General features: G+C 43.2%; 2 protein-coding genes across 4 annotated transcripts; one reads left to right on the top strand and one right to left on the bottom strand.

Moving 5' to 3' along the window:
• The first annotated feature begins 1,646 nt into the window (after nt 1-1,646).
• On the top strand, nt 1,647-93,287 carry fgf14 (fibroblast growth factor 14). 3 transcript variants are annotated; one of them, XM_076165699.1, is made up of 5 exons: nt 1,647-1,854; nt 67,427-67,537; nt 69,303-69,406; nt 91,483-91,681; nt 93,145-93,287. In XM_076165699.1, the coding sequence occupies exons 1-5, from the start codon at nt 1,647-1,649 to the stop codon at nt 93,285-93,287; spliced, it is 765 nt and encodes a 254-aa protein (XP_076021814.1). The 3 variants fall into 3 exon arrangements, with proteins under 3 accessions (XP_076021814.1, XP_076021816.1, XP_076021815.1); XM_076165701.1 differs by lacking the exon at nt 1,647-1,854 and adding an exon at nt 16,813-16,885; XM_076165700.1 differs by lacking the exon at nt 1,647-1,854 and adding an exon at nt 59,412-59,604.
• Nucleotides 93,288-96,883: 3,596 nt separating this feature from the next.
• On the bottom strand, nt 96,884-134,641 carry itgbl1 (integrin, beta-like 1). Its single transcript, XM_076165688.1, has 11 exons — nt 134,321-134,641; nt 130,629-130,831; nt 121,079-121,225; nt 120,040-120,162; nt 118,399-118,539; nt 114,759-114,899; nt 114,209-114,355; nt 107,488-107,604; nt 102,383-102,529; nt 101,076-101,189; nt 96,884-98,023 (listed from the first exon to the last, which is right to left on the bottom strand). The coding sequence occupies exons 1-11, from the start codon at nt 134,410-134,412 to the stop codon at nt 97,935-97,937; spliced, it is 1,461 nt and encodes a 486-aa protein (XP_076021803.1). The 5' UTR covers nt 134,413-134,641; the 3' UTR covers nt 96,884-97,934.
• Nucleotides 134,642-142,913: the final 8,272 nt, after the last annotated feature.

Below are 142,913 nucleotides of genomic sequence, written 5' to 3' on the forward strand. Positions count from 1 at the left end.
GTGGAAACTGTTGTCATGAGCAACACTAACAGGGCGACTGTCCCTTGAGACGAAGCTTCAAAACAGCACAGAGCCGGGCAATTAATCACACCATAGTAAATCTGTATGTTTGTCACACAGATGATATCTAACTTGGCTTTTGCATCATAGTTATTCTCAGACTTGATAAAGGATTGTGTCCTTTTTAGGAATTGAAGGTGTTCTTTGCTCCTCTGCAGTCACACTTTCAGCAACTTACTGCTGGATTTACTCCATTGCGTAGTAGTGCTCTCAGCTGTGCGGTACCCTATAGGCTACTGTACTCTGCAGCCCCGCTTCAGGAACGCTTAGATCACTTGACACGCAAGCGTCCTCGCCGCCCTATCACAGGTGAGCCTAGAGCACCTGTGACTTCAGGACGGAACGCAGCCCTCACGCACCGATTCTCTGCCAATTCATGCGCATTTGGATCCACAAAAGCATCCTTACGAGTCTTAAAGACAAATAAAACGGCACAAAGAGGTAGAGATGGAATGAAGATGTGCGCTTTTTGGCGTGCTGGGCACACACACACACACACACACACACACACACACACACACACACACACACACACACACACACACACACACTGTAATGCCAAAGCAGGAAAACGTACATTTCCAAGAATCCAAAAATGAAATAAGGACCAATCGTCTCTGTTCGGGATCACAAAACATTCCGGGAGCATCAGCGATATGACGGCGCAGAAACCACGTGTTTACGTAATGGAAAGCCAATCTTTCAATTTAACCCCTCCTCCTCCTCTTCCCCCTCCTCTTCCTCCCCGTCTATATCCGCACACAGGTCCGACGCTGAAGGGGGGGGGGAAGAAAATCATGCAAATGTGTGTATACGAGCGCGCCGCACTTTTGGAGCTGCCAGTGGCGCGGTGGGGAAACGAGCGTTAAGGGATCTACGTCTACACCACGGAGAGGCGAGGAACACACACACACACACACACACACACACACACACAAACACATTCACACACACACACACACTCACACTCCAGGAATCGCGGGCAGACACAAGAAAAATCAAAAAACCCTGGCTCTTCCCAGAGACGCTGCGGACTCAGAGGGGGACTGGACGCCGGGGGTTGTCGGTGTGTGTGTGTGTGACCTCGCCACCCAACAGAAAAAAAACAACAACCCCACGCCGGTTTACGCGAGAGACCAAGTGGACTCGATCCCGACAATGTGCGGCTCTGTCGGGGCTCTGATTGCAGCAGTGTGTGCATAGGATGCATCCTCCCCTGGCTTTTGATGCTGTGCAGATCCACCCTCCTCTCCTCCTCAGAGTGATGAACTAATAGGCAATGATTCTTCTCCTCGGAAACCCACCGTGTTGTTCTACTGTCTCCACGTTAGTTCAGTTTGTTTACCGGCGGCCTGTCTCCTCCTCCCGGTACGACACATGCAATTTCTAGACTCTATTTTCTATGATCGACTAGTTGAGGTGGCAGCATTTATACGCCAGAAGAAGGAGGCGAAGAAGAAGAAAACACACCACAATTACGAAGTCTGGCAGAATACTGACTGAATATTTTCCCCTGCCACGTGAATGAAAGCGCACAGGTCTTGGATATAAAGCTTATTGTCCTTTTTTTTTGTTTTTGTTTTTCTATGATCAAATTGGCAGCCTTGTCCTGGAGAACTGATCCAATTGTGTTATTATGCAACCGCAAGGATCTGATCTATATCTGGGTGTTTAAGCCACTGGATTGCTCTTCGCCCAAATCAATGTGGTTTCTTTGGAACATTTTCAGCAAAGGAACGCATATGCTGCAGTGTCTTTGTGGCAAGAGTCTTAAGAAAAACAAGAATCCAAGTGGTAAGCGAATCACCGTTTATGCCTTCACTCCTTCCCTGTGTATTTGTTTGTGTGTGTGTGTGTATGTGTGCGTGTGTGTGTGTGTGTGCGGTGCATTATTCGTTTTTGTTTGTTGTAACGTTTGATAGATCTGCAATCATATTTATGCAGCGAGTGGATGCAGAGGCGCCGGGAGGGAGGAACAACTTCTTCTGTGCGGCTACTATATCGGCGAGCCCGGGGGCTTGAGGGGGGACGCGAAGCGCGCACACACACACACACACACACACACACACACACACACACACACACACACACACACACACACACAGCCCCCCCTCCTCCCCTTGCATCACCAGCAACACCACAGCACCCTGATCTCCCAACTTTTTTTTTTTTTTTTTTTTTTTTTTATATAAATAGCTTGGTCTTATTTTGTTGTTATGTGGAGCTGAGAGAGGCGTCCGATCCCGCCGTGACTCCCCGCTCCCCGGGTGCTCCATCGCGGCTTTACCGCAGCAGCAGCAGCTCCCCCCGCCCCCCAACCCCCGTCTCCCCCCCCCCCCCCCCCTCCACACACTCTGCAACACACCACTTCTCGATTAAACGGGGCTATACACGCCGTATTCAGCCGGATGAGACAGCTGATTCTTTCATGTCTGTGTCTCTCAGGCGGTTCGCAGGCCACATATTGATCACCCTGGCCCATGCACCACGGGGATGAATTGATCCGGTTTCGGGTATTTAGTCCGAAAGGAGCCGGACGCCGCCGCATTCATGCACATCCCGCACTTCAGCCGTCGGGATCGTGGCGGTTGGAGATGCTGGACTTTTTTTTTTTTTTGCGTGTTCTCCTCCTCACCATCGGCGCAGTTGTGGCTGATTAAAATGTCAGTTTACAGCCTCAGTGAGCAGACTGTTTATTTCAACAGGCTGTTGTGTGTGTGTACATATGAGGTGAAGAAGAGAGAAGGAGCCCCAGTCCTGCCTACTTGTTACCTCAGGTTGTAGGTTTGAAGTTGATGTAGTCAGCAGCAGCACTGCAGTATAGTAGATCATCATCTTACTGTGGTTTAGCTGTTTTAACCCCCTGCTGACACCACAAGAAGCAACAGCAAAGCAGCCCCACTACCAAATAAGATTAATTTAGTCTGAGCAAAGGCAGCAAAGGCCTGCATAGTCTGGCGTTTTCATACAAATGAGCAGTAAAACTGTGGTCAGCTCTGAGCTGAACTAGTAACACATTCCAGTGTTGTTCGGGGGGGGGAGCTGCAGCAAAAACAACAACTTCAACCGAGGCGCACAACCTCTGAACGTCTGAAATCAGAGGAGTCGTTCTCACCCGGCGTTCACCGCGCCGAGGCCCGTTGGGTGAACTTGATGATGTGAGCACAGGATGGTCAGGATTTGTGCTGAAGCAGCAGACAGAACCGGCGTTGGCCTGAGATGTGAAGTAGGCCAAGGTGCAGACTGTGTCAGTGGAGTGCAGCTCTGCTCCCTGTGACTGAAAGATGCAGGCCACTCACAATGATGGAAGCTACTCAGTCACATGCATCAGATCAGGCAACAGATTTCTTCTAGAACATAATTAGACGTGTTAAACAATCCCTCTTTTCACACCAGTTCTCTTCACATGACTGTTTGGCTCTGCTGTCAGCAAAGGGCAAAGACAGACGAAGGTGTCTGTGTGTGTCTCTCTGTTCAGTGTAGTGCTCAGTGGACCTGAGCTGCACAGGGCCCAGAAATAGATCTCCGACTCAGTTTGGCTGTATTTTTAGTAACACAACACAACTGAGAGAACAGAGAGATTAAGCTAATCTGGCCGCCATGAGCTTTGATCGATGGCATTTCAGTTGTCGTCAACACTGAAACATCTGTGTTACGACCCATAGATGGGCTGGCTTTGTCTCCACACACACACACACACACACACACACACACACACACACACACACACACACACACACACACACACACACACACACACACACACACACACACACACACACACACACACACACACCAAACCTGATGCATCATTAGATCAGCTGAAGAGGCAGAAGGCTGTGGATTCTACGAGGGTCTTTTCCTCCTGCAGATGGCACTTACTGTTCTCCTAGAATGGGTTAATATTCGCCTCACATGGGCAAAACAGGGGCAAGATCTTGTGGTACTTTCTCCCTGTGTGTTTGTGTGTTGCTGTGAGCCATATTTGTTGTGCTGGAGGTGTTACACAAGCACAGGTGGTTTTGTAGTTTACATGAAAACGGATCCAGAAACAAATTTAGACCTTGTAAGTAAAGAGACACTTCCATCACCAGTCAGGGTTTTCAACATAGAGTCCTCAAGCTTCATTGAAGGTGTTTTCAAGATTTCTGCTTGTAGAACCTATGAGTGTGTGTGTGTGTGTGTGAATGCAGGATGTGTTGTTTTTCTGATGTGTCATCAAAGTACAGAATAGGTAATTTCATTGCGTCTCTGTTTGGATGTAGAGCTCCCCCCCCCCTCCCCCCCTCCCTCCCCTCCGTCCTGACACTTCTCTCTGCTTTGTGTCAAGCCGGCACCAGTCTGAGCTGTTGTGGTGTAGACGTAAAAGCAGATGACTGCAGTGTATTTTAGGCAGTCAGTCAGCTGATGTTCCAGTGTAGCGTCATAGCTGCGTGGTGCTGACATCACACCAGTCAGGGGATAGACTCTCCCTTTTTGGATTCAGCCCACTCGCTAGATAAACAATCCTGTCACGCTGCTTTTAACCAAGAGGAACAAGCAGCAGATGTTACGTCATCGCCTAGGTTTCCATCCAGTGAAAGACATATCGAATTCAAAGTGACATGACAGAAAAGCCGCTGTTAAGAAGTCAAACAAAGAAACACATTGTATTCCAACATTAACAGTGTTCTTTCCCAGATGTGTTGTTCCTATCATGTTGCATGTGTATGGGTGTTTTGGACTCCTTTTTGGTGTTATGAGGTCTTTCCCAGATGTGTTGTTCCTGGCTCCAACTCCAGCGTCATTACAGCGTGATGTACTGCAACCAGATTGAACTAACAACAACAAAGAGCGCTTTGCCCAGCGTTCATTTTGTGGCGCACTATACCGGCATTTCTATTGTTTTCATGTTGCCAGAGTTTTACTTACTTATACACGGATGATGGGAAATGCTTAAAGTAACATTTTCTTTATGCAATAGGTTTAAATATTGGCTTGGATTTGATTTTGAAAGCTGGATACCTGATGCAAGTGAAGATTTTTGGTTCAGAGTTGCTGCAGACAACAAACCCACTCAATTTCATCGGTACGGCGGGTGATGTTCCTTCCTGTAAATACACTGCATTCACCTTTAATAACCCCTCTGCAGTCACGCCATCGCCACCAGAATGATGAAGTTCTTACAGTCATCAGTTAGTTACATTCAGATTATAAGGCATTTTACATTTATTATAGTTTACAGAACAGATGGAAGTAGACAAGACAGGAAGTGAGACGAGACCGTCAGAACAGCCAACCGGTTAGTATTCTTTTAGCCATGTCTCTATTGTCCAGGAAGACCAATGTTGCATTCTGGGATGTCTTTTGTCTTTGTTGTTTGTTGTCTTGTTGCCCTTATCCCCAGCATGCTGATGTTTATGATTTATTAATTCAATTGGGTAATGAAACTCCTAATTAGAAGGGACAGATTTACATTTCACCCTGCAGCCGCTGAATATGCTGAAGTGACTACATCGTTCTTGTCATAAAACGTTGACGACATCATTGAATGGTGCTTGGAATTACGATGAATGTTGGTGGAATTATCACTGATGCATTTTGGGTGTTGTAGTTGTAAGGGAGGTGGATTGTAGCAGCCACGATAACTGAAATAAGAGATAAACGATGGATGTGTGACGAGGAGTAAAATGCAGCAACAGCTTCTTCACCGTGATGCTCGGTTGCTCCTTAAGTACAGCAGCTTTGACCCTAAGCCGTAGCTTGACCTCACATCAGCGACCCTGTGACCTCAGATAATTCATGCCTTCATTCCCACCTTGCAATTGTAACCCCTTAGTGACCAATGGAAGACCCCTATCTTGATGAATGATTTAGTTTGTGACACTTGGAAGGGCCTAAAAATGTGTGGATTTAAAGGAATTGTGTTTTCCATTATGTAGACATAATCCCAATAGACAGATAAGCAAGCCAGTTTGGACTAATTACTTTAAAAGATACTGGGACTGCTGTGACTCTTATATTTACACGTTTTAAATGGAGAATTATCTTTTGTAATTGGCTGGAAGGTGTCACCTCACACAAAGTCCAAACCAACAACCTCACAACTGTTTGAAATCAGCATGCAAGGGACATTAAACCACAATTCACCATATTAACAGTTACTGCTGAAATGGATGTAATCATATCGTTTAAACTGGCCCCAAACAAAAGTATCTGATGATGATACACTCTGACCTCACACATACACAGAAATGAGAAGCTTGTTTTTGTACAAACTGGTTGTTTAGGTACATCAGGAGGCCACTTGTTGTCTTTCAGATCACGAGTGTTTACTTTAAAGGTCCCACATTTTATGACACATTCTAAGGCTATTAACTAACATTATTTTTGTGTTTTTCCCCATCACCCATTACCCATTATAATCCATGAATATGCAAATATGACCCTTCCTGTAATAAGTGCTACTGCTCCGGTGGAAACCAACTAACACAGCCACACAAACCACACATGGCATTTAAATATGGAATTAAGCCGACTCCAACAAGTTCCATTTCTGAACAGTGATTGACTTCCACTGATTGGTGATGTCACAGGTTGTGTGCTCAAGTCACTAACTCAGATTTGCGTGAGGGACAGAAGGCTCTTGTGTTAACCTGCACACACATAAATCCATAAAGTTAAATGTCCAAGAGAAAGAACTAGAAGAAAAGCTAATTTTATGTGTGGAGGCGTGTTTTAAGAGCAGCTTCCTCCTCTGCATCATCACCCAATTGTCTCTTGATGAGATTTATGTTTCAAATGTCAAAGATCTTATTTGTTTTCATGTCAAGTTTATGAATCTTAATGTAAGAAATTGAAGGAACCTACTGCAAATTACCTTCATATTCCATTTAGTTGGGTATTTACTCTTCAACAGACCTTTTCCACAGCCTGGCACTATCTTATCTCCCATTGTATAATGTCAGTTGTCATGGTAATGGTTTAGAGCAAAGTCGATGATGAAGACGAGCAAGCATGTGAGATAAAACTGAAACCTTGTGACTTTCTTTAACTATTGAATACACTTCATCAATAACTGTGTAAATTCAGTGTTTCCTCTCCATGTTATTGCGTCTTTTTGCAACTATGAAACTTCCAAAATTGTCTCAACCGCAGCAGGAGATCAAGCGGTGTTGGGAATTGGGAAATGGCAAAATTTGCAACTTGGAAAAATGCAGTCAAGCAATTCTGTAGATCCTGTTACATAAATGAACAAAAGCAATATTGCAGTGATCTGTACCTCCATGTTTATGCATCTGGGTTTTGAGCGTTTCAGCCAATAAGCATTCCAGCGACGTCATACATAACATTTCACTATTTGGTGTAGACCACCACCAGATGAGTTCAATGGGCCATTATTAGACAAATCTCAGAATTGTCTGTATCAGAACAGAGCATTACAGAGAGCCATATAATACGGCTTGTTATTGTGACAAAGTGACGTTAATTGGAGTGGACCCATAATCATTCCCCTTGGAAAGCACAACGCAGGAAATCAATCATATTTGTTTTTGGAGTTATGGCATCCAACAGCAACAAAAGCAGTCGCCATGACTCTGCACACGTCATTTAGCACGGCTCATCCAACAGAAGCTAACGAGAGAGAAATGCGACTACAGATTAAACACTATGATGTAACCGCCACGGTTGTGTTGTCAGGTGAGATTATGAATGTAGGTTATAATTAGCACAGGGAAGTTTATAGATTCCTCTCAAAAATTGGCACGTCCTCGCTTCCCTCAGCTGTCGGCAACGATCATTCCATTTGAATGAATCTCCATTCCTTCTTCCAGTATTTTTGTGCTCCCACATAACTGTTGGCTCAGTGTGGCCCCACCATAAATCTTCTGGAGCGCTGTTTTACTCATTCATGCCTAAAAACGCTCAGAAATTCTTGAAATTCTTGGTAAATGTGCCCCTGACTGAGTGAAATCTTGCCATGCACTCTTCTTTGTTAAGCAGAGTATGAGGAGACGTCTGTCATGTAATCTGACATCACATGGACATGTTAATAACCAGTTTCTATTGATGGACTCCTTCCCCTCTCACGTTCTAACATCAGAGCAAGAGCAGCATTTTCTTTGAAAATCCTGCCAATTTGAAGGGAAAATGACCAAGAGTTTGTACTTGTTAAAGGACACTTAAGTCGTTTGTGAATGATACCCATGGTGGTTTAATATGTGGCAACAAAGAAAAGGCAGTATCATTAAAGGGGTTGGGGAAGATTCAAACAAGAACTCCTACAATTAGAATAACAGCAGGGTTGGCTAAAAATATCCTCCTCCAACCATCATGGCATGTTGCTAAGCCTCGAACCGAATCATTGCAGTAAGTTTGTGGCTGATGATACACAGGCAGGCTGCAGAGGTAACTACCTGCGACGTGTCACGTATTTATTAAGGGTCATTCTAAAAAGAGCACTGCTTTAAACCGCATTGATGAAGTGTGGGTTCTAAAAATAGCTGTGCAGCACGCCCGTCCTCGGCGCGCAAGACAAACGGGAGGAAAGTGTCAGTAATGGAGCAAAAAGTATGTTCTTCACAAGTTTATTGACCTCACATACTGAGGTTGCTGTTCTATTAGTTTGATCAGCTGGAAAGAGGGATGGAGTTACACGTCACTGTTGTGGTTATGTCACAGGTCAATGAGAAACGCTGCTTGACTCTTTATCTTATGGGCACAAAGAAAATGGCACCGGTATCATCAGTTTCCACCGTGAATTAATTTGGTCTGCGTCTGTCCTGCTCTTGAGAAATATGACCTGCATAGGTGATGAGATTCAAGTACCTGGCTGCCATTACGCCTCCCTCTGCGAAGACAATAAGGTTTACATACAAATCGGCACACGAGAGAGGGCAAATGCAAAACGAGGGGGGGGAGTAAAGCAAACTAGGCTATATCAAGGTAACGGGATTAATGTATTTGTGTGAACCAGCTCTCCTTCCTCATCAGGATGCTTCCCAGCAGCTCCTCTATGCAGCAGCTTCTGTCGGTGGTGAGGGGAAAGACGGCCCATGAGGCTGCTTGCCCTCGGAGGGGGGGGGGACTCGGTTGGGTGGGGGGCCTGGGTGGGGGGGCTACAGGACCTGTGCTGGATGGTTCACAGATTGAGCACAGAGCTGATGTCTGTCATGCTGAAATAGTTCACTTTTCCCAGATTTGGGGTTGAACAGCATCTTATCCCCCGGTGCCCCCATTTATAACTAATCAGTCGAGCATAGCACCAAGCAAGCTGAGCGAGCCGCGGAAGCGTCAGTGCTGGAAAAGAAGCTACTGGAATTTTATTAATAGGATTTGATTGCTTTTATTTGTCATAGAAACATAACAAGAAGCTTTTAAAACATGAATCTGAATGTAATTTATCTTATCAGATCAACCTTCAATACACCCAGGTCAATACACTCTGGGCCATCAGATCAACAGATAGTACAACCGTCAAATTCTTATTATTTCCAAACAGCACTAATGCACTGAGGTTGGATTTGTGTTTTTAGCTGCTGGTGTAAGATATTCTACCTTTACTTTAACTCACACTTAGACTTTTCCCATTTTCTTCTTTTTGAATAACCTTGCTTCAGCTCTAAAAATGTCACATCTATCACAGCTGGACCGTTTACTACAACTTTCCTCTCCTAACACCAATGTATGAAAACAAGTCAAGCTGCTAAAAAGTATCATTCTGATGTCAAATAGACTGCTTTAAAACTCATTTCATGCCTGATTTATGTATCGCAGACAAATACGCTCAGAGTGAGCTGCAGGTAACGTGCCAGTGAGGAGTGATTACTTGATTGTTCGGCGATGTGAGTCAGAGATACAGTTCGCTACCTGTGGCGTGGAAGGTTTTTTTTGTGGCAAGTATCATGTGGCTGGATGTGAATTACAATGTGATTGCTGTGACTGTGCTGATTTAGAAGGCAAAGCGTTTTTCTTTTTGCGTTTTTTACTATTTCTGTGTCGTATATCAAACCTAATCAAAGCATTTGCGCTCAAAGCCCTTTCACAGTTTTTCCTTTCCACTGTTTCTCATGGCAGCTTTGTTTCAGTGGCTGTTGTGGATTATATTCCACACTGAGGGATGAAATTGGCCATTTGTAGAAGTGTGCTGACATGATCCTGCTCCAGATGGGAATGAGTAACATGATCAATGGAATTCCTGACGGCTCCGAGGAATGATCTGTTGACCGCCTCACCTAAATGTGACACAGAACTACTTTATTCTATTCTATTGACTTTATTTTTAGTCATATAGTTGGGGGAGAACTGTCGAAGCTGCAGAACCGGGCAGGCTGAACGATCACTTATATCATCTTTGAATTGCAAATGCAACAAATAATTAATGCGGTCACTGAATTTAACAAGGCAGAGAGCAGAGGTTTTCTTTCAGATGGAGGCGATATCATGTAAGTGGGACGAGAAGCTGAAGATCTGGTTGACTAAATGGGACAGCATGTCTCGATACTCTGCAAAGCCTGGAATGAGGAGGTGGCCACTTTTTTAAATGGGACACGTGAGGAGCAGTTTCCATAATACCTGGGCCGTGTGTGTGTGTGTGTGTGTGTGTGTGTGTGTGTGTGTGTGTGTGTGTGTGTGTGTGTGTGTGTGTGTGTGTGTGTGTGTGTGTGTGTGTGTGTGTGTGTGTGTGTGTGTGTGTGTGTGTGTGTGTGTGTGTGTGTGTGTGTGTGTGTCATTTGGAGCTCAGCTTGTTTGAAGACGGTGTTGGAGAAGTGGTGCAGTCACAGCGGAATCAAGTGGAATTCTTTGCTTGCACGGTTGATCTTTGGACAAGCAGGACAACGGAGCCCTACATAAAGCCTGACAGCTCACTTCATCAACCAGGACTTTCAATTAAAAAGTGTTTACAGATGTCCCACTTCCACCCAGCAGGGAAACAAGCTTTGGGATTGTGAGTGGCTACGGCCAGCTGGAGTTTGAGTGGCGATCAGCTTGTGTGTTTCATTAGCGACAATACTACGAATATGATCAAAGCCTGCAAATGTGATGACTTCATTTACTGATTAGAAATAATAATAAAAAAACCCCAAAGAAAAGTGTCACAGAAAAAACAATGATTAACTTTCAAAACTTAACTTTCTATAAAGATAGCAGATTTCTGAAAACAATGCATGTTGCATCTTTGCTTGGCATTGGTGAGTCCCCATTAATGCCAACATGTTGCAACCGGCCAATGGAGGAAGAGTAAGAGAATAGAACTGTTTGTGACTTTAAACACAATTGCAAAATGTGCATAGAGGTTATTGTCTGGAGGGCCATGAAGTGAGGTTGACCTTTTTCCTTATGCAGAGCTTAACCATACGTTAGCACTGGACTAACACTGACATTTTGGAATGTCAATTAAGGCATTGCCATCAGCCGGCCGCTTTAAATCAGATGTATTTGTGAGAAAAATATGTGGCCTTGAAATAAAAAAACCCAATACTTTAACATTTCAGCTACACACACACACACACACACACACACACACACACACACACACACACACACACACACACACACACACACACACACCATGGTTTATTGGAGGTAAACCTTCATACAGTCTATTGGACGATATTCACGTGTTAACATTACTATTGTTTCATTCTGACAGATGACACCTCTCCATAGTTTATACCTGGCTTTACCCGTTATATGGACAATTCCATTATTCCCCATTCTTTTCTACACAACTCAAAATAGACACTGCAGCAAGAAAGTACTGCCTTTTGCTTTCCCCACTTGGTTTCCTGCCCCGTGTCTTCTGGATGCTCCATAAATCATCTTGTAATTTGACTCATCCTCTGCCCTTAATAGTAGGATCTACGTGACATATCCCCTCTGCTCCTGCGAGCGTGGAGGTGTGCTGTTGAGTGAGGAGCACCGCTGTTACACTCTAAGCAGGTTTCCCCCGAACGCATGACACTTGGAACCGCTCAGTATATCCAGGACCCCCCGGGGATTGATCACACGATAGCAGCTGCGGTGCTTGGGTGATTTTTCTAGAAGCCGCGGAGCTCCCGTGCCGGGATGATACTCCGCACTCAACAAACCGATGAGGTGATGAGAGAGATGGATAGCAAGGGAGAAGGATGAGGGTACATTTTTTAAGACTCTGGATTATTGGTTTATAGGAGCAGAGGTCAGTGTTAAATCGCAGTTGACACATGTGTAGGCACACTTGAAATCCATCATCATTACCAAATAATGCATGGTGAGGTGTCAGGAAATGTGTCAATATGATGCTAACAGTCAGAGTGGATTCGATGAGAGTGGTTTTAGTGGCAGTGTAAGGGCCTTTTATCAGTAGAGGAGGAAGAGGATAGGAGGCTGTTATGGCACAATTCACTGGATTCATTCAAAATGTTTGACTTTCATTTTTTAAGGGTGACATACATATTTCATGTTCATATATTGAAGCCTCTGTAATGATTTATTATGCGAACAAACCCATCAAACTACTTCTGCTGCCTTTTGCTGCAGCACCGCTGTGCAGAAAATGAAAACAGGCCAGTACCTTTAAAGCTCCCAAGACTGTTCTGACTGGCCAACTGTGTCACCCTATGGACTAGAAAACACTGACGCTGGTCAAACACTTGCACGCCTCATACTTTGTAAGTGTGTCTCACCAGGTCGCACCAGTGTTGCATGGTGACATCATCATATTATGGAGGTTAAGGACTAACCTGAAACAAACTATAAAAAATAGGAAAAAACCCAAACAATGTCCCATTTAAGTTTCACCTCTAAATAACATTGGCCGACATTACAGATGTGGTAAACATTAAGCAGTGTGTTCATGTTTTGGTACCAGTTGTGTGAGTTTCTTTGTCAACTCTTAAACTGCATTCATGTCCTGATTTCTGCTGATTTTAATGGACACTGGATGTTATTAGATGGCAGCTTGTTAACGGATTATCATACCATTAAAATGGTCAAGTCAGTATGAAATTATCATCTATCTGCACTATGAATCTAAAAAGAATAGCTGATACTATATTTGTGATTGTAATGACATAATGAAGCATAAGCATTATGGTCCATTTAGGATTATAGGTGACTTCATTCAGACAGTTTATACATTTGGTATGAAAACAAAGTAAAGTTGCCCAAGACGGTGTTGAAATGTACTGAAACAACTCTCAAATATCCTCCGGCTGAACAACTACTCCCCTTTAGAGTGATGACTGACGTAATTAGAGTGGTTATGTTGTTAAAAGGCTGAGCTGGCTGAGACTGGAGGGCAGGGCGGAGACTAATGACTTCAGCCACAGACGTCCACAAACACCATTTGAAAGGCTGTGATCAGTGCCAAAGCTGTGACCAACTCAATGTTGAATTCTGAACCGTGTTCCATTATTCAAATGTGGTAGAATATCGCCGTAATGGACATACAACTGTATATGTTGTATTTAAATTCCTCTTCAAATGACTCCATGACCAAATATATGAAAATTGCGAAGACAGCATGTAAGGCAGTTGCTTTAATGACATCATTGACCCCATTTGCTGAGCTGCTGTCACTGATCAGTAGACGATTACACACAATATTAGAAATTAAACAGAATTTATTAACACAAATAATTCCCATTATATCCATGTGTACGCCGGTGTAAATCACTTAAAGTGCCACCTATAGCACACATGCTAAAGGTCATTAGGTCACTTAAATGTAACAAACAAAACACCACGCTGCATTTATCATTATAATACCATTATACTGTATAACCTGGAACATTAATTATAGGGCAACAATGTCAAACCAAATCGAAAGAAAAGGTTAAAACTGTGATGTGGTGATGTGATTTCTCTCAACACCAAAGCAGTGATGTTGAGGTGAAAAGAGTTTAGAGATCCTGAATGCTACTGGATTGAAAAGAAGTGTTCATTTATTCAAACCACCAAATTGGTGTGTGTCCCCTTTATCAACACCCTTTCAGTTAGTGTTCATTGATCAGGGGCTCATCGTATCTCAGCGACACTGCAGTGCTAATGTATCATTATGGTACATGGTTCAAATGTCAATACACAAACCAAAAAACTGACGGTGGCAAAGATCCATTTATTTTGATTAATGACAAGAGTAACATGCTGATGTTGTGACCCGGTGGTCCTCCTCTGACCTGCTGTAACATGCTGTAATGCTACCGCAGCATCCTCTGTTGTGATTGAATCAACCACACCGAAGCCCTAGATGTTTCTCAGGGAGACATACTGAATGTAAACATCACCTTTAAGTAGCTCCTGCTGTGCATTTGGACGGCAAATGAAATCATAGGGGGCGAGTTTTGTCCTTAGATAAACTGCTCAGCACATTTTAGTGAAGTTGCCGGAGCCTGTTTATCTTCATTTCACCATAAATTAAGACCTGTGTAGCGGTTAAAGGAGCAGGGATTTTAATTGATAGAACTGGGATCATGAATTTCTGTGAGAGAGAGAGAGAGTTAGCAAACGTTGCATCATTCAAGTGTAGGAATACCAGCTAAAGCTTAATGCAAAGCGTACTTGTTTCTGTCGTTATGATGACCAGTTTCATTTCATCAGCCTCTGTGTTTGCTCTCTCTCAAGTGCTTCCATTTTCTTCCACACACACACACACACACACACACACACACACACACACACACACACACACACACACACACACACACACACACACACACACACACAGTCTGGCAGAGACATTTCTATTGTGCCAAATACAGAATGATAGTAGGTGTGCATTACTACAGCATTTAAAGGCCAAAAGGATTTTCAATACCAATTTGAGTCCAGTCTCACCTTGAATACTCAGGGATGGTATTACAGCGATCAGTGGATCAGTGAACTGGTGGATAAACAGCAGGTGTTGTGACTTTGTCCTGTGTGCAGGATGAATTACTACTGATCACACAGTCGGAGTCAGAACACAGAAACGATGGCTTACTACAGTACGGCTTTCCAACACCCAGGGTTATTTAGGAGGAAATACTGTGCCAGGTCAGCTGTTCTGCCTCTTTCCTGTGCTGGATGTACTTTTTCATGATTTGATTAGGTCTGATTGGTGATATGATTTCATGACTCACTGTAGGCCTGCAGCTCATTTATTACTGCTGCCCATCATCTGATTGTGCTCCACACTGTCAGAATAAACTGAGCACAGAGATTCTCTCTCTCTCTCTCGCTCTCACTCTCGCTCTCTCTCTTTCTGTTGCTCTGTCTCGCTCTCTCGCACTCTCTCTGTTTGTGTGTCTCTCATGCTGTCTCAGTCTGTCTCTCCCCATTCTCTGTCAGTCTGTCTCTCTCTCTCTCTCTCACACTCTGTCTCTGTCTGTCTGTCTGTCGCTCTCTGTCTGTCGCTCTATCCCTTTCTCTCTCACTGTCTCTCTCTCACTGTCTCTCTCTTTCTCTAACAAAGACCTGTGTTTCAATGATAAATATATTTTTTAAAAGCATACATAATGGAAAAGTGATGTTTGCCTCTTCTCTATCATCCAGTCTTCCTCTATTTCCTTACTTTACATATTCACACCCTCACCGAATTCACACACAAACACATTCTCCATGTCTGTCTCACTCTCTATCTCCGTCTCTGTCTGTGTCTCTCCCTCTGTTCAGGGGTCTGTGCTGTGCGGTGCTGGAGGTTGTGTGCTGGCTACGGTTTGCTGTGTAGATTTTTGCTGCAGTGCAGCAGGCAGTGTGCTGCTGCCGCTCTCTCTGTCTGCCTCTCGTTCTCTCTGTCTCTCTGCATGCATTCATTTTTGTGTACATTATTTGGGAGCAGCGGAACAATTTCATACAGTTTTGTTGTAATACAAAAAAAAAGGCTTCTGCCCCTCAGCTTCCATCTCATTCATCACGCCCGGCAAGCCCAGCACTTTGTTGCTTTCCAGTTTTTCCTGGCCGCTCACATGGCTTTGTCAACATTTCTACAATGACCTTTTGGAACTTTTGATTTTCCTGCATATTTTCACCCCAATCTTGACCTTAAATCCCCACAGTTTTTGGCTGGTCCCCCCTGTGGCTGTCCTTTATTCAGAGAGCGATAGAGAGAGGGAGAGGGAGTGAGAGTGGGGGACAGAGCCAGTGAGAGCGATATGGGCAGGCAGTGACTCAGAAACCTGTTGTGCCACCAAGTCTATGGCTTTCTCAGCAGAAAGGTCTGCTGTTTGCAGTTGTACACAACAGGGTAAAAACTGTAACGCATTCAGGTGCAACAAGACCGGGGACCAGACATCCTCAGCACCAGAGGACAGCATGCGCATGAATTCAATTCCCTACAAATCAACATGTAGTCCATCTCACAGTCGCCTTTATCTCTGTCTTTACAGTCACATGCCATACAGACAGCTCGTAAGCGGCCGGTTCACCAACACCATTTGGCTGTTACATGACAGCACTTGACATTTGGGATAGGCCACCTTCAGCCAACGGAGAAAGTGTTAGCATAATCTGGGGGATATCATTATCAGTTGGAAGGTTCTAGAGGGGAGATGGTGGTGGGGCCTCTACAAGTGGGTGACAGGCGAGGTGTGTTTGTGATTGAGAGAGAGGGAGGGAGAGAGAGAGTCCATGTGTGTCCATGAACTTGTAAATGGGTTAAAAGGTTGTGTCAAGATCTGCGGGACTCCCTGCCCAGGGTGTGAAAACACCAGCAGCAGTGCTAAGTATAAACAGAATCCTGCGTGAATTCTATCTTTAAAACTAACTGGGAAACATCAATTTAGATACAGTTATTGGCCTTCGCAGCCAGATATGGAGCCAGCATCCTTTGCTAAGGTTATGGAGCGGCGTGTCCGTAAAGCGCTGAAGGCTGATGGAGAGCATGGTGAGTCCCAGTGTGAACCTAGGAAGCATTTTCATGTGAGTCTTGACCAAAGGAGACAATAAGTACAAGTGGTAGAAGTAAAAGTAAAGTGCTGTCAAAAGACTGAGACATGATGTGTGTGTGTGTGTGGGTGTGTGTGTTGTTTGTGTGTGTGTATGATCAAACCTTGCAGAAATAGTTCTTATTTGACAGCTTCACGTATGACCATTTGAAAGAAGTACATAGAGATGGTGGGAACCTCATATTAGCAGGGAGAAGCTTATCGATGCCGTCTGCTTCCAAACTGATACACTTAATCACTGCAATGCAGATGATCAAACCTGAAGGTCAAACTTTGTAGCGTGTGTAACTGTGTGTGTGTGTTTGCATGTCTGTATGTGTGTGATTCACTTTCCCAATTATTTCTTATGCAGCAGCATGGCGAGAGAGTGAGGGACGGGGAGATTTCATTATGCATGCGGTGCCTTTGGAGTTTATTTTTTATTATTTGCCTTGCATAAAATATGAATCTGTGCAGAGGGAATAATCAAGTCAAGTCCAGAGATGCATGGATTTGACTAATGTGATACCAAACTCACACACTTTCTCCTCTCTTTAGTGTTCTGTTCTCTTCTTTGTACTTCATTTCACCTCCTCCACACACAAACAGAAACACATACAAAGGAGTGAGAACAAAGGAATGAATAGAGTCCCAGTATACTTCAAAAATATGTTAGATGAAGTGACAAAATAACAGGCCGGTGAACACATAGTAGAACAATATGAAGTAGGGGTGGGAAACTGCAAGACACCTCCAGATACCATGTTACAACGGCTCTGAGGTGCGAGTATGATATGCATTTAAAATATCTGTTTCTAAAATGAGAATATCTGGCTTAGAAATGTTCATTGAAGAATGTTCATGTGTACTAACGTTTAGGTGCTTTAAATGTATCCTGAAAATGTCGTTCTACAGAACTCAATGTATTTGAGATTCACCCAATTTAACAAATGCAAGTATGGCATTTGAACAATAACAGTGTCTAATATTTAAAATGTTAACTAGTTGATGATAAACAGCTGAATCCTGAATTCCACAACAAAAAGTGTTCCAAAACCCATATTTGTAGAGAACAAAAAAGCCTGAATGGGATTGAATTTTAGGCTAAAGTGTATGAAGCATGTTAGGAAAACTGGCATTTTAACAACACTGTATGAGTGAATATAATGTAGAGGAATGCTTATCGGCCAGAAAGCATGTTTACGTTTTTGTGACTCTGCAACTGCTGAATTTAAATGAACCAAGTTAAGCTACGTGGTATCTTAGTTTAGCTAAGACTCGGCAGAGTTAGCGCCGCCAGCTAAGCGAAGCTACATATGGTAGTTTGTTTGTTTGTTTTTCTATGACAGGGTTTTCATATGAAATTGTCCCAAAAAAATCTCCCCAAAAAATCCAAAGTGACTCCAGAGTTTAACATTTAAACTGAGACGCTGCTCATGTTGACCGCTAGCTAAATGTGATCCTTCAACCAAATATGTCTGCAAAGTATTGAGGCTTCATATGTACAACTGAACTGCACATGGTCATGAGTCACTTGTTGCCAGAGATTGCGGCGGCAATTTACATGTACGTTCACCCTCTAGATTAGTGTTGGAACAAAGATGGAGGTGCAGAGATTAGTTTTGTTGCTCGTCACTGAACCGAGACCGAAGTCGGGCTCTGCACGCCGGCCCCTCGCTGGTGACTTGACCAGCTGCGTCACGCTTTGACCAGTTACAGCCAGGAGGAGGTCTCAGAAGTTGAGTAGACAAAGTTTGCCTTGAGGCCCTGCACAGGGAACACAGACATCACAGCATTACGAGCCTTGCAAGTTGTATTTAAATGAAGTATACTGGGTGTTTAATATTCTGCAAAGTAGATTCAGAAACACCTGTGGTGTGTTTGACTCATTGAAAGTCTGTAAGCTGCTGTAAGTCTTCATAGGTTTATACACAGACAACACAGATGACAGATCTGAAGAGAGATATAGTCTGCAGTCACGCTTCAACATCTTAGCCAACATGTGATGTAAGGATCGCTCTGTGATAATGACTAAATAGATAGGGACACGCACATAGCAACCGAGCAACGATTCACTGGCTCCAAGGCCAAACACCAAGGCTGCCTTTTGTGAGGCTCTCAATGGAATCATATCGACACGGGAACTTTGTAATAGCTCAGGGAAAATGCTGGGACACATTACACTAACCTATGAAATGAATGGGAGTGTATCAAAAGGAGGGGGAGGTTTGGGAAACACAGGTGGCAAATCTTTCTCCCCTTTGTACGGTAACAATGGATGGCTTGTTATCTAAACTAGCCACTGTAGCATTGTTACTCCTGTCTGGGTTTATTCAGAAGAGACATCTTTAAAAAAAAAAAGTACTGCAATATTCTTCCATTATGGTGGCACTGGTGTGGTTATTTGGGAGCTGGAAGTTAGATGGTGTGAGAGCCAAGGTGGTTTAGCTGACAGGTTTGGCTGCTGGGTCACCATCGCAGGGATAAACCTTACACAACATGTCCATGACATTTCTGGCTTGTTATCTTCTTTTATTCATTGTGACACCTTTTCTGTTGAGGTAAATGAATTGTATATAACCATGTGGAGGCCTTGTGTTGCTGTGAAATGCCATAACTGTAAAAATGTTATCGATTTCCTGTAGTGCTTTCTGAGAGGAGCGCACTAGCGTTATCCTATAGTTCCAGAAAGTCCCAAGGTTTCACAAGTTTCAGTTGCGTTTCTGTCTGACGCGCTTCTCTTGTCCTCATCAGACATTTTTAGACTTAAGAGACTGATTTGACAGCTACAACAAGGCTTATAACGGGAGATAAGCAAGCAAAAGCTTTTTTAAATGGCGTTTATATGGTGGCGGAACACTGCCCAGAGCCTAAAGTTACACCCTACACCAGGACCAGAGAGAGAGGGGAAAGTGAAATCCTTCCTCCTATTCACTTCCTTCTTTCTGCTTTCCGCTTCCTCAATGGACCCGGTCAGCGCAGTATTGTTCTAATGTGTTTCATGACTAAATGATGGAGAGATTTCTGCGTGCTGACCCATCACTGATATTAATGGCTGAATTATGAAAGGGGGGGAGCTGGAACTACAATATATATGAACTATATATAGATGGTTAAGGTTAGGAAGGATGTTTGTATGGCGTCTGAGAGAAAGAACCAAGCTGAGAGGTCTGACACAGGTTTCCGGAGCGCATGTCCTCATCCAAATTCAAAAAGTATTTACCTTTGCACTGAGTACACGTGTGTATCTGGTGTCTGGATGTTTACGGCATAACAGAGAAACAAATCGAAATCATCCGTTTGTCCTCATGCACGTTGAAATTGACAAGCGCTTGGTGTTGTAGTTCAAACCTCTGCAGTCGAGCAGAGAGCAGAATCTAACATTACAACGATGACTTGAGTGACCTCCCCATGCTGCTGTGGAGAATCACATGACTGAAGTCTTTGTTAACGACCATTGAAGCCAAACATGGGATATTTCCCCAAGTGCCTCCACAGCTTAGTCACAGAGATGAGTTTAAAGTGAAAATCATTGGTTTAGAGGGTTTTTTCTTCTAATAAACTTATCTAGTCTAATCTAATCCTGTGCTCTGGTCTGACCACTTCATGACTAATCACAGACTCTTGTATATTACTGGAGGCCATGGTGGATCCATCATGAAAAGAAGGTTTAATCTTCAATGTCAGTTGCAGAGGTTGTGTGACTTGTCTTTAGAGGGCAGCAGAACAGAGCATCAACAAGGGTTTTTTAGGTTCAATCAATCAGTTCAGATGGGCTGTAATGAGATAATAATGAGGAGTTCTTTCCACTGCCTTGGAGGTTCCCTGGCCTTCTAAATTGGATCCCTCAGGTCATCTCTACAAAGATCTTTTCTACTTTTCCTCTCAGTAGCCTACTTGTCAACTATTCTACTCGTCAACTATGACTGTCTACTGCTTATATTCATCCTTAGATTGAATTACCACTGTCCCAAACAGTCCACTTTGCAATATGATGTGATCAAGGTAATCGATAAAGATGATAAAGGACCCACCTGTTCCTTATTTTTCTCTCATTTTCCCCAAGAAATAGTAATATCATGATGCTTGCTGTATCGGATTTGAAGTGTGTTTGCTGAATCAGAGGACTTCACCTGATTTGGGAGTTGGTGTCTGTTCTAAATGTTGACTTAAGACAGGTGATGTAGTGTAGCTTCTCAGGAGTGAGTGGAGCAGGGAGGAATGTGCAGTGCGGTTGGTCCCCAGGAGCAGGATTGAGAACCACTGCTGCCATGGCAACAACAAACACTGCCTAATAGAGAAATAATTAACTATTGGCGAAACACAGTACATTGGCAGGTATAAAACTCCCAAGACAAGTAACATTAAGCGTACAAACAGCCCATAATACACTTGTACAGCAGCAGGCTCACTCTGTAACCATAGTGATGATAGTCACTCCATTCAAACAGGATGTGCACAGTTGTGAACATAGTTTCAAGGCTCTCGGTCTGACTTCATCCTTTGGCTTTAATGTGTTTAGTACTTGTTTTGTGCACTGGTAAGATTTATTGGCACCTTGTATTCTCTAATAAACTCCTGTGATTGATTGATCTGACTTTTTCATCTGCCTCGCAGGGCATTCAGCGTGTTCTCCGGTCTGTCTCTCTCTTGGATTAAAAGACCAAACAGAGCAGTTGGGCTGTTGGGCATCTGCACGCTTTGTTAATGCCGTACATCATATCTTATAATTAGATCAGGACTTAATAGCAGACATAAGTCAAGCATTCAGATCACTTGATTTGCATTACTGTGCGGCACTAAGAGCTTTGCCCACCCTCCTAACCTAACTAGCCACCCACCTGATCCTCTCCCTGGCCTGGCTCCTTATCTTCCTCCTATCTGTTTGTGATGCACTTTATTTCCCTTTCCTCTGCTATATCACTTTTCCCTGCAAGGGCAACTCCGGCTCCCTTAGACCAGATCCAAAGTGACCCGTCAGTAAAATCTGATCCTTTTAGCCTGAGCAGGACTGGGTCTTTTGTGTGCCAAAGTCCTGTTGATGGGGCTAAATGTCCTCCCAGCGCCCTCCAACTCACCACAACAGCAAGAAAAGGTCTTCTAATATCTCCAGCGAAACTTAATATTCTGTTGACACTGACAAAGAAAGGTGCGACAGATAGAGGTGCAAGCATTTCCCTTTAACCAAATCAGCAGTCTTTCTGCGCAGTGTGAATGGAGATTGAATAGGGATGTGCGACAATCATGGATCAATGTGGCCCCCGAAGCAAAAATATCTCGTATCTGATGCTTCATAACAAAATGAGCATTGACAAGGAAGCTGAGCCCCAGCTACTGATGAACCACCTCAAACAAGAAAAATGGAATGTCATCACATTATGTTCCAGGCAGATGGACTGTTGTTGATGGAGCAAAGTTCTACACAAAACAAATTTCCTGTTCGTAGCAGAGGAGAGAATAGTTTCACAGTGATACCATTTGGAAATTGGACTGTGTGTGCCTGTTTGAGCGGTGTCGGACTCGAAAATGACTGAGAACTTACGGGTTCATCCAATTTCATTCAAAGAGTGTGGACGTGCTGTACAATAGTAACAATGAAGTTATACATCACCATTAATTCAGTTGAATCTCATTGAATCTTGGGTTAATGTATCATGGCTGATGCTTGCCTACTATTGTGCTGCTTTCATTCTGATTAACTGTTTTTTCAGTTCCTTTCATATTTTCAGAACTCACTGGTGGGATTTTCACTTTTGGACATGAAAATTATGGCTCATTGTTTCAGTTTTTCATGTAAACTATCTAGAATTTGCTCCTGCTTCATTTAAATGATTGCCCCTGGGATTTTATTTACCTTAAATGTACCTAGACGTTATCTTATAGAGAATAAGGTGATAGTGAGATAAGCTCAATTCACTACTCAAATAATCTGCACATTATATGCACAGAACAGTGTTTACCCAGTGTTTACTCTAGAAGTGATATTTCCGTTATCTTACTTCTTAAAATGTTCTTTTAAATATGGAATGTCCTCAAATATTCATCCATTTGACTATGGAAAAAAGAAACTCAAATTAACAATAACATGTCCCAAAAATGTAAGAAATGTTAATATTTTATCTAATTTCAATGAAAACCATTCAAAGGGCGATGTTATGCTCTTTAATAGTAGGGAGAATGTGTTTGAAATTGTCATTTAAGGTTGGAGGCTACAGACATATTTCCTGAGACGCAGGTCATTAACCTGAGAGCTTAAAGCCTCATTGGTCCTTTATTCTGTTACATGTTTACATCATTATGTAACACATTTGAACAAACCTGGATAGACACAGCCACAAAGTGCAAGGCCAGAGATTTATTTTCGGACAACATCCGTCCTTCACAGGCTGTTCCAGCTCAGGCCAGTCAGAACAGAGAGGCTTCCTCTGGGTTTTGTTTTCACTCAGTGTGTGCAACAGTGTTGCTGCAAGGGACTGCAGAAAGAACTCTCTGTTTTTGAACATTAAAGAACAGAAAGTGGTTCAAAATAGACTTCTAAATGAAACTTGGAGTCTGTATGATGTCACCTTTTAAATCTTGGGCTCATGTCATCTAATATCATTACAAATGTCTTACATACCGCCCCAGTATCCAAGGTCCCAGTGCTGCTGCGTGTGAAGCATACCTGTGCACATGGGGCCTGACTAAATCCAGTTGTCAAATTTACTGATTCGCACTGGTCCTTATTTGATTAGCCGGTTGATGTGAGAGTTGGCAGCAACGTTGATGGCGAGGAAAGGCAAGAGCAGCGGACAAGGACACCGAGTGAAACACCAAGGTCCTTCGGTCACACACACACCCTGCACCATGCCACTCCTTGCTGCTGAGCTCTTCGGAAAACTGCTTCCTCAGACTCTCTGTATTAATGTGTGTTTTGAGGTGATCTTATTAGAGGTGCTGAGATATAAATAGCTTGGCCACTAAACACTATTTGTTTGGAATTGAAAGCACAGGAGAAAGTGGGCGACAGGACACCTGAGGGTTAATGGTATTGTGGTAAAACTACAGCATAAGCAAAAAGAGCCATCAGTGCAGCGAGGCGCCAGATGTGCCTGCTGCCAATTAACAAGGAGATAGATCCTCTGTAGGTCTGTCTAATGTCATAAGTCAAACACATCTGCAATGAAAGCTGCGTTTGTTGCAAAATAGAAACCCCAGCATACGGATGATGTATTTAATTTATAAAGTCGTCCTCTGAGTGGCTTCAGCAGTCTGTCATGGCATTATCTGTGGCCTTTTGTCTCAGGCTGTCCTGTTTATCTACATCATGTCACAGCGAGAGAGGGATCATGGCTCGGTTATGGTTCAGTATATCACAAAGAAGATAGGTCATATGTTCAGCCCTGTTCTTATTACCATGTGGTCTGACATGATGTACAGCGGGGCAACATATAAGGGATGAGATATGAGCCGGTACATAGGGCAATTGCTGTCGGCTTTACTATGTAATAAAAGCTACAGGCTCCTCTGAGGATGGAACACTAAGAGCAGATTTGTAGTCTTGATGATTTTCTAAGCTCCATCCTCATAGAATGATTAATATTTAATCAGACACATTCTTGACGTAGCTGACAACTGTTGAAAGCAATATATGTTTAACGCATAATGCTGTGTTTGAAGCTCATTTGACTTTTTTGTAGTTATTCTATAAGCGACTTTCCATATGCTGGCTACAGGCATCTAGTTTACTGAGTGATAAGCCACTTGAGGCAATAATTATTTATTGGGTGTTGTGATGGGGCCTGTGTGCGTTTATGTGTGTGTGTGTGTCACTGTGTATGTGTCTGTCCATTCACATAACTCAGAAACAGCTGATCAGATTGGGTTGAAATGTTTACAGTAGAAGGAGAATATATGTGGCTCAGATCTGGTTTCCACTGTTGTTCCACAATTAATCCTTCCATCTATATGTTACACTAGTAAAAGCTTATACATACAACAACGAACCTGCTTCTAGTACTGATAAACATACTGTCAAATTATTACTTATAGTAGTAGTACAAGTATAGTCAAGGGAACTGTTTTCAAAAGTACAGAAATGTGATAAATGGCCATTGCATGTTACAATAGATCCTCTAATTATGTTTCCATAGCAAGAATCTCATTGAATAATTGAAGAACCGATGAGTGATGGCGAGGGTCTGCAGTCTCTGATTGCCCTCGTTCTCCTTGAAGCAGTGACGGCTGCAAGGACTATAGACTGTCCATCTCTTACACACTTGTCAATGCGTTGTTGTGTGTTTTCAGTGATTGCGTTGCAGTTTTCGGTGATCAGTTGTGTTTTCAATAGTCAGAATTGTTTTCAGTAGGATCGGATGATTTGTCACTGTGATCTAAATGGTTTGTAGAGTGATCTGATGTGTTTTCAGTAAGATGATGGTGAGGTTTTGTCAGGGGACCCATAGGTTGCATGATTGGGGAGTAGTCAACCTCACCAGTGTAAGGGGTCTTTGTAAGTGTTCCTGCTGTTTTTCCGTGACAGAAAAAAACAACACAACAATGCATCAGGCAGCATTAAGTGGAAAAGTAAGACTAGTACAAGTACACTTCACTGGCCTCAGTCCTAGTTAGCTTTTTTCCATTTCTTACTATCTATCTTCTTCCTGAATAATTGCTGAATTGTATTTTTCCCTTTGTAACATCCTTAAATTTGCCTGCAGAGGTTTTTTCTCCTTGCCTTCTTGGAGAGCTTGGGCTGGGTTGGGATCCGTTGCTGTGTCAGCTTTTAAAGCCTTTTCAGACGTTGCATGTGACATTAGGACGCTCAAATTAACTTGACTTTGCAAAACTAGTAAGTGATAATATAATCTATCCCACACCAGTCCAAAAGTTACCACTGGTGCAAACCCAGTCCCCCATGAGCTCATACCTGCCAACTAACTGGTTCCACCTACAGGACAGGGGCTCATCTTAGACTGGAGAGGAGACCTCCGACATATCTATCAACTCTACCTACTGTATACTCCAAGCCCATGTGGTCCAATGCATAATCAAAATAGCAACAGCTACTATTACTATATTAGCAAGCACACAGCTTAAGAGTAAACACATGTTAAGTTGTTGACAGCAGGCACACCTCAGCTTCTGCCTCCAAGCGGTTCAGAGGCAGATAGAGGAGCAGGAGGGCGAACTGACAGATGTGATTATTTCCTCAAGAAAACCACCTTGAATGGGCTTCAGTGATCTTAAACGTTGGCAGAAGTGAGATCCAGCTCGGTGTAACAGAAGGGGACGGCTGTGCTTCTGGGGGTACTTCAACTGCATTTTGAGTTTGCAGTGCTGTGGCTTTTTACTGGTCAGTTACAGATATCAGCACAAGCAGTAGCAGTAGTACAGGATGAATGTATGTAGGGGTTAAAAGTGATAATCCTTAACTTTGCTTGTGCTGTTTTTGTTGTATTGTTTGACAAAGTGTTGTGGGGGCTCCTCCAGCCCAGTAGGGGGCAGCATGTACTGTCTTTGCTAGTCTGCAGACCGCAAACAATGTTACTGAAGGAGAAGAAACTAGCTTTTTTTCGAGTAAACCTCCTTCACTACAAAAGAGGACGTTCCCCATGATTTGTTTGGGTACATCAGCGAGTGACATCACCTCTCTGCGACAGTTGCATTTCGCTTTGAATTATGGGAGTTGTACGGCAAGCTGCTGTTATTTCCTTCTACAATGTTAGATGTCGGTCACGAGATGCAAAACTAAGTATTATCTCTTTAAAAACATTGCTCAATCTGTGCTGTGATCTCCAGTAAGGACAAGTATTGTATAAATTCTGCCATCAGCGTATAGATACACATACATGTTCAGTTCTGGCAATTGTTAAGTGTTTTCAATCTGTTGTTTATCCCATTTACCAAACAAGGCACTCTAAAGGTCCCACGAGTCACAAAGACACAGCGGTTACATAAAGATTACAGCATTAACACCGTATTCTCCCTTCAAACCCGTGTCGAGGAGCAGCTGGAGACTTGCCACTTCAATCTCTGCTGTGTGGCGTTGCCCAGAGGCCTTGGTTAAAGTTAGAGCATGAACAACTCAGCAGAAACGTAAAAAAAAAACCCAACCCTGATACATTGAAATATTCATCATGGTTTTGTCATTGTTGTTATTTATTGATGGGATGTATGTGATGGAAATAGAGTTGTGGTTATTTCTGTGTGGCCAAACATGCTTATGAAACCTCTGGGAAGCTGCTGTGTAAATGCTGAGTTTGTCTGTGGAGTGTGTGTGTGTGTGTGTGTGTGTGTGTGTGTGTGTGTGTGTGTGTGTGTGTGTGTGTGTGTGTGTGTGTGTGTGTGTGTGTGTGTGTGTGTGTGTGTGTGTGTGTGTGTGTGTGTGTGTGTGTGTGTGTGTGTGTGTGTGTGTGTGTGTGTGTGTGTGTGTGTGTGTGTGTGTGTGTGTGTGTGTGTGTGAGCTGCCTGACCTTGTTGTCCCACATTCACACAGCAACCAGGCTACAACAGGCGACAAGTGTGCAGTCAGCACAGCGCAGACATGATCTTTGTAGTCGGCGCCTCATCAACACAGCTCAACCTCTCCCCGCAGAGACGCCGTCCTGTCGCAGTGATATTTATTTTATGATCTTCATGTTTTTATAAGTACAGTATCTTGTTTTTCGACGGATCCTTGTTGCTTGGTGTGTCTCTCAGGTACCTTACATGTTGAGAGACACACACCAACCTCAATCGCTGTCTCCTCACATCTCTTATTACAGTCAAGATGGTTACGTTTCCTTTATCTGCTGGCTGGCTGGTCAATAGAATCAATTTACTAGAAGGTACAAACTCGGAGACAGAGACATTTGTCAGCCAATTAAATGTATTTTGTCACAACTAAGGCAAAATTAGATGTTGTGAGTGATGGATGTGGATAGACCTAAGAATTAAAAAAATAATTTAGACTCTATGGCATATGGTTAAACAGTTATAGACCTATAGAATAACAGCGCCACCATCAGGCCTACTTATGGCGGCTAGTTTTATTTTTTTCAATATTTTATCTATTCCAAAAGTAATAAACCAATCTCAAACAGACATCCTGATCCCATTATAGATCTGGATAAGGATCTGCACCTGGCAGAATGAGATGTAACAGAAACATCTGGAGAAAAGTGATCTTATAAAAATGGTTATATTATTATTTTCTACTTCTATAGGCTAATATATTATTAGATCAAAGCAAATGTTGTGCAGCCTTGTTCGGCCTTGGTGGAGGTATTCGCTTGAGTGAGTGACCTGCTGTTACTGCGCTGTGTTTTCCATTAGCCGAGTCAATCCCCTGTACGCTTAAAGCTGTGAATGAATTCACTACTGCTGCCACAGCAAAAGGCTAGCTACAGGTTTAGCAGGTGTTGTAGAGTGTGCAGGTGGACGTGTGTGTGTGTGTGTGTATGAGCGAGAGGGATAGAGAGGGAGGAAGAGAGAGCGAGTGTGTGTACAAAAGAAATGCTGACAAGCAGAAGGCTCCCACTGTGCCTGGTGTTTCACTGAAACCTGTGCAGTCTGTGGCTGTGTGTGTGTGTGTGCGTTTGTGTCTATGTACTGCATGTGTGATCCCATGTCCTTTGCGTTTCCACTGGTGTGCTGCACATTTACTGTGAATCACCTGTGTCCAGCTGGGATTCATTCAACGCCACCATTCTTACCCAGGCTTACCCCCCCCCCCCCCCCCCCCCCCCGCATGCAAACACAAAGCCATTGCTGTACTTTTCACTTCTAATTGGAATACTGCCCCTCTCCCACCTGGCATTCATGTCTAGACTTGTTTGTAGATGGGAAGCAATAAAAGCTGTAATTGAGTGTTGAGTGTAGGTCAGTAATAGTCTGTGTGTGTCTTTGTATGACTCAGATAATTTCCTACTTGTTTTTCACACTCCCTGCTCTCTCGCTCTCTATTTTCTGCCCGCGAGTCAAAGCAGCTCTGTGTTTTCTCTCTGCCTGTGAATGTGCCGATGTTCCTCCTGTGTGGGGACTTCGGCACGCTGCGCTCGTTTTAAAATGTGTTCAGAGTACACATCAAATACCGAGTGAGCCTTAGAATACAGCACTCGGCCAATGTTTGATAGCGAGGGATTGTGTGTGTGTGTGGGGAGGGGGCTGTGCTGGTCCGGTACAGTAGAATACAGTACAGCATCTGTTGCATGCACTCTGTGTCCTGTTAAATTTATAACGGGTTTAATCCCCTGCCCCCAAAACACACACACACACACACACACACACACACACACACACACACACACACACACACACACACACACACACACACACACACACACACACACACACACACTCCCACCACCCCTCAGAAGCTCTCCTGCCTGTTGTGGCTGTGGAGGCGTGCTGGAGCTCTAAAGGAACAGTTAGGATGTGATGGGCCTTTCAAAGTGTGAGCCATGTACAAACCTGTATTATAAATGACGACCTCGCAGTATAGCAGCAGGTGCAGTAGCTTGGTTTGTTTGTGTTTAATTCTATGTTTTGCATTCTAAATTAGTTAGTAAAATGCATATGTAGCAGCTTATTAATATGCCGATTTACTGTGGACATTACAACATTGTGCTGGTTATAGAATAGCAGTGCAGTAATTCTCATCAGTTCATCTCCTTTCTTAAGCCACCTACAGGATGTACAATTTTGGGCTGTTGCAGGCCGAAATTAAGAGGATTTTGATGAAATCTGTGCTCATCAATCCATGACGGTGGTTTTAGATTGCAGCATGACACACAAATCCATGGATGGCTGCTTTAGCGCTCTAGCAGCACAGTCTGTGAAAAGTCCCGAAGGTGTCAGGCATCGGGAAGAGAGCGAGAAAGAGGAGAGTGAGAGAGAGAGAGAGAGAGAGAGAGAGAGAGAGAGAGAGAGAGAGAGGAAGAGAGAGAATAGCTTTCAATGCAATGCAGTGCTATGGCCATAGCTTGTTTTTTTTCTTTGGCTGATTTTTCACAGGATGGCAGTGGCGCAGATAGATGACATGTTGATGACGCTTATCTGCCTGTATGTCCCCCCCCCTGCGCTTGTCACAGCCCTGCGATTCGCGCATGCATCAAACTTGATGTCATATCGTCTGACACTCATAATCTCGCCCAGTGTGACACGCAATGAATTTATGAGACGGCTGCAAACTCACAGTCTGCAGGAACCTTTCTGTCAGTGTGAGAAAATAAAATGTCTGGTGTTCCTCATTTCTCCTGCTTACAGCGTCATGCGTGTGAAACTGATGGCTACGAAACATATTCTGTTGTTGTCTCCACACACTCGGTGAACTGCCTCTTAAAGTCATTAAGTGGTTGCGGCGATAACAGCAGCATAATGTGCGCAGCAGGAATGCCGAGACATTTTATCATTGCACGGCCCTGTTTACACATGGACGGATGCTTAAACACAAGGCTGGCATACTGTAAGATATTTATGTGTAGTATATGGGGTTGTCAAAGATTTTACAGTACTTACGGCGAAATGTTGACAGCAGAAGACGGACTGCAGCTTTTCCAAACCATTCCATCCTTCCATCCGTCTCCCTATTTGGACTGTGAGGGGGAAACCTGATATGCATAATTCTTGTTCAACTGAGCTCATTCTGACAGTCAGCATTGCATATAATACCTCCTTACACAGGTCAATCTGTAGCATTCACAGTTCTCAATTTATCAGGCAAGAACTGAGACTGGCAACAAACCTGACATTTCAAAAAACAAAGCAAATGTATTGTATTTATTTTAATAATCATATTAATTCAAGATACTCAAATTAAATTCAATCATTTGATGGAGGATGTTGCATCACTTTACATGCAAAATCTACCGGAACCCTTTGACATCCTGGAATAGGTTTCCAGACACGTTAATTGGAAAAAACACGCATTGGCACATCGACACAGATTAATTACTGCTAATTGTTTATTTATGCCTCATTGTCTTGAAGTCAAAGGAAATCAAATATTTATCACCACCGACTGTTGGCAACTAGAAAACATATCGAGGCTTCCATTAGTCCAAGTAGAGCATCTTGGCTACTGCTCCCTTTTTTCCCTCATCTTGTGAATTTCCCACAATACACCACAGCTGGAGGAATGGAGTGGGATGATGGTGCGCTTGTGTGAGAGAGTGTGGAAATTAAACAGAGAGTTTTTGAAAAGTCAACACGGTTCAAATGTTTCTGGGAATTAATAACGAGTATATCCTCAAATCCGTCTGCGTTTCTCATTGATAAACTGCTGGAGCTGTAATATAATGTGAGTTTTACGGTGACATCATGTTGTACGATGCCAAACAGTTCAATCCTCTTGCAACTCTTGATAAATTCTTGCAGCTTTCTGTCTGCGATGGCTCTATCTTCTTTTTATTTGATTAAATTAAAGGAACTCTCACTCTCCTTCCTCCTCCCCCACACAGACCACGGCGTTGCAAAGTCCTTTTACAGGACAGTTTTACAAATTAATTCTTTATCGACTCACCACAAGATCCACATCCGGCGAGTCTTTGAGTCTTTCCATTAGCCAAGTTTCAATTCCCAACCTCAGATTAATTGCAGGAAACGCAGTACAATCATTCTGCTGCATTACTTAACTGTTTATGTACTTACAAATGAATCCGGTACATGTAGTAGAAAAGCATGTATATTCTACAAATACAGTTTTCAGTGTGTGTTTATTGCTGCCTTCGCTTGTGTCCTACATCAAAGCGTAGTCAGCCTGCATGTTGGCCTGGTGGAGTGTGTGTTACGTGAGCGTGTATGTGTGGCTTGTATGCCCGTTGTAGCGATGGGGAGGTTCAGCCATCGGATACAAATGGCATCCATCCAGGCCACAGCGCCGGAGCTCTGATGCATCTGTTTCAGTGCAGATTCTCCCCACAGCAAAGCCACTACACCACTGCCTACTGGAGCATATGACATTAATATCTCTCTCTCTTTCCCCCTCTCTCTCTCTCTCACGCACACACTGCCGCATCTTCGTCCATGTCTGCATGTGTGTGTGCATCCATTGGAACACTTCCCAGCAGGCATCTAAATCATGACAAAGAATGTCATCACACAACCATCGCAGTTTCATATTAATCCTCTGACTGCCTAAATATATTATTTATACAGCTCTGAACTCGTATCAATATTATATATATATGAATATCTTGATCCTGATTCAATCTATCAGGCAGTCACAGAGGGCATACCTGAACCAAGGCCCAATAGATTTCCGTTACCTTGGAAATCTGATGCGTGGCAAAAGCTTTATCATGCAAACTGACTATGCATGGTTTTGCCGCCGCCGCCTTCTTGTGGATCTGGATCAGAAGAACAGAACAGTGGAGAATATATCCAAGCCATTTAATCTGCTGAATCAGCATCATCCCAGCTACACATTGGGGGTAGTTGCATGTTTCTAACCTCATTTGTAAATGTACAGCATACATGTGACCGCTGTTAGGTCTAGGATCAATATAAATATCCGGGTCTGGGCTAAATTGCACCTGTTGATAGTCTGTTGCCATGGGGTCCCAGCTTTTCCCTTTTACTGTAATTGGTGTGTTGAGAAATGGGCAAAAATGTCTTCTCATGCGCTGTCTTGCATTGATTAAAAGAAGAGGAAAGTTCTTGGATTGGAGTTCTGGATCTGGATCATGACACTGAAGAGAACATACTGTAAGTGCTAGGAGAGGAGATGGAAGAGGAGGAGGAGGAGGAAAAAGGAGAGCAAGGTTACCTGAGGTTACAGGCCAAAAACTGCTTAAGGCATCCAAAACAATCCAGTACAGTACAGTCTAAAAACGGACTAAACTAAATTTTTAAAAATAGATTTCGACCCCACACATCTTATACTATATAAAGACTTTTAATAAATGCAACAATACATTTATTGTACACCGTTATATATATTCTTTCTGGTTTTGTGACTGAGGGTTTTCATTGATCCTTTTCCTTTCTTTCAGCTGGTACTCCGCTGTTTTTGGAGTTAAATCTGCTCTTGATTTGAAGTAGTTGAAACATACCGTATGTACAGTGTATGTTGCAGAGTACAGCGATGATTACCTAGTATGCACTGGTTTTTGGTACAGTAGTTACTGGTGCAGTGCTTTTATAAGTCCCACTATCATCTCTCTCTTTTACTCAAACTCTCTCTCTCACTCACTCACACACACACACACACTGTATATAATCATCCTTCCATCTCTTTGTCCTCTCTCTCTCTCTCTCTCTCTCTCTCTCTCTCTCTCTCTCTCTCTCTCTCTCTCTCTCTCTCCCCCCCCCCCCCCCCCCTCTTTGGTGCATATGGAAACTCTAAGAATAGCTCTGTCACCTGATGGGCTGATAATAGTGTATTGATGCCAGCCTTATGCTGCCCTGGGTGAGTGTGCACGCTGCAAAGTGAGCCAGCGACTGACTGCTCATCTGTGTGTGCGTGTGTGTCTTTCTCCCACTAGGAAGCAAGGGATGAGTGGGTTGTTGACGTCGAGACTCCTGTTCTGCACTGTGCTGCGGATGAGTGCAGCGAGACGCAGGGGTGGGGGTGGGGGGGAGCGACAGGGGACAGGCTACTGTACCTCACCTCGCCCCTCCCCCGCCTCCCTGTATCTCTCACTTCATCTCTCCCTCTCCCCACCTCACTACTCTGCCGTACGTCTCTCTCTCTCTCTTTGGTCTTTGGCTGTGTTCTAGTCCCAGTTTTCCGTTGCTCTTTCTTCTCGGTGAATCACGCGTCGATATCTTTGTGTACACTTAACCTTTTCCACGTTTTGCCTGCTCCTCTCACCTCCCACCCGCCTGATCACACACACACTGAATCTTCTGTGATGACACATGTGGTTTATTCAGCGGAAAACACTGTGTACTCTGTCTGTCTGTTAATCTGCCAGAAACGAGGGGAGGATAGGGAGAGAGAGCGAGACACTGAGGTCTCACTCTCTGCGCAAACCATAAGAACGAAACTTCTTCGTGAATTTCAATGGTTAAATCTGAACATCTCTGGGAATAGAAAGAGACTCTTGACGGTTAATATAATTAATTCTGTGAGTTTCTGTGCTGTCGTAAGGAAGAATCTGATCTAATAATAGAAGAATAGAATAAAGAATCTTGGTCCAGAATAACTTTTCCCTAAATTTGAGGTAAAAAAGTCCTGATGCTTTCCTGCACAAGAAAATATCCAACAATAACCCTAGAATAAACAAAACTCAGCCCTGCAAAGTTAAATGTTAAGTGTTTGACCCTTACACACACACACACACACACACACACACACACACACACACACACACACACACACACACACACACACACAGGTCATTAGTTTTGGATTTTAGTATTAAAGGAATCTTTTTGTTTTCCCTGAGAATATATAATGAAATATAAAACTGTGTCCTCATGACACGTTTGTCCTGTTTAAAACTATACATCTCTCTGTAAAAGATGCAAAAATGGAAAACATTAAAAGCCAAAATAACAAAACTAAAAAGTCAAAGAATACAAAACTCCCTTTTATACAATACTTGTTAACTGCATCTGTCCATCTGAACAAGGACCAACAGGCAAATGAATCTGATATTTAATTAAAAGAGGTTTCTATAGTAAATCTGTCCTAATATCTCATATTGATGTTCTAAAAATGTTATTTGTTGGTGAATGGTAAATTTAAATGTCATGTAAAAGCTTTGTGCATGTACAGTGTGCGTGTGTGTATGCATATCTTAGGCCTCTGGCATTTTGTTGATAAAGTGCTGCAGTAACATCCATGCAGAATCCATGCAGACTGGTCATTATCGGGGGTCCTCAGCTGCTTCCCCCTCTGTGGGCAGGCTGAGCGGCGAGGCCCTGAGCCAATCGAAGGAAACACAAACACTGGACATGGACGTAACACCTAAAATGATATCTCTGTGTCTTTGAAGGGATTTTTAGGGCACTTCTGCACATATGCTCAAACTCCTCAGCCTCCGCTGCTGGGGTAACCCCGTATGTAACCCTGCGGGCGCGTTCTCAAAACATCAAAAACACATTAAGTTGAAGAAACAACTGTAGTGTAAGATGTTGTTAGTGGTGCAGTGGTTGAGAGCACTGGGCTTGTGTTTTACCCTGAGGTAGAAAACTTGTCGTGTTTGTTTTTTCCTCCACGTTCCAAGAGAACTGAGTGGTGTCTAATTATGACGTGGGTGCAGTGCAGTTAGAAGGTATATGTGTGTGTGTGTGTGTGTGTGTGTGTGTCACTATCCCTAATGGTAAGTGACTGGACACAGAGGGCAGACCCTTGTCGTGACACCCTGCATGCTTTATTGATGCCGACGGAACAAGGAAAGTGCATTGGGTGAGACGAGTGTAGGCTGGCATCGGAGGAGAGCAGCTTCATTTTTGATTCTTTAATAATGTAGGATGATGTGTATTGTTTTTAAAACATGCAGCGGAAAAAGCAATATTCCAAGCTTGTTTATTGTTTGTCTTGGGCAGCTGCAAAATATGGAATTAAAATGCAAAAGGCTACGTCGGGTCTGTTGGGAAATCCACCTTTAACCCTCTGCAGCCATTTTTACCATCGGACTTTGATCAAATCTTGAATTTAACAGGATCACAACTTTTCTTATGTTACGTTATTTCTTATCACTTGACAGATCAGCGGGCACGATTGTTGTGTTCAATTGAATCGTCACAGTATTTTAGATTGCTTCTTTTCTACATTTAGAATGTACTAGAATCATACAGCATGATAGAAGCCTTTGGTATGAAGTGTAGAAGAGCTTTTACTAATTCTTGTATGAGACTGTGATCTGTCTCATACTGTATTGTTCCTGAATCACAAATATAATCTTTGTAAACTTGTACTGCAGGAAATTGATTGACTGAAATAATCCCCATGTATTGGCAGATTTGTTGTTTAGGAAAGGAGATACAAGGAGTCATGTTACACGTATATTTAAGTGTTGTTGTGTCAGGAGCGGAGTCGATGCAGACATTGTGGCTGAATGTTTAACACACAGTACATTATTAAGACACCTTGGTCTAGGCTTGTTTGGCCTTGGTGGAGGTATGTGTTCTAATGAGAGTGGAGACACATGGGGGGGCCATCGGAGAGTCGATAGCTATAGATTTCAAAATCACAATAATAGACTTTGTTATGTTATCTTAATACGTATGTGCAGTAAACCACAGGCTGACCTATGGATGTGTGTTTCCCTGTGGACTGATGCAGCTGGATGTGTTTTCCTCGTCTCGCACCGAAACTCTGCTGCTTTACATGGCTGCTAATGATGTCGTCGCAGCAGAGAGCCGCACTGGTTGGGAAGGAGGGAGCGCTTGTCTCCCTGCAGACCAGCGTCTCCCCCCTGAGCCCTCTCTGTGTGTGTGTGTATGCTGTTGGCTCACCCTAACACACTCTCCCCCTCCCTCTGTGTACCTGTAGCCGGCACATTTATTTCTGCTCCTTCTGCCACTCAACAACCAGTTATTGTCATCTTTGGACCTTTTCATTCTACCCCCCACCCAAACACACACACACACATACACACACACACACACTCACACCTTTGCATCGCCTGTGTTAATGGTTTGGCTGTTAAATGTCAAGTACACCAGATAGCCACCCTCCTTACTGTATTAACCCATTAACCCTCTGAGTCTGCACATCCACTCTCCATTGGCAGATGTGGATCTGTTGCCTTAACCACTGAGCCCACGAGGGGAAACACTCGACCCTTCCACTTCAGGCTGCAGGAAGCTTGCATTTGTAATAGGGAATGTTCAGCATTTCCCGAGCGATCATTGCGTACTTGTGGTAGTAGAGTTGCAGCTTAACAAATGGTACAAGGACATTGATTTGCTGTATCAAAATGGGTCCTGTTGAAGAGACGTCCCTGCGTTGTGAAAGGCCCTTAACATGCGTGATACTTTAAAACGACACAGCTCGTCATCCCATACTGACATTTCAATGGTAAATTCTCAGCTGACGTGGAGTTGCCATTTTCCCTACCCAGTGAGTCAGCTCTCATCATGTGGCAGGAGGTGCGAAGCTTTCCCATGGTTACAGACACAACAGTTGCAATCACCTCCCCTATAATACCTCACTCTCTGACCCAAAGTGCCGTCCCCGCATGTCCCCAAATGTCCTCGTCACCATTGACAACGTCAGCAGTGGCTCAGATCACCACGCATGGTCTTTGTCTGATGGAAAATTCCAATTAACCTGAAGAAAAAACAGACAAGATTGGCCTGTAATTCATTTTAGTAATATATAATTATAGTGTACAGGCTTTGGACACATTTCTAACTGTACACATGTTTCTCAGGCGTTAGTTACTTGGTTAGATGTGTGTTTCAATCAGTTACTCTGTACTTCTCTCAATGTGTTTTCACAACTACATGGGCAACTACTGGGCTGAATTGAACCAGGGGACATGGTCCTCCTTGGTGGAGGAAAATACTCAGTTGTGGACCACAACACCCAACTAATACTTTTAAAATTAGTGTTCTTCATCAGGACACAAATGAACCCTGGAGCAGTTTGTTTGGGCTGAAGAGGTTCTGCGTAAACAACAAGGTCATCTTTGGGTTTGATGATTGATCTGCAACCGGAGAGGCTGAGATGTGTTTGTGCGTGTGTGTGTGTGTGGTTGATTTACAGCTTTGATTCCTTCCATATGGCAAAATGACACATGCAAAGCTGGTACTAGGGTCTTGTATAACAGATCTTTGCATCTCTATGCTGCGCGTTGTTGCACACAGACATATGTCATGTAGATTTAGTCTATCTGTTTTATTTATTTATTTACACCCTCGGGCCTTTGTTGTAGCCGTGACGATGTACGCGTATGCACTCACGTGAAGCTACAGTAGCATGTGGTCGAGCGTTTGAGCACCACTTGACATATTCTTGTCCATCTGTTGTTTAGAGTCAACACAATGCGGTGCTTCAGGGAGACGGGAGGAGGCGTCGCTCTGCCTCGCCGAATCATTTCTGTTTATTGGGGTTGTGGACTCGGACAAGCCCAGTAAAGCTGTTCGATGGCCCTAAGCCCTCAGCTGTGCCCAAGTGCTACTCGGGCGCAGCTGAGGGTGGCGTGGCTGTGTGGCGTCAAGATTTGGACATTTTGTGTCATTCGCCGAATCACAAAAATCACACAAACGGACTTACGGACCTTTTACTTGGCTGGTTTGCCTTTATTTTACCTTTCTCAACTATAGGTACAAGCATGGCAAGAATGCAGATATATTGATGGGCGTAGTATGAGTTTATTGGAGTGTTTTTTAATGCCTGAATGAAAGTAACCATCCGGTAAAAACAATGAATAGTGCTGGATGCTGAGACGTTTGTAAAGATGCAGTGGACGCACACAGTTGACCACAAAATTGAAAGAATATCTCTTGGAAGTCTTCGTCTTCATATCACTGGTTTCCCTCAGCAGCATCGCATTCCCACATTAGCTCATATTGGGGCACCAGCTGGTTCAGTTAAGCCCGTGGCTGCAATGGCCGATATGATAAGGTGGAGCCCGGATCAGCACTGTTGTGTGTTGGGTTAAATTTCATCCCGGCGTGAACATAAAGTTGAATTGATGTCTCTGAACTCTGAAACGAAGGGCTGAAAATGTGTTAATCTGCACACACACACACACACACACACACACACACACACACACACACACACACACACACAGTCATGAGAATTAGGAGCTGTAATCAGACCCAATAGATGAAAACACCTGCAGGAAAAAGAATGTTTATGATGTCATATATTCCTAATTTGATACTTTATCCTCCAATTGTTGGCATATTACCATCAATCTACAGTACAGGAGATCATGATTCAACAACAGGCGCTTTATAGGCACTGATGAAAGCCTTTGAGTTTTGGTTTTCATTCTTTGTCAGCATGTGTGTGTGTGTGTGTGTGTGTGTGTGCGCGTGCGTGTTTCATGCGTATGGCACTCGGTATAATGCAAAGATGAGCGTGTGTGTGTGTGTGTGTGAGTGATAGCCGTGTCAGTTTGGAGTGTGTGGATGAGAGTCGAAGTCAAGGGTATGTGGATGCAGAGAAGGACTGTTTTGTGTGTGTGTGTGTGTGTGTGTGTGAAAGAAACAGTAAGACCCACTTACAGTGTAATAGGAGAACAGTTTGTCGAAGCTAAGCAGGTTGTCCTGGATTGTGTGGTCAAAATATGGGTCAAGACCAGATCCGTCTCCACTACTTTAACCCTTTGTGTTGACAGAGGATTCAGTTCATCTTGTTTGTTGTAGTAACTTGAGCTGTCCCCTTTAAATGGCAGCAGACTCTCCGTGTCTGCGTTGTCTCATCGTTTTTGGTCCCTGTGTGATTTGGTTAAAATTGGATGTCACAGCTTTGCCGGTCAAACAGGTTCAGCAGTTCTCTTGGTTTCATTTGTTCCTCTGCTGCATCATTGATGTCACATTATTTGCCTCTGCACCTCCACCCCTCTCGGTGAGTTCTTAGTGTCCTATGGGTGTCGCAGCTTAATTGGTCCCTCTGGCCAGTGTGTAGTCAGTATGAATGATGAAGGGCACTGCTACCATGGCTGACTGATCCCTCTGAATGCATCAATCAGCACCAAAGTCACTCGGCCCAATCAGGTAGCTGGGTACATACGCACACACACTGCTCTCTGTGTGTTTTGGTGTTTGTTTGTAATTTAAATTATGGCGAGTGAGCACGTTTCCCCTTCTGCTTTGAGTTTGCTCACCTTCAGTCTGAGTTCCTTCCGTCACAAAGCTGAGTTGCCTTTTTGTTTGGAATGGAGGACTGGAAGATCAAACGACTCAACATTTAGCTGTAACGTGAAGTTGATTCCCTTGTAGTCCTAAGTCATCAATCTCAATTTGTGACTTTTATTGCCTCATTAACTTTGCACTGTTACTATAACAGGAAATTGTGGGAGTTTGTCCTCAGATAAGTAATGTACAAAGAGGGAAAAAGCATTAAGCCACACCTACCAGTGACCCTGTGTGTGTGTGTGTGTGCGCGTGTGTGTCACCTCACTCACTTTGACACTAAACCCTATTTTGGTTTTCATATCTCCATTTCCGAAGTGAAATTCTCCCTGATTGCTTCAGAAGGGTTCATAAATGGAGACGAGGTTGTCAGGGCTCCATTAAGAGCCAGATGAATGGTAATGGCAGCTGTTCTTGTTGTTCGTTTGCCTGATGATGCCACGCTGCGTCATAACTCAGCATGCAGAACTCTATATGGAAACGCCTGCATGATAACACACACCGGCATTCTCTGTATCTGTCACATCTTCCATCTATAGGGGAAGAAAATAATAACTGTTGGACACAAGATGGTGAAACTACAACTAAGACTTCTATTGTGTGTCAAGGATCCATTTAAACCAGTGAGTGGTGAATACGGCCAAAGATGCTCCACACCAGGCTGCTGTCTATATGAATAACGTAAGCATCTGCAACCTTTAACCTTTGGAGCATTAAAACTGAGAAAGGCTTAAACCAAAGTTGATTATTAGTTGTAATGCCTGTAATTATGGGAAAGAATGAATGAGCACCATGTCAAAGTAACAATTATAAGTCTATAAATAGAACATCGATGCTACTAAAGCCTTCAGTTACTCCTTTGTATTTCCTCTATCATAGCTTTTAAAATGGTTATTATGACACAACAGATGGACTGATTTGCTGTTGTTTCAGAGGATCCAGGTTGAAGCTGGTGGAAGCTGAAAATTCCCCTAAAATTCATCTTAGACTCCGAACAAAAAAACCTGTTTGGATCGAGTGTTTGTCTTATTTATCTCCCGGTTTCTAATTTTCACGGAGGCCTGGCTACGGTTTTGCTGCTGCCTGTTTGGTTTAAACCTCAATTAAAAGTTTTGCTGCAACAGAACGATAAGATAGAACCTGACTTCTTCCCGTTTTTAAAGCGATGCCGCCCACTCGCTTCCACAGTTGTGCATTGTGTTTTCTTTTCTGCAGACTTGACCTGTTGTCCGTGCCGTGAATAACAAACGCTAAATGTGACTTAAAGTGCCGCTCGGTCCATTATTCATAGATTGACATTCATTCACAAATGACTGAGCGTTACAGTTATGCGGTGAGGACGGAGCCATGTTATGTATCCATCAAAGACCAGTTTTCATGTCGCACGCACTTCCCTTGTTTGGACCCCGGAGAGAGCGACAGACACGCACGCTGCTTTTGTCTCGTCCTCATTTACCGAGCCGCTCTTGATTACCATTTGAAATCAGCGGCTCCTCGCTTCATTACGCCGCTCTGTGCTGCTCCACAGACGCCATGAGACGGCCGGTTATCATCGCCGTCGTTCCCACATCTCCGGTCTATGTGTTTGCTTCCCACTTTCCATGTTTTTCTCTAAATGTCCCTACCAGATCGACCTGCGGGGCGTTAACAAATAATATTTATAACCGCGCATATTAAGTCAAATGCAGTTGACTTTCGAGGCGTCATTAGTTTTCACAGCCTGCACAGACGGCACAGCGATGCATTTGTGTTTCATTTACTTCCACCAGACGCCCCACCATGACTTTGTGCACTATGAGTGTATTTCATTAGTTTGTGTGTGTTTGCGCTGTCACTCATTCACTGCCCTTGCCTGGTGTCTATGCACAAACCCCTGAGCGGTGTACTTTCCACCGCAAAGTGTGTGTGTGAACGCTAGAACAGAGTGAACCATTTGGAATAACTTGGTTTGTTCATGAATTACACAGACGTCTAACAATTGTGCTTCCCGTGCCTTCGTTAAACACAATGTTTAATCATTCACACCCCGGCTCGGTGAAAATATACGGGAATCGTGCTGATGCGGAGTTTTAGAACATTCCTCCCTACACGGCTGCTTCACTTCAATCGATATTCCTTGGATTTCTGGCTCCAGCGGCCCCGTTTCAGGTCTCATCTCAGACTCTAGACTCTTGACTCGATCACAAACATCAATGCAATGCTGCTATTGAATTGGTGGTACATTTAGGCTAGCACATGCGCCACATAACTCCTACTAATCCTTCCTAAACTCCTTCAGATGATGGACTGCTTCCTTGAAGTTCTCCACATCTTGATAGTGTTCTGAATTCATTCTGATAGTGAATGATTACTGAATTTTATAAACCGTATTTGGAATATAAACAATCTGTTGCTGCCCTCTTTGACACACTGTGCTCTGTAACACACAGATTAGATGTCTTTAGACGCCTTCAGTGCTGCACTCGCCAAGGTTTCCTCTTTACAAAATTCTCCTCTGCTTGTGCTCCACATGTGTTCAGGGTGCATTTTGTCCAAACGCTTGCAGGCCACACATGGTGTTGGATATAGGATGCTCATAGATCAGAGCAGCACTCTTGGCTAGGCAGCCACCCAGCCACACTTCCCCCTATACACACACGCTCAACCACACACACATTTGCTCCCTCCTCTCTGCCTTATCTAACAGATCGGGTGAACCCTAGGGTTTTGTGATGATCAGGTCGTCACTTTGCAGTTTTACTTATGGCCTTCACCCTCCTAATAACTCACTGCAGCTTATGTGTTCATTAAAGAGGCTGCTTGTGTCATACAGCGTGAAAAACTACACCTGCACCTTCACCTTCATCCATTCATATTGATTCCTGCTCATCTGTAACCACACACCGTGACAAGAATGATAGATGTATGTTGAGTATTTCCCTGTCGATGAATATGTAATGAAGGTCGGCCTAATCAATCCATACAGGAGCTACAATATCTGCTGTGTTTGGAAGTAACACCTCTGTGATTATCACTGTAATACTAATGATGTCTATTTGTTCTTTTCGATTAAATGTTCCTTTTGTCCTCTAAATCACCATAATGCAGTGGGCATCTCCTACATGTTTTGGATTAACCATTAAGAAAGGAAGGCACCAGCCAGGACCGCCAACTAAGAGGAATAATATAAATAATGTTATATAATAAACATAAAATCAGTGTACCAACTAGTAATCATTCAAAGATGCTTGTTTTCCTGCTGCGATGTGAGCTAATCTGTCTGCTGTTCATCCCTGTATTAAAGTATCTATCAATTGATATGACGGTAACAACGGTTTCTTCAGTTGCTCTGCCAAGGGAGCCATTTTGTTTACCTTTAGATCACAGATTGTGCTGTCAGTACCGATATTGTTTGCAGTAAGGAAAAGAGTCAGGAAAGAGCCTCTTACTGGCATTTGCCCAGGGCCCCCGGAAATCACTAAGTCCGTCCCTGGGCGCATACACACCCACATGTCAAAGCTAAACACAGACAGGAATGAGATGAAAAAAAAAAAAAAAAAAGTTGCAGCATTCGCGTTTGTTCCACTTCTGAAAGTTTCTTTTTTTTCCTTCAAGGAAATCCAAGGATGTCAGCAAACCCTTTAATGTCCCAATCTCTCCTGTCCACAGAGCTGATTATGAGCTGTGGCGTGCTATAGATTCTCTCAAAGTAGGCTGTTTGCATTTTAGGGAGTGTGTGAATGTGTGTATGTGTGTGGGGGGGTTATTATAGTGGCGCAGGGGATATTTCAAAACAGATACCGCTGCTCTGAAAGCTAAGATTTGCTGTAACAGCCCCGATTCTGTCTGGGTGATTTACACCAGTGAGTAGCGTCGCTCTTCCACCGGCCTTTAATGCAAAAGGCCCGTGCCTCTGCTGGGGCTGTATACATGATGAATTACCTGGCGGTTATGAGATAACATGCCTCATAGAGTTACTGTCACTCTCACACAATGCCCGCACGGCAGAGGCGCGGCGACAACAATGGCCCGTGTTTTTCCTCACTCCGAGGCAAGAATAAGCGATGACAGAGAGCGGACAGCGGCGTCCCATCACCTCGCTGAATTAAAGAGATCAGAGGTGTTCATGTTAAATAAACCAGCCAGCGCCACTGACAGACACAAGAGAGATCAGATAATTACTCATGGCTACTTTTCTCTCCTCGACCCACCACAATGTAATGCATCAAACATTTACAACGAGCCCTTGACGTCGTGCTCTGATGTGTCTGAGCGACGCGTGTCCCGCCCTCCTTTGATCGCTGCCATTTACTCCCTCTTCATCATCCTCTTTATGCGAGTGCCTCTCCTCTTAAACAAAGCTTTATCATCTTTACTTTGACCTTACCGATGTGTGTTTTCCCGCCACTGTGACCTCGCTTAGATCAACATATTGGAGCGATGCTGTACTCCTTTTTAAAATGCAGTCCGCTGTGATGCCCCCGGTCGGCTGTCAATGACAGGCTCTTCCTCTGTCCACCCCCAGGCTCCTCACCTTTGAGCCTGGAGGGTCATGAATATTCAACACTGTCACACTGTTTATTACCATGCAGCAAAGATCAGCAGGTGCCTGCGCATGTGATCGCGCACTGATGTGTCACACTTACTTGTTTTGCATGTAGTACGTGTAAATATGAAAAGGAATGAGTGAAAACATGAAGAAAGCGGCATTGTAGGTCTGTTTTAGAGATAAGGTTTGCATCTTGTTGTGGCGTTTAGCTGATTCTAAATATCTCCTCTTAGGTCTTTGCTTTGATTGGAGACGCTGTCGTTTCTATATGATGCTGGTGCCAAAATGCTCACAAGCAGAAAATGTAATATTTGGACAGCTGTAGAGTGAAACAAGTCTCTCTCTCTCTCGCTCTCGCTCTCGCTCTCTCTCTCTCTTATGCCAAATGAGTATGGACTTTATGAGTTAGTACTTATTCTTTAGCAGACCTTCACTTTGCACTGTAAAATAAATAATTTCAATCTAATTTGGGATCCATCCAAGTATTTACTTTTAAATCAAGAAATAATGGAGCCTAACGGGTCTTATATATATATATATATATATATATATATATATATATATATATATATATATATATATATATATATATATATATATATATATATATATATATATATATATATATAATTTGCTGTGGTAACTCTTTTCAGCTTAGACGTGAGGATTCAGTTATACGGGTCGATGCCCCTTGCTTTAGATACACACAGCCAACATGGGAATATGTGGCCGGGGCTCCTGTTACACACATTTCTCCAACCCTCTTTAACATGGGAGCGCTCGTGTGTAATCAACTAATGCTGCGAGAGGGTGGAGGTGATGTCGTTGGTGGCAGGTCACTGTTTGGTTTGAATAACTAACCCTGGATTTAGGCAGAACATGATATATCATCTTATGTGGGTGAATCACGTTGGAGTGTGTGAATGAGAGGTGGATTTCTGTGGGTATATGCTGTCTGTGTGGGCGGATGCTGCGTGTGAGCGTGTGTGTGCGAGCCTGTGTGTGTGTATCCCAGGAGCTACTGCACACACGCGCCTGTGTCCACGCATGCACGTGTGGGTGTGGGAGGTGGACCAGTGACTGTGCACAGCAAATGATTCAGCACTGTATGGACATGATTCATGTTTTATGAGTCCGGGTCCCTATAAATTATATGGCCCGGCTTTTCTGCTGCGGCAGCACGGCACCGCTCTCTCTCTCTCTCTCTCTCTCCCTCTCTCTCTCTCTCCCCCCCCCTTTCTATCCCTCTTGCTCTCTCTCTCCCCCCCTTCCCCAGTTAATTCCTATACACCTTCACTTTCTCACCTACAACGCTTTCCTACATTGAACTCTTTCCCCTCTCTCTCTATCTCACTCTCCCTACCATCTTTCTCTCTCTCCCCTCCCCAGTTAATTCCTAATCACTTTCTCACCTACACGCTTTCCTACATTGAAATAATTCCCCTCTCTCTCTCTCTCACTCTCACTCTAACTCTCTCTCTCTCTCTCTCTCTCTCTCTCTCTCTCTCTCTCTCTCTCTCTCTCTCTCTCTCTCTCTCGCTTTGTTTTGTTTTTACCCACAAAACATATATACTAAATTGTTGCCCTCTCAGGATAAGAGCCTGAGGATGTTTGCTGCGCGGCCTACACATGTAGCTACACAACGCTCACCGCGGAGGGTAGACAGGTTGCAAACATGACTCAGTGGGTTCACCTGTGCACCATGTTCTTGTGTCAAGCCATTGATTTTCCTGCAGAGCACCCCAGGGAGCCTCCTGTGTGTGGGTATAACATTGGGTATAGCAACAATGTGCAAATCTTCCAGGCCTTTTTGCATTTAGTCCCTGTTTGTTTTGCCATGTTTTGTGGACTGTGTGTCTATTCTTTGGTAAGGATTTTGGCATTTTGCTGTGGTTACTCACGGCCCCCAGAGGGTGAGTGTGTCCGTAGCCCCCTGACCGCTCGGGCACCACCTATTGATCCATATTTCTATCTGCGCAGAAGAATGGAAGACGCTTATTTGGATTTTTCCCATTGTGAATCTGTTCATTGTGGAAAATTAGTGTGAATCAGTGTTGCAGTTCATTCAGAAAATGTGCAAAATTGGTAGCATTGCTTGGAAGATACATACTGTATGCTGTACATATATCAACACACTATAACGTGTCCAATGCAACTGACCGTAGTTGGTACAGACGATACAACTGGGAGTGTTCAATGTAAGCTTTGGAGAGTCTCCAACTGCCATTCACTTCACATAGTCTACGCAGAAAATGAAAAGGACTAACTTCCAGGAGCTCAGGCATCAGAATCTTATTGGATGACTGCCATGGCTGTAACTCTAGCACGTGCATGATCACCAGAGGGTTAATCCTTTGCCTTCTCAATTCTTGAATCCTCAAAAATGTGTTTTTTTTGTGATTGCATGTCACAACAAAATGTCAACTTAGCACATTATCTTTATCTCAAAATCTAATAAGAACCTACAGATGCTAAATGCTACATGCTTTGCTGTAAGAACCCCCAGCACCTTGCCTCTAGCGCCATCCTCAGGACTTCTCATTTGTAGGTTTTTAATTGTTTAGCCTTGAAATGAAAGAATGAAAAAATATATACATATATCATTTATGTATCAATAGGAATTCCAATCATAGATTAGGTTAGATAACCACAATGCTGTGCTGCATGTAAGGCTCTCCTGTTTATATCCCATAATGATGGTTTGGGTTAATCTCTCCCTCCTTCACAGCAGCAGCCACACTCTCCTCTGCTACATTCCAGGAGTGCAGATAAACACCAGCACTTCATGTTCTCTCTCTCTCTCTCTCTCTCTCTCTCTCTCTCTCTCTCTCTCTCTCTCTCTCTCCTCTCTCTCTCTCTCTCTCTCTCTCTCTCTCTCTCTCTCTCTCTCTCTCTCTCTCTCTCTCTCTCTCTCTCTCTCTCTCTCTCTCTCTCTCTCTCTCTCTCTCTTCTCTCTCTCTCTCTGCGTTTCATTCTCTCGTCACATCGAGCAAGATCTCACCAACAAACGCTGCATCTGACAGCGAGGACAGGGAGCTGTTATGCTGTTAACAAATGTGTTTTATGCATGCTACAGATGTAAGTGTTCCTTGAGGGAGAGCAGCCTGTTTGCTGTTAGCTGCTGGGGAGACAAGAGTCCGACTTCTCTATAAGACAGATGAGTTAAACCAATCTAATTCCAGCTTGTCGATAGGAAAGGAGCGCATTTGCCTGAGCAGAAATTGACCTTGTGTCAGGAGGCTGATGGAGAGGGCAACGTGTTGTGTGTTTCTGTGTGTGTGTGTGTGTGTGTGTGTCCCGTGTTTGTGAGAGTGCAGACATTTGCATGCACCTGTACTTCACCACAATCTATCCCAGGACCTTTTAGCTCAGCGTGTTGCTATATTTGGAGCTGTGCCAAAAGGTCAGCCCCCCTGCACCGGCTGGAAAACACGGATATGCCGGTTTAATGCTATGACGCACATCTGCCGGGAAACAGACACCACTTTGTCACAGTCACTGGCTACATGCTTTACATCAGCCTCAAGGATACATTGATGTGATGGCACTGCGTGATGGAAATTGACCTGTTATTGTGACTGGTGGTTTAGCCAGCAGGCTGACTGTTTTACATGATGACTCGTGTCATTTATTTTCTAACATCCTGTTTTCATTCATCTGAACTCATCATTTTGCCTCGGGAAGCTATAGCCAATCCAGATGAACTAAATAGAAAGGAGACAAGAGAAGAGAAGTGTGTAGAAAGGGTGTTTGATCATTTCTACAAACAGTAAATAGCAGGTCAGCAGTCCAGTTAGTAGATAGCTTCAGGTCAAACATTCTTTATCTGGAGTTTTATTTAATACAGAATACAGGTCTATCAAAATAGAGCCTACTTTCCTAACCAATCATAATGAGGCATGGCCACTTTCTACAACCCGGAGTTTAAAACCCAGAGGGCCTGTCGGAAAACTCATCAATCACATGCTGATTGCGAGGAATCATGCTGTTTCCAACATGCCAGTGTCGCCGCCCTGGAGGATTTCCCTTGGAAGTGTGTGTCTGCTGGGTGAAGGAAATGACACACACACCTGTGACCTGTCATTACATGACTAAAAGAAGGGAGTCATCTTTATGCTGAACACAGATCCACACACCACATCAGTGTGCGCTGACTGGACCCAATGTGGGTGTGTGACAGTAGCTTAAGCATAAACCCAGGCTAAGTTACATTACATGCTACGGTCTGGGTAGACTTGAGAAATAAGAAATGAAGCACTTCTTTAAATTAAATCCCACACCAATATGTTGTTTTTATGTGGGACAGAAAGCGACGACGTCCAAACCTCTTTTTGACCACATTTTGATGTTGTAACCATTCCGGACCCATTTAAAAAGCCGAACACCCCCCCCCCCTTCCCCACGTATAGCCCGGTCATAAAGACCTGGGTTCTGGCATCTCACTTACACATCAGCTAATTATAGTCCACTGTAATTACAAATGTGTCATTTCTCATTAGGCCCTAACAGCAGACATGCAAATGAAACACACTATTTGACAGAAGGAGTTTTTCACTTCTCCTCCTCATTCTTTTAATCTCTGGGTTGACACAGAGCAGGACGCCAAAGCTGAATTCTGTATTCTTCTTCTCTACCATTATTCTCATGTGCGTATACTGTATGTTAATGAGGCCCTAGGGGTATGAAGAGATAGCTCTGTCTTTACCCACTGTGTCTTCACCTGCTTACTGTTGTGCCAAGACAGCAGTCTGGTTATGCCGCTTTTCTGTAATTTTGTGCCTTTATGACATTGTTGTGCACACACACTACACAACTGAGCACAGACAAGGTGCATAAATTCCAAGATCAATCATCTGGAAGGAGATGACATTGAATCCTCGGAGGAAATGTAGGAAGTCACTTTGATTGTGGATATAGACTGAAACAAGGAGGAGCTGCTTGCAGTGTTTGCAGTGTTTGCAGTGTTTTGTGCAGAGAAAAATAAGCAGTTTTTTGTCCCTTCCACCTCCTCTCTTTGGCAGTAGCTAATTGCCATTCAAAGGCTTTGAGTTAGAGCTGCTCAAGCTGTTGGAACGTCACGAATGTTTGCACCAGTAATTTCAAACACACATTTGTGTATCTGGGACAGCTGCAGGTCTGAGTTTGGACTTGGCTCTGATCAGCTGGGACTTAAACAGGTGTCCATGCTGGACTCAGAGAGACATTCTGACCTTTGGCCTGGGGTCCAAGAAGAAAACTCTATCTGGTACTGGAAGATCAGAGATGAAATTACACAGTCTGTGCTTGTCATTACTTGATCTTGCTTACTATCAGGTCTAAGAGTCAGAACTTTGGTATTAGACCTTTAGTTTAACCTAGGATCCAGCGCCAAAGTGCAAAATGAGGCCTGTGACTGAGATGGTCCATGTCTGTGTGATGCTGTCTGTGCTATTAATAACCCCCCCGCTTGTTTTGGCATAGTATGTTCAGTTAGTGAGTCAACAATGAATTAGTAAAGCTAATGTTCGCATTAAATCAGGAACCAAATGCACATAAACACACGCGCACACACACACACACACACACACACACACACAGCTGTGCTCTGCGCTTAGCGAAAGGGGGGCTGGTCGGTGTGCAGTGTGACGCTTCAGCACTGCGCCACTGACTGTTATTGGAAACTGTGTCCTAAGGCTCTGATCTATACATCACACAGACCTCTGTGCCTCCATTACGTAACACGCAGAAAGAAAACAACACGTTTCTGTAATTTTCTATGATATTTTCCCTTTATTTCCCTTTATTTCTCTCAATATACCCTGTTTCCATCTCTCTCTCTCTCTCTTTCTTTCTCTCACTCTCTCACATACACACACACACACTTATCTATACATACGGCGTATAGCAAATACTAATTCTGGCCACGGAGGATCAATGTGCGATTTTCCAGCTCTCAGAAACCTGCAGTCAGATTACCACTGAACAACACTAACTGTAATATAATTGCTGCTTTTCGCTCTCACAGCTCTATGTGCGCACAGCTGTGTGTGTTAATGTATTCACAGATACACTCACAGTGATGCGACTGTGACGCTATAGGGCTGCTGGCGTCAGACCTGCACCTTTTTTTTTTTAAAACCCAGGGTTTGTGATGTAGCCTGTTCTGGCCACTTGAGGGCATCTGGGTAGCCTTAAGGTAAACACTGTGTTGCTCTTATTTACATGGTTTCAGTTTCAGTTTTGAGTCTTTGTGCTCTGACAGCTGATTTACAAAAAGAGCAGTGGAATATAGAAAAGTTAAATATAAGAGTTCTGCTGCAATTCTACCCTGTGATTGATTCAGAGTCATTTCCACAGCGTCTTATCTTGTCCTCTTTGCAAATTCAGCTATACAAGGTTCCATTTAGTTTGAGCTATCTGGCCTCTTTGTCTCTGTTTTAACCATCGGAACACTTGCACGTTGGAGTGTGTAGCCACGGTCTCCTCTCCTTCATCGACACTGAAATCCTGCAGTAGTCTCCTGCTGAGCTCTGCACTGCCCTCTAGTGGTTAAAAAGCAGCGAAGCACTTTGATACAAATGATCAACGAGAGACTGACATACAGTTTATGTGTTTATTATAAAAGAAACAGGTGAATAGGAACGATTTGTGTAACTTCAAAACGTGTAGATTATGTTAAGTGTTCATAATATATAAATATATGTTATTTCCCCCAAATAATGGATACTTATGCAGCAAATCAACATGTTCTGTCTCGAGTAGATACAACATATCCAGATGGTTGGAGGCTGTAATTGAGCTTCCACTTGAAGGTTCTGCTTCTCTGACACCCCAGCACAGCAAACAAGACCGACAAACGCATCTGCTGAAGTCCATTGATTTCAGGTGGAGCCCCATACGGTCCGTACTTTAGTGCTGGAGCCCATTCTGTATTCCATCTGTGCAACTGAGCTTGCAGGGGCGACGTTCTGAGAATCGTGTGTGTGTGTGTGTGTGTGGTGTTCTTGCCGCTCGCTGCTGCATGTCATAATGTTGTTGTATTTCAATGAGCTGGCAAGCGGTAATTAGGTAGCATTACCTGGGGATAAAATTCACAATTTGATTTTAACATGGCGCCAGCTGTTTTGCAATGAATGATTTGACGTGATGTTTTTTGTTCCCTTTAAACTTACTCTCTCTCTCACTCACACACTCTCACACACATACACACACACACACACACACACACACACAGTCTTTTCCCTTTAGCGCTGTGATAGACTGGCAACCTGTCCACGGCTCACATATTGCATGCTGGGATACATTCCGTCCAACTATAACCCTGCACATGATTAACCTAAATCCTAAAAATGAATAGATGGAGTGAGACGTTTGTACTTTTGTCCCTTATTTTACACTTCACGGTTTAAAAGGAAACACATCAACCGAACAATTAAACCAAACCCTGGTTCTTTTATACTGCATTGGGTCAATTGAGGACACAGATTTGTCTAAATATAACTTGTGCCTCATGTTTTTCGAGGACAATACAGTCCTTCGTTTCCCTAAAGTGCCTGTCAACACTTCTTGTTTTTGACGTTCGGTCCCATCCGTCTACACAGGAGAAGTTATCTTGAATTAACATCAGCTGTCTGGCCTCATAACGTCCCTCAGAGAAGCTTTCAGACCAAATATCTACAATTAAACATGAGTTCAACTACCACAGTAACATCGGATGCTCCAGTAACTATAAGACAGAAGGTCATAATTTTATTTTTATATAGCAGCTTACAGGTAATATCAATCAAACTGTACTTAAGTTGTGTTTTTTATGTTACTAAAATCAGGGGAATTGATATTAGGCTATTTTGATGCAGAAAAATGCTGTGGTTAATTTAGAGAAATAGACTTACAGTATATAAAACCATATTAACCTCTTGCGTCCTGGTCTGGGAGCCTCACTGTCATCTCTGCTGGAGACGTCTGATCCTGTAGAGTGCATCAGGTCACACAAACCATATGACTGAGTTGATATATGTGTACATAAAGTACTTGATTTATTGAGACCCGTCATGATATTTGATTGTAGTGTGTGTGTGTGTGGTAATGACTTCTGTCACACTAGAGTGTATCAACAACAGATTAATTACTTGGCTGCATGGCTGACTGTCACCTCAGACACCACACACACACACACACACACAGAACAGTGGCGCTATATCATCTCTTGGTCTTTCTTTATGGTCTGAACTGAGAGGGTCACAGAAGCCAAAGTGCAGATCCATCTAATGAACATGAGCGTCATAACTTCCGCCATTACAGACATCATTAACCTTTCATTGTCTCGTGGGAAAAACGTTATTGCTGCAATCATCAGTTGCAACCAAGGTCTCATTCATGTTCCGTCTCATTGGAGATCTATGGTGCATGTTATGTGAACACATCTTAAAATAAAATACTCATTAGATTTGATAATATGGTTCTGGCTCGGATTACAAATTAATTTAACAACACAAGTCCTTTTTCTCTCCATGTGTCTATCTGTCTATCTGTCTATCTGTCAGTCTGTCGGTCGTCACAATCTGGCTTTAAGGTCAAACAGGAAAGTTGTGAATTAAATTTGTGATTAAGGCGACAAAAGATCACTTCTTCTCTGATTTTATTTTTTTTCTGTACACGCACTGCGACAACATCTTTGTGAAGTGTGTGTCTGTGTGTGCGGTATTGAGAAAGAGGTGTGAGTGTGTGGGAGAGGGAGAGGGGTCAGCAGTGGTGATGCTTTCAGATGCAGGCTGTGGTTCTGAAGGACCCGTGTGCTTCTCATGTCTTAGACAACAGACTGAAACACACCTGAATGTCTGTAGCTTCTCTGTTAAGGCATTTGAATGTAGAGTAGCTGATGAAAAATATTGCTTTTACTTTAAGTTGTGTTTTGTATTGAAAATGGGCATCACTTCAAATTAAAACCAGTCGTCAATCTATAGTTATACTCTCTCAAACACACAGAAGGCAGATAAGCAGACACACAGTTAGAGTACGTAACAGTTAATGTACATTTACAGCCCTATATACAGTTTATATAGTGCATATATAATCTTTAAATCCATGAAGTGAACTCTGACTGACCTGACACCAGCCTCATTTCTGTTCTGCTTTCCAGTACGTGAAGTTTGCTTCTTGCTTCAAAAAGTTCTCCCTGATATTCATGTGCATATCTCCTTCCCTAAACTCTGCATTTACCTGTGCCCCATTTTGTAAGCTGTCACAAACACACACAGGTATCCACACACACACACGCACACACTCATTTACAGCCTTCAGTCCTAGAAGCAGGCCTGCCGGGGGGGTGGGGTGGTGCGTTTGGAACTAATTGATATTCTCTCCAACTCTGCCCAGGGCTTCTCCAAGGAACCTCACTTTGCAGCACTGCTGACAGGGCACATTCCATCACTGCTGCAGACTTAAAATAGGATCAAAGGATGGAAGTGTGTGTGTGTGTGTGTGGGTGTGTGTGCGAGAATGAGAAAAATGGAGAGACAGAGAGAGAGAGGATGTGTGTGACCGGCATGCTGACTTCCTTTCCTCTCACAGAATTGTGGCGTTAGCGTTGTTTTGTTCCTGCGCGTCTCACATTTGTCTTCCTGACGTTCGTCTTTATTTCCGATTCTGTCTTCATCTTCTAGCTTCCTTTCCTCTTCATCTCTTGTCTTCCTCTTCATGTGCCCACAGGTGCTGAAGGTTCATTGTGTGCCGCATAGTTTCGTAACAAGTCCTGAATTCACACTAGATCTGTGGACTTTCACCTTCAGACCTCCAGGGCCCCTGACACACTTTAAACTGTGCGGATCTTTGTTGCCCTCTTTCACAAGTATTGGCCAAATATTCTGGTTTCTCTCCTAACTTGATTTCCAGATTTCCTTAGACTGTTAGATTTTGAGTTTGTTTACAATGCGACCTCTCTGCGCCGTCTTTAAATGCCTTCATTCAGTTTGTTGACTCAAGTCAGATTATTCACCACATAACCGCAGTTGTTTACAATTTGGGGGTTTTCATTCGGTAGTGAAGCAATCACTGCTGGAAAGGGCCACAAGGCGGTGTCTCATCATCGCCTCTTCAATTCAAGATTACCCTTTTTTTTCACTTGCTCTAATCAGGTTCTCTTTAAATGCACAGAAGTCAGAGTAAATTGTGATGAAGCCCTCAGACGCCGTCGTTATATGATGCATCCATCCGCTTGACCTTTGTCTGGAAAGGTAGAGTTGCCCAGAAGGGACAATTAGGTCCCTCCATGAGCATTATCACCATAGAAACCTCCGACTACAATCAGCTCGCCCCTTTGAGGCTCTCCACCCCCCTGTCGTGTTGCCTCGCCCTCGCTCTGACTGCATACGTCACCTCCTCGTCCACAGGGGGGGCCCGGGCACGCGTGGATTTGAAAGTCTACGCCGCTTGTTTTCGCTCTATGCGTACTTCAGCAGCGCAAGTATTAAACCGAGGCTTTATTTTAAACGAGCTCGACGCCATTTGTGAGTGGAGCTCCCAGTGTGAAGCCAGTGTGTTTCATTAATGTCTCCGTCGGAGGGCTCCGCACCTCAGGCCCACTCTCATCTCATCCCCGAGAGAAGGGCAACACTCCATCATGCTTGCAGCAGAGGGACATATTGTAATGTGGCTATACATATTCCCCAGTGGCATATTTAGAACACCTAGAAGCCATTATGTGATGTACACTTCAATTATTTTATGACACACTGCATGGGATGATGAACCAGCTATTTAAAGGGCCATGAGCGGAGGCTTAATGGATCGTATCCGTCTCTCGTTCAGAGCTCCGGGTAAATGTCAGTAAGATTACTTCCTAAGCTTGCACAAATTTGTATTTACAGAGACGGTATGAGTGTCTGCAGTGACCTCGGTCCTTCATTCATTCACACCTGAGGATGGATCCGAACTACACACTTCATACACACACTACACACACTTCATGCCACTACACCTTTATAGTAAACAGCCATTTGTAATTGGCGACAGCACCTGTTACATACTGAGTTTGCATGAAATCTACATTTTGGTCCCCAGATGATGAATCATGAGGTTTTGGTGACCCCACCATCTTTCACTTGCGGCCCCATTGGAGGAGCATATTTCCCCCTTGCTCACAAGAAATAATTCTGTTACATTGTGATATTCGTGCTCCCCAGTGGATAAACTTACTTTCCAATTTTGAACCCTCCATTGGCTTTCACGTGAAGCTTGCAACTCTCACACAACCTGTACACACTGCAAGAAGCCTTTCTGAGCACTTTATTGCTTCAGTAGTTGGACTTGCGCTAATTTAAAGCTCTGATTATAAAAACCTAAAGCATAAGCGAGAGAAGTGGAAAGGAAAGGAGGAAATAAATCCTACTTAAGCAGAATCACTGTTCCAGTTTTAAATTGAATTAACTCAGTCTTTGATAATGCCGTTTCATTTGATTTAGGCAAGTTAAGCTTCTTTTATTTCATCCAGTTCTAGGGCTGAGAAGTGCTGAGTCCAATTGACTCTCGCTCCCATCAGGGCGTGTGATAAAGGAATAGGGCCCCGAGCAAAGTAATAGCAATAATCAAACGGGTTGTTTGTCCCCGTCCCATTGGGTGACATTTGCTGTGCCTCAGCAGTAGGACAGCTAACTAACAGTAATGAGATTTGCAAGGCTGTGATTGGATTAGAATGTTCTGATCTGATGAGGCTGTGGCTTCACAAGTCTTCATCAGATTCTGTTGCGCGTCGAGTTTTAGCCACGACGCGTTTGGCTCATTGTGTTTTCTATACAGGAATTGTGTGTGTGTGTGTGTGATATGTTTGCATGTATTTACTTGCATTGTATGACAAGTATACTGACACTAAACAGTACCGAGTCATGTGTCTCGTCTCCTGGGCAACAGGTTAATTTCTTGTCGATGAGATCCCGAGGCCGTTTCATTTGCGTCCCGGCTCACGTGTTGTGACCGAACGTATTAATCTCACTGCCGTTCCCTGTGACCTCCACCTTTAAAGAATGCTGAGGTGTTGAGTGTTCCTAGACAAATGGATGTGAACAGTTTGGGGCGGACTGTCAGTTCACCGTAACCATGTTAGATCCCAGTATGGGGCCTCTATAAATGGGTCTGTGAGGAGACACTGGAAGCTAAGACCCCAGAGTATAAGGCCTTGGCTCGGAGGGGTTTGGAATGGGGCCGCAATGGATCCTCACCATTTCACATGTAGGAGGAAAAAAAATGTAGGTATGTTCTCCCTTTGGTTTGTTTTATTCATGCATATGTGTGTGTGTGTGTTCACGTGGGTTTGATTTGTTTTGACACGGCCGTGTATTGTATCGGGCTTGATGGGAATTCTTTCTCTCTCTTTTTTGTGCGGAAAGCTTCACTCAGGCGGCTTGTTCCTGCACTCAATTTCAACTTTTGTGGTTAAAAATGCAAGAGTTCCCACACAAAACCTCCTCTCCTCTCCTTTCCTCTCCATTCTTTGCTGAAAGTGCTGCATTTGGAGACTTTCCTGTGGTATCTGTATTACTCAAAGACACCAACCGTGATTTATGCTTCAGAGGGGGGAAAAAACAAAGAATGGTCGGCAATAATAATGCAACTACATCCCCGCACGTTTTGTTCCTTGGTGTAATTTGTATCCTTCAGCGAGTAAAGGAAACCAAATTAATTGTAGTAATCAAGCTCTCCCATTGGGTCCCTTTGCTATCAAATATTATCCTTAATGCACAACATATTCCAGCAAATCTGCAGAAGAATATATTTAGATTCCTGGTGTAAATTCACGCTTTTATTGTGTAGGATTTGAACAGAAGTGGACTGACGACAGAGTGAAGCAGGAGAGCTTGTCGGTGGATTACAGAGCTGTAGCAGAGCGGCTGTGCTCGGTGTGATGGAGGGGGACTATTGCTGAGCTCACAGTGTCCGCTGCTGGTTAGAGCGCTAACTGCAGTGCCTCCCCCATCAGGGCTGACTGAACCTCATTTCAGCCAAAGCCACCAGAGCTCTCGGTGCTTCTCCGCTGCATACAGAAAAGCACGAGGCGGTGTGAGAGGAACGCACCATGCAGGCACCTCTGTGTGTTGCTTGGCTTAGATTTAAACGAGGGAGGGTGTTAAATGGATAAAATGAATGAATCTGTGCATGTAACACTCCTTTCAATGGCTGTTTGTGAGGATTTTTGTTCTCTATTGCCAGTGGACACATAAGAGCGTCCATGTTTAGCTGTGTACCTGAGCATCCGTCCATCCTGCAGCCTCTCTCTGTGTAGAGATCAACAGGTCCATCATGTGTGCAGGGCAGTGAGGAGCACATGAGAGCGGACGCCTCACTCTTCCTCTGTGCCCACATGTTTAATTACAGACACAAACAGCAGATGGCTCTCTTGAGTTTTAATTTCTCCGCTGGTGGATTTTTGGGGACTTGAGCTGATATTCTCTCCCCCTACCCAACTGCAACAAATATCAAGGAAGACCCAGCATCGGCACATGTGTGAGGACGGACAAACACATCAAATACGCAATCTGAAGAGGGGTTAAGTGGACCCTCACTCACGGACACACCACCCCGCTGTAAGTGGCGGAAAGGGAGGGGACCGATCTGTGCCATCGCGGTGAACAGAACTAGCAGGAGCCGGAGCTGGAGCTGGATCAGGAGCTGTCCGCGGTGCTGAACGCAGAAAAGAGCGCAAACGGAGCGAGAGTGTCGCGAACGCGCTTCGTTTCGACGCAGTGACAGAATAAAAGTTACTCAGGTCACATCATCACGGTGACGTGAGGCGACAAGACAATGTCCCCCATACTCCTCAGCCATTTTATCAACCTTACACTTCCCCTTCTTATACCAGCTTTACATGGCAGCATCCGGAGCCCCTATCCGAGGGTGGGGGGTGGGGGGGTTGAGTGTGGAGGTCGAGGAGGGAGGGAGGTAGGGGGGGAGAGGAGGAGGAGGAGTAGGAGGGCATCCTCTTCACTCAGGCGTGTGTGCGAAGGAGGACCGAGCGGTTGAGGACTTGTTGATGGGGAGGATTTGTTGATCTCGGCCGCTGCCAGTCGGCGGGTAAATAATCTGTGGCGTCACTTTTCCATCTCTCTCCTCTCCTCCTCCTTCCCTCGATCCCGATCCTGCCGGAATCTCTCTCTCTGTCTCTCTCACTCTGTCTCTCTCTCTCTCTCACACACACACACCGCGGACCCTCCGTGAAAAATACCCCCCCCCACGGAGTCTCACTGCTCGCTGCTTCAAGTTAGTGTGTGTGTGTTCTGTGCGCGCGTGCGTGTGTGTCTGTGTGTGTGTATGCAGCTTGTTGTCACTCGGTGCAGACGTCACCTCCGCGGGACTCGGATCAGCTTTTGTTCGGTGTGTTTTTCTCCTCGATCGCGACCCATCCGTCTGTAATGTGAGTGGGATTGTTTCTCTACATCGACCCGCCGGGTGGAATAAGCTTCAGGCGGCGGTTGATCTCGCCTCCGGAGCGGCAACTTTGCATCAATTCAGCCTGCAACTCTGCATTCATTTATAACTACACACTCTGTCACTGCGTATGTGTCCGAAACGTGTGTGACTCTCTGTGATCGATGCCCGCCGCGCGGCGCCGCGCCGCATGCAGGCTCCTCTCTCGCCGCAAAAACTTGAAGCTTCTCCCCCCCCCCCCCTCCCTCCCCTCCCCCTCCCCGGATCTTCTTTCTTCCCCTTGACGACCGTATTTGCTTCATAATTCCCGGCGGGCTGGACGGCTTCTGAGGGGAGCGACCCCCGGGCGGCGGTAGGAAGGGAGGGAAAGTGTCCGGAGACTTCGGCCGGTGCTGGACATTCAGGAGACATGGACAGCACCGGACATGTCTCAGAAATTGATCCGAACATCACCGTGCAGGTATGAATAATCCTCTGCACACCCGCTCCGCCTGAGTTTGACATAACGCGTCTTCACCCAGACTGTTGTGATCGACGCTTATGGAATTACGCACGAACTGATTTTTTAAATTTTTTATTATTCATTTTTTCACGAATGTCCCAAGAATGACGGCTTGGCTCATATCGTGATTGTCATGTAGTTGCTCGGACAGAACCACGATAAGCAGCTCACACACCCTTTGACACCTGATTGACACCACGGAACGGAGCAGCAACAACAGCCGCCACCATGGGACTGTGACCCGGGCTGCGAGCTCCGATCGAGAGGCGGCTGTTTGCGTAGTCTGCGCTCCGTGCGCAGGCTATAGGGACCGGGACAGTTGTTGTGATATCGAGCCATGGCTGCTGCTATTGCAAGCGGGCTGATCAGGCAGAAGAGGCAGGCGCGGGAGCAGCATTTGGACCGGCCCTCGACCAACCGGCGGAGGAAGAGCCCCAGTAAGAAACAGGGGCTCTGCAATGGGAACCTGGTCGACATCTTCTCCAAAGTGCGCATCTTCGGGCTCAGGAAGCGGCGACTACGGAGACAAGGTGTGGGAACTTCAAGTGTGGCGTTCAGTGTAAACATGTGCATACATATAGACAACCACTGGTTGATCGCTCCGATTAGACATATGAGTCATAATTCCATTGGCTCTCTCGTCTTTAAAGAAGCGCCACCGTGCGTAAAAAGGTTAAAGCAAAGGAGAGAAAGCGTGTGTGATTGTGTGTCTTTGTGTGTTATTTCTCGGGGCTGATGGGCGAGAATACACACTCTGCCTCTGATTTACATGCAGACTCAGGTTGCTGACAGCTTCCTGACGATCCCAGCTGCATGCATGTCCCCCTCTTTAACGCTACAAAGGGCCTGATCGCTCTGGAAGCACATGTATGATTTGTTGAACTGCTTAGCTCATAAACACAACAGAGGCAGAGGAGAAACTCATTTATATCCAAGCAAAAAGGTCAATACCTCCACCGGAACGGAGGTGACACATTCCAAACATCATCTTTTTCTCCTAATTGACCAATTCCAGGGCCAGTAAGGCTTCTGATTCATTTATCTGATCTTCCTCCCGCTTATGAAAACGTCATGAACATTTGTCCTCTGATGTGGCGACCCCGCGGGTGCTAAAGAGTCCGTCAACATGTATTTCTCTCTCACAATCAGTGGCTACAGTGAGGATAATTTTTCTTCATAAAAATCGATGAGTTTAATTCACTTAGGGGGAGACATTAGTCCAATCACTCCCCTTCAGGGCGGAGTGATGGATGATGGGAGATTTCCCGCTTAGAATCATCATCAGGTGTCAAACCTGTTGCGTTTGACGTTCAATCACGGAATCATCAATCAGTTTTTACCTCAACCCTTGACTATTGATCATCTTTTTATGGGGAAATGAGTGAATCCAAACGGCAGCGTGGGGACTGAAGTGTTTTTGTCTTTTCATGATTGAATCTCCTCTCTTCTCCTGGTTGCTGTGTTCATATTAGATGTCAACAAATGCTGTTAGTGAAGATGTTGACTTCTGTGATGATTCCATTGATTAAGACATGGATTGAACACAAACAGGGACACATCTGGTTCATCTGGTGCATCAGGCATGCAGGGTATAATCTGCCGTCCTCCAGGCCTTTTGTTTCCGCTCCCTCCCACTATGTGTGTGTGTTTGAGGGAGTCTGTGCGCTGCTGTCTGCGTGTTGTTGTGTGTGTGTGTGTGTGTGTGTGTGTGTGTGTAATTGTCTTCCATCCGCTTTTATTTGAGGATTTTGCTTGTGATCTATCTTAAATGGTTTCATCAGAAAATCCCCAGCAGTGCCCGATAGCTCCTCAGATCAGAGACGTTAGACAGAAGATGTTGTTGTTTGGAGGGTAGATTGAACGCCTGACCGGGATCAGAACCCATCCCAGGCTCTGCAGGAATGGCTCTTTATTTTGCTATGGCTTCTATCTTAACTCCCTGTCGTCGTGCAACTAAAACCTAAGAGTTAGAAACGTGTCTACCAAGATGAACTGACAGCAACACACCTGCAACAGCCATTTTATAACAGAAATGCAAGGCTTTCCTCAGGCTTATAGGATAGGGATGAGATTCCAGAGAGGAAAAGAGGGTGTGAGCCGTGTTGTGGGGCTCCGACATGCCACCGGGAAGACAAGTACCAGAAATGTAAATGAAATGAGGGAAAGCTGTTTCGGAAATAGGCGTGTTGTCCTGATTTGGGGATGATGGAGCTCTAATCAGAACACGAGACAAACACTCGCTTGTCCTTTGCTTTAATTTCAAGTGATTAAAGGCCCAATGGGAATACGCTTCATTAATTTTCACCTCACATGAGATTTGGGGGGAAAATCACTACCAAGCAGTATGAGCTCTTGGTGTCTTGGTCTATGAGTTATGGCTCCTAAGGTAGACGGGGTTCAATATTTCACTGCGAAAGAACATTTTTACTGAATGAAGCTCCCCCCCCCCCCCCCCCCCCCCCCCCTGTTGTCTTGATCTGAGAGCGTTCCAGTGGACCCTGTTCAGCCCTCCGAGAGCCGGGACGGAGCTGCTGCACTTCCCACTGTATGATCATATGTTAAAGTCACATTCCCGCTGAGATGTGTCACGACAAGAACGCTGCGAGTTTGAAACGAGCTCAGCGCCAGTATTCCCCCTTTTTGCTTTGAACGTGTATTTCACAGGATAACGTAACCATGGCTACCAGCAGAGAATACCCACTTCAATTTACTGTATACTGTATACACTTTTTCATTTCAGCGATATTAAACCCTAGTTGCTTTGCGTTTGTCGGCACTTATTGAAAAAGGCATCGTTCGGTCGCCTTTATATAGAAAATAACAGTCAGACAGGATTTGTTCCCATCTTTCATAATGTACGATTACAGAAAAACTTCATTACCAACACGAAATTAAACTAGAAGAGTGCTCATTAAAGTACAAACCCCCACTAAGCCCAAACACTACAACATGAAATGTGTCTTGTTCTAATAGGATCCAGGCACAAAGAGGCAGAAACAAACACGAGCAGAAAATTCTTGTTTGTCCTTGTAGCTTATACAGATTCATTATATCAAACTGTTTGATCGTCTCAGCTACACATTAGGAGCTGCTGCATGTTTTCTTCCACACTTGTTATCCTGCATCATTTACATTTTTTGGAAATAACAAAAATTGCTGGATTTACCCGTTGTCTTTCCTGATCCCGGTCCCTCCAATAAGATTTCTATATAATCACTTCAGACATTTTCAAGCAATCCTGCCAATAAACACTGTAACAAACAAACACAGACACGGAAAAGGGTTCTTAGATTCATATTAATGTACATTTTGCGACCAAATACATAGACTTGCCTTCAGACCAATCAGCACGGTGTTAAATGTGGTTCCACTCCCGCCCAGTAAGTGAGAGGGGGGCACATGCACATGCAGCTGGTGTGCACTCATGATGTCCCTGCTCTGGCTCTCATTAGCCGACTAGATTAGATCCTCAGATCATTAGATTATGTTATACTGATCAGACCATAAGATTAGCCTACATGATCAAGCCATGTGCGAAACCCATTTGAGGTGATCGGTGTCTTCTATGTAGCGTGTTGACGGGCCTCCCATCAGACAATAGGGCTCCATCAGTCAGCATTCAGAGGAGCCGCCTGTATCAGATGTAGGGAAATTGCAGCAGCTTTCCTTTGCTTCGCACAGTTTTCCACAACAGAGCGAGGCTGAGGGAACACAGAGGGGTTTTTCCTATGCAGGCAGGAAAAGCCCTTCTCCTATTCCAGAAACATCTAAAGTGGGTCAGGCAGGGCAGAGCTGACAGCAGTCTACAACTGCTGCTGTGGCTGTGTATGTGCTGGTGCCTGTGCGTGTGTCTGTGTGTGTGTGTGTGCACGTGTGTGTCCTGCTGTGCTCTATTTGCTTTGAACAAAACTAAATGTGTCTATTCAGGCGTGTTCACAACAAGACAAGGTTTTCAGGGGAAAGATGCTCTTATAGGACAGAAGGAGAGCTGCCAAGACTATGCTTTAAGGAAGAGGGAGAGAAACCCGAACGTGTCCGTGACCGTCCGGTTTGTACAGAACGTATAGAGGACTCATGCTGCAGAACGACACCATTTGACGGTTGTTCTGAAGGAAAACCCCCCTGCTGCTGCCTACAAGCGCTCGGTTTCCCTAGAAACAAGACAGTGGCTTGTAGGAATATACGTCTGTGGCAAAACACTGACATGAATGTGACATGTTGAGGGTCATTCACTTAGAGAGACTGACACAGAAACATGAAACACAATGGAGAAAGATCCGTGTTCCAACCCTGACGGAAATGAAAACGCTGTGTCATTCTAGAAACGAAGAGGCTCTCCTCCATGCTTGACTAAAAGAGGTTTTTAAGAGGGTTACGTAACACATTCTAAGCCTTTATTGACAAAAATGACATGAGGGGAATCAGGGAACCACAATAACAATCTTATTTCCTTCCTCCATTGTGAGATTATCTTATATTTTGGTCAATTTCTTCAAACATATTTTGCCAATATCGTCCATATTCATCCCATTTATCCCACATTCCGTCCAGATCCAGTTTCAAAAAGCTTTATTTGTATGTTATTGAACAAATTCCTCTCTGCAGGCTTGCACTGCGTCCCTCTAACTTCCTGTGTGACCTTGTTGTCTCGGATGTGACAGAACTTTCAGAGGTGCCCTCTATCTTCCTGTCACCTTCTCATTATTTTATAAGCGGCGTCATTTCGACCTGACCGTGTACACAACGCACAAAGACGGAAGAAGAAGGAGAAGAAAACGTCCCCCCGGGAGTGAACGTGGTGCGATGTTCAATGGCTTCAGATTTATAGGAGATCACCTCCGACGCATCCAAACCAGCCGACCGAGAACAAGCTTGACCTTCTATGCACGATAAGGGATTAGAAAAAGCCATTAGGCATTTCACCCGGACGTGTCGTAGAAAAATGGACGTCCAGTGTTCAAGTGACAGTCATAAATAATGCAGTGGTTATTGGAGGACGTAATTGAATTATAAACGTATCGATGCAGGCCACTCAGAATAAGGATAGAAATGAAGGAGCATATATTAGGCTTATCTTCTATCTTTTCTCTCCCTTTTTAAACTCGTGCTGTGAATTAGCTGCTCGAAATATTGAAACTAAAGGGGAAATCCATGTGTGTGTGTGTGAGTGTGTGTGAGGCCCCAGGGAATGCAGCCGGCGTCGCATGATTTATAACACCACGGAGGAGCCAAGTTCACCTACGTAGAGGTGCACACACACTCGCACAACACACACACACACACACGCACGCGCACGCGCACGTGCGCGCGCGCGCGTGCATGTGTTTCATTGTTACAGATCGCTCCTGCTGAACTGTCCTCAAAATCAATTCCACTTTCCCATATTGTTTAAATGCTGCTGATCAAAGTCATTAATCGATCGGCGCATCGCCATCTTAGTGTTTTCTCACAAGTCTACACGCCCGAGGGAATGTTGCACTCATTAAAAATCCATGTTGGAATCAGTGCGCGTGCCTGTATGCATGTGTTTGTGTGTTTGTGTGTGTGGGTGTGGTTTGGCCTCTTTGCTCTGTGTATTCTCTCTCTAAAGGGGCTGATGGGTAATATGGGTGTGGTCTTGAGGTTGCGGGGTATCGGATCGTCGCCACTGGTTCGCTCGTCTTTTGCGGCGACCTCTGTTGCCGATGTTCGCCGATAAGTACACGATTAATTTGAGCGGCGTCCATCCTTCTGATGTTCTGCTCGTCTGTGACTGATGGACAGAGGGAGACAGAGGACAGACGCTGTTGATGCTGATACACTTACAGCAGCGGCGCTTTGGCATTCTTGTCTTTTCCCCTCTGGTAGGTCGTCACTGACTGATGAATCTGCCTCATCATGCAATCCTTTCACAGAGTCACAGGGCGCCGGGCCAGACAAAAACAATCACATACCAATATGCCAAGTAACACTGATTAAGTTTCTGCTCTATGAAGACCTACGGCTTGTGACAGGGCCAGGAAATGCTTTCATTCTATTCATAAATAACAGGATCAGAGCCCTGTTTCTCAAAAAGCTTCTTGAGACTAAGATGATTATAAAGAAAGGTTCTTAATCTTATCAAGTATTTCTGGGGGAAAAAAGGATCATAGTTTCAGAAATAATAGAAGATTAAGGAAAGATTAAGCAAAAGGCCTTAAACTGTAAGAGCGGACCAACTGTCAGGGTCACAAGTTTGATTTTACTGACGTCTTCATCAGAACCGCAGATGCTTAATGAGAGAGACTGTAACATTAACAATAAACAAAAATGCTCCTACATTTGTTAGGGTTTATTTACAGAAAATCAGTAAGAGTTTTGATTTGTTACTTTATAATTTCATTGCAAAATCTACACAAATCTATATAATTCCTATATTTGTTATTCTATTTCTGACTGACAATATCCACTTCCAACAAGAAAGTTAATTTGATTATTGAAGCAAATTACCCAGATGAAATATGAATGAAGCACGGATTCACCAGGTTTAGTTTTCCGAAACATCCGGGTAATATTTATCAAACAAGGCCTCAAGCTGGAGGCTCCGTCTGATGATCAGTAAATGAGGCTACTTGTGTTTCCCTCAGATACTCCCTAATTGTATAAATGCCTTTTCAGATTCATTCATTACCGCTTTAGATTTTCTGTGATGTTGATAGATGACAGAGGTAACAGTTAAATGGATTCAGACGTGTAGTGAGTTTGCTTTGGTCTGAATTAGGGGATTTGTCACAATGTTCTATCGGCTGTTGGTTTGGTTTGCTTTCATTTGGCTTCACAAAGAAAAACCAATCCCAACAAACCAACATATATCAGCTAAAGTGCTCCTCTGCTCTCTGGTCTGGAGTAAGCTGTCGGCCGAGGTTAAGGAAACTCAAAACAGGAGCTTGAACATGAAGCGACGTTGTTGTATTTGATATGTTCAAACCTTTTCACTGCATCTGTGTGATTTCGAGAAATCAATCTTCCTCGCTTCAGTAGTTTCCCAGCTTGCGTAGATCGTGTTGCAGAGTTTGATTGGAACCGGATTGAGACGGCCTCTGTAATCTGGACCTCTTTGTTGTTATTTTGGTCCACACACACACACGGTTCCAATCTCTCCAAAAGCAGCCGTACCAGCGGGGGAAGTGAATCCTATAGTCTGACTGACCAAACATGTAGGCGTGATAATATCCGAAAATGAATTTAGACATCAAACCCATCTGCATCTGGCTCATGTCTTGACTGGCTTGAGTGGTATTTTTCCTCAGATTGATACAGTCGCCGTTCTGTCAGCCTCCACTGTGCTTAGCCCAGGCTCTTTTGCTTTTTGTGACAGCAGAATTCCGCTTAACCCACCTTTCCGTTGTTCTGGGGAGACAACAAAGAGGCACAGTTGAATGCTGTGATCGTCCTCCTACACCAGCAGAATTATGTTTCGCCCTCTTTTCAGACAGCGGGGAAGCTCTCAGAGCCTCGTAATGCCATCGCCCTGCAGAAGGCTTTCAGCAGAGAATAGCCCCGAACAGACAGAACGCCTCTGTGGCCTCGCTAAGACCTCCTGAGTTCTCCTGTGTGGCCAGGCTGTCTTTCTTTTCTCTGTTCTTCTTACAAACACACTCCTACACACACACACACACACACACACACACACACACACACACACACACACACAGCATGCTTTGGGTTCAAGTGAAGGTGATTGTTCACATCCTCGGGGCTTTGTTTTTCAAATCTGGGGTGATAGCTACAGTATCTTTACAAAAACGGTTTGTGTTAACGCTTTCCGACTCTCGTGTTTGACCATGCACGCACACACACACACACACACACACACACACACACACACACACACACACACACACACACACACACACACACACACACACATTCGTATACATCCTGCTGCAGATTTATTAAACTGTACCATTTTTAGCATTTTCAATTTGACTTTTGCTCATGTCAGTGGAAAACTGCAGGATGCCAACAGAATTACAGCGTGACGGGTTGGGGCTCAGTGCGACTGGGGCAATTTTACCACGGCGGTGATTTATTTGCAGCAGATGTGCGGCTAAATCCCCTGTTCCTCCGTCAGATAGAAGGGAAGGGACGTAACTTGTATCCTGCTCAGCCAGGACCCAGAGAGGGTGCTGTTGGGTTCATTATAGGAGCCAACACCACACTCACATTCATCCTGCCGCCTGTAATTGGACGGCGTATCTCTGAGCCGGGCAGGGAAACGTGACCGTGGGATTTACCAGGACAAGATACAGTGAAGGAACATATAAGGAAACAGTGCAGCTTTTGCATAATTGTTGTTCTTTCTCTCCTTTTTTCTCTCCTTTTCTCCTGCAGATCCCCAGCTTAAGGGTATAGTGACCAGGTTATATTGCAGGCAGGGATACTACTTGCAAATGAACCCCGATGGCTCTCTTGATGGGACTAAGGATGACAGCAGTAATTCCTGTGAGTATCTTCATCTCCTCTCTCCTTTCAACATTTAATAGCCTGTATTGACAACATTTCAACACCTAGTAACGTCAAACTCCAAAATATAAAGCTCAAAATGTAAAAATGTGTCACTCCGGGGCCTTCTGTACCCTTGAAGACCTTCTGGTTACTTCCACCACTGACCTTCTCCTGCCCCCTGCCGTATCTTGGCTCTTGGGGCTTGATTTTATATCTAAACATGAACGTCTGAGCTAAGGGCTTGTATCTATGGTGGGTCAGGGTTTGGGTTCAAGTGTCACCCAGCTCTCGCTCAGTACGTAACCCCGCCCCAGGCTCCGAGGCCGAGCGAAGGCGATCTCAACCCCTGTAAGCTCCACTGTGTGGGTGTCCAGCTCGTTCCATGGAGGGCAGACTGGGAACCAACCAAACACTTTGCCTGCTGCGTTCACTGTGTGTGTTTGTGTGTGTTTGCTGGTGGTTCAGCGCTTCATCCTACATGTTACGCTATAGAAGCAGCTGCTACGAGGCCCCATGATGCTCTGTGATTATTGCGGTAATCAACATCAATGATTTAGTCTGGCAACAACCTTATGGCGCTGTGATGTAAACAATGTAAACAACATGCATGCCTCACTAGAGAACACTTTATCATTTATACTGGTGTGAAATTTGGTCCCTTAATTAGTCGAGTGATTTAGATATCTTTCCAAATGTTTATTTATTTGGGGTTATATTCTGGATGTGTTCAGTGTGAGGTATGTTTAGAGAACTTAAACGGAATATCTACTAAATTCTTCTTATAATACAGTGGTTTAAGGACATAAGCAGCTTGTAGGTCAAAGAGCCTGGAGTGTCTGCATGTATCTTATGATGACCATGTTTTGGAGCCCTTTGAGGCAGACTTATCTTCTTAAATGACAGTTAAGGGATCATGCAGATTTGTCCCGTGCTCTGAGTGGGAAAGTAGACCAGGAAACAGTAGGCTTAATATGGAGGAAATGGTATTATTAGCTTGTTCTGGCACTGCTCCTCCAGCGCTTCAGGGTAGGTGGATAATTTGATTCTTGTGCTCTTGTGTTAATGCTGCCCTGACACTTGGTGTTGTGTCACTTACTCCCCTCTTATCATGATGCAGAGACATGGCACATGTCTTCTCTGAATAAAAAACACTTACAGAAACAGGTGACCACACAGACACAACACAAACCCGACAAATTAAATTGGAGCATTTTCAATCTTGCAGCTTCCTGAAATTGGCCAGAAGCCACACTAACCAGCAGCTCCCTCATCCCTCGCTGGGACTCCAAAACGTGCCAATGCCAATTACCTCTGGGGTCAGCGGAGGTCATTATACATTACATTTAAGTTTAATGTCACAGCGAGTCCAGTCCTGTTATTTCTCACCAGTTCAAACAAATTACCTAATGGGTCTAAGAAGTCCGCTCCAACAACAAAAGAGCTATTAAATCTGCTACGCACCAATGCTGTCCCCAATTATCGCCGCTTTCCAGGTAGCTTGGGGTGGTCCGTGCTCGTGACACACACACACACACGCACATACACACATGCACGCACTCAATAGGCTGCAGTTCGTCCCCAGAGATTAGCTTTTGTATTATCTATGCTTTGTGAAGGGTTGATGATCTGCATTTTTGGTTTTGTTGTGTTTCATTTTCCTATTGTAATAAATGTGCACATAATGTATACAGCTGTTGGTGGCTGTGTGTGGTGATTTATTTATCTGTGCATTTGTTTGTGTGTGTGTGTGTGTGTTTTCCAGCTTTGTTCAACCTTATTCCTGTGGGCCTCAGAGTTGTCGCCATTCAGTCTGTGAAGACAGGGTTATACATCGCCATGAACGGGGAGGGCCATCTCTACACATCGGTAAGCACTCTATTCTATTCTGTTCTGTTCTACACATGGTGACAGCTATAGCTTAACGTATAGATAATGATGTAGATTAATTCAGCAATTGTCACGGCAGGCATGAGACCATTCAGAATAAGGGACCCTGAACATGTCCCAGATATTTACACACATTTGGGGTAAGATCATTTCATGTCAGCGAGGGGATCTCATTTAGAGACCCCATTAAGACTAATTTCATGCGTAGAGATTTCTATCCATCAGGTTAATTGCCCCTAGAGTTTTCATTCAATATGGAAAAGTCGTTGCCCTCAGGTGTTCCTGAAAGAAACCGTATGTCTGGGATCACTTTGCTCCTACAGGTGATCAACTGAAAGGCACATCTGCGTCAAATGACATCATACTGTGACACAATTGTTTAGGACTTGTTATTGAATATGATATTTGTGTGTCAGCGTCAGAGCTGCCTTAGAATAAGTCCCAGAGGTGGAACATGTGAGGAGCAGCCATGTTATTGGCTACCTTTCTTTGAAATAAACTACACTTCTACAGGCCAGACAGCTACGGGTGTGATAAGACCTCACCCAGGGTTTGGACTCACTACTCCACTCCGTCCGCTCCTAATCAGCCAAATCAATCGGCTGGAAGAACATTGCAAGCAGTTCTCCTCTTTCAGAGAGGAGTATCCATCTGGATCACTGTCTCCTCTTCCCTCTGCTGTCCTCGTCTTCCTAATCCTCCAAGTGCAGAACAGGAATTACCCTTCGTCTTGCCATCTTACTCCTAATTCATTACCTTGGAGGGTTAGAGAGGCACTCGGCTTCCTGCACCATATTCTCAAGGAATTCTCCAAGACTTAATTACTGCTTTAATGAAGCTATGAAGTGAATTTCATTTCAGGCACGTTGTGAGAAGGATTGACCTAAAATCATACAGAATTTGCTATGGAAATGCACTCCAAAGATGATGAATCTATATTTACAACATGTGCACAACATTAGATCATTCAGGAAAGATAAAACACCTTAATGCATGTTGGAAACGCACAAAAGACACATTGTGATCAGGTGTAATTAGATATCAGTTCTAACTATCCAGGTGTTAATGAAATTCATACAGCTTGGACACATTTGCGAGATGAATTCAACCCAGAAGCTGAAAGCGAGCCAGGAGTTGCATCAAGTTGTAAATGAGCCCCTTCACCTTCATCACAGACAGCCACAGCCCACACAAAGAAGTTTGGCTTTTCTCTTAATGACAGCACATTTAAAACAAACTTGTTACACAAATAGGGCAGTTTTATGCAGACGTCACCAAAGCAGATGGCAGAGCCTTGGTGGGAGAGGAGCTGGCTGCAGTGCCAATGGAAAAGCAAACACTTGAAGGTGTCATACAACAAGGCAAAGGAGAACGATAGCAGAAGCTGCCAGGCCCGAGCCAGCCTAACGACCCACCTACCCAGATCTGATCACAGATCTACAGAATCCAGAACATGCTCTTGGTGTGAGGTCCCAACATGGGCTGTTACTGTCCACACAACTTATCTGGATACACAGATCACATCTTAATTCAGTCTGTGAATGATTTTAAATGTGTCTGACTGTAGTTAAGTTGCTCGTATTTCATAGTTTTTGTGTTATTATTTGTGTGTAGACATTTCTATAGTGGGAATCTCAGTTCAATCTCAGTTCTTCTTAACTTCTGACCACCAGCACTGTGTGTGTGTGTGTGTGTGTGTGTGTGTGTGTGTGTGTGTGTGTGTGTGTGTGTGTGTGTGTGTGTGTGTGTGTGTGTGTGTGTGTGTGTGTGTGTGTGTGTGTGTGTGTGTGTGTGTGTGTGTGTGTGTGTGTGTGTGTGTTTCTGATTAATGCTATGCAAATCTCCATCCTGTCACACTCTTTGGAGAATGTAGTGTGATTGAAAGGGGCTTTTTGGTCGCCAGTGAGTCAGAAAATACAAACTAACAACCGCACAACTTACAAGTGTCACACTAATGTTTTGCAGAAAATTTCAATGACAAGACTCATCAAGGTGTTGATAGCAAGACCTTCAGAAATATGATGAATGCTGCCTGCAAACTGAACGATGGATGACTGAATGAATGATATCGCATGTGACACAGTGCACGATCTGTATCTGTGTTGGAGTGAATTATGTCAAGTTGTTGACTCATGTCAGATTGTTCAGTCAATGCCCACTGAGTCTGAGACAAGCGGTACGATCTCTGAATGCAGAGACGTGTCATCAACGTGTCACCTGTCTGTCCCCCTTTATAGTCTTGGGTTGTAGTAAAAGTATCATTGGGACATTTTGGTCCAAAGTGTTTGATGCTTGCGACTGGACGTGTATCTCATATTGATTGATGACTTTCGTAGTTATTTTAGTGCTTTATGTGATTAATTTGTTAATCCCAGAGTGCTGTAAGTGTGTTCCGTCCCGGTCAGATCAACCCGTTCCCTTTCAGCACAGTTTGAGTCCCGCCCGGCTTTTCTCTGCTCCATATGCCATTTATTTCTGTCCTAATGGAGGGTCTGATCAGACTTCAACCATCCAGCCACCCACTCAAAGGTCTCTCTGTACTTCTCTGCGTATGAATTACTCGGGTAATGGCAGCCTTGCGAGATCGTCTTCATCCTCCTCCATCTCCTCTTCCTCCTCCTCTCTGCCTTTTCCATCCCTCCTCTGAAAGCAGGGTACAGCCGTTCCTCCCTTTACCTAGCCTGTTTCTTTGTAAGCAAAGATCTGACAGTCGACCTTTTCTATCCATTAAGTGTATTTGATTATAGTGCACTCACATTTTCAGAAAACACTTTGAAGGTTATTGATGTAGAAGAACACGGTGCTCAGGTGTTCCCAGTGCATCGTATAGGAAAGTGTAGCAATTACACCGCTGCTTTTGTCGTAAAGATCGCTCCTTCTTGATGTCGCCTCTCTTTTTTTTTCTCCAATCCTCATTAAATTACAAGAATTCATTTAATCAGTTGTTATTCATTTTCAGATAATTAATTAAAGTGCTAAGGCGTTTGCCGCAATGACGTACTTTGATATCAGATGAGGTGAATAAAGAGGAGAGTCCTGCCTTTCACAGAAGAGATGGAAAGCCCATTCAAGGGCCTTGGTACTGCATCATATTCTTTTGTGTGCAGCACCCAAGGCGCAGCGCGTAGCTTGGAGTGACAGAGATAACATCAAAGTGACTGTGCAGCCCGCCACAAAGGACTCACTATGGAAGAAAGGCCAGTTCAATCATCTCAACCCGTTTCTATCTGCTTCTTTTGTATTTGAGCCCACAAACTTCCACCTCATTTCTCCAGCAGGTCGCTCCCCGGATGAGACTTCAGGATAGTTAATAAGAGATGAGGATTCCTGCCAGTTTGTCTGAGAAACAGGATTTGCCTTCAGATAACTGTAATAGAACTCAAACAGCGAAAAAAACAGATCAATTGAAATGAGATAAGACTTGAGCGTCTTTATTATGATCTACTTCTGGACTGGAGTGTTTAAGCTGACGAGGGCTTGTTGGGTTGTGTGACTTTGTAACACATGATGAAATGATGGCGTCATAGAAGGCAACTCCTTCTTGCTGATGTTGTTGCCCCCCCCCCCCCTTTCGCCCCCCATCCCCCTCCCCTGCTAATACCGACTCGTAGCAGCTCCTCAGAGTGAAGGTTAGGCATTTCATGGTCGCCCGGTTTTCTTTAGAGCTGGTCTACTTCAGTGGAGTCTCTCCCTGCAGGCTTTCTTTATCAGGAGCCTGCACTTGTTAGCTCTACCTTTCATGATTGTCATATTGACTTGCCACGTCGCTCCAGCAACCGTTTTTAGAAACAAAATCCTTGAGAGGGGCCGGTCTGGAGCTGTGCGAGCTGCGTTTTTTTCAAAGCCCGCATTATCAGCAGTACTCCCATAGAACCGCGCAGGCATCTGTTTCCTATAGTGTGTAATTCACGTGTTCCCTCCAGCAGAATGCAAATGGGAGAGATGGAGGTTGTGAGCGGGGAGGAATAGGAATGCAGAGCTTATACAAGAGTCAGTGGTGTGAAACTGAGAGTCCTTTGAGGACTTGAAGCGTTTCCTGTGGTTTGGGGTATTTGATATTTCCGTACAAACTTTTTTTATTCCTCATTTCTCTCTTGTCACTCAGCTCTCTCATGCTTTGTCTTGTGACACCCTCCCATGCTCCTTTTGCTTTCATCCTCAGACGTCTTGCAAAGAGATGGCATTTCTGCTGCCAGGGACTCGGCGGCACCTGGTATTAAGTAGACCTTTCAGTAAAATAACAAAAGATTAATATATTCAAAGGGAAACCTCACATGTAAGAAAATATACCCGAAACTGATCTGGGTTTGTAGCCGTGGAATATTAAAGCGTTCATCTGAAGCGAAAAGCCAATATGTAAGGATAACGGAATTGTGACAACTTCACAGTCACGGATTTGTAGCACATTCTTTCACAGTACAAGAACCGTGTGAGTGTGTGTGTGTGTGTGTGTGTGTGTGTGTGTGTGTGCGTGTGTGTGTGTGTTTACATGCAACATATGTGTGTAGGTACCCAACAGATGGCTTTGTGTGAACCTGTTTCATTGGTGTTGATTGCAAACCAGCCATGAATGAAAACAAATTCTCTCCCTATTTCATGGATATTTAATGGCGAGTTAAACACTGGAGGTGGAGGTCAAGGCTGTCAGACAGATATGACATACTGATATACATGAATACACAGCAATGCCAATCATTTGTGAGCATTGTTTCCATGAGAGAAGGATAGCGTTTTTGTAGGAATTTGGCCATAGAGTTGTAAGTCCAGGCAACAGGCGAGCTCCCCGTCTTTCTCCAGATGTAGTGTACCTGAACCTCCACTAGGACGGCTCCTTGCTCTCCTGTGCTCAGGCCGGCTCGTTGCCTCAGACAGTGACTGAGCGCCGATTCAGAAAGCTTTCCGATCCGGTCAGAAAATTAATCACTTCAACAAATCAGTGAACGGAGGTGAGCGAGATCATTCTGTTCACTTCACCAGATTTGCTTAAAAAGAAACAAATCGCTCCGGAATGAAAGAACCACGATTCCAGCACATTTTCAACTGTATTACGAAAATTTCACAGTGCTGAAATTTTACTGCATCTATTTTTACACGATTCCTTCTATTCACCTTGACACAGCGGCGGAGAACGAAAGGGAAAGCAGAGACAGGTGACAAGTAAGTTAATGTCATCTTGATTTCCCGCTCGTCAGGGATGTCTGCATGTCTTTGGGGCGTGATGTCAAAGAAATTGAAAATGAATGATAAAGGCAAAGAAATAGGAGGCAGAAGGTGAAGATCACGACTGCGGTGTTTCACACAGATTATTCGGCGACCGTGCAACGATTTGACTGCTCGCACAAATAGTACATGAACAGTCTGTGCACATAAAACACAACACGGGCCAAAAGAGCGAAGAATAAGCATAATATCTTCACATTCCCACAGATCCCTTGTACCTAATTACTCAGATGATTCCCCCTCAGGAGGAGCATGGTGCTCGGCAACAAGGTGGAGGTGGGAGCCTCATTATTTCCAAAAGCGTTTGCTCTCTCCCTACCTTTAATGTAGTGTCAGGAGGGGTGGCGGTTGGGGGGGGCTGGTGGGAGAGCGGCTTCATGCATAAATGAACAATAAGGTCGGAGGTAGGCGTCGGAGCTGGACGGTTCAGGGGAGAGAACAGAGCGAGGGGCCTTTCAGCCGCTTTGTGCCGCTCGCCAGTGTCCTGACGCGTTATGATCATGTGTTGTTTAGTCTCATGTGGAGTTTGGTTGTGTGCATCCAAAGAGCCGCCGTCACACAGGGCGTCCCCACACAGCCTGTCAGGCCGCACCTCTGGGAGTTATGCCTCTCTGAACAATAACTCGTAAAATATACAGCGCCATACGATCGGTCCCCCGTCTCCTTCCAGGTCAACAACTTAAGGTCCATTAATTTCACGTCTCCCTCTGTTCCTCAGTCACTCCGACCGTTCTCCCGTTGATTCGGGGGTAATTAAATTGTGTGTGTATGTGTGTGTAGGGGGGAGGAAAGGTGTGTGCAGGTGTTTTTCAAATCACTGGCTTACATGATATATTTATGAACACAGAGGAGAACATGCTTGCAGGGATATGAGAGTCATTCTTCGAGTTTCAGCAATTTCTTGAAGTCCAAATCCAACTAAGCGTGTGTGTGTTTATCTGTGTGTGTGAGAGCGCGAAAGATCAGGTCATACATCTGATGACAACTAACAGTGTTATCATAACAGAGCTTGTTTTGGTATGATTCTCATCGCAGCAGTCTTGATGATTGACCTCATTGATTATTGATCAGTTTAGTTTGGTTTGCAGGGAAATTGCCACCAATCCATGCAATTATTTTTCTGTTAGTGTCTCAGAGACTTTGACTAATCTGTATGTGTAGCATGGTGTATGCTGTGAAACATGAATAGATGCATACTGGTTCATTAAAGGTGATCTGATACAGCTCAGTTCTGCTGGGATTTAATTTCAGTCCATTTCATATTAAACATGATTTGATCAATTGCATTTGAATGAGGGAAAAAAATTGTTTAACCCAAGTATAAAGAATCAAAAATACACACACACATACACACACACTTATAACAGTTGCAGTTTCAGGTGGAACGATGCACATATAATAGTCTTTTATAATTTAAAAAAATTCGCGAATTTTAAACAGAACAATCCCAAATTTAAATTATAGACTCAGACGTGCTCATGGTTTCACGGTTCTGTGTTTATTTATTATCATTCGCACACACACAAACACACACACACCAAAATTTCTCTGCAATGTTTGGGTCCTGCAAATAAAATCTGACTTTCGACTTCAGTCAACCTGTATTGGGAAAACCAAAATAATACAGTAGTCTTTTTAAAAATTCATCCAAAATAAACACAAATAAATAAAAATAAGATAGAATAAAATAGTCACAGGCAACAGGACTTCCTGTTCTGCATCAGGAGAATTGTAGTTTGCAACCATAATGATTTAAATTCTAAAACGGTCAACATCTCTACAACACACACTTGTGTGTTGGTTGATTAAACATGAGGAACATTTGGTGCCTTGTTTTCGATGCTGCAGTCATTACTCTTGTCACCAGCGAGCAGTTTTCTGAGTCCTCATGACAAGTTAATGTTTCATATAAGTGCTGCTGATGTTGTATCTTCTGTCTGAATTTGGCATTTGGGCTTTGCCTCCCTCATGTTGACTGCTGCAGGTAACGTTATCTTTCAGCGGCACCCTACATGTTTATATGGTTTTAAAGGTTGATGGTGCCTCAGGTTTATTTCATGGCTACACATTTGGTCCTGTTGCTGTTCTTTTGTGCCTATTTCAGACTGCTAGCACACAGTGGAGTCTTACACTTCCCTCTATGTGGGATTAGCTTTTAAGTAAAGGCTTAAAGAAGGATGAAGAGGCAGGAGAGGGCAGGGTCTCTCTCTCTCTCTCTCTCTCTCTCTCTCTCTCTCTCTCTCTCTCTCTCTCTCTCTCCCTCTCTCCCTCTCTCCCTCTCTCTCCGACTCTCTCACACATACACACACACACGCACACACACAGAGAGAGAGACCTGTGGTTGGTATCGACATAGCTGTGTCTCTCTTGTTTCGATTTTTCCGATATTTATCGGTTAATCTTTGCACCCCTGGGGGTCAAACAAATCTTTTCTATCGACGGATCTCTTCCGCCTTTGTATTGCCCCATTTTTATCTTTGTGCTTTTGCCATGGGATTCTTTGATTCGTTCCATTTTGAATGTTGGCCCAATAGCATTGCGGCTGGACATCCTTCCCTGCTCAACCAACCAGTAATTGTTTCATACACATGACCATTGAAAGATTGATGGACATGCGCGTGAACACTGGCTGCTCTACAAGCCTAGCAGAATCTCTCTCTCTCTCTCTTTCTCTCTCTCTCTCTCTTTCTCTCTCTCTCTCTCTCTCTCTCTCTCTCTCTCTCTCTCTCTCTCTCTCTCTCTCTCTCTCTCTCTCTACCTCCCATGCATGTGTATCTTTCAAGACATATGTTTAGCTTTATTGTGTCTCCCAGTAGACCGGCTGTCTGCCATTGTGGCCATCAGCCAACTATCGATCCGTCAACTAGCGCTCACAATAAGTCCCCGACTTGTCCATCTGGGATAATTCCTATACATCTCTATTAGAATAGAGCGGCCAAAAACACAAACACTTATTAGACGTGGTATGGATGCTGCAGAGCTCACGATAAATTATGTGCTGCTGACAGATAATGAGAAAGCAGGAGACTGGAAAGAGGACCGCATTGATCGAGTTGGGAGAAACAGAATTTGGAGAGAGAGAGAGAGAGAGGGGGGAATCCGAGGTGAGTTTGCCAGGGAAAGCCCCACTGCGGTCAATATAATCAGTGTAGCATGCAGGCAGCCTCTGCTTGCTGATCCCATTTTGTCTGTTGCAGCCTTTTTTGTAGAAAGCGATCTGCATTCTTTCAGCTCACAAACAGGTTCTCCAAGGAAAGCGGCAGCCTTTCCGAGTTACACACACACACACACACACACACACATTAATGAATCATTTTTCATCCCAGCAGTTTTAATAACGTTACGCAGACTTCCAAGTAGTTAATTATTTGTGTTCACTGTGGCTGTTAAATGGGAGGACGCTGGGTTTCCATTTTGTATGGGGATTCAGCCTCCCAGCCATCACTCACGTAGTGCAATTACGTGATGTCTGATTCATCCCCGAGCATGTCTGATTGTTCCTGTATGAGGAGCGGGAGGAATATTATTGATCCCATCTCCTCTCTGTGAATACCTTTAAGGAGAATCTATATCTGCAGACTCATCTCCATAAGGGAATCCTAATCTATACAAATTGTTCTTTCTGGGTTTGTCTACCTATAGACTTCATGCCAATACCATCACCTGGCGCTTGATCCGTATAAATTGGCCTCTAGTTTAACTAAAAAGTGCACAGTTGTTGACTCGTAGCAGTTCTTAAGGTAAGAATCGACAACAACAGACTGTAAACTGTTGGGGCTAAATGAAACTAATAAGATTCCAGGTTTAATAATAGATTACAGATCTCATCTATTTATCTTACTTTAACCCTAATCCATCTTAATAACCTTTACATTGACTAATGGACAGCATTATGTTTCTAAAGTGGCCTATTTAACACACTGGCTTTGCACGTGGCTGTGTTGTATAATACAGCAGGACGGAATTCAAATGATATTTCGCTGATTTAACAGCTGATGCTCCATTATGAGTAAAGATTTATCCATCCAACATAGAATGAGGATGTTTTACTAACCAAATAGGTACGGTACACTACAGCATGTTGTTAGAATCTTATGTTTAATGCAAGCTGGGATTTCAAAATGATTCCAAGAGCTTTGTAACTTGTAGCAGTTATATATTTACAATTATTATCAGTATAATATTACAGGAGTCTGTGCTCTTGTTGTTCACCCTAACACATCTGGGAACCTATTTGATTCTATGTCTTATGTAAAATGGATGAATTTAGGATGCCCACACACAAAATTACCATCAAGTTTATGGTAATATAAATATTGACATAGATATCAAGCCTCCTGTAGCTTTGACTCACAGGGGCGTAACAGTTTGCAGACATTCACCATTTCTCCATGAAGACAGTGACCTTTTCCTGTAAGGAGCCGTTCAGAGATTCCGTATGTTTCCACACTAAGGCTTCCTCCGCAACAAGCCCTTTTAATATCTGCTTGTTTTCACCATTGTTGCCTGAAGAATGAGAATTTGCCCCACTAAGCAGTAGAAATAAATTAGAAACCGAAGAGCAGACTCGAGGCACATGCATGTCACATGTTTATCTTTATTCCTTTGTCAGAGTCAGTGAATGTAGACATATATGGCATATGGTATATGGCATCAGTCTCATTGTGCTCTGGCAGCAGACACATCCAGCGTGTTCATTGTATTAATGACCCTAATTCTGGCCTAATTGCTTTCCCAGTGTGTAAATGTCAAGCACCATGCAAATACAAATGGTACACTTGTGCTTGTTGCCTCAAGTGCAATGTAATGTGCAAATGAGCAGCAGTGGGATGAGAGCTTGTAAAGCTACAAGTAGTCCTCAGGAACCTCGGTATCCAAACAGCAATTAGATGTGTAACACTTGCAGACTCACACCACATCATACACTTAACAGGGCTTTTGGCTTTTTGTTTTAAACAGCTCAGGCAATAACAAGTGAAAATGGAGAAAATTTGCCAGAATGTTAATGGAATGATGTCACGAGTTTGACACTTCCATATTCTAGCTGCAGCTCTTTGATCACATGCAGAGCCCTCTAACTGGGCTCAAGGGCGCCACAGCTTCCACTTATTTCCACATTGTCTCCACTGAAAATTTGCATGTGTGTACTCAGGCAATGCAGATGAACTTATTTCTCTCAGCGAGATCTTCATCTACCCACTGTGCAGCAGCACTGACCATGCCAAACAATTCTGCCTGTGCAAACACGCAAGCTGTGTCTCATTTCGCGAGATGCGTCCTCCTGCAGAGGGCAGAAGGCTGCTTGGCCTGAGCGTTGCAAATGTTACGGCATGCAAACGCTGCCTGATGTCATCCCCCTCGTCACCAAAGTCCTCATTGCTTTTATGTATAATAGCCATTCATAATCGAAGGAACTCAACTATCCTAGGTACAATAATATATAGTTACATACAAACGAGTATTACACTTACATTTGTCCGGACATGTCGCAGCCATTTAACACCAGGCACCATTAAATATGCTGATAGAAGAAGAAGATACATCTTTTTTGTTCAACACCTAGTCAGCCATCTTGGAAACCAATTAATGAAATCCCTCTGCCACCGTTTTCTCTCCAGGCCGTAGGCTGGCAGCGGCATATTCCAGCTGAAGTGTAATTGGTGCCCAAGGTACATGAAGCCTTCAAGATGTGGGCAAGACTCTGGTGACCAAACCATGACAGGAAAAGGGGGCAACTAATTAGGTCATCCAACAAAGTCTCCCTTAACTTGAGGTCACTCCGTCACTACCCCTTCTCTTTATTGTCGATTAGTAGCTGTTTTATCATGGGTTAAACCTCTTGGTTAGACATTTGTGTCATGCCTACGAGGTTGCGGGTTCAAATCTTTGCTCAAGCTCGGATCACAGCATGGGCGTGCTTGAAGGATGGTGCTTCTTTTGCTGTGACAGAAAAAGCCCTCAGTGCTCCGCCCGCCCGCCTGCAGCTGTAATAGCTTTAGTTCTCTCCTTTCCTCCAGGCAGAATCCCTCTGTGTCCTCTTCCACTTCCACCCCTGAAATGAAAGTAACATTTTATCAAGCCTCACCCCTGCAGTTGAAAAATCAATACGGCGAGAGCTCTTACAGAAAGGTTGTAAATCATGAAAATTCATTCTCTTAAATCTCAACTAAGCCCTCTGTCTCTGCTGTGTCTGTGTAGGTGTCTCCTCACACCGACAAGCAGTCAACACAACAGCTACTGGGGGAGCGCTGCAAATCCCATTTAAGTCATAACATTGTTTGTGTGTACATGTATGCTAAGGAGTGAATACATCATCCCACTAAAACCTGCAGCGTTTATCACTGTGACACGTCACGCAGAACTGTGAAGGTTACATTGGAGGATGACAAGAGACTAGAGAACCACAAGTGTCACAATATTCAGTTGCCAAAAGTGTTTCGTTTCGAAGCAATAATAGTGAGTCATAGTCACTGCGGCTTTCGATATTTCCAGCTATTTCTGTGTAGTTAGCGTTTACAATAAGCAATTTGGACCCAGTGGGCAAATGGGCTTTAGTTACGCTTCCTTTTTCCGATGGAGATGAGCTTAGTGACTTGAGTGACTCGATTATCCACAGCAAACAATATCACATAAACTTTTTTTTAAAACGTTTTTTTCCTCCACATTCTGTTATTCTATCTCCTTCTCCAACCTCCTGACTCAACTCTGATCCACTTCCTTAATTAAATTTGGATGAAAAACAGTTTTGGCTGCTTTGGTAAAGTCAATTTAAGTGTAAATATGTCTAAACTCACTTTACATTACATTTAGTCATTCTGCAAACACTTTGATCCAAAGTGGTGTACAAGAGTAAGTGCCAAGAAGTTTTTGTTTCTTTTTTAATAGGTAGCCATGAGGTATGAAGGTGTTTAGACATGGGTCTTCAATGGTTTTTTAAACACATAGAGGGACTCTGGGGGGTTGGTAGCTCCTTCCACCAGCTTGGGACCACAAATGAGAAGTTTCTAAAAACCCATTAGCTTAATTATGATACAGAAGATGCTGCCACAGTGTTCCTCAGTGGTACTCGGTTGTATAAGATAGAAGTGGCGTTATTTTCCAGATTGCATATGAGCGATTGCATCCCTACCTACCCCACCTATTATTCATCAAAAGTGTCTTTAGTGAGGACGCTGCATCTCTCAGTTCCGCTTCATTCAGCTTCAGTATGTGACTCTAGCAAAGGCAAAGCACTCACTAGCCGCTCTTGGCTTGCGGTTGAGCAGCTGATGAGCAGGCCGTGTCGGTTTAGTGGTTCCTCTCTGGCTGAGTGGTTGAATCGCTGAGATATCCAGCTGTACCCCTGCCACATTTCATCCTCGGAGAACGACGGACTGCGAATCCTCCGCCGTGGTTCCTCTCATACATGGACTCCCAGGCAAAGTGCTCTGGCTGCTTCTCAACGAGGCTTCAGGAGAGATTGGCACCGGCCTCTTTACAGTTAAATCAAGAAGATACCACAGGGAACCCTTGCTTCTTTTGCAACCCAATCCCGGGATGCTGTTATCTTTTCAAACAAGCAGTGCGGTGTCATTCTTGCTATTAAGAAAAGACAATCTGCAAAGGTTTACTGCACTGCTAGTCCTAAATCTGCTGCATTGTGCACGTTGATATAATCTTATACTTAAAAGTGACTGTGATCACAGCAGTAAAAGTAAGCAAGATTAATTTATGTAATACTTCAGCCAGATTATGTACTGCACGGCAGCCCGTGCTTGTAGATGATTACATCATGGTTTTCATCTAATCTAATCTATGTAATTACTACTATCCTTGATTCCCTTTGACGGCTCAGACACACAGACATCCGCTGGCCTTTGGACGGCAGCCTACACTGTGATCACAAGCACGCAACACAGTATCATGGTGTAGTGCACGACAACACAACAATCAGTCATGGTTTGGTTGCACAGCTGCACATGGGTGTGGCCAACCATAGTAATCACGTAAACATGGGAAAACATGACGCAATATACCTATACTAATGATTGGGACTTTGAGAGCTGATGTCTCAGTCTGCTACTTTGTATTGTTTAAGCACTACACCTGTCAGATGATTTCAGTATTACATCAAGGACCCACATTGTTTGATGGGTGTAATTGCGCATGCAGCACACTCCTCAAATTTAACACTGCAGATGGAATGCAGATACAGAGCCATTGCTGCTTAATGCTACATTTGATGTAGATTCAAACACACTATGTGAATATAAGTAATTTATGTGTGTTTTCAGTGGTACTGCAAGAACATTTGCGTTGCTGAGTAACACAAACAAACAACAGTATTGATACAGTTTCAGCAAGTAGCAATAATCTGTCAAGAATAAACTTGAGACAGAATTACCTCAACAGATGATGGAGGAAATGTGTCATCCCGCCAAATGGACAGAGATCAGTGCAACACAAATAGAAATGGAGAGACTAAATCAGGCTAAATAGCGGAGATGTTGCGTGTGTCTACAGAATCACTGCGACATAATGGTGTGGGCTTTCCACCTGCAAGCTTTTTCAGCCTTGAAAGCAGATGAAGTATTCCATTCAAAGTTACATCAAATTTTTTAAGACCGTCGGCTCATGGATTTCTGTACAGGGAAATGTTTGATTGTGGTGATGCCTCTTCGCTGAGGCGAGCTACATTCCAAACACAGCATCCTGTCTCTCTTTGTTTATTGTTTTAAGTGCTCCTCTGCGCTTGCCTTTCCTAAAGTGCAGTGGACAGAGTACGTTAAAAGCCTGTGAAAGACGAGCATGAAATATGAGTGCAGAGTTGAGGGGAGCTGGACATTAACTGGCCATCAGATGATCCATGATGTGGCTGTATCTTTGGAGACCAGGGACCTTAATCTCACTCTAATTCCCAATGGCAATGTTGCATAGTTTGTTTTGGTTAGTTTTTCATGTTCATATGTTCCATTAGTGCCAGAAAAATGAATCTAACTATTAGATCTACCTCTACTCTTCCATGCTACAGCACTGCACAGCACACTGAGTGAAAACTGGCTTTCCCCAGTACTGTTTGCACGCTTCTCTTTGACCGCGTCAAAAGGCTGAGCTGGCCTAAGGAGTGCCAAACTTGGATGCTGGCCACACACTCGCTTTCGCCTCACACTTTGTCATGAACGGTAGAAACAGCAGTGACACTTATCACCACCGGTAAGACCTTCAACAAAGGAGACTAAAGAGAATAAATTCCCTACATATTCGTGCACACCAGACGATAAGATACCTGGTAGAAAGTGTGTGGACAGAAGCGATCAAACCCCTGTGAGATGAACGTTTGTGTCACAACAAGTATGATGAACGTCAGATGAACGGGTAATGAGTCGTAGAGTTGCGTCATCCGGACATGTGTTGTAGGAGCAGCTTTCAGTCGCGAGGATTCGGTCCGATTTTTTGTTTTGCCGGCTGTCTGGATTTTCCTCCTGTAGAGGCACAAAATCACACAATCTGTTGGAGCCTTAGGTAGACGTTAAAGGTGCAAAAGAGCAGGAGAGAGACTCAATGAAGAGTGAAGCTATGAGGAAATGACATGCAGTTCTTTACTAAACTGGGACAGTGTTCCTGAGGGTGTAAACAGCACAAACAGACACCAGAAAAGAGAGAGAGGGAGGTTGGGAAAGCAATATACCTGCAGATACCTTCGTCATTCCTCTTTCTTTATGCAGGCTGGGAAAACCGCATTACAGTAACTATCAATTTCTTTATTTTTGTGGACGTTTTAATTCAAAGGCAGGTTTTATTTCATTTATTTGTACATGTAAGTTGGTAAACAAATGTGTAATGAATTTTGAGTACAAGCTTTCTGAAAACTAAGCAACACACACATTGGACTTCTGCTTCACTCAACTAGTCAGACGGGGTAATTAAATGCCTTTAAGCTTTATTGTAGGCGTCAATCAAATCAAATTCACTTATTTTCAAGGTTTTCCCTTCATGTCGTTTAATTGTACGCACATGCATGTTGTGTTCAATCATCAAGTAAATCTAATCTCAAGTTCATGAATGGGCTCATTATGATGTTACTTTGGTTAGAATGTTCAAATGAACTGATTTCTGTCCATTTTCTTGTCCAGGATTTACACTTGATATGCCTTCTCTTCAAATACATGTGTGTGTGTGTGTGCCTGTGCAGAATGTGCCAGGGAAGTTGTTCTTCTGTTGGCCTACCGTTAAAGTGTCTTCAGGGACCTTTTTTATGGAGCACTTAAGTGCTTCTGGTGGCCAAACACGTTAGAGGTGTTGGTGCTTTTTTGTCATCCGGCTTTGAAAATATGACGGACAGAATGTGGGTGTGCTCATTCATGCAACAGCTTGGGGAAACTACACTCCACTGAAACGGTGTTATTATTAAGATTTGTTGCAATATAAACACTCATATTTCATCCATTGACTTTGTAGGCCACGACAAAGGAAATGTTTGTGTCCATTTGTATTCAAAGCCTTGAAATGTCAGAATTTTTCCAAAGTCTCTATTGATGAAAGTATATTGGTATTGTGGCTTTTTGAGGGGCAAATAAATGACAAATGCAGTAAACCCTAAAATGGCACTTAGACCACTTCACACTCGCTCTTGTGGTCTCCCAGTAAGAATGACAAGTGTTCACCACCCTCCCATCCGCATGCACCCACAATCCACCCAGCTGTTTACCCGCGCCCGTCCTCCGTCTCCTCTCCTCCTCTGGGTTTGATAATCACACCGGTCTGCTCAAACCCCCACTGTCAACGTGACTCTTATACATATGAGAGCAGCTTAGTGTTGGTAATGCGGCTCGGCTTCCTGGAGGTTGACCTTTTTCCACGGATTAATAGGCTTTATGCTGGCAGCATTAATAAACAATTTCTCCGTTTCCACAGTGGGGCGGTAAGCGATCGCTCTGCATATTAATGTCCGTCCCCTCCCCGCCTAAGCCCCCCTCTCACCCTCACCTACGTTTAGGCAATCTCAACCCGTTTGTTTGATGAACAGAGCGTCTCTCTTCCTCTCTTTATATGCCTCCTCGTTCTTTATCTGGGCTTTTTCTTTAAGACTCCCACTCTCTCCATCTGTCTCTGTCCTTTTGCCTCTTTTTATCTTTCATCTTTCCTCTGTGGAAACTGTCCTCCTCCTTGGATTCCCCCCACCACCCCCCGCCCTTCTCTCTCTCGCTCTCTCTCTCTCTCTCTCTCTCTCTCTCTCTCTCTCTCTCTCTCTCTCTCTCTCTCTCTCTCTCTCTTCCTCTTCCTCTCTCCGTCTCGCTTTTTTTTCCCCCCGTCACTGTTTATCTCCTTTTTGTCTGTGTCCCTCGTCTTCTTGCTTTGGCGAGCGGGCTGATTATGTGGGGCTGAGCAGTTCTGGCCCCGGCGCTGTCTGTAGTCAAGGTCAATTACGGCCTTCCATTCAGAGTACCGGCCAATCACGGGCCGGGGCGCCCGCTGATGTGGAGCGCCAGGCGGGGGGATCAAGTGGAAAGAAAATCAGTCATTGGGTGCCTCAAAAATGATTCGATTTGCCACTGGTGTGAAAGTGGGAGAGTGTGCATCTCTTTCTCCTCTCTGCCCTTCAATGTCACCCTTTTTTTTTTGTTGTTTTTGATGCCGAGTAGCGAACAGCTCGGTTTAATCGAGATGATTGTCGTGAACTGAATTTGCTTGAGGTGCTTAGTTTGATGAACGGAGCATGAGATAGGCTCCTCTAATGACTTGTGCCGTATCAAGTTCGATGCATATCAGATTGTGTGATGGATGCCTGGTGGTGTATCGCAGCGGCAAAGACATCCAGGGATAACAGCACTATGCAGGCAGGGATGCGTCATCAATGTACCAGACGTGGTTGTAGCAGCAGAAAAATATCGAGAATTGGATCCAAAATTTGGGACCTAATTTGAATGCAGCTTTTCTTGGATGAACGTCAGAGGATGTGACTCATATTGCAATTGAGGACCACCATTTTGGATTGAAGACAAAGATTTCTTCACGATTCCCTCCTGATTGTCGCCTTTCATCTGTCATAACCCAAAAACAGCAAGCGCAAAACAATTAAATTCTCTTTTGAATAATGAATGAGGATATAGATGAAGACATTGTAACTGCAGAATGCAACAGTGGAGTTTGATTTGTGTGCATGGAGGCAATGGGGATGCCCAGCCCCTTTCAATAGCACTACGCTGTCCTGGAGCCCCTCTGTGTTACCATGGAAACGCAAGAGCAAAGGTATTTGTCACCTTCTGGGCTCCAGGGAAAAGGAAAGGGGCGGGGCGGGGGGGGGGCAGGAAGCATAAGAGGAGAAAGAGAAGAGGTTTGTCCACAAAAAGGCACAGTGGGTGGCGTCGGTTAGGAACACGGGTTGTTTCAATGTTATAAAGTTTGCTGGCTTGCTGATGAAGGTTGAAGGATAAATGAGACGTTTGTGTTTATCATTCAGGGTGTAATACAACATCGTCCACCCACAGAACCTGAGAAGTGATTTGTCATCTTGTCATAGTCACTTGTTGATAATATCTGGAGAGTGTAAATAGAATGACGCATTTGAAATGTAACATGTAACGGCACAGAGGTGTCAGAGGAGCCTGTGAACCGATACGATGTAACGCAGACAGGTAAAATACAGTGTGTAGTGTATGTCTCTTTATATCTTGCGTAATATATAGATCATGAAATTCTGACAGGAAATCTCTGGAGAATTATTGATCATGAAAGAACAAAGCCGCAAGGAAACGCAACATGCAGCAAATCAAAAGCACGAGTAAGGAATAGAATAGAAAAGTATAGGATAGGAAAGGATAGTATACGTCAAAAGAACTAATGGCTGCTTATTTTACTGTTCTCATCTTTGAATACCTTCAAAAATAATATCTATATCTATGGCAATGAACAGATTTTCAATGACAGTTTAAGGTTTTATTGGCGCACAAATCATCACTCCACAATCCAACCTCCTCTGCCGTCGGCTCTGGCTGTCTGACGCGTGCGGCTGCTTAGACCGGGGTCGTTTCCTAAAGCAGATCGGTGCTGTATGAGTAATCAGCTCCAGCCTAAAACGTGGCCCCGGCATTGAAATGATCTGTGTAATTACAGCAGCCAACCAACCTGCGGTGCAGCTCACCTGGCAAGAAAGAATTAATTACCTAATTGAAGCAACTCAGGGAAGCATGAAGGTAAAACTGTTTGCCTTCTAATCAGCTTAGAAACAGTTTGCTTCGGCATGTTTGAACACTTTTACCCTCTGCATATTGGGAGAACAAAGGGTTTTGGGGTTCAACAAATGAAGCAGAGCAGAGACAACATTTGTTAAAGCCTGTGTTGTTGGCGAGGGATCGCCTGGGGGGGCAAATATTAGATCATCACAGAGCTCCGGTTTGGTGTGTCAGGCTCTGCAGCATCGCACTCGTTCTCTCTTAAAATTATGCTTCTTGGTTTTTAGTACATCATTATAAATTTCAGGTCTTCTTGCTGGATCGTAATTCAGTCGTCCTCCTCTCCTCCTTCCCCACATTTACAGCTCTCGTGTCACACTTGGCTGTTCAAGGAGAGGAAATCTCTCTTTGAAATGCCTCTCCCAAGGTCTGTACCTTTTTGTTTTCTTCTTCTGATTCTAAGGGAGTTGGATATTCTCTAACATTTTGGGGCGACATCTGATATCCGTGTCAAATATCTCCTGACACAAACACATAGATATAAATGTCTTTGTCCCTTCTTGTTGGCCCATTTGGTTTGGCTCATTACAGAGGCCACTAAATCAGATACAGGACAAAATTGGGCATCAATCCTGGAGTTGAAGTGTTGGCTTAGAGAGCTGATGCTGGGTCAGGAGCAGCTACTTTATTATGTCAGCTTGTAAAGCTCTTTAAGACATTGGCTGTGATGTGGAGCTGTAAAAGTAAATTTGACTTCTCCTTTTAATTTGAGCTTAGTTGTACCTGCACGGTGCTGTTTGGTATTTGGTGTATTCCCATCAGATCTGTGCTGGCAGACAGGACACAGGCTTGCTTTTCTGAAGGGTAATAATAAGCAGCCATTTAATATACTGCCTCTCGCTGCTGATACACAGTAAATCCTAATGTGCATGACAAAATGAGTAATGACTTGGTTTAGCCCAGCATAGTCCAGAGGGAACATTTATTTATTTGATATTAAACATGCCAGAAAGCCTTGTGCTTAGGGTTTTTATCATGTTAGGCTTCCTTTTTATAGCTTTAGCCTGCAGAGTCTCTGTCTATCAATGGGTCATTCTGCTCAGCCACGATGATCTGCTATGGTAGCAAGATTAATAGTTCTGATCCTAATCGCTGCATTCGCTCCTATCGTTGCCCAAAGATAATTCTCTCATGTAACGTAATCGCTGCCTAGCAGATCAGATTCATAATGGGGGAACTCCCAGTATGCTCTATACCTCATAGTACAAACTCTGAGCTTATCATCCTGGCTTCAGTGATGGAGGAGGTAGGGAAATCCTTTAAGTAGGAGTCGTGTGGTTGGCCAAAAGCTTTGAAAGCAGAGAAATGTCTCACATATCAAAGTTAAAAGTGGCAATAGTGAGAAAAAGTAGTTGAGGCATTGTTATTAATGATGAAAACATTTGATAAGACTTAAAGCCTTAAAGCCAGCTTCTTCATGATGACAGTGGTTCTCCATCTGTGCTACATGTACCACTGGTGGTCCTGGAAGAGCCCTGTGGTGATGCAACAAATGACTACATAGTTTCAAAACAACTGAAATCTATGGAAACTCTGTTATTGTGGCAAAGTGTTAACACAATTACTGGCTTGATGATGCTACATTATGACAGAAAAGGGAAAGATTTAATGAATTAATAAAAATCCCACAAATGAGAGAGCTTTTTGAAAGTAAGACCCTTTATCTCCATTTTTGAGGATCAGCTGAAGGATTCATTCTTTTTTTAAACATGGACTTATATTGTTTCATGAAGATGAAACCAGGCTGACATATAAGATTCTTACACAACAACAGCGACGTTTCATGAGCTAATATGACCCTGAATGCAACATGTGAAACAGCAAAGTAGCTAAAAACTGACAGATCAATGTACAGGAAACAAGAAAGTCTCCCAAAATGGAAAAACTCGAAATGAGTAAATGCATGTAGAGTCACATTCACTACATTGAATACCAGTGTAAATGGAATAGAATAGAATAGCTGAGTTAACACACATACAAACACCTTCCACTCTTGAAAGTGTGTGTCCTCCATCAAGGATAAAGAGGACACGAGGCGAACACAGCTGGCTGCTTGTGGGGATCATTCCGGTCATCCAGGGCGTCCTCCGCTCTGCTCTGCTCTGTTTTTAGTAGAACGCTGCCTGCTGGATGAGCTCTGACAGGAGTAATTTAGCAAAGGGCTAATAACGGCTATCATGGCGTGATGTGTCCTGTGTTCGCATCTGAGCTTTTAGCCCATAAATAACATTGTATGCGGTTACAAAGATTCACCAGCCGGTGACAAATGGGGATATTACTCAGAATTATATTAATCAGACATGAAATGTTAAGGTTATTTTAAGGCTGTTTATTTTGAAGTGTCAACACTGAGATTGCGAGCCATATTTTGCATTTGTGTGTGGCTACACTGCCAAATATTATACTATTTATACACAAATCCAAGCTATATAACCAGTGGATTATTAAACAAACATGTGCAATTCTCAACAGATGAAGTCAGATACACTACTGAACAATATTCCATCTGATTTCAAGTTAATGATAAATATCTGGATTTATATTGGGCAAAAAGTGAAATCAGAGCACTGTTGTGTCTTGGCAAAGGTGTTTGCTCTCTGAGTGCCGTCTAGCTCCATAGAGATGATTGGCAGTGTGGAAGACATCACACAATCCACAGTGAAAAGTGACTTTGAGGTATTACTCATTTTCCCCTCAGAAGTCTTCTGAAGGAGCTCTAACCCTGACTGCTGCAATGAGGTGCATGTTTTCATGCAGTATAGTGGTACATTCCCAGCAATATATGTAGAAAAACTCTTACACCTAGATGAATGCTTTTATTTTTAGTCTGTCAGGGCGGACAGTGTGAAAATGCCTTTTTGTTGCTCTTCTGGTTGGAGATGGCGCCTCTGTGTTCAGGTTTGTCATTGATGAATTGAGGTGTAAAGGCTGGAGGAGTCACTAAATTACTTCATCATTATTCGTGCAAAGCACACAAGGCAGCCAGGGACAAATTGTTAATAAAAGATAGCATTCGGTGATTTATTTTTTTGTAACAAGTGAGTTTTACCACTTAAACAACCCTGAAAAGCCTTCAGGAAAACTTCTAAGTGTATGGGTTGAATTCTGAGAACAAATGTTCATCCATGCTGAGGTGCTGGGGTCAGAGCCTAACAATATACACCTTCAGCTAGGAACATGAGCTAATTGACTAAATGTGTGCCTTACATCTGCAGTCAAGGTGAAGGCCAAGGAGAGAATGAGAGTTACATTTCATCAGAGCAGGCCATTAGGCAAGGCTGGAGTCAGACATGATTATAGCCTGGTAGCCTGGTCTTCTGTTGGTGTAGCTCAGAACACTGCAGCGCTTGTCCTTTTCATAAACCTGCTTTACCTGCTGTGGCTCTTTCTGTACCTGCTATAACATTAATCTGCGCATTACACGTATGAAATAAAGGGTGCTATTAGTCCTGGTGACCTCCAAAGAACGACACATTCAAGCATGAATTATGAATCTGACATCTGTTTCATTTTTGCACACTGTAAGACGTGAATTATTCATTTGTGTCCACACGCATTACAGTCAATATTTCATCCTTTTGCCTCATAAGACACACTTCTGACAGTCTGTCCGTCTCTTTGCAGGAACTCTTTACGGCGGAATGCAAGTTCAAAGAGTCGGTGTTTGAGAACTACTACGTGATCTACTCGTCCATGTTGTACAGACAACAGGAGTCGGGGAGAGCTTGGTTCCTAGGGCTCAATAAAGAGGGCCAGGCCATGAAGGGGAATCGAGTGAAAAAAACAAAACCAGCTGCTCACTTCCTGCCCAAGCCATTAGAAGGTACCCAATATACGCCCCGAGCCTGTGAGGTCTAATAAAACTCTTATGAAAGTGGTCTTGTATAGGATATGACTAATAGCTCACCTTATATAACTGTAAAGTAGCAGCTGTTACATGAAAATGACTCCGCCCATTGCTACTTGATTGTGATTATTGGTAGAAGGTAGGTTTGAAAATGTTCTACTTTGCAATTATCATATAGGTCCTATTAATATCTCAACCCAGAGGTCAGAACTACTAATCTTAAGTATTTCATGATGTCACTGGTGTTGCCATAGTACCACAGATATCACAATGCTAGCCAGGAATGGACGAGGAATGAAAAACAGCCTTAATACTGCAGCTGCTAAACAGAAATTACATCGAAGATATTCAGTTGATTAAGCAGTTTATCTAAATAGAAGGTTTTGATCTGATTTAACAGATGTAGCGCTGCACGTTTACCTTATGCATCAACCTCTGCACATCCCTCTCTCTCACACACACACACACTCCTAGGACATGCTGACGCTACACAGCCAGGCTTGTGCAGTGGAATGCGGAGCTCTTCCAGAATTTATGTTTTCTTTGCTGATCTGACGTTTCTATTTTGCTTTTAGGCCAGAAAATGCAGTGCAAAGTATGCGTCTCACATATGCAGCCGCTCATTAACACTTTGATTTCCATAGGCTGCCTGAGCCACGTATCGGTAATGAGACACCAGTGTGCTCATTAACCTTAGGGAAGCTTTATGAATGAGCGCAAATTGTCGCAGTGCATATTTAGTGAGTAATTGCCTTGATTATCCCCAAAAGAGTTAATTCAAACATCCCATGGACTTCATTAATTAAAATTGTAAATATGCTGTATAAAATCATCAAAAAACCAAAGCCTTTCTGCTTTCTCCAGTTTGTATTTTCAACTATCAATGCGGTCAACGGCTGGCCACCGGCACAAAAATGCTCATCAAGTTGATCTCTGTGAATGACGTCATTCATAAGATCGAGGCCTCTGTCTGTCTCCGGCACGTAATGTTTAATAGTTCTGTGCCAACAGATGCCGGCATCACTTTCCTCGTCTCCCAGCTTGATTGCTTTCCATTATTTAAACATGGAATCAAGTGGAAGTGTTCTGTCAAGACAGTAACACAGCTGTATTGGCTGTAAAGTGAGGCGTAATGAGACAGTTTTGCTGTTCGGTTATACAAAATGAGCCCTCAGAGAGAAAGAAAGAAGTCAGAGTGGAAGCATTAAGTCCTGGCACTGGGATTTTATCTATGTGTAAATTAGAGTATATATTTGTTGCAAATGTTTAGGGGATGTAGGCAGATTGTTTATTTCAATCATTAGAAAAAGGAAATGACTAGCTAATGAAAGCTAATATATGAGAGATGAACAAGTTTCTCCAGGTGAAGTCTAAGCACTGGAGATCAAACCTTCTTGCTTCACTAACCTCTCCCCTCTCTCTTCCGTCTGCTCCTCCAGTTGCCATGTACAGAGAGCCGTCGTTGCATGATGTTGGAGAAACAGTGCCCAAGGCAGCAGTACCTCCCAGTAAAAGCACAAGTGAGCCGGCGGTGATGAACGGAGGTAAACCTGTCAGCAAGCCCGACAAGCCCACCACATAACCACACCTCACTCGAGTCCAGTGTGTGTGTGTGTGTGTGTGTGTGGAGGTGGGGGGGGTGGAATACAATGGAAGCAGGGCTTTTCCCTACCAGACTCCATACCCGCTCTCTTCTTTGGATCAGATCCAGGCGAACCTTTCTTCCTTTCTTCTTCTCCTCCTCCTTTCTCCGCCTTGCCCTCCCTTGTCCAGCTGTCTCAACATGGGTGGATGAATTCTGAGGAGTTTCTCCAGCACAGGAGGGAAGAGGACCTCTGATCATTGGAATGCCTTTAGATTCCTCCAAAACTGTGAGAATTCATGTGAATAATGCGTGTTTCACAACCACGCATGTGGTACTTTGCTTGCTGATGGTTTATCCAAGAACCCCCTCTAGAATGCCCTGCTGCAGCAGAGTCTGTGTACCTTCAGATCTATTTTCTATACCACAGTTCACCAGCTATGTTCTGGGATAGAGACTGTATAGATAGAGTAAATACTTGGACTGATGTCCTCTATTTTTTACGAGTATGTTCCCGTGTCCCCTTTCTATCTCTATCACACACTTTTTGCTTTGTCAAGTAACTTAGAAAAGGAAAAAAACATTTTGCAAGAGAGATGTGTGATTTTCTAAGAAATGCATTCACACAAATATGGAATAATCAGCATAAACACACAGACATGTTTTCAACAAAAAAAAAATCTGCTCTTGCCTGTACAAGAGGTAGAGAGACACACACACATACATACAAAGTTTGTGGGGTTGTAAAAAAAATGGGAGATGTTGCTTTTTATGGTAGATAAAAACATACTGGTGGCTGGCAGATAGCGCCCTGCAATCATAGCTGATGAAGTGCTAATTACCCCCACTGCAATCAATGTGAGGAGCCCCCCCACTCACTCACACACACACGCACACACAAACACACTCTCATTTATAAGCAGATGTTGGTGTGGGTGGGAGCGAGCTGTAAGGAATGGTGTATACATATCACTATCTAAGTCCCACCAGTGGTTCAGTCCGCCTTCTCTGGTAAATAGAAACCTGAAGTCTATTTTTCTTTAATCTTATTTCAGAGCGTGGGCTCTAGGAATCTCTCTAGGCCTTGTAGGCCTTTGTCCCTCACTAGCTGACTTCTTTGGACTGCGAGACAAGGCTTTGTGGCTTTGACCCAGATGGTCTGTACCTGCAGCACTGGCAGCCATCTTCTGGCAGCGTCTACTTTAAATCAGAAAACAACATGGCTGAATACCAGTAGGCGACATTTATACTGGCTGCATCCCTGTTTTGTTCAGCAAACTAAAGCATGGGCAAGGTTAATATTGTTTTCTCTCTTCTCGCAGCAGTTATACAAGAGATGGCTTATATTGTAACATTTTCACTGTATAAATCTTAGGGAAAGTGACTATTAAAAAAATACACTTTTTAAAGACTAGATATTATGAGAGGATTTGTTTCCTAGCTCAGCATGCAGAGTCCAGTACTGATCATCTTGGCCTATCATGTGCCTGTTTGGACCTTGATTCCCGGCATGCAAAAACAGGTTCCCAGTCCCCACTGGGCCAAAGGTGCCTCACCCACCCAACACATTCATGTAGAGGACACGTAGCATCATCCAGTCAAACATCTCCACGTCTTACTCAGATCTATTCATTCTGAAATGACCAAAGTCTTTTTTCCATAACCAGGAGAATGGATTCTTAAAAAAAAAGCAAAACAAATCTGATTCTCTTTCTGATTCAAGTCATCAAAGGTTTCACTGTGATAGTATTTGTTCTGTCCAAAAGAATCAAAACTCTGTGTCGACCTTCGTATGACCCCGAAAGGTCTTGGCTGATGTCATTTTGGAGTAGTAGTAGATATATATTGAATTATTCACATGCATGTATTTCTTATAACGGATGAGGTTTTGGATCAAGATTTTCACAGGTGTGTATGATGTCAGTTTGAAGGGCTCTATTTTTGTGGAGACGCAAAGACCGGTGCAAACAACACAAGGACTCGAAGGTGTTGACAAGCTGCTTAGAGGGCAAAAGAGGGACGAGGACAAACAGACGGGATTGGTCCACTCAAACGGGATCTGTTGGTATTCGGGTGAAAATTGGAACCGTCTCAGGAACGCATCTGATAAATCTGCAGTTTCATTACTAAGCACAAAGTTCAAAAATCAAAAAGAGCAGTAACTACACAATAATGCAAACATAGAAGACTTTTAATTCCCTCTGCGCAACTTCCTGTGCAAAGGATTTCAATACGTTAAATATGAATATGATATGGATTGCTGAGGTCGTGCGTTACTCCGATTGATGTAGGCGCTTATGCGGTTAAAGGCTTTGAGACGAGTAACGAGCAGTAACGTTCTTTTTCTGCATTACCCACTTTACCCCTCTGCATGTAGCGACACTGTGCCTACCAGCAAGCAGAATAACAACCCCCCGCCCTTCCTTTCAACTTCCCAAATAGCCAAACCTGTTGTAAATATCAGAAACATCCTAAGAAACGTCGCACAGGAGAACCAAACGTGAACGTCAACCTCATTGGTCTTTGCACACAAATACGTTTTTGCGACGGTCGTTGTGTTTGTGCAGAAATGGAGCCCAGAGAGTTGCTGATGTTTGCTTCCGGGGGGAGGGAGGCGGGGGGTGAATGGGCATGTTGTAGGATACGGCACATACACAGATAATCTCCAATTAATCCACTGCACCTTCTGTTCTCATCCTCATCACGACTGTTAGCAGGTTATCACAGCTCTTGTCTGATCAGTTTGTAATGTTTGTCTTGCTTTAATCATTTTCCTTCTAGTTTGTTTTCTTTTTTAAGATAAGATTTAGAATGTTAAGTAGACCGAGGCTGCTGTACGCTGCTAAAATTGCAACTATATAAAGAAGTTGATTTCATTTAAGGAGTGTATTGGGATTACACACGACCATTTCTTATTACAGGACATTGAAGCACATAAGTTAGACTTCAATATTTGTCTGTACAAAGCAGAAAAATGGGATATTACACACACACACACACACACGCAGGAGCTGAAAACCACTGTAGCTGTGTTTGAGGCGGATGTCTGTCCTCATTCCAGCCAATCATTGTCCACACTGACGTTAACACTCTACATGCTGGGCTGGCTGCTCCGGCCCTGCACTCTGACTTTATTTTTGTAAATGACTGGTGTGTAAATGTACTGGGTTTGATCTCTGTAGCCACCGTTTGGATCCGTCCCTTTTCATTTCTCTTGTATACGGGTCGTGCGTGATGTCGTCGTCTTCTGATCCCCGACAGCTTTCACTTTTGCTTTCCCCGCCCTCCCCCCTCCCCCTCTCTCTCTTCAGATGTGTTACGAGAACTTTCTAGCGAACTTAGTTTCTTTGTTACCCGTGCTTCTGTTTTCAACCTCTGATTTTGTATGTTGTCCCATCTGTTGCATGGGGAGAGGATGGCATTGATGAACTGCATGTAGTAGGCTATGTCTATCAAGAACTGTTGGTATGTACTGCTAATTTTACATACATATATGCAACGAGTTTGTCTACACTATACAGTTTGTGTTTGTTGTATACACATATACAACATATTGAATAAAATATTTATACAAAGGTGTACTGTAACGTCAGTAACATACTTAATGCAATATAGCGTGCAGTATATTATTGCACCTGTCGTTTGATGGGATGAAGAAAACAGAGGGGTTTGGCTCGTACTTAAAGCATGAAAAAGGCCAAAGTAGAATTTACATTCAATTTTCTTTGTGACTTCTTATCGGTCCTCTTTTCAAGTGGTGACTGAGCTGAGTGTGTCAATGCAGCTCTCATCCCCTGACGCCACCTTTGGAAGTGACATGGACATCCAGCATGCCACAACTAAACTATGTATGCCCTCTCTTTGTTTCTACCACTTAGAATTTAACCTTATCACGAGTGTGAGTTGAGCGGGTGTCCATCTTGTACCTTCAGTACTGTGTGGGTGTCGTGGCCGATCGGTAGGTTTGATTGCTTTCTGGTGGAGAATAATAGGCACTGTTAAAACAATTTATTTTTCAAAAATATATATATTCCATTGCAAGTATGCCCATTGGAGTTATGTCATGTTATAACAAATTTGTAACCATGTATGATTAAGGTCTTCGCATTGTTTTCCATGCAAAATGTTGTGTCGTGCGACACATTTAATGTTTTATTATTAAAAAGAAATAAAAACCTCAAACAACACCTCTGACTTGAGTCGGTGAACTTTCAGCACAAGAACCTGCACCACACATGAACACACACATATCCCACTAATCACACTGTTTCCTCTGCCTGACATTCAAATTTGTCATGTTCTTGCTCCAGTTATGAAATATGTAAAAAGTTGTAAAATATATAAGAAAAATCATACATATAGTTGTATGTATTGCTAGAAAAAAAAGCTTTTTCCCTCCCTTGTTGTTTTTATTCCCACCTACAATAGAGCTTTAGGATCGTTTGTAACCAGTACAATAAAGGAATGAATGCTGTTATACAAGTCATAAGCAGAAATGTGATGGATGAATTACATCCACGTCTGGTTTCGTCTTCTCCTCTCTCCGTCCTCTCATGGTCTCCAGCCTGTTTGTGACCATAGGTGATGCTCCTGGTCGCTCCAGGCAGCCAGGCTACCCTTTGTCTCTGCGCCAGTGTCCCGACCTCCTCAGTACTCGGCCCCCACCCAGATCTCGCAGGCGTTACTCGTCCAGCCGTCCCAGCATTCACACGTGCCGCAGTTGCACAATCCATTTCCTGTGAGGGGGATGTGAGAAAGCTGTGAATTAAAAGAGCTGTGCCATCATGTCTGACCTTTAACAAGGTTCCTCTTTTCACACCCTGCTTCCCAGGGTGCAACTCTTTGGTGAGAGGGCTGGAGGTTGGCAAGAGTGCCGTTTGCTGTTCTACAACATAAAAAGGAAAGTTAATTTAAGAGTAAAACTACCAAAATACAAGACAAATATAATGGTGTTTCCATTGTTACAAAGCACAGATATCTCAACTCTCTTAGGTCCCTGTTAACTGTGGCGATGACGTCCAACTCTGCGTGGAGCCTGATACCCCCCGAGCTCGCTGCGTGAACGAGTGCTAAGCTGTCAGAGAGAGACGCTGGGGTTAGCTGCTCTCTCGCTGCTCTCTCGCTGTCTTCCTGTCACACAGCAGAGGAGACATGTCTACTGCAGCTCATCCATATGGGAGAAGAAGGAAGGAGGCAGGAGGAGTGATGGAAGTTGACGAGGTGAAGGAGATAAGAGTGAGGCAGTGAAAGTGAGGTGAAAAGGGCAGGAAATGGGATGAGCAGAGAGAAACGTAACCAAGTACTCTAATCTGCTCAAATACTGTGTTACGCTGTTTGTACTTACTTTAACTTTGAGTCTGCTGCTTCTCATCTCCAGAGGAAGTCTTAAGATTCAACTATTGTAACTATTGAGGCAAACCATGTGTCTCAGAGTTGTTCTACCTCATCAGCACAGTGCTGCAGTTATGGATTGTAACTCTAGCAGATATCCATTTTACACAGTTTTGGTAGGATTATTGTACAACAGTACTAATTATCTGTTAGCAAACCGCAAATCGAAAAGTCACAATAGCAAAGTAATCTGATTACCTTTTAAAGAAATGTAAATTTTTCTTAGTTACTTACGAAATGAAGTATTCTATAATACTACAAAAGAATGATGGATAACTTCACTAAAAGAATGTATGGGAACACCAAAATCTCTGAACAAGGAATGAACAGACTGCAAATTATGACAAATCCTTACTGTTTACTTACTCAACACTGGCAAAATAGTCCAACTACAAAGACCTGATTCATATCCTGCGTAACTGTCTGTCAAAAGCTGCCTAATGTATGACTCAGCCATCTAATGTCTAAATACAGTAGAGGACTCTTATTTTGGCGGGCCCCCATATGTCCAATGTGGTAGTGAAATTGAACTGATTGATAAATGTTGCTTAAAAAAAAGGTGTTCAATTATTATTTTCTAATGAGGAAGAGTAACCTGCTTGACTGGAGTGGAGGTGTGGGGTGGGTTAGAGGTGTTATATGCAAATGTACCTGCCAGGAACTTCTTCAGTTTGAAATCTAATCCTGCAAGAAATCCCCTTTTTTGCTAAATGCGAAAGTAATCTGATTATGTGGTTTTATTGAAACTATAACATAACACAGTTTGTTTTTTCTTGAAAACCTGACTACATAATGATATTGTGTGTGTTCCTTTACTCCCCAGGCGTGTTTATAGATACAGAGTGCGTCAATAAGGCCATTCTTCAAACTGAGGACATTTACTGCTAATATGTACTTTTTCTTGAATATATTAAATAGAGTTATACTTGCATTGGAATGTTGACTGTGAAAAGAAAATGAGAGATCCTGATTCTGTGGCTTGGAAACCAACGTGGTGTCTGGCAGGCACATTTATTATCCCCAAACACAGGCCGGCTTCATTAAGCAAGCAAAAAAGGATTTCAGTGTGCGGGCGGAGTGAGGGACTGACAACGTCTCCCATAGAAAATGGCTAAGCTGCTGGGAGATCGCCTGCATCCAGGGTGAACAACTGGCCAGACCTGCCTCTCATTAAAGCCAAATCTGCGACAGGAAGCTGACTAACTCACTGGGCACATCCAAGTCCCCAACACCAGAGAGAGAGTGTGTGTGTGTGTGTGTGTGTGTGTGTGTGAGAAAGATGCTCTGCTTTACAGGATCACCATCCTCTGTGTGAGAAGAACAACATTTTGGAGCAACAATTCCTGATTTGGACAGGGAGTCATACAAAAGCCTTTGGGTGAGTGTAGTAATCATGGCGGTGTCTGGAGACAAAGGTAACAGAATCATTTCATTGGGTTTCTGCAAATTGGAGAACATGCCCCCGACAAAGACAATTAGATGTGTTGCTTGGTGACTGAGGCTTTTTATTTGTCAGATTTTTACCTTTTTGTTTGACGGTCAGACGGTGTGGTTTCTATTTTTTTTGTCTCTGAGCGGAAATGATCCTCTCCAGTGCATGAAATTAACCAGCAAGCATTCCTAATATGCTGAATTTTCCACATCACTCATCAGTTGTGTGTGTAATGAGAATCTACAGCTTTGAAGGATCCATGAAATTCCTGGATGCAGCCTGATTTGAAATGCAAACGTGCCAAACGCATGTTGCATCATTTACATGAAAAAAGAAGAACATCGTTGCTACCTGGAAAAAGGGGAGCATGGATGTTTTTTGGGGGTGTGTGTTTGCATATTTAACCTCCCATTCAGAAATTCAATTTCATGTAAAACACCATGACAACACTCCTCATGCATAATGGTAATGATCACATACACCCCAATCAGTGAAATGGTGATCAGGACAATTTAACAGACGGCTGTCATGCATCCTCTTTGCTTCCTCCTTTCCTCTAATGTTTTTGAAGCAAATGTCTGTCTGCGTCATGAAGCGACGACGCTCATTCGAATGACACGGCTGACATTTGGAGGAACGATGTCAACAAGAGAAGCGCCTCTCAACAGCTGTCCAAAATGTGACAGCCCCCAGAGCAAATATAATTACAAACATGTACTGAGATTTACATTATCAGTGGGGGGAAAGACAGCTCCTGTGGATTAGTAGCTACACTAAAATACACACTCCATTTATGTGTGTTTGTGTGTCTTATATGTGTGTCTGTCAACTCCATCCATCTTGCCCCTCCTCTGTGCTCCATGACTCACAGCCAAAGCCGTTAACATTGGTGGGCTTGGTACAAAACCTACAGTCCTACAGATACGTGTGTGTGTGTGTGTGTGTGTGTATGCTTTCCACTCTACCTGTGCAGATGAGGCCGTCATGTTTGTCGCACTCACGGTCATCACACTCGCAGTACTCCCCGGAGACCCACCAGTCTTGGGGAGAGCAGATGCAGCGGCCACAGTGACAAGAACCTGCCACACACACACACAGAAACACTTCACTTCACTTCACAGTACATATTTTGTATTTCTTTTGTACACCGCCGCCTTGCAATTTGTATTATTTCTTGTGAATGCGTTCTTTGTTCTCAATTGAGGATTAATGGCATGGTGCAGAGTGCATATGAGATTATCCCTGGAGGTACAACTACTAATATCCTTTTGCCACCAGTACACACACTTTAAAGCTCATCATGTCTCCCTCCATTTACTCCAATTAGTATTTCTTCCTCTTTTTCTCAAGAGCTGCAGTCGTTTAATAAAGTCTGAAGCACTGGTAAGACCAATATGTTGATGAGAGGAGAACAAATACACTGCTGTTTCTCTCCCGTCTCTATCCGCTAACACGTCTCCACCATCAGAGGTGGATGGGCGGGAGGGTTTTAAGCTCCTCCACTCGACTCCGCTGAGATAGAAGAGGAGGACGAGACGAGAGAGAGAGAGGTGAGGCCAGAGAGGAGCCGAGGCGTGGAGAATGAACACGCTCATCTCCATTTTCACACTCTGCAATTGGACACGGCCGATGAGGGATCTAGCCGTTTGGCGTCATTTACCTCTGTGATACATAGGAAGTAATGTTAATGTGCGATGAGTCATAATTGACCGAGAGGTATGAACTCACTTCTCACACTCTCATAATGGCTGTAGCATCGATTGAATGCAATATATGTTTGAAGTGACAAAGCTCTTTATTGGCTCTGATGTTGAAAAAGATTTAAATGTGTTTTAGATTTGATCTTACTTTCATTTGGGGTCAATTTTGTAACCTTTGTGGTGCTTTCATGTGCAAAAACACACATTGATCCGCTTCGGCTGCAGCACTGCTGTTCACACTCAATGAAAAAGAGTTATTTTAGATACTGTAGAAACTTTTTTCACACCATTAGTCCAAAACCTGCATTCCTCTAAGCTATTATATATGTTTCCCCAAGTGAGAGTATGAATGTGTTACAGGGTTCATTATGAGTGCTACATTTTGATTTGTGTGACTCGGCTGGTGGCTGTCAATACAGAAATGACTCCAGGCAGTCTGAAGTTAAGTTAAGTTTATCTTTTATGTCCAGGGTCGAACCACTCAGCCGTCTGAGCGATGATCTTATGAACAAAACATTTTCAGTTCCACATAGTAAGTAGCAATAGAAGTAACACAGAAGACTCTTGTTTACCTTTTCCACTGCAGACGACTCCATCAGACGTCTCACACAGCTCTTTGCTCTGGGCGTCGCTTATGTCACACGACCGAGGGAACTGGCACTGCTTCCCGAACCAGCCGTCCTCGCAGATGCAGCGTCCGCACGAACAGTAACCGTGACCTGGCGGCGGAGGGCAGAAGGGTCTTCACTTGAAGGAGACAGAATATGGAGCATAGCCATGAGAAATTAGCACAAATAGAAGGGGAAAATAATAGGGAAAGTGCCTCCAGAGACACCAGCGGAGACAAAAAGGGAGAAAGTTTGACAGCGCAGACACTGAACCTTGACACTAATAGGCAGTACAAGGAGACAGACCCACAGCCAGACGAGAGAGAGACACACAAGGCTTGTTGTATTTTCCCTGTGGACATGAAGGGAACTGTCATCACTGGTCTTGTCCTCTCCTTAATAAATCTCCAGCACTTCAGAGATGAAAAGCAAAGGGAGGCTGGAGCAGACCAAGACACATACACACACACAGACAGACAGACAGACAGATACACTAAAGCACAGAAATTTAATTGGTAGAGGGAGACGGGTGCATGGATGGCTTAACAGACGACACCATCATAGAAGCTTTATCAGACACACACACACACACACACACACACACACACACACACACACACACACACACACACCACTTTTCCAGCAGGACCTTTCACACTGTGCCTCCTTCGTTCTCAATCATGTCATGTTGAGCCACTTGCACCAGTGATTGATTGATTCCTTTATGTGGACGTGTCGTTACAGGGGCCAGGTTGACGAGAGCATCACCAGGGACACAGTTCCCCATCATAAATCCATAACGGCGCTGCTGGAACTTGTTTAATGCAGAAGTGAAAGACTTTAACTCCAACAGCAGTTTGATTGGATTTTGATTTTGAGTGCAATGAGTCGATGTGAGTCGTCCCGCAATTCAATGGAGTCGATTTAAGTTGCTAAAGTGATTCAGTCACAGAAAACTAAACACATTTCATTGCACTTTTATAACAAATTACATTTACTTCCAAGACAAAACTCCTTTATCCTTCGTCAGCTAACAGTGCTGAGGTGAGAGGAAGAGAAGCGGAACAGGAGTGTGTCAAAGGAGGTGGAGAGTGTTTAAATTTCCAATCAAAACACATTAAAGATCACAGTATATTCAAAGCATCCATACCTCCACCAAGGCCCAAGAATCCTCAGTATTCTGAGAACCATTTTATGCAGCAGAATACGCTTCATCTTAGCAACATTGTGCCTGTGTTCAAATTAACACTCTGAATGTGACCATTGTCTAGGTATATATAATTTAATCCACCAGGTCTGGATCAATATCTGGATCGGGGCTAAATTGCTTTTATTGATATTCCATTGGATACACGATGGATGTTAGACTTTTTTTTCTTTTTACAGATTGGCCTCCTACTGGACCTGGTTTGTGCTGGACCATGAACCCCCCATTACTCCTCCCAAGCTGAAGGACCCTTAGCACTCACATGGTGCAGTGTGTATGGTAGCAGCCATACACACTTCAAGCTAACTTCACCTCAGCACCTCTGAGGGAGGGTCATGGTCAGAATATGAGTGAAACGAGAATCCTTCCAGTGGGATGCTGACTCAGCAAAGCTCTGGCTGAAACTGTGATGAAGGAGCGGAGGATGGAGCTCCATTACAAACAGGTTATAAGCTAAGTGTGATGGAATGGGACCTTGCATTTATTCATAAATTGTTTCTATGTGTTAGAATTTAAACTCTTGCCTCCCTTGTAAATTTCCCAACAGATCGCCACGGTTACATACGTCTTCGCTGGGTTGTTACACACTCAACATTACAGCAACAAGAACACAAAGCAGAGTTCTGATGTTGCATCGCCGCCGACGGCTTCTTGCTCAATCTGGGCTCCTCGACTCTGAGTCCGAATTTATCTTCTAAAGATTTCATCGAAATCTGTTTGCGACTTTCTAAGACAAATGCAAGAAGCAAATGTCAGTGAAAACATGACCTGATTCATCAGTGTTTGGCAGCGCTAAATAGAGAAATAAAGTCTCGCTGAGTTCCACACTCACTGCCCACGTTATTATTCTCCTGACCTGAAGTTTGTAAAGAATTATTCTGTGTGTTTCCAGAAACTTCCTGTCGGCTGGGCCCAGTCTGACCGTTCTCCACGGACCTCTCTCGTTTCTTTGGTTTTGTCACTATTCTGTCTAAACTCTGGTCGTGCAATAAAATAACAACTGTGTCTGAAGTACTCAGCAACATCCACCAACCATAGTCAAGGTCATCGTGATGTCATTTCCTCCCATTGTGATGTTTGTTGTGAATATTAAATGAATCTCTCGTCTTGTATCTGCATGATCCTATGCATTGTGCCGCTGTGATTGGCTGAATGAGCAGGTGAATGCTGTTTTGGAATTGATCTCTCTGTGTGAATAAGAAAGCAAATCTTAGATCTTTAATGAGACCGTGTACAGAATACAGCAACATATTGCCTATAACACCTCGAATGCAATGAATCATTTAATAGCTATAGATAACACGATCAATAATGACTGTCTCTTCCTCGCAGGCTGCATCTTTCACTCTGGAGCACTCCTTGATCTTACCTCACTCCTTGATGCTATGGTTGATGTTATTGTGTGGGGGATGTAGTGTGTGTAGGATTGGGGCGGCGGGGGGAGGGCGGGGTTGGCGGCGGTGGTTATAAATGGATCTTAGCCGGTGTTTAGTCTCAGTTGGAGTGGAGTGGCAGCCATGGCAGCTCATGCATGGCTGCCTCAATCAGCCAGCCTGGGAGAGCACATAATTGCTTTGGAGGATCAGCACCCCTAGACCCCTTTCAATTAGTCTGCACCTGTCTTTCACAGTGTACACGTTGGACAGCTCATACTATAGCATGAAGAGACCAATGGTGGTATTTAATCCAGCCTACATGTATTAGTGACACGTGAACAACGGCCCGGTAATCAATCCAACTTGTGATCATTGTTATTTTTGGTTTTGTTGTCAGAGAGGAAACTAACTGAGAGAGTGTGTCGACAAAAACTCAACATCTTCCTAAATCTAAGATTCATTGCATTGCTGACAGGTTTGCTAAATTTGATGTTTTGACCTTTTCACAGCATTCGCTTCATTTCCGATGGTTAATCAACGGAACAATGTACTTAACATGAAACTACACGCACTACTGAGCCCTCTCTGGTTCTAGATCAATCAATAGCTCAATAGATCACCTTGCACTTTGTTGAGAACTTGTGGGATCATGTGCCCACGGCAAACCAGCCTCTCCACAGAGTGTTTGGGTCCAGATGAGATGATTTCTAGTCTGGTCAGGGTTGTTTTGGTCTGTCAGTGCAACTGCTGTGTTCAGACTGTAACAAGGGATGAGATGAACCCTGTTCTGACTGAAGCAGACTAAACTAAGGATTGTTTGAGAGCTGACAAAGGAATGAAAGTGGGTAGTGCAGAGATAAGTTGCCTCACATCAGCTTCTACACACTATTCTTCTATTCCACAGGCCTCTGCTGTGAGTTTAAGGACTAATCAGCTTGACTGCGTGTGTGTTTGGCGTGCGTGCGTGCATGCGTGCGTGCGTGCGTGCGTGTGTGTGTGTGTGTGTGTGGCATTCAAACAGGCTCTCCCCAGAAGCCTCGTGAACAATTGTCTCTGGACAGCTCAGCACACAACGAGCTCCAGTAATACTCGCACATAAATACTGCATCCCCCTTAAAGGAGAAATTTACCCTCAGATGCTGCAATGCACCACTGATAGAAAATGGCAGCGCTCACCAAAACCACAAGGAGCCCCACTCAGAAGGAGGCGCTTAGGCACAATACAGGAGGAGAGACAGAGAATGTAAACGCGTGTACAAATAAACAACACTGGTTTCAGGGTTTATGAGTGGCAGGAGAACAATAGAAGAACGGAAGACAATAGATGTAACAGAATGTAGAACACTGAGTCTTCCACGTTTGATACATTTTGTAGACGAAAATGTGTTTCTTGGGAGAAACCACACTCTGTTTACTCCTTTAATAAGTGCTAGAAAGCCATGTGTCATGCAGTCTCACTTAAGCAGCACTGGAAGAGGAGAGGAGACAGCAGAGCAGACATGAGAGCTGCCAGTGTGTCCACAACTTCATAGAAATTAATAACAATTCTTGAAGGAGGAAAAAACTGTTTGGGTGCAAGTGCAGAGCTGGAAAAAAAAAAGAGGTGATCTCCCCCGGGCCCAAACTTTGGAATGAGAATAGTGTTTGGCTGAATTAACACATTTTCTATCTTTATGGTAGAGGAGGGGTGACAACCTGCTTAATCTTGTTAATTAAAATAACGCACGGTCACGACTTATAACGTGCAGATAAATAAGATAATTAAGTCAGGGCCACTAATGATTATCCTGTGGCCATGAAATAATTAAGTAACTATTGCTGTTATTATTGCATGGCCATGGATTACAGTTAGATGGTACCCCAGATACTGGAGCTCCTAAAGTGGCACAGGTATTCTGACGTACTGTCAAAGCAGGTGACAAGTCTACCGAGTCTGTTGAGTCTCATGGAGTCACATGGAGCCACAGCCAATTATATCCCTGTGAAGACTTCATTAGATCTATCTAGGTAGATTAAATGTGTCTAACCTGTTCCCAGTGATTACAGCGTCAGTATAGTAACAGTAAAGATAAATTAGATTAGTTTGAAGCAGCGTCTCTCTCTATGTCAGTCAAATCACCAGGTGCAAGTCACTTCCCTTTCCTAGCTTTTAAAAGAATCTGATCCCTCCCTTGATTCCTTGAAAAAGGGTGAATCGGAGGTAAATCAACTGTTGTCGACTGCTTGTGATCGGATTCCCAGTTTAATATTTGTGTTTCAGAAGGAGAGCATGATTAGGAATGTTAAAGTGCTTTGCCTTCTGTCTAATGCCATGTTGCATCATTTCCCTTTGTCCCTCATGCAAGGTACAAAGCCGCCATGGACACACAGATGGAGTGTCTGTGTGTATGTATGTCATGTAACTTTCTGCATGTGTGTGTGTGTGTGTGTGTGTGTGTGTGTGTGTGTGTGTGTGTGTGTGTGTGTGTGCGTGTGCGTGCGCTCACCTGCACAAACTTCTCCATTGAGGTCCTCACACTGTCGGTCGTCACACTCACAGTTTTTGCCATGAACCCGGGTGTCCTCGGGTGGGAAGCAGGTACACTGTCCACACTGGCACTGACCTATAAACACAGGGACATTCTCTCACATCTGGACACACATATCTCACGTCACAACACCTACTTTTAACTTTTTCACTCAACCTTCAAGTCCCAAAGCTGGTATACATACCTGTATATGTTCCTTTTCCGATATAAAACTTGAACTAATCTGCCCGACAACGTCCCCCCACCAGCTTCATATGTAAATCATTCACTCAGATACGCCTTTACGTGGGGGCACACAGACACACACCCACGCTCACCCACACTCACACACACCTCAAGATGTTGCGATCCCACTTCAATCAGTGAGCTGCCAGTGAAAATGGCCACAGGGGAACACACTGGCTGAGCACGCTGGCTAATGGTGAAGCTCATTAAAAAAACATCATCTATCCCAAACTGTTGGCCCGATCACTGGAGGTGTGCCGCAGACCTACTCACTGATCATTGAGCAAAGGCTTCTCGCAGCTATAATCATTCTGAGCTTTATGTATTATATTTATATTTTGAAGTTAAGACCTTCACTCCTTTATTGCCCCCATAGTTTAATAGCTCTGAGTAAAGAGACACATTAATGTCCGTCCTTGCCATTAACGAGCAAAGCGTTGAATGTGAAATAAATCACAGGACAAAATTCTAATTATATTTCAGACCGCAATGTGAAAACTGTATTTTAATAAAAACTCTTTACTATACCTCAGTGTGATGTTATTGGTGTTAATAATCCAGTGATATTATTTCTAACGCCATAAAGCTGCATAAGCGAGAATATTCTGCAAGTGAACATGAATTAAGCCGACCACATCAATTCAGATGGTGCCTGGTGATGACGCGACATCATTTCAGGCTATAAAATGACGATGAAAAGCCAATTTGTATCATGTCATCGATGCTTTATCAGCAAAGAACACACAATATTCCTGCTTCAGGTCTAGCTGCCCCTGGACCTATCACGGATATATAATTGCACAGAGTAAATTATCTGGCTGAGTGAAGACAGATGGTTTTAAACATAAAACACAGCATTCTGAAAGCATCTTTCACTTCTCTGTTTTTACTCATCCAGGTATTCCCCCCTTTCCCTGTTTGCAGTCATGCCAGGTGGCTTTTGTGATTAGTGCTGGTAAACAATAACACTTCAAACTTGCCAACAATGTGTGCACGCCTCCACGCTACCATGACTCACTGTGTGTAAAGCGTGTAAACATCAATGCGCTGCACGGCCGCTCAAACAACAGCCTCAGCTCAGCCTCAGCTCATCAATAGACGCCGTCTCTACACTGTCACTTGCAATGTGTAACCTCAGACTTTATGACCACAAAGATACACACACAGGCAGCGTATACACACGTACGCATAGACTCATCTCATATAGCGCCACCTGCTCTGGGGGCTCAGTTACCCTAGCAACCAGTGATGTCATAAGACCCCTCGCTCATCGATTATCTCTGTAGTCGTCATATCTTCCTACTCCCGTGTGTGAATGTGTGACTGTGTTTATCTGAGCAAGCGTATATTGCATTTGTCATCCTGTCAAGGGAGACACTTTGAAATGAAATGGGGTGCAAGCACAAATGCAAACACTTCAATACCTGATCAGCAGGTAGGGGTGTGAGCTTTCATCATCAGGTCTTCAGATCACTTTCAAAGTCAAAAAGAGAGATTCCTCATAAGCTGGGAGAAAAGCTGAGAAAGGCAAAACGTCCCAAGGCCCTAATGCACTGTGCACTCCCTCAAATAACAACTCAAAGCACTGAGGATATGTTTCTAGTAGATGGGTGGTGCTAATTTGTGAGCTGAGTTCACGTAGTTTGACTAAAAGTAGCGTAATTTACAGTTTACATTTGCATAGAAGAGGCAGGTGGCATATTAGAATCACATATCCCAGCGTTTGAAACAAAAAGTAGGTCCGAGACCATGAGAAGGCAACAGACTTCACACACATAGATTTTCAAAGACACCCAGCTCTTAACAACATGGAGCAGCAGCCTGAATACCAGTTTGGCAGCCTGGTTAGTTGCCTTTGATTTTGACTTAATTTTCAGTTGCACATTCAGTCTGTGGCAGCCAGCGACGTGTCCAACATCACACCAAATATGATGAATCCAATCAAGTGACGGCCCTCTCTGTGCTGTGTGTCATCCGGTGGTGCGAATCAAAGATTTCCTGGCTAAAGCATTGTGTTAACACCCAAAGTGCACTGTTCATCAAGCGGCAAAAATCAAAGAATAATTAAATCAATAAATACAAGGGGAGAAAAACAGCAGTGTGTAGCGTGTCTAACAAACTCTAAGAAACACTGTAACACTTACTTGTTGAGGGTGACATGCATTACTCTGTATCCCTCTGTTTACACTTAATTACTTTTTATGAATGCTGCTCTTCTGTCCTCCAGCGGAACAGGGATTACTCTCAAACTCCTCAACCAGCAAGCACTTGATGAGCTCCAGCCATCTTTGATTAGGAGGATCCATGTACATGTCTGAACTGAGAATTTATTATTGGATAATTTATTAATTAAATTCAGTTTGGAAAATGAAATGAAAGATAACACAGACAAGATAACATGAATTTGAACTTTTAACGTTTATTATAATTGGCCATTGCAGGGCAAAATTGCATCCAGACAACAGCTATGATTTAGAGACGTGCTCTAAAATTGTCTGATGTTATTGGGTTGTGTTTATATTAATTAGAAATAAGCCTTTCTGTCTAGATTGCATTGAGTCGGCAACAAATGCAATTCAAATCTGCTATTGGTGTTCCCAGTAAAGCTCTTTTTGATACCTGCTGTAATCTCCTCCTCTCATAGCTATGTATATCTACATATCTATATCTATATGCAGCATTTGGAAAATGATGTCAACTGGCTGAATGCCTCCATTCTGCTTGAGTGTGTCGTTCATCAGGATGCATTCAACGTGAGATAGTCATTTCAAACACACACCAGGGTGCACAATGTAATGTTACTGAGCGTATTTGTCTTTATACATATGTATGTTGCTTGTGAGACCACGGATGTGATTTCCGTGGTAAATATCGTCATGAACATATACATAACACAGCTGCACAAACAAACCATTGTACTTGAATGTAAACTATCAATAATCAGACCCTCTAGGCAGAGTTGAAACGTGATAAAAGTTTGTGCTTCCTTAAGGAAATACCCCCATACAAAGAATGTGCTATCAACTATTTTCTTGTCTTCCACCTCTCAGGAAGAAAACCTCTGTAGCCGCTGTTTCAAATTTCAAGGCTTTTCCGCTCAAGCTGCCATCTGCACCAGCTGTATTCATCCATGCCTAAGTGATTTTCTCCGTCTGTCTCCTTCAGTTTTGCCGCTCCCTCTCTCTCTCTCTCTCTCGCTCACGCTCTCACTCTCCCACCCTGCTTCCTGTCTCCTTTCATTGTGTTTCGCAAACACCTCTTGCTCCCTTTGCGATTTCCTTCCGTTCGAGTCTCTCACATTAAGGTTTTCACTGAAGCAAAGGACAATCTTCCCATGAAACAAGATTATTAACTAAACTAGAATGACATTCAATAGGCATGACTCAGCCAAGGCCAAACAAGTCTAAACAAAACTTTTCTTCATCTATTATTTGCCATTGATAAGGGGAAATCATCGCAAATGCACTCAGGAAGGAACAAGGGCAAACACAGGGCTTTAAACCTTCAACCTTGTTTCTGTGAGGCAACCACTGTGAACCACTGTGCCTCCATTGAGCTCTGAAGAGAAAGACACAACTACAACATAAATACCAGGACTTCATTGCTTTATTTGACGTCATGGTAAGCAGAAGTCTATAGCATCCAAACTCAGATGAAGCTGCGTCTATTCATAATCTTTGAATGAATACACTACACTGAAAGAAATATGACCATAAACTGTTTGAGTTTGTGATCCAAACAACTACCTGTCATCAAACACATGTACCACCACCACCTCTCACTGCTGGGACAGTATCGTTGGTTAAAACAATAGTAACTAATAACAGGGAGAAAATAGAGAACCGATCCTGGTAATTCATGAAATATTGATGAAGATTTCAGCATTTAGTCGACACATTTGGACTCAACGTAAGAAGTAAATTCTGTTTCTTAGGAATGGTGTTCCCAAGGGATGCCGCATAAGAAAATGTTTACTCGATACAAGCGATACAAATGAACCGCCCACCCGTGTCTGCGCTGAATAGAGTGGGTGGGCTGGAAACGACATGTACATTTTAAAAGGAAGAAGTTATGGATCCCATTAATTGTTCTATTGTGCAGGGCAATTTAAAGTTCCATTTTGTCGCAGCAATTGGAGATAATTTAAAGGTACTGCTGGAGTTATTAAAGCTAATTAACTCTCTCCCAGCAGAAGTTAATCTTTGCTGTTTCATTATGTGGCGGGAGCATCCTGCCTGCTCAACCCTAATGTTGTGGAATTGGTTTTGAGACAGTCAAAACTAATTCCTGTCATATAGGTGAAGTAGTCCAAGGACAAAAAAAGCTAATTGTCCTTGACGATAGCACACAGTGGAGGTTAAAGGGCAACGGCAGTTTTATAATTCACTTTATTGGTGTTGAGTAGCACTATAAATCTTGAGAAACAACTGGTTAATAAAAGCTTTTGTGGCTGTGCAGGGACATTATTTGCAGGATTACTCAAAACCTTTCATGAAAGTTCCTGAATGAAAGGAATTCACAACATGTGTCTGCATATCCCGATGCAGGTGTCAGAGATTTAAACCAGCAACCTTTGGCTTTGCGGAGAGTCTAGCCAACCAGCATTACACACATACCCTTTCTTTTCTTTTGGAACATACCAGCGAGTACAAAGGCAGTGTTATACCCAACGACTCATCTCTGTAGTTAAATGAAACAGAAAATCAATGCTTAACATTAACCCATGGTACATCTGAAGAGCCACGGGACCAAGCGGGTTACGCTCCTCATAAGAGTGACCGCCACTGCCTGCATTATCCACCACTTAAACAATCAAATCCAATAAGGAAACATCGAGCTGAATCGCTATGAGAGCAAAAGCATACAGCTGACTGTTCTGTATCTTGTGTAATTGTACCCTCATCTGAAAACGAGTACAATACTAGAGTCCCTCAGGGAACCACAACAATGTTAAGGCCAAAATGAATAGAGCGAAGGTAAACTGAACAATGGCCGATACAGCACTGTACATTTGATTGATTATGGCTGCTGCATCAGTACAAAATACAGGAACATGAGATACTTTGTAAGACTCCTGAGATTGCTCTGCAGAGCTTCTTGAGAATATTTCTGGGTACCAAATGACCACAGGGAACTTTGCAACAATACAAGGCACCGCTTACCATTCAGCATTGTTAAATCTTGCAACAGGGTATCAGATCTCCTCTCGCTCATATACAGTACCTTTGTCAAAAACACAAAGTTGCATCTGAATCTATATCATAGCGTACACATGCTGATAGACAGACATGAATGGCTGATGACCTAGATGATTTTTGCGGAATACCTCAAGTCTAGTCTGGGTAGATGAGACCTTTGTACCTCGCACCTATAAGAAAACTATTGTTTATTTGGTGAGAATTGCACTCAAATTCAAGGTTTGTATAAGTTATGCTGCAGAACTGAAGAATCCAGGACAAACATGCGTCTATGTGGCCCATTACTTTAATTTATTTTGTCCTTAAATGATCATAAACATGACTTTACCATGCAGTAGTCACAGCCAAACCCAACAAATGGTCGGGGTAATAATGTCTTTGAAATGTTTGGCATAGAGTAATAGACCGTTAAAATAGAAGGAATATTCTTAAACCATCATGGAGGCGGACACGTGCTTTGTCTCCACATGCTCTGCTGATCCCAGGCTCATATTCACAGAGCACCAGATGAGCAAGTGTTAAAAGTAACATTCACCTTTTCGTCAGCTCTGTAGACTGTAGTCTGCCTTATAGCTCTTGTACCTACTCCATCCCTTTAACCTAAATGTCATCAATAGAAAGAATGAAACATGTGTGCCTGACAACAGCGTCACCCTGACAATAGCCATTGTTTTGTAATACCAGTGTCTCCGGTGTTGCCTCAGTGAGAATCTGACATTAGTTCTAAGCCAGGCGTCAAGCAAAACAAGCTCCCTTTGTCCAGAAGGGCCACTAATGAAGCATACAGTGCACTGTAATAAATCTGGACACATCGACCCACAGGTAGGTAGCTGATCCAGCTTTGGCTCACAATGTGGCGGCCCGGCAATGCTCATTACTCTCACACACGTAGAGACGCTCCATTGCACACGAGGATAACACTGTCTTTTATTCCTACAACTAGACATGTGATTAACTTGCACATTCATTTTGGATTTTATGTCCAACATTTAAACTTGAGCACACATAAAAGACACAATGCTTCACGTAGGGTTATGTGTCTGTATGGTAAATTCAGTCACAGCTTTATAGCGTCGTGATTGCTGTTCCTCTCAGGTTTTAGATAAATGCACACTTACACACTTTAGAATTTGACCCTCCTGCTTTTCAAGCCCCGTCAATTCGACACAGTGAAAATGCCCTACATTACACAAAGGGGCGAGCCCATGTCTGCTGCAGTAACCATGGCAACAGGAGGGGATGGGAAGGCCAGGTACCTCGTCCGAAGCAGGGCAGATTGGACGTTCCTCGACACTTCTTGTGACTGCTCTCCAGAGACAGAGCGCAGGACAGAGGATGCTCACACTTTCTCCCTGCCCAGCCTTCCTTGCAGTCACACCTGCCACAGTTACACTGGCCGTGACCTGCCGAGGGGATAGAGGAAGAGCAGAGGTGAGACAGAGAGAGAGGGAGAGAGAGAGGGAGGAGGAGAGAGAGAATCATAGGCACAATGGTGGCATTCATCACATTCTGTTCATTAATTCTTCAATAGAAAAAATGAAAAGGTCATTCCCACTCCGCCCAAAAGTTTATCGTGCACTCTATGGAAAGTTCACTTTCATCACTTTCACGGTTTCTTAGTTGCATCTCAGCATTACCACCAGATGGGGAAGAGTGTTGGTATTTGTCTAAGGAACTGTATTTATTACATATCCAAAGCTGAGTGTTGATGCAGACCGGATGGAAACAATAATATACAATATAACACATATTTCCCCTTTGACATTTTCATATCTAACTCTAACAGATTCATATCCGAGTTCTGACCTGAGCAGAAGTCATCTGTGTATCGGTCGTAGGTTGCGTGACAGTTCCTCTCGTCGCACTCGCAGGTGTCTCCGTGAATATCTCCCCAGTCACCAGACGGGTCCACATCATAACAGGTACATTCCCCACAGACACAGGTCCCTAACACACACACACACACACAACCACACACACAACAAATCTACATTTCCCTTATTCTGTATTGTAAAACCGTTTCTGTTCCAAGCAGCACAGAGCAAATAAACAAGCAATGTGGGTTTCATTCGGCACAAACAAAGCAAAAGCCCGTTCATACAAACACAGGGAAGCCTTCTTGTACAGGCTGTCCACATGCAGAGAAATCCTCTCTTATCTCTCCGTCTGTCTCTTTTTCTTTTTCGTTCCCTTCCTTTTATGTGAACATCTTAGCCGGGGTAACAGCTGAGCAACAGCCAGTGGAAATCCTATTTTCTCTTATCAGCAGTCACAGAGCAGGGGAGCCCCAGGGGAGCCACGCCAGCTGGCAAGCCCGATGGTGGGGGCCAGTGTCTGCCATGCCTGGCCCCTGGCCCTGAGTGCTGTCTCACCCACCACCTCGTAACCCTGGAGCCCAGGCTGTATAGAGCCATGCTTTAACATGTCTGCCATAAATATCATAGCTAATCTTCACGGCAGCAGATTGCAGCAGCACCAGTGAGAGTATGTTCACACGTAGCAATTTCTCACAGTGCATAGGAATTCAGCCGTCGCCAGAGCATCTCCAAGTTGAAAAATGTCAAACTTTTCAGGGAATCTTCCCATGAAAAGGACCAGCTGACCACTGATGTCATGAATAAAAGACTGTTCTGAGGACCCAAAAGACTATGGATGTCCCTGTTGCGCTGCTGGTGCTGAGTAGATTGAAATATCATCCAGGAAGTTGTCAACCGGGAATTCCTGTAGGATTCCTGTGTCTCAGTGCAACAGGAGCATCTTCCTCGGCACTGATTGTCTCTAAAACCAAAGTCTAGATGAGCAAGTGTACTGAAATTGCATTTTTTCTCCTCTCGCTGTGCGTTTTCCACACCTAGGGCGCTACGTGTGAACATGCCCTTACACTCCAAAACATTCTGGACATATTCTATAAATTCAACGAGTGCAAGCGAATACACCATTTATATTAAGTATGATTTTGTCAGAATGTGGTGGACCAAGATGTAATTTTCTGCCGGCTGCATTTTTCTCTGTGCCTCATTAATTGCGGCCATATCTGCTCCTATTTTAATCAAGAAACCATGTTATATATATATATCCTGCAGGTATGCCAGTTTGGAGTGAAATCTTAACAAGACTGAGGAGGCTGGGTGAACTTAACAGAGTGTGAGGGGGTTGTCAGTATGCTGAGATGAAAGGGAGTCATCATTCCAATCACACACATTTCAGAGTGTGAGATAGAGGATAATGAGGCACAATACAGACATTTTACGCCGTCACACGAGACACCTAAGATCTCTGTACAGTGAGACGAACCCCCTGTTGTGTAGTGCTTCACCTTGCTTCATCTCCTGTAATCAGTTAGATTTATCCTCTCAAAAGGGGGTGAGTTTAATCCAAATTTTCAGATTTGGTAGAATCACTCAGCTCCAACACTATGCAGTAAGTTCCTTTAATTGATTTTCACTCATTGGAGGAAGATGAGCTCTCTGAGTTTGGACCATGGCACAAAAAAAAGAAAATCTATTTAAATAGATGGTTTTGTGCAGGAATTTGTAAAATATCAGATTATCAATTGCCGTCCTTCCTGTCATTCATTAAAGCCTGATGATGTAATTTGTCTATAGAGGATAACAGCTGAGATAATTAAGGATATATTTGAACAAATGTATAAAGACAGTAATTTTTCATATATTATTCCTTTTTTCCTGTTTAGCCTTTGCTGTATTTCATTATCTATGCCTGGTCTCAAAGCTAAAGAGGAGTCAAATGGGTTGAGAAAAAAAGGTTGGTTACTTTATGGTCAGTGTACACTTGACCACCAATCCCAGCTCTGAAAAGAAGGCTGTGTCCATGAAGCCTATGTGCGTACCATTAAGTCCTACTTAGCCCGTGTTCAGCCAGGTTCACTGCTGTAATTAATTGAACAAAGCTTTTCTAAAATCCCACAGGATCACTTCAGCTATAGCAAAGCTTTTTCTCACCTGTTCAATCTGCCCTGATGGCTTACAATTGAATTTATGTGATGATTTGTACCCTTCTCTTCACTCTCCTCCTCCATTCTGAGCGCCATAACACAGATCTGTACACACAGATACTAAAGGATGTTTTAACACCACTCGAACAAGTAAAGGATGTTAGATCCAATTTCAGTCTTACTTGGAAATCGGTATGTTTCATAAACTGATTCTCGGTACTTTTAACTACATCAAACATGCTCATTCTGCTTTTGTAGTATATTCCTGCATTTACTCATTCATTTCACTAACATGGAAAGTTTAAAAAGCTGGCGAACATTGGTTAATCTCTCAACAGCGGCGAAAGAGAAAATGTGCATTATTAATAGTCTCGTTGAGAAAAATGATTGTCTAGCGCTTCTCTGCTCTGAATTATACATTTCAAGTCTCACTTTATAGTTGTTATAGTGGCTCTGGAGATTTTATTTCCACCATTTTCACTCAGCTGTCTCTCTGTTATATGCAGATGGTGGCCTGAAGAGTTCACAGGCTTGGCTTCCAAACCTGAAGCTGCTCGTCATGTTTGCTAAGTGAGGGGAGAGGTGACTGAGGAGCGGCTGGTGCAACATCTGGTCCCCAAGTTGAGTTATTTCCTGTTTTATTCTGGTATTTACGTTCTTGTCTCATTTCAGGTCCCTTCACTTCCTGCTCCCGGGCTTGTTTGATTACCTGCTTTCTGCCCTGATATGTCTCACCTGTGTCTCGTTGTCTGTCTCTCCCCCCCAGAGCATATAGTCTCTGTTTCCCTTTGTCGTTGCCAGTTTAGTGAGGAATGATGGAGTCATGCAATCTGGCAGCTTTTAGAAGTGGTGGAAAGAAACAAAGGGTAGCTTTGCTCCTGAGGGGGACAGGCTTCACTTTTCTTGTCTTTTTGACCACAGAGAACGCTGTCATTCTCAGTTATACTCTTATTACCCCAGAATTGAAAGCCAGAAGCAGAGAAGAGACTGCTGCTGCTCGAGACGTTCATACTGTTTCTGCTGATCTACTGTATGTAGCATCAACCTGAGCAACCTGAGCAACCCTAACCCCTCATCTCGTTCCCTATCGTCGTATGTATGAACACCTTGCTGGTACCATAATCACAAGTAAGTATACCATATATGAGAAACAAGAATTGTGTGCATGTGGGCTCAAGCTTGTTCTAAACAATAAAATACCAGTAAATTGTTTGTGTAATCAAGAGACAAATTGAAAGCCATTCTAATTTTTTTATAACTTTGCAAAGAAAAAAACAGATTTGCTTCAACACACTAAACTACTATGAAACTTTTAATTTGATTATGTTTCACTTGTTTGTTCCTATAGTTTTTACATTACTTTATTTTAATTTGTTTATATATTCAATATGTATTTTTAATTAATTTTAACAACATTATCATAATGAAATAACAGGATGTCAGATTCCAGGGTCTCTATAGTGTATGTGTGTGTTTTGTGGGGAAACAGACCTCTGTTGCTGCAGATTTTGCCATCTGGAGACGTGCATCTCCGCTTGCTTTCCCATGGGCTGATGTCGCACTGGAATTCACATTTGTCTCCATGCCAACCAGCAGCACAGTAACAGTTTCCACAGTAACACTGGCCATGGCCTGGAAGCGGAGGAAAATCAACATGCAACAAGAAATAAGTTAACCCCTGTATATTTTAATTGACGAACACAAATGCGAGTCAATACTAGAATCGCATTTAAGTGAACTGTAGATAGAAAACATCATGTACAAAGGCTGGATCATTAACACAAGCTGCAAGTTTGACAGCATTTGAACTAAACATCATCAGCATCAGCGGTATCGACGCACATGTTCTGTTATCTTTGTAATAGTAGTGTTAATAGTATAATACTTTTCCTCCAATTTCCTCTTGGCTTTTGTTGCAGTTTGCTTTGCCAAATTAGAATGCTTGTCCTTTCCTGACATTTTCCAAATAAAAGGGATAGAGATCAATTTGAACAGCCACATCAGTAGGTCAGCATTAAAAGGACAACAGTGAACACACACTTTTGTAAAGTTGTTGGCTGTTTGCACTTGGTAATTGCTGTCAAACTAACCACAGTGCGCACAAAAATTGAACATCACAAGTTCATTTATTTTTGCAGTAAAGTTATAATGGATTCCATTGTAGTGTTGGGTATATTCCCAAAGGGAGATCTTGTGCCTACATAACGCGATGCCAGGGGGTCTAACAGAGCTTCGCTATGGGACGAGTCGGGAAGAGAAGCTTTATGAAGCTTCATTTGCCCAACAATATTAGATTATGTTAAGGTGTGATATAAGCAATTTGTACTTTTACTTAAACATGCTACACAGAGCTTCCCTAATATTAAAGGATTATTTTTTTATCCCAATATGCCTGCATTTTATCTTCTTCGCCGAGCACTACTTGGTTTAAAACATTGCCATGTGACATATCAACAGGGTTACTTTACAATGTACAATTACTAATAACCTGCAAGAAAATGTCATCAGTAACCCAATCCAAGAATCACAATGTTAATATTAATATTCTAAAATGTTCCATTACTGCCCACGTTTGCATAACAAGTACTGGACAATTTCTACCAATTCCTTTGTTTTTCACCGGCCTGATAAGTAGGCTCTCAAATGTGGTTTTCAGAATAAAAATACCAAATCGCTAATCAACACGGACTTACTGGCACTTAAAGCCTTGAGGGGAACAAAAGGCTGAAGAGTGTACACCATCGACTGCAGCAGAGATGACAGATCAAACTGCAATTAACTCTGCGTTAACCTGCATGGACACATGGGGCCCAGGTGTTTTTTCAAATTATGAGAGCTTGTTTAAAAGTGTGTAAAGGGCTTGTCTTATTCTGAGTTAGACTTCTGCTTCAAAAGGGCGAATGTTGAGAATAATGTTTGTGTGAACTCTACTTCACCACTGAGACTTCACCCTTGCATTGATTTCAAACAGGAAGAGTTTACTCTTCTGCCCCATTTGTTTTGACAAAGCAGCTGTTCTTTCAACCATGACAGAGCACTGATGACAGACAGACCTTGAATAATCATGTGTCAAACTAAGGCGTCTCCTTTGGGGGGGCATGGGGCAGTGGAGACGGGGCCTGTGGGACATACCTCCACACACCTCTCCAGTGTCCTCGTCCAGGCACTCGCTGTCATCGCACTCACAGAAGCGTCCCGTCACCAGGCCCCTGTTGTCCTCGTTGGCACACATGCAGCTGCCACAGTGGCAGGTGCCTGTCACGGAAACGAGCTTTACTCACAGGTTAAATTCATTTGTTTATGTGGCTGGATGTGGAGAAGCGTGTGTGGAATGTTTGTGTGTGTGTTTTAATGCGCTGCACATTAAGGCCAAGAACCCAGCTGGTGTGCAGATGTGCATTGTGAAGCAACGCGTGTGAACAATGTGCCAGCCATTGGTTTAATTCTGCTGTCAGACTACTGTGTGTGTCTGTATGTGTGTGTGTGTCCACGCACTGGTGTGCCGGCGCATTAAAAATGATGCACTATGGGGACAGAAGGCCGGGTGACTGCTTGCTGTGAATGAATTTGCATTTATACACTCATAAACAGACCCCGTACTGTACATGGATTTGAAGACACACACACACACACACACACACACACACACACACACACACACACACACACACACACACACACACACACACACACACACACACACACACACACACACACGCGCATTTATCCTTCATGTATCTGGAGGCATGGCAGGGCAGTGGTGAGGTTAAGCCCAGGCTGTGTGACCCAGACTTCATGTTATTTTGTGGTTCCTCAGCCTGTTCATGCTTGAGTGCGTGCCCATAACGTGGGAGTGAGAATCTGTCCATGAAAGAATCATGTGAGATGAAAGACCAAATGGAATTATCGATACTTTTCATGCCTCTTTCATGCATCAGTTTACTGCATGTATTATTACAAATACAATTTACAGAGGGAATATGAAATGTGCAGACATGGTGTGGATCCATAGCTTTTTGAAGCTTGAGCGTTACAATAATGAATTTACGATCGATTATGTATGTTCATGTGTACGTGTGTGTGTGTGTGTGTGTGTGTGTGTGTGTGTGTGTGTGTGTGTGTGTGTGTGTGTGTGTGTGTGTGTGTGTGTGTGTGTGTGTGTTCCCAGTACCTCTGTTGGAGCAGACAACACCCTGTGGATTCTTGCAGAGCTCTTTGCTCTTCTTTTTAGTTAAGTTACACTCCTCCTGGAACTGGCAGCCCTCTCCAAACCAGCCATCATCACACTCACATTTCCCACAGTCACAGTATCCACGGTCTGAAGGCAAACACAACAGACCACATGCTGGTCATCAATGTTGAAAAGCATGCTCATACTGTGTATGTAGATAACAGCCAGTGCTTCAGATCCCTTTATGAACACATGGCCGCATGTTAGTGTTATCTCACATGATATGGTACGTTAATTTTGAAACGCATTATAGACACATTTGGGTCGTAAACCTTCATATTAAAACTGTATTGTAGGGGTATAAATATTCAGTCAGACGTGCATTAGCCCCACAGTTGTGACTCCAACACATTATGGTGGGTAGTTCTGGATGGAGCTGCATGGCATGGCAGCTCAAATACAAAGTCATTTCCCTGGGATCCATAGTAATCCAACTCTAACTGCTGAATTCAAATGACAAATTATCTTCTCGATGAATCTACACACACTCACACTTACCCTGTGTATGTGTCTTTCATGGCTTTCACACCTCAGCTCCTGACTCCCAAACACATTTTCAGATTTGTCCAAACCAGCACGACTTACAAGAAAAATAATGAAAGGTCATTTCGCTAACCAATTTACTGTGATCTTTGTCCCTGTTTGATACGGCTAATTATCTCTGCTTCATATGTTTATCGAGGACTCGCGGCTGTGCTCATGCATGAGCGGTCTATTCTCACAACTTGCATAAGCAATTTTGGGTTTCCAGTTCAGCTGATCTTTTCATTTCTACCACAGAGAGATCCTGGCTGCAGGCAAACACTTCATAAATTGTTCCAAAACCTTTCCACCACTTTGTGATAACACAGTGAAGTAGAACATTCCAGTGAAAATGTTCCATCCCCTTTAAGAAGACGGCACAGTCTTCAAAGGAATCCAAACATGTTTGTCCGAGACAAAAGAAATCGCTGACCAGGCCTCTTACTTTTACCATTATCTATCTAACCATTATGCTGTGATCCATATTAGCTTTGAAAACTTTGCTGGACTAACTCCCTTGTTCAAATTCAGGTAGCAGACATAGCACTCAGAGCAGGGTTTGTAAATAAGTAATGATTCAAGATTCAAGATGTTAGTTTCTCACATTTCTATACATGTGCATACATACATACATATAGCGGAATGAAGTGGCAATGCTTACAGAGATTGTGCAAATAGCAGCAATAAAAAACAGATGGAATCATTTGACAGAATTAGATTGGTCAAATGTACCATACTTACATCCATATTTTTGTTTTCTCTGTCGATATTTTGAGGATGTACAAACACAAACCAAATGTCTTAAGGTATTTCCTGGTTGCATACATTCAGTATATTAACATGCACTCCATACTCGAAAAGGAGTGTTTGTCCTAACCATGTTGGAAGGCAAAATGCGATTCAGCTGCATACATGCACAGGTCAATAGGATTCCAATATTCTCAGAGTAGAAATGACACATTGCAAAATTGCAGTCCTCTTATAGAGGAAAGGCATGCAGATGTGGCATATACTGATTAATTGACTACATTTAACAGCCAGAAATCGATTGCAATCATATAATAGTGGTTTGTTGCTTGAATTCAGCATTCTTTGATTTGTGCTGATTTCAATCACATTAATGTCAAACGTCAAACATCAAACAAGATGTTTGGGAAAAACTGAGTCATTGCTTCAATCGCTGTATAATTGAGGTTGTAATGTAAATGTAAACATTCTGATAGTGTCGCTGAGTGTTCAGGCGCCCTGTGCTGCTTTGCCTTGACCATTTTTCTTCATTTTAATGGATATAGTGAGCAATATGAAAACGGGGAATCACATGATGCAAATGCAGGCTGTTGACAAGTTATTATAAATGTTGGTCCCATTGCATTTAGCAGCAGGGGGCCTTGTATGCCACACTCCATCATTCTCCTGACTCGTTCATCATGTAAATGCGGTGTCCTTTTCAAGGGCTATCCATCAGTCATTAACAACAGGCGAGCCCCCTGTCTCTCCTCATTATCCATACATCTCAGGAGACGCTTGGGAACAGGTTGACTGAGGAGAGGAACAGGGAGGGAGGTGCGCTTCAGACGAGGTTGTGCCACAAAGACAATATGATTTGGAGGAAAATAAATGAGTTTAAGCCAATGAAGACTCAAACCTCTATAATTCTCATGACATATAAAGTGCAGAAAATAGACGTTGTGAGTAGACTGTAATTTCTCTCCGGCTGTTTAGATAATATAGATCCTGCTGGGAGGGAGCGTCAGCGGCGGAATGCTCTGAAACCATGGAAAATGGATTTCAAGAAATAAAACAAAGCAGAAAATGTTATATCACTCATTGTTGCAATATAGGCTGGAAATCTTGTCAGGCTGTGACTGTGTTTCCTCATCTAGACTTCATCTTCCTCTCCAAGGTGCTGAGGCTGTCATCAAAGCTGTCAGCACATTGGAGTGCAAAAGCAACATGAAATATGGTTTCTATTTGAAAAAACCTCCCGGGTTATTCACGGCAAAAACAGTTATTGCTTCTCGTTTATTTTTTTTGAATAATTGGTAATCAGGGGCCATAAAAAGCTGTCTGCTCCTGGGACCAGTGTTTGGGAAGCTAAAAGCTAGTCAGGATTTCATGTATTAAAGCTACAGCAAGTAGTATCAGTTGCTACTTCAGGGGCAATAGTAAATATTTGGGTTGTTATACTCACAAAGAAAATAACCAGGAAACTGTGAAAAACAGTCTTTAGTAATATAAATATCTGTATTTTTTTCGGCAGTCACAGTCATAACAATTACAGTATTTTTTTTACAGTAATTTTTATTATTATCATTACAAATCATCTCATCCATGAAGTAATTGAAAATGATCTGTGCAATTTCCATATCAAGGGACAAACTGTGTAGCATCGTGATGCATGCTGGGATATGTTCAGGGACGTATCGATGCCACTAGCTTATTGAAGTTCAACTGGGAGTGTGCTTGTATATGTTTGTAATAGGTCACTTTTACAGCCCTGTGCTCCCTTAGATGGCAGAAGATGAACTGTGCTCCCATGCCATATCCGTTGACTTAAGCTTAAATGAGCACCTTTGCTTTGTTTACTTTATATACCAGGTAAATGAATGAATATGGCATTGGAGTGCACTTCAACCAAAAGAGAGGAAATCTGCCATTTAGGGAGCCAAGATGTTCTGCTGTACTGCTATACATCAGACTTCCTCTTTTCATTTATCACATAGTTGAATCCAGAACACAGCAGACCTAAATCAGAATGTGAAAACCCTCTAAAATATTACAAAGTCGCCGCACCGAGTCGCCCCTCCATTCATCTCAGCACGACAATCACTCTGACATAGAAGCTGACGGCCTTCTTTTTGTCTGCCGGGTGAAAGTTTATGTGTGTGGGAAGCCTCCTGTCTCTCGGTAGTTTATCTTTCCCGATGCTTCCTGAGCAGTAATTCTCTGCGCCCCGGGGCTGTCAGCGTCCTTCCTACGCTCTCCCGACGGACACGCGCGTCCAGCCAATCAGGTCGCAGCCAGCACCTAGATATATCCAACGGGTGTCACAGAGGGGGCTCATCAGTGCCAGCATCTAATAGCAGGTGATGTACCGTCACAGTGATAAACCGCAGATGAGGACAGGCTGGTGACTCATGCGGCAAAGCTAATTTCAGGTTTAGAATTTAACTCCCAGCTCCTCCTGCCCCAGTGATAATCAGAGAGTAATACTGGGAGGAAGATAAACATAATTATAATGCATTGTGTGTTGCGAAGAATACTGATTAAATTGACCCAGAGGAGACATGAGAGAACGATTTACTCTCCCTGAATAGACTACACCTCTATCACTTATATGTCACACAAACTCCTGGTCAGTCTGAGATTTACAGACACAGAGATGATTTACTGGAAGGATTTTAAACAACAAACTACCCCAGAAGGAATCCATTACTTGCAACTGATGTGTCATCTCTAAATAACATTTCCCGCTCTTACTTTGCTTAGACTTCCTTCTCCATAACATGATGCTTATTTCAGCCAGGAAGTATTCCTCCGTGCTCGACTCTCCTCTGTGCTGGCGGAGCGTGAAACGGTCGCACGTCAGGTCGTGTTCAATGGATTAAAGCTATGTGACACCTGTCTCAGGTAATAATTCATTCTCTATGTTCTCTGCTCCCAGAATGGATTCCTGGTATCATCCTCCCCACTTTTGCACTACAGACAGTTGGGACCATTATCAGCCATGGACATTCAAATGTCAACTTTGGTGACTCTGTGTTAAAATAATGTCTGTATAATCATAGTAATATAGACACACTTGCTCCCACTGCATGAAGTGAAAGCTGGAGCCAGTTCTGATTAAAATTGCCTTTGACTAGCAGACTTGAACAGACTTGAGTGGCTTTCTCTAACTGCAGCCCACACTGGAATCATTAGGTGACTCACCACACAGGCACATTGCCCAGCGGAGCTCAGAATATCTGAGCGGAAGACATCAAAACATGCTCTCGAAAAAAAGAACATAAAAGAAGACTATGGAGATGAACAATTGAATGGGCTGTAATGACTCAGGGACGGCATCCTATTGTGTGTTCATATCTTTCCGTTTTTGCCTCTGTAGGAATAGCAGTGAGGAAATTATATCAATTATTTTGTTTTCTTTCTTTGTAATTTGCCTTCTTCCTCATTGACAGATTCTATCACTCACCTGGCTCTTCAAAGGGAGGGGGGATCTCTTTTTAGGCAGCTTTCCTTATCTTCTTATAGAGTTCTGGATTGTTGCTTTGTGTGTCTCTTAAGCCCTTTGAGACATTATGTGCGATTATTGAACAATGAAAATTAACTTCAGAAATGATCTATTATTCCAATTAAAGTCACCATCATCAGCAGCACGAGCTTATGTAACGGTGACAGAAAAGGAGACATCTGGAGCAGTTTGACTGGAACCTGCTTCTTATGTGCAGCTGACATTAAACCTCAGGTGGGATCTCCTCTGGTTCTGGCAGAGGGCAAGGAGGCTGGAGGGCTGAGCCCAGAACAAAACAGAGACTTTGTTCCCCCAGAGAGAGACAGAGAGAGAAGCAGCCATCCATCAGGAAGGAAGGGCTTTCACCCTCACGGTTGCACTTCACCATTTTGACTGCTCCTTTGAGAAAGACACACATACGATGATCTCAACCGGGATCATAAAGTAACAGATTGCTCTCGACCGCAGACTTGGCTTTCGCCGGAAACCGCATCACATGGGGAGTAACAAGTTGTGGGTGGATTTTCTCTCATGAATGTGAGATATGTCCAATGTATGGATTGGATTTGCACCTGATCAGTTGTGTCTATGAATGAAGCATCTGAGTCATACTGCAATGAATGTTTGGACTCTGAAATGATTGTTTGCTCAGAAGTGTCTTGATACAGTATAGCAGTCTAATGATACTCAATATTGAAACAATAATTACTGACAAGTTGATTGTATGTATTTTTTTCTTTCATCGGGACAATACTAGCCTGTGGCGCCCTTAATTGCAGAAGAGCACCATCTGTCTCAATGCGCATCAGAGGAAAACACTTAGCTCAGTTTAGCAGAGCCAGAGAGACAGACAGACAGAAAGGAGAGAGGGAGGGAGTGATTTCATATGGCTCATCTATGAGGGGAAAAAAATAGGGAATGCTGTGAATGAAAGAATGGAAAAGTTGCCACGTTGGAAACTCTGGAAAAACGGACAGATATTCCACAACTGTATGCTTTCTGTTAGAGGTGACGCTATGTGTCCGATGTAGGGTGTGAAAATATGATAAAGGAGTTGAGACAGGAAGAAAGAAATACAGCAGCTAACCAAAAACAAACTGAGGCAGGAAATGACAGGTATGGTTTGCACAGCCGGTGCACAGATGTTAGAGCAGGTCATTCTATCTATCTACAATGTGAGATGTGAAGCGTCCAACAAAGGAAACATGCAACTGACAGGATCAGGGCTTCAAATCAGTCTGTGTTCTATCATATGAAATCTATTTTTCAACTAAAACACTTATGCAAGATCATAGCACCTTAGAAAACAATGTGGAAAAACATAAAATGTAACTTTAGCTATTATCAGAATATAAGGGGAACAAAATTCTAAGCATATTGCTCCTCCTGTAATAATTCCCAAGGACAACAAGGGACATTCAATACATGAGTTACAGCCAGGCAGGTCTGATCCTCTGAGAGCCAAATTGAGTCCATCCATTCATTTTTCTGTCCCTGCTTTCTGTAATTAATGGGGCTGCAGTCTATCCCAGCATGCATTGGGTGAAAAGGGAAGGAAACACCCCGGGCAGGTTGCCAGTCTATCGCAATATTAAACCACAGATAGAGCGACACATTCGTACACTGCTGACCTGCGTCGGGGATGGGGGGAAGCACCCGTAGATCACACACAAGCACAACAAGGAGTGACTATTGTCCACCCACAGAAAGGATCAGGGTACAAACCAATGACCTTCCTGCAAAATTGTAACAGCGCAGTGATGGCAAAATAGATTGTCTGACATATTCACTAAAAATTACCCGTGTGAGCATTTTCTAATGTGTCATATCTGTGGTTTGGTTTTGGTTTCTGCTCTTGCACTGGTCTGGTCCACATCAGATTCAGTCTAATCTAGAGAGGCAGGTTCATATGCTATTACCATGAGTCTCAGGTCTGCATGTCAAACTGTCTTACATCCCAGTGGATGTGAGCGGACTGCCTATTAACTCTGATCATTTGGTGTGCATAATCACAAAACAGGGAGTGTGAACTCAAGTGCAGGAAAACTGTAGGTGTTCTCCTCCAATGTTAAAGCTGCTCATTAATTGGTGGCACATCATGCTGGCAGCAGTTCCCTCTGTTCCCTCTCCACTCAGGTGTGTATTTGGGGTGCTGCCTTTTGGACTGTGTCTAATTATCCTTGGGTGTATTTTGGTTCTAAATGTACTCAAGATTGGTTCTCTTTTTTGTTAAGGAATCAATTTATGCATGTCTGTGGATATGTTTTCCATGTGTTCGTCTTAGATTGGGTCCACATTTTGTAGACCATGACCCAACATCCATATTTGTCATCACCGAATTCTGAAAAAGTGAGATATGATTTTGGCTCATTCCTCTGTTAACAAGGGTCCAAGGCGAGTTCTATTTCTGCTTTGGCACCAGGAGGTAGAGAGCAGAGAGAGAGACAGAAATTTAACTTGTGATTGGTGAAATCCAATTAGGAAGAATGTTCATCTGCCAGGATGAGAGAATCTATCTATCCCCTTTTCTCCATGTTCATTTCCATTTTACAACCTAGAGCAAATTAAATTCATCCCCAGCTTCTTCATTTAGATTGACTTGTTGCTTTGACTGAGTTTATGTGCTCTAGCCCATGTTTGCCTCATGAATGCCATCCGGGGGAAAAGAACACCTCAATGCCAGGCGAGCTAATGTCTTTGGAAAGGCAAAACACAATTTATCCCTTTAGAGAAAAATCCATTGGATCTTATCAGTGGGCAGTTGTGAAAGGCAGAGATAAGGGAGCCACAGGGAGAGAAATTGGCTGCCGATCGCAGACAGCAGAGCATGCATGCTACATGGGCTGATGAACATCTGGGGGAGGTGATACGTATTCTTCCCAATATGCTCTGAATATAATTGCTGGGTGTATATGCACATGGGGATATAACTGTGTGAGAAAAGGCTGGCATGCTGCTATGTGGGAGTGAGTGTGAGCTTATGAGGTTGACCCTGATCCTATATGTGTGTGTGTGTGTGTGTGTGTGTGTGTGTGTGTGTGTGTGTGTGTGTGTGTGTGTGTGTGTGTGTGTGTGTGTGTGTGTGTGTGTGTGTGTGTGTGTGTGTGTGTGTGTGTGTCGTCTATCTGAGTGTGAAAACCCATCCGTCTTGTGATGCATCTAGGTTCCATTTGCAGCCTGAGTACGAGTGAGTGAAACCCCATTATCAGGCTGAAACAGGGCCTTCTCGCACCAGACCACTGAACCATAATGAGCTCCTCATGGCAGCCGACGTCTACCCAAATAAATCACGCTCCCCGTCACATGCACGCACACACACACACACGCACACACACACATATCTCCATTAGAACCTGACACTGATAGTCCAGAGACCACAGAGGACATTGAGAAAAAAGGGCGATGATTCTTTTTGGTTACAGCATACGTACATCAATGCCTGTCACACCTTTTAAGGACGTTCCTGCTTGGTTTGTAATTAGTCTATATTAATTAAAGGTGCTATTGGATATTTTCTGCCTGTCATACCCAAGTTCATCCAGTAAAACAAGTCCATACGGGTCATTTTTGTTTACTCCTTCACTTGCTGTCAACTTTGGGGGCTCTCTGGCACCTCCTACTGGTGGGGTCTGATTTGGAAAAATCCTAATAGCCTTAGTAATACGCGTAATTACCACAGGGGAGAAGTCCAAGCCAGTGTCAATCATAACCTACAAATGTACAGAATAGAATTCAGTTGTGGGAGGAGCTTCAATTTACTCCTTGACTCGTCCCACAACACAAAGAGTTAAAGGGGCAGTACCTAAAACAGCCTGTTTTCACTCAGTGTGTGCAGCCCTGCGTGAGATCATAGAAGAGGAACAATTAGTTGTTATTTTTTGAATGTTAGACATTGCAAAAGTTTCGAAATAGACTCCTAAATAAAGATAAGGCAGAAATCAGTGTTCATATTGCTGTATTACGTTGGACTCCCATTAATTGCTACTGTGTTTACTGCTTAAGGTTGACCAAGTGTCCGCAGTGGCTCATGAAACAATACCGTAGGGAATATCTGAAGAGGCAAATGGAGATCAGTGTGCAGTCAGCCTTACAGTCTCTCTATGGATTGGTGAGGATGCTCTTCTCCCTGAGAGGAGCTTGTTAAATGTCAGGCAAATGGCTAAGTTCAAAGCGATGCCTCCAATAAAAGCTAGCACCTTGATGATGTGGGCGAGCCAACCAGCTGTCTATTACTAAGCAAACCCTTTGAAGTCCTGCCGAGTTGATTCAGGCATTAAAATACAGAAAACTTGACTTGTCTGGTTTGATAAAGGTAAGAAACATAAACTCTTGACATTTCCTAAACCTACACCATGTGTGTAACGTGAGGTCCCTCCTATAAATGGATCAAATCAATGGAATATTGAAAAAACTAAATAAATCTGGTAGGTTTTTGTACAACACAGCTAAATTCTTTATTCTTCCCCATGCTTGGCAGAAACAGCTGCTAAACATCAGCTGGAGAGTCAATTTGCCAAGTTCTCTGACGTAAGCCTAGAATTTGGAGATCTGCTGCATCACTTACGAGCCCGCCACTAATAACCGCATCACATGAAAGTTTGTTTTAGCCACGTGTCTCTGTATTCAGCCACAGACTCTCACTCAAGGTTTTAGACACAATATACCACAAATAGTGTCATGCAAACCTCCTCTGAGACCAACACATCTAGTTATGTGTAAGTGTATCCTTGTACGCACCATTGCAGGTTTTCCCATTATGCGTTGCACAAACCCAGTCGTGGCACTGGCACTGCGAACCATAGAACTTTCCTGGATCTGTGGCCTCGCACACACAGAGGCCGCAGTCACACTTGCCCCGCCCACTGCAGATCTTTCCATCAGGTGTTCGGCAGCGGCGCAGGGACGACTCTGTGGATAGTTTACACACACCACCCACCTGGCTGCGAAAAAAAAAGAAATGCGGGTCAATTGTTGTGGAGCTCTGGAAAAAAACGCCAGAGTCAAGGGTCAGAACATCCTGCCACCCGTGTAAATAACACAGCAGATGTGACTTTCTAATACTGTATGTGCCAAGGAGCCTATCAGAGTGGTTTTTATATTGTTTCTGTAGTGATCAATTTCACATTCAGGAAATCTTTATCTATATATTGTGTTCTCATTTATCTTGTTTTTTTCATGCAAACAAGTTCAAAGCATTTAACTACAAACTACCTGACCTTCATTCAACATTTACTAACATTACTGCATTTCAACGGCTTATCCATAATGGATTTGTTGGCACCAAAGAGTTTTTGCTTTATACTACATAACCTGGAAAAAATACTGTAGTCATTCTTTGCTAAGCATTATTAGTTTGCTGTTTGGTGTTTTAGAGCACAGCCAGGAAACATGTAATGTCTCGTATGGGTCGAGATCAAGAAAAACAAACGCCTCAAGTCAAAAGAAAATGGAGTATGAGGGATTAAGGTAATAAATCAAAGTGACCAAATCACACACACACAGCTTCACTTTTCTTTCAGCGCACCCAAGCAGCTGTTGCTGTGTTTTTACTCCATGGGCTCAAGAAGATTTGTTTCAATTGGTCGCTTTCTGACATTCCTTTTTGATCAGCCAGCCTTCCGGTTTGAGAACATAACACATTTCAAACAATCCACAGCTCAAATTTTATACAGTTTGAGTTTAGGAGCTTTGGTTTGGTTTGTCCGGGATGGGAGAAGGCAGTTAGGATCATCCTGCTTCAGGCTTCAACATCGCCTTAGACCCATGAATCACACGTTTGTGAATATCCCAGGATGAAGACCTGGACGGGAGTTTGATGTTCTCTGGCCTCCACCAGAAAGGCCTGGAGTCCCTTCTGTTGTCCATATGCTGCAACACTCTCCTTTCAGAACGCATGACAGGCAGCAATGAATGTTTAGTCTGCTGTAAAACATTCTCTCCTGCCTTCTCCTCCATCACAGTAGGAACAGTTGAGCTTGGCCATTATTGTTGGTCCTTAAACTTAAACCCAGGGTCATATTTACTAAGAATTTGTCCAACTAACACTAACAGTTTGCACATCGAAACAGATAGAGAAGTGACTTAGCTTATGTATGACAAAAATATTCTAACAGAGTAATATTTCCTCAGCAAAGTAGTCGGGTCTCGATCATGCTTTTCTGATGTGCATTCGTGGGTTTGTCTGTAGTTCACTCTTCAGTCAGGTACTGTACCTCCAAAACTTCAGTGGAGTATCACGCTGTCCCAGGAAGACAAATAGCGCAGCCTACATGAACTGAGCAGAAGACTGTAAAACAGTGCTGGATGTCTGCTCGACTCTAAGCGAGGCTGCTGGAAACGAAATTAAGGTCAGATTTCCACAAAGCACAAAACACCTTAGGGTAATTCTACGTGGTCACAAATTGGAAATGTCATTATTTTAGTATCAAAGCATGATACATGTTTTACCAATTTCGGCTGTGGCTTTCTGTCTCTGATGTACATTCATGCACATTCACTGCAAGGCAAACAAATGTGCTTTTAATCATTCCGGGAAAATTCTACTCTTCACCATAGAAACACAGCGCTGAATTTTTCACTGAGGAGTTCCAGAGCTCCATTGAGAAGTTGATGCAGGCAGAGTATGTCCCGTCCTGAGTGTGTCACGTTTGACACCGCCTTTCAGCCCTTGTCTCTGTGCCTTGGAGCTTCAATGGTTGTTTGTTCTGTTTGCACTGTCTACTCCCTCTGTTGAGCAACCCTCTATCATTTTCCTCATCAAAGCAAGTGTCACATCTGTACCGTCCTGTCCGTCATATCCAATGACGCGGAACAGCAATCTGGAAGTGAAGCTCCTGTAAATAACTGGTGTTGCTGCCACCATCAAAAAAATAATTTCTTTCCTTGGTGTTGACATCCCTTTGTGATTCCCTGCTGCCTGTCAAGATGCTCTTTTTGTTGGTGCTGACTTCAGCTAACGGTCCACCTGTTTACTCATTCAACGTGATGAATGTAGGTTTTCACGACAATCTATCTATTGTAGAAATGTAAACATGTTGAATGTTTGTCTTTGTCTTTATTAGATGGGAAATTTAACTCTGGAAACTGCACTGTGATTCACCAAGTTCAAGCCTAGTCAGGTTCTTCCAAAGCAGGGGATTCTGCCTTCCTGTCCCCTGTATGCGAAGACAGGAAACAGTGGCTAACTTCCATGGGGCTGAGACCAAGTAACACATTCTAAATTGCACTCTGTGAGCACCGTTGGAGCCCCTCATCTTTTTTGTTTTGCTTCTCAAGAATTTGCTGATATTGTTAATCCTGAGTGGGTCATTCAGCCCCTTAAGCACTACTGTGCCAGTGCCTTGTGAAAGGTCAACGCTCTTCTGAACTAGCAGAGCAAATACATACACATTCAGGCTCACATTCTCACACTCCTATTATGTTTCAGAATGTCAAACTGTTATGACAACATAATTGGGGAACAAACAAGGTACAAATTATTTGCATCTGTGTCTGTAAAACAGAGGAAAACACTGTAATCACCTGGATTCTCAGGGGCTGAACCCACACATTCCCGGTTGAGCTACTGAAGACAATAAACACCATAGGGATTAGGAGGTACACACTTACACTTACACACACGCACACGCACACACGCGCACACACACACACACAGTCACCAGACCAGCATGTTGCACCTGCTTTGAGTAAACACCCCTTTTTGCAGCTGAATGAAACTTGCATCATATGGAACCGTTAATAGATTTGTTGACTTTGGAAGAGTACTGTAAAATAAACAACACAAATCGTTTTTACATTGTCTTTTTGGCCAATTTCCCTACTGATAAAAGAGATAAAATCTGTTTTTACATTTACACATGTATTTCCAATCAAGCTTAAAAATAGCAGAGCATAAATAACATTTTGTCATTGTTATAATAATCACATACAACAGTTTTGCATCTGAAACCTATTGACGGCAACAACACCCTTTATGGAGTTGTGTTTTTGTTTTAGATGCTTGAGGTTTTGGACTTGCAGCAACATCCCGAGTTAAGACCCTTTGAATTACATAACACCATCACTTTCAGCCAAAAAGGATTTGTACTCACACTAAAATATCAGCAACACTCTCGTAACCTTTTTGGATGTGAAACAATATTGTGTCAAGCAACGTACACATTACTGAAATCAGTGAGAGTGAGTTCCAAACTCCTTTCCAGAGTGCTAAATGTCAAACTAAAATCAAACACTTCACCCTGTGGCTTAACATCTGTCACATCTGGCAGGGAACCCTGTATAAAGGGCAACAATGCAAACTGTATGAACTCCTAGACTTTCCCACATCGAGCTCTCCAAATGTTTTCTTTGTCAGCAAAACTCTGCACCTCCCTCTTTGTTCTTAGTCGCCGAACCGTCCCCTAAAAAAAGTAAACTGTGTGGAAACTCACCTAACCGATTGTAACAAAGTGTCCTCCACCGTAGCGAGAAGAATCAGAAACAACGGCACGAGCATGGACTGCATGAAAGCCTCAGTGTGCATGTTTAAATCCCACAGAAACCTGAAGTAGCTTGAAGAAATGCCCCAGTTCTTTTTTCTGTCTAAACGGACAGGACAGGAAGAGAGAGTGAGAGGGAAAGAAAAGGAGAGAAAGAGAGAAAGAGCAGCAGGCTGGCCTGAACTGGCTGGATCTCTTTAGAGGCCAACAGTCCTCTCCGTACAAGTGCCTTTGATTAGTCTTGACTCTCAAACAGAGTCCTGGGCAGGAGCTTGAGAGGGGAAAACTGCCAAAATGAAACGTTAAGTCACCAGTTGGGAGATGTAATTAGAAGCAGACTGGTCTTTATTTGCTGTTTCATTTTTTTCCTTCTTTCACACACATGACCTGATCATGGCGTTGTGGCTGTTTTTCTTTTTAAAGTTGTTAACAATGACTTGGAGCCAAACTTGTCCCACCCCTTTTGCTTCACATATGAAGTCAAAACGAGAATGAAGGCTCCAGTACACAATGTTACAGAAGTATTATATATATCATATTGCATAGAACTAATTTCATTTAAATCATATTTGAATTCATTATGACATGAGAATAAATCCTCGGCGACAGTCAGCCATTCACTAACAGTCAGTACACTCAATTCTAAGGTTATAGTCTGACATAGATAAGTTTGACTGTAATTGTTTTATCAGACTGTTCAAATACTATTTACCTAACTTTTATTCATAGTTACTATTGTCACTGTGTTATCATTTCTTATATTTTTTCCTGACATTGCTATTCTTGTTGTAACTTAGCATGGCTGAAAGTGTTAAGTACTGTGTGTGACCATAGAGATTATGGAAACAGTCCAGGAATCACACAGTCAGGGAATTTGATCAGCAGTATAACTTTGGAGCATTTGGAGAAGGAGGCGACTCCAAGCTGCAGCAGTTTATTGTTAAAGATCTGTGTGGAGACCACAGCCAGCTGGTCAGATTATCAGGAGGGAGGTTTCCAGAATTCCATTTTGTATCCGGTAGATCCAGCAAATGTTCTTTCACAGATCCTACGTGCAGGATGGGTGGCAGGAGGAGCTGGTTGAAGGGATTTGGAGCGGTATAGTTTGTGCAGGGAGCATGCGGACAGGTGAGAGGTATGAGGGACAGTATGCTTTATCCTAAATGCCTGTTTGATAGGACATGGACTACATTATTTGTAACCTTAGGATTTTATTGCTGTGGTCACTTTGCATTGGCTTAAGCGAAGGCAGGTAGAACTGTTTTTTTCCATCACTGTGTGCTTACTAGCCTCTGGGTACCTCAGTGGACAGAGGTGAAAGAGTGCAGCAATAACCTCATTTTTATTCCAGTTTGTAGCCATGTGGGGGTTAAAAAACACAGAATTCCTCTCAGCATCGCTTCTTTCCTAAACTGTTTCCCATTATCCCTGTTCAGGCATTTAATCACACAGACAGACAGACAGACAGACAGACAGACAGACATATGCACGCGCGCACGCACGCACGCGCGCACGCACACGCGCACACACACACACACACACACACACGCACACACACACACACACACACACACACACACACCTTCTCATTCTAAGAAGGCATCTTTGATTGTGGGTAGTGAAACCTCCTTAAGAATTATGGCTTGAATCTCTATGTTTTTATTCTCAGTTTACTTATTTTACACTTCCACATTTCTGCAATGGATAACTACTGTACATCCAATTTAAGGTAAATGAACACTATCAACCCAATGCAAAACAGCCTCAATTTCTAAACAAATGTTATACACAATATCTGAGGACACTTATTTCAGACTAACTGTGATAAATAAATGAAAAGAAAAGCGGAGGGAAGTTTGTTGCAATTCTTGGTGTGTGTGTGTGTGTGTGTGTGTGTGTGTGTGTTGAATAGCAGCCAACAATGCCTCTCCATTAGCTGCTGTTCAAACCTCCATTACTATTCCATTTGGCATTACACTTGTCTCCTCTCCAAAAGCATCAGTAAGTATGAATGTGAGGACAAACCAATTTGCAGAGCACTCAGAGCCCCATCCATGTAACACCTACACACACCTGGTCATCTGTTACACATAGCTGGCAGCGCTGTTGAATAGTTAAAAACAAATAAGTAAAGAAGAAGCAGCATAAAAGAAACCTGCAAGAGCTTTTCTCTTGTATGCCAAAGTTTCGGGGCAGTTTAAGGCATTCAGCTCGGCTCAGGAAGTTGTTTTGTGGTCTCCTCTGTGCCTGCCTGGAGGACAAGCTAAAATGGGTCAGGAACTATGGCCCTGATACCAAAATGGGTCTTGGTTCCTTGGTTCTTTATTCCAGTAAATATTTCAACTCCTTGCAATATTAGTTTCAGTTTTGTGAAACAGGAGACAGCAGGGAAAATAAAATAGTCTATCAGCTTCCTCGTATAAGGTTGGACTATATTGCTTTCCTCTCTCCTTGTATTGCGGATAGATATCAAGGTCAGGCTGGTCAGGTTTCCAATTGGTTAATTTGAAGTTTTCTCTCTGCTGCATTGACAGAATTCTGCTTCCTTTCGATTGTCCTCCTCTGCAAAACAGTGACGAGTTTAGATACACACAAATATACCCAGTACATAGCCAATAAACTATTTTTTTAATGCCTGTGCTGCATAAAAACAATTTGCTCCAAGTCAGAGCACAGAGGAGAGACCAGAGAACGGATAGGGTCTAAATATTTATTATGTATTAATTTTTGATACTTCATTCAAAGTATAAAAGAGTAATCTCATGTCATAAGAGCGTCTTATGACACGACATTCCCGACCCTGCTGGCTCTCTTCCCCCTGGAGGACGCTGAGCAGAGGTGACAGTGAGCGAACACAGGCTGAGGAGGAGGTAGATGCCAACTCGTTCATTCTTTTGACCCCTGGCCGTTGTTAATGGTTACTGTGAGCAGCCTTGACAGAAAGATCGTTGGTTCATACAGCAGTCTTGATCTCAATCACCCTGTCCACCATCTGCACCAGCACCACCCTGGTGTTGTTCTTAAGAGTTTGATCAGAATCTGTTTACAGGTTCCTAAGCAGCATGACTGGAGCTCCGTCTTTATTTTATGGTCAGGCATTCCAGAGGGTGTGAATGTGTTAGGGAACTCAACAGGCAGGAAGTTCTTCCAGAAATGAGCCAGCTGGAAAGTAGACTTCGCCTTCTGTCCTTTGTGACCTCATCCTCCAATGTCCTTAACACACCCAGATCTAGCATGCTTGACTTCTCTCTCACCCTCAGACTCGAGACCAAATCACTCCCGTCCTGAGAATACCTCCACTGGCTCAAAGCTTTCCAAAAAACACATGTCTGGCCACTTCCCTGACCTTCTCCACCCTCACACTCCCTCACACTCCCTCCCTCCCTTTTCCACTGGATCTCCCTGCAGGACAGAGCTTCAGACAGGCTGACAGGACATTGTCTCTTGCTGATTCCAAATCCTGATCGTATACTGATCAATGCTGCTTTCACGCAATGTGTAATTCCTCAGTGCACTTTATTCTTTCTATTTGATGTACTTAAGTTGTTGTGATATTTACTGTTATAGATATTGCATCTTTTTTGTCTCTCTTGTTATAAAACGTTTTGTTGACAATTTAGAAAAGTGCTGAAGGAAGAAAATGTAATAATAATAATATTCAAAGGGTAAATTGTTGCTCTTAATTTATTTTTTGGGATATTAAATGGGGTGTTTAATTTAGATTTTAATTTAGATTGAAGTAAGGTAATAGCAAAAGTCCCTCCATTTCTCGTACTTTCAATTACTTTGCTTTTATTGTATTATTGAGTTTTAATTGAGTGGTCTTTATTTCCCTATCTTCTATCTGTTTTTGATTTTCTTGTTGAAATACGTGACTCAATAAGTTGATCAAGCTTTGCCAGTAGCCACTGACAAAACTCTCAATCTCAGTGTCCCAGTATAAAGTAGATTCCATTTTAAGACAGTCAGCTTAAAATGCTGATATTCAGTGGGGTAATACTCTTATGCCCTTGTGGGAGATAAGTGTATGCAAATGTTTCAGTCTGGCAACATCTAAACTTGCTGTTACAAGCCAGGATCAAAGCCCGGGTTATTCAGGAATAGTGTAATGTCAACTAAGGCTGCAGGCTGATATTGGAAATTTCATCTTTCACCTTTCATCACGCAAAACTCTGCACTGCTCTGATTCGACCTGACAGCATTGTGCTCATCACGATAATTTACAGTTCTTCCATACAATGACAATGTCATATTTTGCCTTTATTAGTAATTAACTTAAACCTTGAACCAACAATCACAGAAGGTATAGTGGCAAGAAAATGGTAAGAAACCCTTTATCTGAGATTGCTGCATCTGCGCCTCATGTGCTGTTCATCAACCACATGTGTTTGCTGAAGTGAACACATGACCAGAGAGCAGAGACCTGTGCATGGTTTATGTATTGCTGCTCACCTTTAGTATTGAATGTCGTTGATGTGATCTTTGCATATATTAAACATCATGAATCAATAATGAATATATAAATCAACAATTACAGTATATTATATGTCATTAAAGTGAAGGTTACTTTCTAAACCAAGACCGTGAATGTGCATTCAATCCAGACATGCAATTGTTTCATTATCATTTATGTATTATTATTGTTATTATTATTAGTATTATTTTGTATCTTTTTATTATCATTATATTTTAAAGATTATTTAATAAAGAACATTTTTTTCTTTATTAGTTTAAGAAAATCTAATACGACAATGTCTACAATAGCACAACAAAATAAGAGAATTGGATGTGGGCTCCTTAACATCAGATCTCTGTCACCTAAAGCTCTATTAATTGATCTAATTTCAGACCATATTGACCTATTCTTTCTTACTGAAACCTGGCTGGGTCATGAAGAATATGTCAGCCCAAATAAATCCACTCCCCCCAGTCATATTAATACTCACCTTCCTCGAGACGCCGGCCTGTTCTATTTGTTGTTGTGTATCGTCCTTCTGGCGCGTACACTGAATTTCTATCGGACCTCTCAGAGTTGATATCAAACTTAGTCCTGAGTATGGATAAGATAATAATAGTAGGTGACTTTAATATTCATGTGGACGTCAAAAATGACAGACCCAGCAATGCTTTTATTTTATTACTGAACTCTATTGGCGTGGAGTGTAAATAAACCAACTCACTGCCATAATCCTCCACCTTGATCTGATGTATGGCATTTATATAGATCAGTTAATGGTTTTTCAACATAACCCTATTTTATCGGATCATTACTCGTTAACCTTTGAATTGCTATTACTAAACTACGCACCATCGGACAAAAATACTACTAGATTTCTGTCTGATACTGCTGTAGCTAAGGGAGCAATTCCATCAGCGCTGAATTTAACACTATATATGGCTGACTCCTAATCTGATTTTAGTCCCTCCCAGATTGATTTTCTTGTTGATAGTACTACAGGGTCACTGAAAATGACTCTTGACTCCATTGCCTCTTTAGAAAAGGAGATAACAAAGCATAAGAGGTCAGCTCCATGGTACAATACTCACACCCACAAACAAATGCAAACATTGAGGAAACTTGAAGAACATGGTGTTCCGCAAAACGGGTACATATATACTTGGCGAATAAAGAAGACTGTAATTAAATTAAATTAGATTAAATAATTTCAATTCAGTTTGTTTTTATGCATTGATGAGAATGTGATGCAGCACATATAACTTAAAATTTTTGAATGATACAGTTTAATCATTTTTAGCATTCAAATACTGTTGTTTTTTGAAGATCGTACACACAGACTGAGTATTCTGGGGTCACATCTGGTGTTTTTGGGCAGCACAGTGTCAGGATTACAGAGGGACTCTGCTCTGATGCTGCACTGAGCCCTTCCAACTGTTACCATGGGGACGGAAGCGCGCGCCCGGCTGCTGCTGATGTGATTGCTGCCCCGCGCGCTCACGCAGCCAATGATCACAACACGCCGGAAAACAGCTGATAGCATGAACAGGAGGACACACGGCCGATAAGGGACACACAATTTGAACGCGTAAGTGATTCAGCGTGCTACTAAATGCACACACGCCCAGTGTGTGTTTTAACGGCAACGCTCTTTTTCTGTAGCTAAAGGATGCGACGCTGAAGCCTGCTTGCGCGCGGTTATCGTGTGGTTTTCTACAGGAAGTGGAGGAATCGACATAACTCGGGAGTAGCAGGCCTCGACCAAACATTGACGTGGATTTGGTCACGTTCGGTCGTTTTATCATGCTACCTGGTCGCTAAAAACCACGACAGCCTCTTTTACAGCCGCACCTGGCAATATTATGTATATACGCGGTGTGTTTTTGAGGATTTTGCTCCAATGTAGCACCTTTAGCTCTCATCCGTTTCCATAGTAACCTTGGCTACGTCGACGTCGTTCAATCAGCTTTTAATCTCGGTATGGACATGCATTTTCTGATTGACGACCCGGTGTGTGAGGGCAATGTGATGTAGCTTGGAGTGTGTATTGTCCTCCATGACATCTGAAGGGAGGTTCTTCTTCCTCTGCCTCTCCAAAGCAGGTTTGGCCTATGGCAGTCACCTGACAGGAGCCTGAAGGGCCACACAGCCTTTAGATTCACCCTTCAAGTGTAAAGCTTTACAAGATGGTCAAAGGCTCTTTGTTTTGCTTTGCAAGCGTAACATGAGTTTGCAGAGTTCTGTGCTGGTACATTATGTACCTGAAGTCTGAAGTTGGCTGACAGATTTCGCTGTAATGACATATTATGTTGTATGCAAAATATTAGAAAATGCTGCATCTATCACCTCATATCCAACTTTGTTAAGATTCTACCATGAAAATAAAAGCTGGTACACAGGTACGAGTTGGCTGGTACGCTGGTGTTATTGCAATATTTTAAACAAAACACACCTTATAAGAGCCTATATTACTGTATATACCTTGTAGCTGATAATATAATATATACAGTATTGGTGCTGGTGTGTATAAGCTGATATGAAATGTCTCGTAAGTCATTTGCGGGCTTAATTTTTCTGTATATACAACTCTTATTCCTTCTAAATTCAAGTTTGAATTCAGTTAGTTTTAGTTTGAATGCATTGATATACAATTTCCTTTGAAACTTCAAATAAAACCCCCTCAAATCTCTTCTCGTAAATAATATCAGCTTTAATCACAAGCTCATTATGATGCCTTATATTCTATTATATACGTTATGCATACGTTGATTTCTTTGATTAGTCATTTGATCTGGCCACTCACTAATGGTAGGTGTATGCCATGTCTCTTTATGTTCTGTACAACTCGTTCCTCAGCTTATTTCAAGAACAATGCAAGAACAACAAAAAAAAGTCTGTTGACAAGTCTGTACAAATATGCACATACACATATTCTTACAAGAGAAGAAACTTTAAAACCGCTGCATATGAGTAAAACAGCTATTCCATATATAGTTAGTACATACATTGCACTTTTACAAACACCAACCAAGGTCCAATGAGCAAACTTGCAGGCTGCAGGTTAATGAGACCACCACATCCCCACCTACTCAAGTACTGTGTGTGTGCTGCACTACCTGGGGGGAAAGCCCCGTTCATTTAGTGGAAGAGAGTTTAATTCATCTCTAAACTCTGGTGAAGAGTTAAACATGTACAAAATGACTGTCATTATATTTGTAAAACTTCTTCCCATATAGTTGCGTTGTTCCAGCCAGGGATCATGCTTCAAGAGCCAAAGTCCAACTCAGAAAGTTGGATGAATCGAAGAAATACTCATAGTTACAATTACTCTGCCTTGTGATTGCATCCTGCCTGTGAGGAATATGTCCTTTCTCCAAATGGGACTGTAATTGCAGTCTTTGCCACCTTACTCCCACATTATAGCACTTAGACCCTGTAATTTTGTTTTCACTCTTCTTCAAATCTCCAACTGCATATGTTAAGTGTAGCAATTATGCTGGAAATTGCTTCTAACTACAAGGGGCTTCTTGGATGGACAGTTTCTTTTCTCGGTGAGAGCATAAAAGAAAGCATTGTTCTATCTGTATGCCCCCTCTTAACCAGGGGTTTTGTTCTCATGCTTCCATTTGATTTGTTTTGTGTTCAAAGTTTTAGCGTCATTTTGCTTTTTAAAAATGTAACGTAAAGTGTTTGAAACTGTTGAATTTCAATTTTCAGATTTACAGTCAAAGTTTTTCAAGTCATTTGGGATCAAACATAATGAATTTGTTCTTGACAAAGTTTTGCAAAAGTTTTGATTGCTATATTTTCAAAAACAAGGGAAAATATAACTCAAGTGCTTCAAACAACAGTCATTGGTCAAACACATGACCAATGACCTCATGAAGATTGGCAGATTAGTGTTGAAGAAAGGAATTAAAAACATCATTCAATAGTTATAGTGATCCAGATTCTCACATGGATTGATTGTTTTGACTAATCCTGGTAACAAACATGTACTCATGATGTAGCTCCAGCATTATGAAAGGATTCTTCAGGGCTTTCTTGCTTGATATGTGCTTCTTACGGACATGTGCTGAAGCTCTGCTG

This window comes from Genypterus blacodes, unplaced genomic scaffold (assembly GCF_046128005.1).
Source record: "Genypterus blacodes isolate CSIRO-AG114 ecotype Tasmania unplaced genomic scaffold, CSIRO-AGI_Gbla_v1 ptg000148l_1, whole genome shotgun sequence".
Lineage (NCBI taxonomy): Eukaryota > Metazoa > Chordata > Actinopteri > Ophidiiformes > Ophidiidae > Genypterus > Genypterus blacodes.

Coding starts and splice junctions, on each gene's coding strand:
- fgf14 (XM_076165699.1), top strand. CDS start 1,647: ATGATCAAATTGGCAGCCTTGTCCTGGAGAACTGATCCAATTGTGTTA. Junction 1,855..67,426: donor GAAAAACAAGAATCCAAGTG/GTAAGCGAATCA, acceptor TTTCTCCTGCAG/ATCCCCAGCTTAAGGGTATA. Junction 91,682..93,144: donor CCTGCCCAAGCCATTAGAAG/GTACCCAATATA, acceptor CTGCTCCTCCAG/TTGCCATGTACAGAGAGCCG.
- itgbl1 (XM_076165688.1), bottom strand. CDS start 134,412: ATGCACACTGAGGCTTTCATGCAGTCCATGCTCGTGCCGTTGTTTCTG. Junction 120,163..121,078: donor TGTTGTCTGCTCCAACAGAG/GTACTGGGAACA, acceptor TTTCCGTGACAG/GCACCTGCCACTGTGGCAGC. Junction 98,024..101,075: donor TGACGGCCTCATCTGCACAG/GTAGAGTGGAAA, acceptor TCCCCCTCACAG/GAAATGGATTGTGCAACTGC.